General features: G+C 44.6%; 1 protein-coding gene across 6 annotated transcripts; it reads left to right on the top strand.

Annotated features, from left to right (window-relative positions):
• Nucleotides 1–25,986: 25,986 nt before the first annotated feature.
• On the top strand, nt 25,987–136,780 carry LOC141082988 (death-associated protein kinase 2-like). Of its 6 annotated transcripts, XM_073567101.1 has the most exons (17): nt 44,824–45,037; nt 79,941–79,983; nt 80,078–80,145; nt 89,225–89,305; nt 89,661–89,739; nt 90,831–90,902; nt 105,631–105,767; nt 111,795–112,016; nt 113,821–113,959; nt 126,136–126,265; nt 126,754–126,802; nt 127,071–127,097; nt 127,286–127,438; nt 127,833–127,878; nt 128,184–128,273; nt 128,377–128,460; nt 129,563–136,780. In XM_073567101.1, exons 6-17 carry the CDS (start codon nt 90,870–90,872, stop codon nt 129,641–129,643), a joined length of 1,191 nt encoding a protein of 396 aa, XP_073423202.1. In that variant the 5' UTR covers nt 44,824–45,037; nt 79,941–79,983; nt 80,078–80,145; nt 89,225–89,305; nt 89,661–89,739; nt 90,831–90,869; the 3' UTR covers nt 129,644–136,780. The 6 variants fall into 6 exon arrangements, with proteins under 6 accessions (XP_073423197.1, XP_073423201.1, XP_073423198.1 ...); XM_073567096.1 differs by lacking the exons at nt 44,824–45,037; nt 79,941–79,983; nt 80,078–80,145 and adding exons at nt 25,987–26,211; nt 26,413–26,525; XM_073567100.1 differs by lacking the exons at nt 44,824–45,037; nt 79,941–79,983; nt 80,078–80,145 and adding an exon at nt 25,987–26,211.
• Nucleotides 136,781–144,179: the final 7,399 nt, after the last annotated feature.

The raw sequence follows: 144,179 nt of genomic DNA, 5'->3' as shown, positions 1-144,179 counted from the left end.
CTGATCAGAGACAAAAATGGAACTCAGCACACCTCCGACCGGGGATGGCTGAACTCCAAAAGACAAGGTAAACAAAACAAAACTAATAAGTTCAATAGCAGAGCAAAAACTTATCTTTGGGAAGCAGGAATCAGACTGGTCTCCAAGAATCCAGCAGAGAAATCACCAGCGACTCAGAAGGGCGTAGGCTGCCTTATATCCAGTCAGAATTTCCTGTTACCCAGTCATCATCTACCAGATCAGGTGTTTGGTAATCAGCCTCACTACCTTCCTTCACCAGAAGAGGGAGTTCATCAGACATCGACGGTGAAGGGGAAAATGAACTCACAACAGTTGGTGGCATATCTAGCATTAAACTGTATCTGTGCCCTTAGGGTCTCACTCTTGATCCAGCCATTTCAGGTGAAGCTGTACCAGAGGGACCTGGTCAGTGCCAAAACCAGATGTAGTCAAGACTAATAATCACCCCAGGGTGGACCAGACCTGGGGTCACATGCAAATATCTTGCCATCTCTCATTATGCCCTCTTGTACAATTAGAAACAGAGACAGAAAATGCATGGGCACTGGCCCTACAAAGCAATGATTCATGTGAACCCATTATTATTTTTTGGCGTGCATTTGACTTGCAAGGAGAATTTCATTTACTGCACTACTTATTCCTACCACTAGATGGCAGATTACTATTATATATTACAGGGCATTGACATTACAGGGCTGCTGAAATGCTTATTTCTCTTAGTAGCACACCATGTGGTCAGGTCTGGTAGTGCAATTTTTATTTGTTCCATTTTAGTTTTTTTCCTTCCCTTTTTTTCTGTGAGCCATTACTTATTTCCCCCCGTCCACATAGACATATGAGGGCTTTCTTTTGTAGGACAAATTGTGGTCTTGAATGACATTATTAACCCCTTCACCACCTTGTATTTTTGCTCCACTTTTTCCCAGAGCCATAAGTTTATAATTTTTCCAACAATATGGCCATGTGAGGCCTTGTTTTTTGTGAGACGAGTTGTACTTTTGAACAACACCATTGGTTTTGCCATATAGTGTACTGGAAAACGGGAAAAAAATCCAATGTGCAGTGAAATTGTAAAAAAAAGAGCAATTCCACAATTGATTTTTTATTTTTTTTTCTCATGTTCCCCAAATGCTAAAACTGACCTGCCATTATGATTCTCCAGGTCATTACGAGTTCATAGACACCAAACATGTCTAGGTTCTTTTTGATATAAGTGGTGAAAAAAAAATCCAAAATTTATTTAAAAAAAAAAAAAAGTTGCCATTTTCTGATACCTGTAGTGTCTCCATTTTTCGGGATCTAGGGTTTGATTAGGGATTAATTTTTGCGAACTGTTGTTTTTAATGATACCATGTTGGTGTGGATATGATCTTTTGGTCGCCCGTTATTGCATTGTAATGCAATGTTGCGACAGCCAAAAAATGTAAATCTGGCGTTTTTATTTGTTTTCCAATCAGATTAATTCTTTTTATATATTGATAGATCGGGCGATTCTGAACACGGTGATACCAAATATGTGGGTTTTTTATTGTTTTATTTTGATTGAGTCGAATGGGGGGTGTTTTAAACTTTTTATATATTTTTAATATTTTTAAAAAGGTTTTTTTTTTACTTTACACTTGCTTCAATAGTTTCCATGGGAGACCAGAAGCTGTGATACTCCGATCGCCTCTATTACATATACTGTGTCTCACAAAATGAGAATATCATCAAAAAGTTAATTTATTTCAGTTCTTCAATACAAAAAATGAAACTCATATATTATATAGAGTCATTACAGACAGAGTGATCTATTTCACATGTTTACTTCTGTTAATATTGATGATTATGGCTTACAGCCAATGAAAACCCAAAAGTCATTATCTCAGTAAATTAGAATACTTTATAACACCAGCTTGAAAATGATTTTACAATCCGAAATGTTGGCCTACTGAAATGTATGTTCAGCAAATGCACTCAGTACTTGGTTGGGGCTCCTTTTGCATCAATGTGGCGTGGAGGTGATCAGCCTGTGGCACTGCTGAGGTGTTATAGAAGCCCAGGTCGCTTTGATAGCAGCCTTCAGCTCATCTGCATTGTTGGGTCTGGTTTCTCTCATCTTCCTCTTGACAATACCCCATAGATTCTCTATGACAGACCTGGGCAAAGTGCAGCCCGCGGGCCACATCCGGCCCTCTGGCTGTCTCAGTCCGGCCCGCGGACCGAGACAGCCGTGGGGCTGGAAACCTGAGGTCCTCTGGCCGCACCGTGCCCGCCCACTCACTGTCGCCGGCCACAGGGCGGCGCTCATAGCTATCCGGCAATGACAACCACAGGGGTCTCCAGCAGACCCGGGGTTGTAATGCCAATCCAAGTGAAGTGATTGAAAAATCACATTTACACCATTTTGATTTGGATTTCGCTGATAGAGTGAAGAAAAAACTTAGCATAAAGGGGAGGGAAAAAAAAAAGTAAACTGGGAAAAAATGGTCAGACACAAAAGGGTTAATTCATCGAACATTGGACGGTGCTATAATTACCTCCAGCTGCTCTAGGAGAAGGTCACACGTCTATTCCCAAAAGGAAGAACTAAGGACCATGAGAAAACACTGAACACGATGGTCCTGGGCTTGTCAGTTGTTAGAAATTGGAGGATTGTGCGGTGTCCGATCTGTATAATATCCTCGGATCCCATTACAGGGTACCCTTAAAAGATAAGAGAGAGGGCTGAATGTGGAGGCAGAGTGAAGCTGAAAATACAGACAAGGAACTGATACATTGTGACAAGTGATGCTTACTCCTGTAGGGTGAACCCTTGGCTGTGGAGATCTGATCTGAAAAGCCATGTAAAAATGATATAGAGCAAAAAAAAAGATCCTCCACTCCAAGACCGGTGCTGTTTCAGCAATGTCGACGCTCACTAGACATGGCCATATTACGTGACTGCTGCAGCCGATGGGCTGACCGACTTCTGTCTGATGGAACTGTGATGGCTGCACTTGTGGTCATTTGGTCACATTGTCCTTTTGCACCAGTCATGTGGGATGAGGTTGGGAGGGTTTGTAAACTCCAGAAGAGGGGAAGAGTCCTGTGGAGATCATTTGCATATTCCCAGTGCCTTCTGGGATAAGTGAAGAGTCTCCGCGAGCTCAACGATCACTGGATTTTGGCCGTTGCAGCTGAAAAGAGGAAATCGGTAAACAACGCGCCCATCGGCGCGAGAATTTTGGCTCATTCTTCATCGCTTTTAAATCTGTTTAACAACAACAATATGGAAGAGGCCAGGAGCCATTTGGTGAGCTGCATTTCTTGCTACATGTTCACAGACTTACCAGTGGAAAAGCCAAACTTCACATGCCACAAATGCAAGCTTGTGTCCCTGTTGGAGGAAAAGTTGCAAAATCTCGAAGAGAGGTTAGCTACGCTGAAGATCATTAAGGAAGGTGAAGAGTTCTTGGACAGAGCAGAATTATCTCTTCATGTTACAGAAAGAGAAGAAATTCGAAGTGCACCTGAAGAAACAGAGGAATGGAGACATGTGATCAGAGGTGTATCTAGGCTTTCTGGCACCCGGGGCAAGAAGTCGGTTCGGCGCCCCCTCCCCCCCAGTACTTATGCGATTTCCAAACTTAGTCATGTACCTGCGAGCTGCTCTCACTAATGATCTCAATGTTCAATGAAAAACTGAGAGAAGCAGGAAGAGAAGCTCGTTGTCACAAGACCATGACTATGAAAATCGCATATGAGTGAAGAGTCCATGTGATGACACTGGAACCTGCAGAGCTGAATCCTGACATTGCAGCTTCTGAATTCTCACAACGAATGCACTGCACACTTAGGATTCTCCTGTACCGGTAGCAAGAGTACACGGTCATGTCAGCACAAGTATGTGGTTTGCATACTTCTGGCCACATTCCGACTAGACGTGCCCGGTCTCGCTCTGTTCATTATCACTGAGTGAGGCCACACATGTCTAGTCAGCATGTGACCGCATGTATGTAAATTACCGGCATGAGAGAATCCTAACAGCGTTAAGTGAGTACTGTGAGAATTCAGAAGTCTGCAGTCACATAGAATGACTGCAGACTCAGCACAAACCTTGACAACCCCTGTAATGCTCCTGACATAAATAAAAACATGAGAATAAGTCAGTATCACAAATAATATTTACATCCAGGTACCTTATAGATGATGTCGTCTCTGGAGTCATTCTCATTATTTTCTTTTTGTCCAGACCCCTTGATGAGTTTTCTCATCCACAGCCGTCTCTGCAGACTTCCATCTTCTCCGGTCTTCTGCAGCAAATCTCCACACGATGCCCTTAAAGAAAGAAGTGTCATTATAATGCCCCTAAATAAAAATATCTGCAATATACTGTCACCTCACACTATTCCCCTCCCTCCTCGTACTATCTCCTCTAACATCCCCTCTGTTCACCATACTGTCTCCTCATATATTTACCCCCTCACTCTCTATACTGCCTGCTCACACATACCCCCTGACTCCCCATACTGTGTCTGCACACATCCCATCACCCTCACTCCCCATATTGTGTCCACATAGATTTTTTCCATCGCTACTCATACTGTGTCCATTTACCCGTTTGGCTCCCCATACTGTCTGCACCCATCCCCCACTCACCATACTGTGCACCCATCCCCCATTCTGTTTCCTCATACATGCCTTCGTACATACACTCTTCATTTGTGTCCTCAAATCTCCCCACACACATAAGTATCCCCCATCCCCACTCCAAATCCTCCCACACATTAAATATCCCTACTCCAAATCCTCCCACACATTATATTCCCCCATCCCCACTCAAAATTCCCCCACACATTATGTTCCCTTATCCCCACTTATCCCTATAATATCCTCAGGTTTCCCCCATAATATCCTCAGGTTTCCCCCATAATATCCTCAGGTTTCCCCCCATAATGTCCTCAGGTCCCCCCATAATATCCTCAGGTTTCCCCCAGAATGTCCTCCGGTTCCCCCATAATGTCCTCAGGTTTCCTCCATAATGTCCTCAGGTTTCCCCCATAATGTCCTCAGGTTTCCCCCATATTGTTCTCAGGTTTCCCCCCCTCTACCCCCCCATATGTTCCTCAATCTTTCTCCACCAAATCACATTAATATGTCTGCACCCTGGGCCTGGCCTTGCTCCGTGTCCTCCTCACACACTGTCCTCAGTAAATTAACTCCCCCTGCTCCCTCCCTATCCATTCCATGGGACTCTGCAGGCAGCCATCCCCCTATCTTCCCTTGCACAGTTGTCGGTGGTGTCTTCAGCTCCATTTCCCGTCTGGAGCACTTACCGCACCAACCGCAATGCTGCCTCAGCTCGCCTCTGAAGAGCCGGCGTGTGACTTTGCAGCGTGATCATGTGACCTGATCACGCTGATGGCCGCTGGCAGTGGTGGCGCATGGGCGCAGTGGCGCTTACACCTTCACAACAAGTGAGTCAGAGACAGAGTCTGTCAGACAGTGTGTATGTGTACTAGCGTCTGAAGACGCTAGTACACAGACGCGCAGCACTTTCTCTGCGTCAGCTGTCAGTTTGACAGCCGGCTGTTATGAGCTCATTTTCTCTTTCACCTTTGATGTCCGATGAACTCCCTCTGCTGGTGAAAGGAGCTAGTGAAATTGATTTGGATGGGAGAAACCTGTCATCTGAACAGGTGGAGTGTGATTGGACATCCGGAATCTCTGAGTGGATATAAGGCTGCCGACGCCCTGCTGAGTTGTTAGTGATCCTCTCTGCTCTGAGCTCTGGCCTCCAGTTTAGTCCTGTCTACTAAAGCTAAGCTTTTGCTCTGCTATTTTTCCATGAGATTTTGTTTGGTTTACTTAGTGTTTGTGTTCAGCCAGCCCTGGTTGGGACTGGCTGAACTCCATTTTTGTCTCTGATCAGTTGATCTCTTTGCTCTGTTTTCAGAATATACCTGAGTGCTGATATAGTGATTTTGAAGTCTAGTGACTTCAGGGCCTTTTCTATCAGACTTGTTGGACATTATTTTTGGAAGGGTTTTTGCGTGATTGCAGACAGTTGCTTTTCTTTCCTGTCCTATCTAGTTAGTGAGGGCCCCATCATTTGCTCAGCCTGTCTTTCTGTCTGTGTTTGTGTTTTCATTTGTTTTCACCGTCAATACATGTTGGGGGCTGTCTATTGCTTTGGGGTCTGCTCTGGGGAAGTTTAGATTTCCCCTTTCTTTAGGTTTATTTAGTTCTCCGGCTGTGAACGAGGTGTCTAGGACCACCGTAGGAACACCCCACGGCTACTGTTAGTTGTTGTGAATAGGATCAGGAGTCTGCAATCCGCTAGCTACCAACCACTCCGGTTTTCTGGACTTAGCTTGTATTTTTGTTTTTTCCTCCTTCGGTGACTCATTCATAACAGCCGGCTCAGAGAACGGGAGAGTCTGAGTGTGGGGGCGGCAGAATGCCGCCGACGGGGAGTCTCCTCCTTGGACCGCCGCATCAGGCAGCCCGATGGCGCCCCCTGTTGGCTACGCCCGGGGCAAATGCCCCGGTTGACCCCCTGGATACGCCCCTGTATGTGATCCAGAGAGGCAGGAGGATCGGGAGGTAGTCAGCACCCGTACTGCTCAGGAACCAGTACCAGGCTCTCACACAGGAGAACGATGAAGAAATACATCAAGATAAGACTTTGCCCACAAACAGCAACCTTGTACGCCTTCAGAATCCTCCTGGAAGGAGAAAGAAAAGTGTTGTGAAGAAGAAACCGAGAGTGGTGGTCATGGGGGATTCCCTGTTGAGAGGAACAGAGGCCGCTATCTGCAGACCGGATATAACTTCAAGAGAAATGTGCTGTCTTCCACGTGCAAAAGATGTGTCTGACAGGATATCAGGACCCTTCAGACCTACAGATGACCACCCATTCCTGCTAATACATGTGGGGACAAATGACACATCAAGAAACGACCTGGAAGCCATCTGCAGTGACTTTGAAAACTTAGGTAAGAAAGTGAAAGAACTGGGAGCGCAGGTGGTCTTCTCATCCATCCTCCCGTGGATGGCCATGGAACAAGAAGGTGGAATAAGATTCTGCAGGTGAACAACTGGCTACGTCGAGGGTGCCGTCAGCAAGGGTTTGGATTTCTGGATCACGGAGTGAATTACCTATACGATGGACTACTTACTAGAGATAGGGTGCACCTTACGAAGACTGGAAAACATGTATTTGGATGTCGCCTTGCTTCACTCATCAGGAGAGCTTTAAACTAGAACAATATGGGAAGGGAAGCAAAAGGACAGAAAAAGCCATACACCTGACAAATACCTTTGAGAACTCTGCTATTAGAAGTGGAAAGGAAGAACAAAGACAAAAGAATCTAAATAATAAAAATATTGGAGAAAGAGAAACCAATCACAAACTAAAATGTTTCTATACTAATGCATGAAGCATGGGCAAGAAACAAGGAAAATTGGAACTACTAACGCAGGAAAAGAAATATGATGTCATTGGAATCACTGAAACTTGGTGGGACAATACACATGATTGGAATACAAGGCTTCTAGCTTGGATACAACTTATTTGCTAGAAACAGACTTGATAAACGAGGAGGAGGTGTTGCATTGTATGTTAGAAATGCATATATCTGCACAGAGATTGAAGCTTCAGAGACTGGGAGTTCTGTGGAAACTGTTTGGGTAAGAATACAAGGACAGAACAATGGAAAGGACACCATTGTAGGCATTTACTACAGGCTGCCTGTGCAAGCTGAAGATATGAATGAACTCTTTATGCATCAAATGGCCAAGTTCTCCAAAAAATATGACATAGTTGTCATGGGAGATTTCAACTATCCAGACATTTGTTGGGAATCTCTCTCAGGCAAACCTAACAGGTCAAGGAAATTCTTATCCTCTCTTGCTGACAACTTTATCTCCCAAAAGGTAGGGGAGAAAACAAGGGGAACTGCTACCTTGGATCTAATCCTTATAAACAGGGAGGAAATGGTTGAGGAGGTGGCTGGGACCCTAGGAGGTAGCGACCATGCTATTTTAGAATTTTGGATAACTAGAGGAGGAAGACCTGTGAAGACTCAGATGTCAAGGTTAGGTTTCAGAAAGTTAGATTTTAAGTGATTCAGAAAGAGAATTGGAGGGATCCAATGGCTGGATATCCTTAAGGACAAAAATGTCCAGGAAGGATGGGAAATCTTGAAAAATGAAATTCTCAAAGCACAATTGTTAACAATTCCGAAAAGAGGGAAGAAAAGGAAGCATTTAAGGAAACCAGGATGGATGAACACAGAACTTAAGCACATGGAAAAAAGGAAGAAAGAAATGTTTATAAAATGGAAAGAGGGAGGCATATCTAAAGAAGAATATAATGCTGTCTGCAGAACCTGCAGGGCACGAATCAGATTAGCTAAAGCTGACAATGAATTGAGGCTTGCAAGAGACGTCAAAAGCAATAATAAAGGATTTTGGGGATATGTCAAAAGTAAAAGAAAAGTCAAAGAAGCTATAGGATTTTTACAGGATGTAAATGATGAAATAGTAAGACAGGATGTTGAGAAGGCCGAACTTTTAAATTCCTATTTTGCATCTGTTTTCTCTCAGAGAGGAAATGTAATATCAACTGTTCTTCACTGTCCTATTAAGGGAATAGAAGAATCCAGGATATCTATAAACAGAAAGTGAGAAAACACTTAGCTAACCTAAATTAATTCAAGTCTCCAGGTCCAGATGAATTACACCCCAGAGTACTGAAGGAGATAGCAGAAGAAATTTTTGAACCCCTCTCCATAATCTTTGAAAATTCTTGGAGAACAGGAGAAGTCGCAGAAGACTGGAGAAGAGCAAGTGTTGTTCCTATCTTCAAAAAGGGGAAGAAGGTGGACCCAGGCAACTATAGGCTTGGGAGTTGTGGTGCTAATAAAAATATGGATATCTTATAGCCTACATATTGTAATATATTGTTTATATGTTTTGATATAGTGTGGTCACTAGACCAAGGGTGGAATGTATTGCAAATATGAAATATCGTTGTTTGAATCTAAACACTATATATTGCAATATACTACGGTGTAATATCATTGATACTGAGCCACAAAGTGTTTGCTCTGTGTTAATACTGTAAGACAAGGTTAAAATTAACAACTGTACAGATAATGAATATTTATGCTGCTTGAACAAGGAGGTCTTGTGTTCAATAATAGTATGATGCTCGGATACAAGGGAGACCAAAATGTTTGGATGGTTTCATGTAGCAATGGTCATGCATGACATCAATTATCGAGGACCGATTGTGATACAAATGAGACGAGTATGAGTGTGTGACTGGGTTACGATAGGTATCCAGTTTTCAGAATAGGTGATTATGGAAGTTATGCTGATCACATGCCTCCATCTTAGAGCGTTATGCTATGATCATGAAGTTTTAACTTTGTGACAAGCAACATATGGGGGGAACTTTGAACAGTGACAGATAACCTTGAAGCATTGTGCTATTGTTAGAGGACATGCCAGTGGCAAATAGATCTTGGGTTGGTGCAAACAAACTTTAAGATTGTAGTAGTCTATAGCAAACAGACCTTGAAGTCTTGTGCTGTTATCAAGACAACAACCAAGTGCGCAATGGTAAGATACTGATGATTCAGCCTAAACATACTGCACAGATGTCATTGGGGAGGATGTGGGAGTTGTGTATAAAAAGGCGACCCTGTGTCAGCGAGGCAGGGACATTTCCAGACGGTATCGTGGATGCACAGCTTCTGTGATGACAAGACCAGAGTATTTCCTTCTCGCTGACACTGTGGTCCCTCCAGTGGAGAAATGATGTTACAATACTTGGTAATGTATAGTATTGATGCTTATTTCTCTATGTACTATAATTCATATTAATTGTATGATTCACATGAAATGAAGTAACACAAAACAGGGTAATATTATATCTGCCATTCCATTAATTTGGTGTTTTATCATTTAAATTAATCATTGCATAGTAAAATTGTGTCATATCTAAGTGGTGCCTTCTTTAAAGCTGTATCCGAACCTTATTGCTAAACAGTTGGCAATACAGGAGTCTGACTTCTATACCAGGAAAGAGCTTTGAACAAATTATTAAGCAACATGTATGTAAGTACCTGGATAAGAATGAAGTGATTAAACAGAGTCAGCATCGGTTTGTAACTAATAAGTCTTGTCAGACTAACTTAATTTCCTTCTATGACAGAATCACTGACTGGGTGGATCAGGGAAATGCTGTAGATATAGTATATCTTGACTTCAGCAAAGCATTTGACAAAGTATCTCACACAATCCTTATTGAAAAAATGGCTAAGTATGGAATGGACAAGGCAACTGTTAGGTGGATTCATAACTGGCCTAGTGATCGGACCCAAAGAGTAGTCATAAATGGCTGCACGTCCAGTTGGAAGAATGTCTCAAGTGGGGTACTGTTATAAATGGGTCACTGAAGAGGATGGCAGGAACAGGCTAAGCCACCAGAAAACCAGAGAAGTTGGTAACTAAGCGGATTGCAGACCCCTGATCCTATCAACACAACTAGCCGTAGCCGTGGAGCGTACCTACAATGCCCTAGACGCCTCGGCACAGCTGGAGAGCTAACTAAGCCTAAAGCGAGAAAGGTGAAATCTAAACTGCCCCGGAGCAGACCCCAAAAGGAATAGATAGCCCCCAAACATATATTGTCGGTGTCATGATCCATGCTGGATCATGACAGATGAAATGCACTAGTAACCTTTTTTTTTCCTTAAGCTGTGGTGCTTAAAGATAGTTTTGCCCCCGGTGGCCATTAGGGTCATTGCACTGTGGTGGTTTCAGTTCTAGTTTTGCCCCCAGTGGCCATTAGGGTCATTGCACTGTGGTGGTTTCAGTTCTAGTTTTGCCCCCGGTGGCCGTTAGGATCATTGCACTCTGGTTTCTTTGGTTTGGTGCATGTGATTGTGAGGCAGGTGTGATTGCTCTGGCTCTGCTATAAAAGAGTGTCAGTTGCAATCACTGTTGGTGATATTGCTCATTTCCAACCAAGTCTGGTGAAGAAAGGAACTACAGAGAAGAGTTCCTGGCAGCTCAGGGGAGCTCTGGTGTATAGCTTCAGGTGGAAGCTGAACTCAGGTGTTGAGCTTCAGGGGTGAAGCTGAACTTTGGTGTTGGACTCTGTTGCTGGGAGCAATAGCAACAGAGCAAAGCTAAGTGGTGTTACCCCTGTTTTGTGACTTCCCTTATGTGTGTTTCAGTGCAGTGGTGGGATTAGTTTCTGCACCGTCCATTTCTCTAGAAAGGGCTAGGTGCAGGGCGAGCTAGGGTTCTTAGGTTCCAGCTCGGCGACAGGTGCGGAGCCTGTATAGGGACTGTTAGGAGTGTAGAGACTGGCTCAGGGGAGTGCAGGAGGTCTCCAAGTCCCCGTTACCTATCGCAGGGCCCACCGTTGTAACTGTTGCCCCTTTCCCCGTGTCTTGCTGTTTCAGTTACCGGCCTGTGGGTTGCGTTACACAGGACAGTTACACGTGCCTTGTCTTTTTGCTTTAGTTATCGGCCTGCGGGTCGTGTCTCACAGGATGGGTCCATATGACAGTCGGTGAGACAAGATGAAACACAAACGCAGAGGGAAAAATAGACTAAGCAAACGATGGGGCCCAAACTGACTAGTAGTGAACATATATTTCCCTTAAAAACAATTTTAATTCCTTATTATAGTGAAAAACAACTATCCCAGTGTGTAGGGTAAAAAAACCCTATATAACCCACAATATTGACACACAAAATTGCCTGCAATAACCCTGCAATATGCCTCACTGACTCCTTCCTTGCCATGGAGGTTGGCACCCTAAGAGACGATTTTTTGGCGCCCCCACTCAACGTGGACTGTGCCTCTCTCCCCTAATATCACCCTATCAGTATAAGGGGGAAAACAATATAGCAAAGAAAAGAAATGAAAGGAATAGATCCTTACACAATATATAACATTTCATTTAGTAGGTTCAAACCCAGAATTAGCAGGCAACAAAAAAAGGCCAAACAACATTAAGGCCCATAATTGCCACAATGATCCAAATCCAGAAAAAATGTTAAACACACAGCGGCATATTCACATCCTAGGAGCAACAATTTTTCCCCATAAATAAAGGACTTATTCATATATGATAATACCAATGGAACAGCCCCTCAATCATAGGGACATAAGGCCTTTAAAATAGAGCCATATACAATAATGCAAATGATTAAAATTTAGCATATATTTAGGCAACCTCAAAAAATGTTACACACATAGCAGCATATCCATTAACCTAGGAGCAATGATCTCCCCCATTGATAAAAGACTTATTCACATATGGTAATACCAATAGGTAGCCCCTCAATCGTAGGGACATAAGGCTTTAAAAAATAGAGTAATATACAATGATGCAGATAATTGGAACTTAGCGTATGTTCAGGCCACCCCGACACGCTTCCCCGTTTGCACGGTTCATCAGGAGGAATGCATATCGATGCCGGATGCCATGATGATGTAAGGCATAACCGGCACTCTTAGACAGGGGATTTAAATAACCCCCGTTCAATCAATCCCATTATCAGGCTCCACCTACTATAATCGGTGGTAACACACTCGGGTCTCGCTGTTATTACATGCTCCACTTCCCCTCCATCTGCGGTCCACGCTGGCGTGCGTTCCACACCTCAGCCCCAGGCACTCTATCAAGTCACGGGACAGGCTCCGATCACGTGACCAACGTCACTTCCTGTCTCGGAGATCCTGCACTACGGTCATATGACCATCATTATTTTTAACATTCATGATTTACAGCATCATAAAAATAGCGATCGTATATCGCAGAGTCTCTCATCCATCTCGGCTCATGGATATAGCTCAGAGTTAAACAATACAAAATAAGCGATGTCTGATACATACATATGAACAGAGGATGATGATAACCCCAGGATATTAACCATATTTAGGTGAACATCCCCTTCAAAGGGTTAATATCCAATCTCACCAAGGGCAATATGAGAAATTGGATAATCATGATACATATATATTTCTATTTTTTCCGCCGACATAGTTTAACCTCAGGGAGTAGAGCATGCCTAATTTTCTTTCAAACTGATATAATCAGAGATTATTAATAAAATACAAAGTCCCACAATCAAGTGCATGTTAGAAGAATCCAGATACATGCAGAATATGTAGCTTCTCGACACAGATCCATCAACAAGTACAGGCAATACCCAAACCAGAGGTCCAAAACAGTACAGTCTATTGTTTAGATAAAGCAAGCATACGATAGACACTCATTCAAACCCCTCGGGGTGAGGGACTGTAGCCTGAATATCCATTCAGCCTCTCGTCTCTGTATGGTCTTGTCCAAATCCCCCCCTCTTATTTTGGGCTTGACCAGTTCTATCATACTAAATGTGATCTCACTCAAGCGTCCATCATGTACTTCATTCATATGATGGGCCACCGGTGTATCTCGTTTATTTCTTATATCACATATATGTTCGCTCAGCCTGACCCTCAGCTCCCTTATGGTTTTCCCAACATAGTCCATGGGGCAGGTACAGGTAGCTTTATAGATAGCTCCCAAACATATATTGTCGGTGAGACAAGATGAAACACAAACACAGGCAGAAAAATAGACTGAGCAAACGATGGGGCCCAAACTGACTAGACAGGACAGGAAAGGAAAGACACTGTCTGCAATCATGCAAAAAACCCTGAAAAATCCAACACGTCTGATGTACGAAAAAACACTGAAGTCACACGACTTCACCCCCACTATATCAGCACTCTGGTATGAACTGGAAGCAAAGCAAAAGAGACCAATATAACAGGGGACTGAACAAAGTGACACAGGCTGTAACATATGGAGCGGTGGTCCAGCACAGCCCCCAGAGGAGTGAGCTGAACCAGCACAGCTCATCATCAGGTGGCAGACCTCTGTCAATCTGTCCAGCTCCACTACCTCCAGTAACCACCGGAGGGAGCAAGGGGAGTTTCGGCTCAGAAGCCTTGAGAAGGGGTCACCGAACCCTCATCCACGCCACCAGGCCGATCAGGATGGGCCCGGTGAAATGCACGAATCAATCTCTTGGCATGGATGTCAACAGCAGAGATCCATGAATTATCCTCCTGGCCATAACCCTTCCACTTGACCAAGTACTTAAGTCTCCATCTAGCCAGACGAGAATCCAATATCTTCTCTACCTCATACTCCAAATTACCCTTAACCAGTACAGGGTCAGGGGGCGCCGCCACGGGAACCACTGGCTCCACAAACCTTTTCAACAAAGATTTATGAAAAACGTTAGGAATCTTAAACGTAACTGGAAGAGCCAAATTGAAAGAAACGGGGTTAAGGATTTCCAAAATCTTATAAGGTCCAATAAACCTTGGCTTGAATTTTGGAGATGCAACCTTCATGGGAATATTTTTTGTGGACAACCAAACCATATCACCCACTTTAAACTGGGGACCAATGGTCCTATGCCGGTTGGAAAACCGTTGGGACTTTTCCTGAGAGTGGGACAACTTATCCACTACTTGGTCCTAAATCTGCTGCATTCTCTCTACCACAGAGTCCACACCAGGGCAGGCAGAAGCTTCCACCTGCCCCAAAGAAAATCGAGGATGAAACCCAAAGTTACAAAAGAAAGGAGACATCAAAGTGGCAGAACTAGCCCTATTTATTGCGAATTCGGCCAATGGCAAAAATGAGACCCAATTATCCTGATCAGCAGATATGAAACATCTCAAATAGGACTCTAAAGTCTGGTTTGTCCTCTCAGTCTGCCCATTGGTCTGAGGATGAAATGCAGAGGAGAAAGACAACTGAATTCCCAGTTTGGAACAAAAAGCTCTCCAAAATCTGGAAACAAACTGGACTCCTCTGTCCGACACAATGTTCTCAGGAATCCCGTGCAGACGAACCACTTGTTGTAAAAACAGCTCCTGCACCAATCTCAGAAGCATCTATCTCCAACTGAAATGGGAGTGAGACATCAGGTTGCCGTAGAACCGGAGCAGAAGTGAATCTCCGCTTAAGCTCCTGAAATGCCGAGACTGCCTCTGGAGACCAATTCACCACATCGGCGCCCTTTTTGGTCAAATCAGTCAGTGGTTTAACGATACCAGAAAAATTACTTATAAATTTACGGTAGAAATTAGCAAAACCCAAAAACTTCTGGAGAGCCTTCAAAGAAGAGGGCTGAACCCAATCATAAATGGCCTGTACCTTGGCCGGGTCCATTTCAATAGCAGACGGGGACAAAATGAATCCCAAAAACGAAATCCTTTGTACGCCAAAGAGACACTTCGATCCCTTAACATACAGAGTATTTTCCCTCAAAATCCGGAACACAGTCCGGACATGTTCCATATGAGAATCCCAATCAGTGGAAAAGATCAAAATATCATCCAGATAAATCATCAAAAACGTATCCACAAAGTCCCGGAAATTATCGTTCATAAAAGATTGGAAGACGGAAGGGGCATTACTGAGCCCAAAAGGCTTCACCAGGTACTCAAAATGTCCCTCCGGGGTATTAAACGCCGTCTTCCATTCATCCCCGTGCTTGATGCGAATAAGATTATAGGCCCCCCTGAGGTCAAGTTTGGTAAACCTCAGGCACTTTTAACTCTGGAAAATAAATCAGAAATCAGGGGTAACGGGTACTGATATTTAACAGTGATTTTGCTAAGGGAACGATAGTCAATACATGGCCTTAATGAGCTGTGACGAACAGCACGGCCGGTGCCACCAATACGCCACGATCCCACCACCGACACGGGTTTGTCAGCGGACAGAGGGACGCAGCGCACTGCCGGCACACGGCTATCACAGGCACAATGGGGGGCTTATCTTAATTATCCCACCGCTGGCACCATGTGTCCAACACAGCAAGCTAATTTTGCTCTAACAATTTACCGCAGGGGGGGTATTTTGGATGCCCCACCACTGCTGACAACCTTCCATGAACTGCGGGGATTTATGTATATCCAACTTTCTCAGTTCCACTTTGGAACTCGCAGCTCTCCGGCGCCCCCTTACCCTTAGGTCAGTCAGGGAACTGCACCTAGGATAATTAGTCGCCGGACGGGCTGCTTGTTGTGCACGGGCAATTGCAGTGAGGGAAGTATCAATGCTTTGACCTTCAGCCACTCATTCAGCAATATAAGACCCTTCCGGACTGCCAACCAGCCTAACCAACCGCACACACCACGCTGTCACCAGCCACGCTTTACTTAATCAGAGAGTTAATTAAGAGGGTCCGTGGCAAACTCCCAAATTAGTAGCGATTATATCAGGCTCCTGACAGCGCCGGCGTGCAGCCTCTGCTGAGCAGGGACTCACCCGTACTGTAGGGGCCCCGGAGACAAGAATAGCCGGAAAGTACAGATGCACAGGACCTGAACGCTGAAGCTTTAGCAAGCAGGCACAGGACCTATGGTCATGTGACAGCAAGGGGATGGGGCTTAGCGTCCTGCTTTCAGAGATGGTAGATAACTCAGAGTCGGGCAAAATGGAGGTCATACACAGTCCGGGCAAACGAGGTACAGAATCGTGAGTCAGAGAATAGTCAGACGTAACAGAAGGTCACACACGGGATGGAGGCTGAAGTACCAAAGGGGCGATCACAGAGAGGTCAGGACAAAGCCAGGGGTCATGCACGGGACGGACACACAAGTACAAAATCAGAATCCAAGAGACGTAAACACCAAGGAAAAACCAGATCATACACCGAACAATCGTACCAGGACAGGCGAGAGCACAAACGGAGCAGGGTTGGGCACACTCAAACTAGGAGTATAAATGACAGGGGAAGGTCCTGACCTGAAGCTATAAAAACCCTCCCCAGACCCAGAAGGAGGCTCTACCAATTAACCCCTACACCGCCTGCCCAGCATTCTGAATAAACCATGACATATTATCTAACAAAGGCGCATAGGTCATTTCTTAGAGAATGGAGACAGAGCTAATAGATTTTTTTTATCATTTATTCCCAAAATGTGGGCAGTAATTACATAGATAAAAGTTGCTATAAAGTTGAGACATTAAGTATGTACAATGCAGTATAAAACAAAAGGATTAAAAAGCAGAAAGTAACACATGTGCTTACGTGGTATCAGGCAGACCATGTGGCTCGGGGGATGGGCCGCAACCAAACATCCCAAGACATGGGGTAGGTCTGTTCAGCATCAGAACTCCAGCTCCAACTGACTGGAATTTGGTAGGGAATACCTTATAGCCTAGGGCCTGTGACCTCACGAAATGGGCAGTCTGGTGAGAGCCAACCCCCCTTTCTCTAAGTTGAAAGTTTACTAAAAAACTTATACTAACTACAAATGAACGGGGGAAGCTCGTATAAACTCACAAAGGACGTCATTGTTTGTAATTTCTCGAATCCAATAAGCCAACACCAAATATGCCATAATTAAGGCATTCCATTTGGGAGCAATCCATATCTCAATTTCTGAAGGTCCGAGAACCTCGCAGGAGCTACCGTAGCTAAGCCGAGTCCACTCAGATCACAGAAATGTCAGCTTCATTTTTCTGCCACGACCGGGGCCCATGCTAGTTTAGTTTAATATCTCTCATACTTTTCATCCTGGACCGCGAACCAACGAATGCGGACAAAGCGGCGCAGATCGCTGTGGAGGACACAACACAGGACCCGTTCCTCCCACGTCACCAATGTGACATAACTACACATGCACAGCTCTCCAGCGCCCCCTTGGTCTCTCAGGTCAGTAAGGGAACTGCACCTAAAGCAAATGGCCGCCGGGGAGGATGTCCTGTTACCCGCTGGGTACTCTAAGATTCGTGATCAGATTAAAAACATCAGCCCAAGATTAATTTTATAGTTTAATTGCCTTAAGGGCGCACTAGATAATTACAGAAATATACAGAAAGCTATACAATGGAATTACAGTGGATTTGCAGTCAGAGTAAAATATAACAATAAGGGTACAAGACTTAGAGATACTAAGCTGGAGGTCAATTTACCAGATTATAGGGTGCATGTGGGTGCCAGGAGCTCTGCAGTCCACAGGTACAAGAATCTTAGTTGCCGGACAGACCCCCAAAGCACGGGCCGCTGCTCCCCTTGGCAGATCTGTCCCCAGTTCCTTCTTAGATCACCATCGTCTGGTTCTTCTGTGTGAGTGTCTGTCTCTGCCATGGGCTGCTAGTTCTTAAACACGCTAGGTTCCTCCCCCTGTGTCAGAGGGTGGGCTAATAATCTCCACCCTTTAGCTCTCTGCAGAACTTATTCCCAATATCTAAGAAAGGGGGTAACTTTCAACAGCATGATCGGATCAGGACATGAGAGGTACCAGTGAATGCAATTTGTATTGCCTGTCGTGTGGAGAGCAAACATGGCCCCATTGGGTCGCTGTGGAGGGCCAATCTCTATATCTCAGGTCCCAGCACCCTCACTGACTCAGGAATCACACTGCCAGATGCACGATTTCCTCAGGGTCACTCGGATATTTTTCATGAGTCCATATCTCGCAAGATGTGTTCATAATCCATGATCCTAGGATGGAGCCGGAGTGACTGGGAGACACAATGAATGTGTATTCCTGTGTTTGGCTGACAGGTATATTCTAATTGAAGCCCTCAGGCAGCTTCCTGCCCCATGCTGGTGTGGCTCCTTACCTAAGCTTTGAAGTTCTGTTTTGGGCCTTATCTCATTATCATACTAAAAGGCCTTGCTATTCAGCATTGGAACACAATCCTGCTTTCTTCAATATGCTTAAAGGCCTTGGGGGGTAAGAGCAGTTAACTCCTTCATCACATGAGCCATCTTTCTTGGCCACAAAAAAAAACAGCACCTAAAGGTGAAGAGGATGGTCTGATATGACTCTTCTCCAACGACTCCTTGATATAAGATTGCATAGCATCATGTTCGGGTACCGATAAGTTGAAAAGCCGACCCTTGGGAAATTTACACCCGGGCATTAACTCAATTGCACAGTCATAAGTCCTATGAGGAGGCAAAGACACAGACTTAAGGGCATGTCACACTAAGAGATATCGCTAGCAATATCGCTATAACTAGTGACGTTATAGCGATATTGCTAGCGATATCGCTGTGTCTGATACTTACCTACGACCGTCTCCCCCGCTGGTTATCGCTGATCGCGCGAGAACGTTCAGGACTGTTTCTCGTCGTCAGCTTCCTGCGGCGCTTCCTGCTGTGAAGGTGAGCGACGCGTGGAGCCGGGCGGGAGGACGCAGGATCGCCTGGTGTGACAGGTAAGTAGCGACCCCCGACCTCAGCGATGTCGCTGGTGAGATCTGCCTGTGTGGCAGCTCACTAGCGACCACTTAGCGATGTACCAGCGATCCTGACCGCGTCATATCGCTGGTCGGGATCGCTGGTACATCGCTAAGTGTGACAGTACCTTAAGAACACATTGACAACCCCAACTCACCACAGACACAGATTTCCAATCCAAAACAGGATTATGAGTTTGCAACCAAGGGAAACCCAGAACAATAGTATCATGCAAATTGTGCAACACCAAAAATTTACAATTCTCTTCGTGGTCCAGGGCGACCCGCATTATCACCTGGGTCCAAAACTGGGGTTTATTCTCCGCCAAAGGAGTAGCATCAATACCACTCAAAGGGATAGGAGTCTGCAGGGGTATCATGAGAAAACCACAACGTTTGGCAAAGTCAAAATCCATCAGATTCAGAGCTGCTCCAGAATCAACAAAAGCCTTAGTTGAAAATGTAGACAAGGAGCTGATCAAGGTAATCGCCAAAAGGAGCTTAGGCTGTACATTGCCCACCGCAAATGCGTGAGCAAAACGCTTTTCTCGTTTAGGGCAGACAGAAATAGTATGAGAGGCGTCCCCACAAAAAAAAGCACAACTTATTACGCCTTCTAAACTCCTGACGTTGTGCCCTAGACAAAACCCTATCACATTGCATGGGTTCAGAAGTTCGTTCGAAAGGTGGCACCGCCTCTCGTGCAGTTTTACATTCACGTAAATGCCGATCAATTTGAATGGCCAATGACAGAGTCGTCAAGACCAGAGGGGACAGGAAATCCCACAATAATATCTTTTACGGTTTCTGCCAGACCCTTCCGAAAGAGAGCTGCTAGGGCATCATCATTCCATTTAGTAAGGAACGCCCACTTTCGGAATTTTTGACAATATAACTCTACAGAATTCTGTCCCTGGTTCAATGCCAATAAGGTTTTCTCAGCTCGATCAATAGCATTAGGTTCATCATACAACAACCCCAGGGCCTGAAAAAATGCATCCACATTAGCCAGAATAGGATCTCCGGGAGTCAAAGAAAAAGCCCAATCCAGGGGATCACCGTGCAGCAGGGAGATGACAATTTTAACCTGCTGCACACAGCTCCCCGATGAGTTAGGTTTCAAAGCAAAAAATAGTTTACAATTATTCTTAAAATTCAAAAATTTAGACCGATCCCCAGAAAACACATCAAGAGTAGGGATTTTTGGTTTAACAGCAGATGATTGATCGAGATAGGCAGAAATTCACCGCACTTCAGCAGCGAGCTGCTCAACACGATCGGACAATTGCTTAGTCTCCATTTAGACAAAAAATCCTCCTACGGCCCCAGAGAAAAAGAGGAAAAAATATACAAAAAAAAACTGAATTTTTTTTTTTTTACAATTCTTTCCTTCTTTGAGTACCCTAGAGTCTACAGTAAGGCTTGTGATTCTGTTATGAATTGGTCACCGAGGAAGATTGCAGCAACAGGTTAAGCCACCAGAAAACCAGAGAAGTTGGTAACTAAGCGGATTGCAGACCCCTGATCCTATCCACACAACTAGCCGTAGCCGTGGAGTGTACCTACGATGCCCTAGATGCCTCAGCACAGCTGGAGAGCTAACTAAGCCTAAAGCAAGAAAGGTGAAATCTAAACTGCCCTGGAGCAGACCCCAAAAGGAATAGATAGCCCCCAAATATATATTGTCGTGAGACAAGATGAAACACAAACGCAGGCAGAAAAATAGACTGAGCAAACGATGGGGCCCAAACTGACTAGACAGGACAGGAAAGGAAAGGCATTGTCTGCAATCACGCAAAAACCCTGAAAAATCCAACACGTCTGATGTACAAAAAAAGTTGAAGTCACACGACTTTGCCCCCACTATATCAGCACTCCGGTATGAACTGGGAGCAAAGCAAAAGAGACCAATATAACAGGGGACTGAACAAACTTACACAGGCTGTAACATATGGAGCGGTGGTCCAGCAGGGCCCCCAGAGGAGCAAGTTGAAACAGCACAACAAGCAGAGAGAGACAAAACCATATCAGATGCAAAGGATTAGCAAATGAACCACTTAGCTGAACAAATGCAGGATCAGGGCAGGAGACATCTGACCTCTGAATGCACAGGAAAGTAATCACCAGCAGGGATTGCAGGAAGTCTGCAGACTTAAATACTCCAATCAGTAACCCCAGATCTCCAGTCGTTATCATCATCAGGTGGCAGACCTCTGTCAATCTGGCCAGCTCCACTACCTCCAGTAACCACCGGAGGGAGCAGGGGGAGCTTCGGCTCAGAAGTCTGAGCCAGGCAATTCACAACAGGGTACCACAGGGCTCTGTCCTGGGCCCTGTATTGATCAACATCTTTATCAACAATTTAGATGAAGGAATTGAGGGTAAACTGATTAAATTTGCTGTTGACACAAAGCTAGGAGGAATAGCTAATGCTATAGAAGAGAGAGGATTCAAAAAGATATAAATAAACTGGAGCAGTGGGCAGCAACTAACAGAGTGGTTTTTAACAGGGAAATTTGCAAAGTACTACATCTGGGCAATGAAAATGAAAAAAGCATATATAGAATGGGAGGAATCGGGCTTGGCAACAGCACATGTGAAAAAAACTTGGGTATACTAATAGATCACAGACTGAATATGAGTCAACAGTGTGATGCAGCAGCAAAAAAGGCAAATGCAATTCTAGGATGTATTAACAGAAGCATACAGTCTAGATCACGTGAAGTCATTATTGCCTTCTACTCCTCTTTGGTCAGACCTCATCTGGAATACTGTGTCCAGTTTTGGGCGCCACATTTTAAAAAAGACATTAACAAACTGGAGCAAGTTCAGAAAAGAGCGACCAGAATGGTGACCGGTCTGCAAACCCTGTCTTATGAAGAAAGGTTGCAGAATTTGGGAATGTTTAGCTTGCAGAAAAGAAGACTTAGAGGAGACTTAATAGCTGTCTACAAATATCTCAAGGGCTGTCACATTGTAGAAGGATCATCTTTATTCTCATTTGCACAAGGAAAGACTAAAAACAATGGGATGAAACTGAATGGGAGGAGACAGATTAGATATTAGAAAAAACTTTTTGACAGTTAGAGTGATCAGTGAGTGGAAGAGGCTGCCACGAGAGGTGGTGAGTTCTCCTTCAATAGAAGTCTTCAAACAGAGGCTGGGCTGGACAGACATCTGTCTGGGATGATTTAGCGAATCCTTCTTTGAGCAGGGGGTTGGATCAGATGGCCCGGGAGGTCCCTTCCAACTCTACGATTCTATGATTCTTTCTAAAGCTATATCTAGGTGGGCTCACCCTGTGTGGATGGGCCACGATGTGGCAAGCAAAGGGCATCAAGAATGGATGGATCCGATAGTGGGGACCGTGCTTTGTGGAGACAGTGGATGACCCACAGAGTGGAAACAAAAGGGCATCAAGCAATGACGGATCGGATGAGTGTGGAGAGGACGTGGCTTTCCCCAGATAAGTTGGATCCTACTCCCAGAACTCAATTTCGTTTATGCTCAGACACATACTTGAGATAATATGGTGGGCCTCATGCAGACTATCCATATAATGGTCTGAAAACGTTATATACAGTTAGGTCCATATATATTTGGACAGAGACAACATTTTTCTAATTTTGGTTCTAGACATTACCACAATGAATTTTAAACAAAACAATTCAGATGCAGTTGAAGTTCAGACTTTCAGCTTTCATTTGAGGGTATCCACATTAAAATTGGATGAAGGGTTTAGGAGTTTCAGCTCCTTAACATGTGCCACCCTGTTTTTAAAGGGACCAAAAGTAATTGGACAGATTAAATAATTGTAAATAAAATGTTCATTTCTAGTACTTGGTTGAAAACCCTTTGTTGGCAATGACTGCCTGAAGTCTTGAACTCATGGACATCACCAGACGCTGGGTTTCCTCCTTTTTGATGCTCTGCCAGGCCTTCACTGCGGTGGTTTTCAGGTGCTGTTTGTTTGTTGGCCTTTCTGTCTGAAGTTTAGTCTTTAGCAAGTGAAATGCATGCTCAATTGGGTTAAGATCAGGTGACTGACTTGGCCATTCAAGAATATTCCACTGCTTTGCTTTAATAAACTCCTGGGTTGCTTTGGCTTTATGTTTTGGGTCATTGTCCATCTGTAGTATGAAACGACGACCAATCAGTTTGGTTGCATTTGGCTGGATCTGAGCACACAGTATGGCTCTGAATACCTCAGAATTCATTCGGCTGCTTCTGTCCTGTGTCACATCATCAATAAACACTAGTGACCCAGTGCCACTGGCAGCCATGCATGCCCAAGCCATCACACTGCCTCCGCCGTGTTTTACAGATGATGTGGTATGCTTTGGATCATGAGCTGTACCACGCCTTCGCCATACTTTTCTCTTTCCATCATTCTGGTAGAGGTTGATCTTGGTTTCATCTGTCCAAAGATTGTTCTTCCAGAACTGTGCTGGCTTTTTTAGATTTTTTTTAGTAAAGTCCAGTCTAGCCTTTTTATTCTTGATGCTTATGAGTGGCTTGCACCGTGCAGTGAATCCTCTGTATTTACTTTCATGCAGTCTTCTCTTTATGGTAGATTTGGATATTGATACGCCTAACTCCTTTCACTTAGTTGGCTGTTGTGAAGGGGTTTCTCTTCACCATGGAGGCTATTCTGCGATCATCCACCACTGTTGTCTTGCGTGGGGGCCCAGGACTTTTTGCATTGATGAGTTCACCAGTGCTTTCTTTCTTTCTCAGGATGTACCAAACTGTAGATTTTGCCACTCCTAATGTTGTAGCAATTTCTCGGATGGGTTTTTTCTGTTTTTGCAGCTTAAGGATGGCTTGTATCACCTGCACGGAGAGCTCCTTTGACCGCATGTTTCCTTCACAGCAAAACCTTCCAAATGCAAGCACCACACCTCAAATCAACTCCAGGCCTTTTATCTGCTTAATTGAGAATGACATAACAAAGGGATTCCCCACACCTGTCCATGAAATAGCCTTGGAGTCAATTGTCCAATTACTTTTGGTCCCTTTAAAAACAGGGTGGCACAAGTTAAAGAGCTGAAACTCCTAAACCCTTCATCCAATTTTAAAGTGGATATCCGCAAATGAAAGCTGAAAGTCTGAGCTTCAACTGCATCTGAATTGTTTTGTTTAAAATTCATTGTGGTAATGTGTAGAACCAAAATTAGAGAAATGCTGTCTCTGTCCAAATATATATGTAGGATGTCCCAGAACCAGTACTGGATTGGGGTTAGGAAATGCAGAATTAATAGACCTACTGATGCATGTCACCTGGTTTTAACATACGGCCATCCTCCATATCGGAAATATCTACTGTTGTGAGTTCATTCTCTGGTTCACCAGTTGTGAGTTCTCCTTCCAGACTCCCTCTGGTGGTAACAGGAGGTAGTGAGGTGGATTTGATCGGTGGAGATCTGCCACCTGAGAATGAGGATCACGATTGGACCTCAGGAGTCTCAGATTGGATTTAAGACAGCCGACGCCCTATTCAGTTGCTGGTGATTCCTTCTGGTTTGTCAGCTCTTGGTTTTCAGCTCTGTTCCGGTCATCTAAAGCTAAGTTTTTCTGCTAGTGTTCACACTTGATTTTATTGGTCTATTCAGTTTTTTGTGTGGTCAGCCAGCCCCGGCTGGGGGCTGTGCTGAATTTCCACTCTTATCAGTATTTTGCCAATTTGCTTTTTGTCCCTTACTAGTTTGGTTTCTTTTTGCTCTGTCTCAGAATATTTCAGAGTGCTGATATAGTGGGAGAAGTCTAGTGACTTCAGGGTTAATTTTGCTATCAGAAGTGTTGGACATTATTTTTATAGGGTTTTTTGCAGGTTGCAGTCTTTCCTTTCCTTTCTAGTTAGTTTGGGCCCCATCGTTTGCTCAGCCTATTTTCCTGCCTGTGTTTGTGTTTTCATCTTGTTTCACCGTCAATACATGTGTGGGGGCTATCTATTCCTTTGGGGTCTGCTCTGGGGTAGTTAGTTTTCCCCTTTTCATGCTTCAGGGTTATTTAGTCCTCCGGCTGTGACGAAGCATCTAGGAACATCGTAGGTACGCTCCACGGCTGCTGCTAGTTGTGTGGTAGGATCAGGGATCTGCAATCTGCATAGTTACCAACCTCTCTGGTTCTCTGTGCCTTAGCTTGTTTTGCTTTTTTTCTCCTCGGTGACCCATTCATAACAATCTACCATCACTTAAAGGGTTTTTTCTCTTGTTCTTTTATCAGGAACACTTTGCTCCTTTGCCTCTCGGCTTCGTGGTGGACACACAGTTTTGATGACTTGACAGTTTCGACACACTCCCATGCAGCAAGCAGAGGCAGAGCAGCAGCAACAGATGAGGACCATGTTCAAAGCAAAGGGCTTATAATGCTTGGGAATCACAGTGGCTCAGTGGTTAGTTCTGTACCCTTGCAGTGCTGGGGTCTTGAGGTCAGATCCCATGCTCTATAGTTATACTGATGACAGTGATGATAATCTAGGCAACAAGCAGGAATATAAAAAAATCTCAATTTTTAATAAGAGGTAAATTGCAGAGTTACTTTGGGAATATCCCTTGACCAGTAAATCCCATTCTGTGCGCTGCTTCCCAGGGGAGTCACTGTTGTGTGTCCTCTCCTCTGCAGGTAATGGATGTGATTCATACATACTGATTATTATTGCAGGGCTGCACCTTTAAGAGCCCAGTCCCTTCCTGGTTGCTGCATACTATCACCATACAGCTTCCCTAGCAAAAACACATTGCATTCAAGTCTGCCTATTACTATCTGTTACAACAGCTTCCTGACCTCCCCCTTCCCCTGCTCTGCAAGGCCCCAGCCTTGGAGACCAAATGTGATCCATTCCTGCTCACAACTTCACCAGCAGATGAGGATCCACAATGCAGGATGCCCTGTGACCTCCATCTGCAGGGGGCAGAGCTCCAGCCTGGGCAAGGTAGGCTCCTCTCTCCCCCTAGGCTAGGCACTGCAGTAATCCTTTCCTGCCTGGATTGCTACCTGCCCCCCCTGGGAGTCCCAGACCCCCCCAAATCCCGTGCCATTGGGTTAGCACAATAGCCAAACAGGAGCTCCATTCCCCCCTCCCCACCCTGACTCCTCATTTGGAGGCTGGAATATGAAAAGTTTCACCCAACAGATTAGCTGCAGGCAGTTTGGCTTCAGACCTGAGCGAAAACTGCAGAGAATAAGAGCAGAAGAGGGGCCATTATCTGGAGCCCCCAACAGTGCTGAGGAGCTGGCAGTCTGCTGGTAAGTGCCCCCTTCCCCTTTATACTGTCCCCTGCTTTCTGGATACATTTGTCTTCTGTTTGTTTTGTAACATTCTAGAATGTTTGTTTTTGGAATGTTACACTGTAACAACCTGGAGGCAAAACAATTAACTGTTTCCTGCACTGGCAGTTGTGTTCCCCAACAAAAAAAGTTGGGGCTCCATGATTTATGCTTTCAGGAAGCTGAGCACCATTAGGCATTGCATTTTTTCTTTATTTGCACTTTTTCAAGAATTGCTGAAAAAATGCTTTTTTTTTATAATTGTGATAAAAAAAGCAAAGTTAGAATGCAGCTGAACAGTGCTGGATATGGAAGCACTTTTAGCATTGAGCTGTATAGTCTATGAGATCTATGTTATATGTCAGCCTCAACATTGCAATCGAAAAGTTTTGCCAGAGAGCGAATTGGAAAGTAATTCTCCGTTGTACTGATGAGTTATTCGGTAACGTGGTGCATATATGAATGGGGTGGGTTTACTGATACGATATGGGGGTTATTATGTCTAAAATTGCTGATCTCATGTAAAGAGTGACGTGTACTGTGAAGAAATACAATTTCCAGCTCCAGCAATCCAAATGGGTCATTCTGGCTTTAGGAGAATTGCAGGATAACATATATGACATATATATCTATCTCTATATGTATGTGTTTGTGTGTATGTATATAATATATATGTGTGTATATGTATACATATGAATATATAAACACAAACAAAAAACATACACGCACACACCATACCATATATACACACACTCAGCTGTGTTAATAAGTGTTTGCCCGCTTCCTGATTTCCTATTCTTTTGCATGTTTGTCACACTTAAATGTTTCAGATCCCCAAACAAATGTAAATATTAGACAAAGGTAACACAAGTGATAAAAAATGCAGTTTATAAATTAAGGTCTTTATTAGTAAGGGAAAAGGAAATCCAAACCTACAGGACCCTGTGTGAAAAAGTGATAGCCTCTAAACCTAATAACTGGTTGGCAACCCTTAGCAGCAACAACTGAAATCAAGCATTTGTGATAACTGGCAATAAGTCTTTTACAATGCCCTGGAGGAGTTTTCCCCAACTCATTGTGACAACACAGCATTTAATCTTAATTATCCAGACATAAATTCAGTAATCCAAGAGGCATAGACTGTTATCTCTGTGTCGACTTTTGAATTTATGCGTTTGTTCTTCAGTGGGTCAAGAACCACACACTGTTGTCATATGAGTCTGAAAATGTTGATTTTTGATATTTTGAAATGGCTGATGTTTGCCTCTTATATCAGCTCATAGAGCTTATTGTCTGCTATCTTTGCAAGAGAGTGATGCAGGGTGATTGAACAATGGATGTTTGCTTAATATGTTCAATGACTGTTGCGTGGATCCTGTGGCTTGTTGACTTGCAAAACTGAGGAGGAAAAACTATGATTAAATAATCAAACAATGCAAGTTAATCTCATCACCACCTTCCCTTGACTTGAGCCCTATGGATAAGTATGGGAAAGCCAGGAATGCTACTCACCAGTCACCTGGCTCAATGGAGATGTTCGGAGAAGCCAGGTTGTGATTCTCTGGTCACCTGACCTTGTATCTCAATCGGCTGTCAGCTTCCTAAGCTTGCTATTACCTCCTCTTCATGTGTGTCACAGGTGGAGTAACCCTGGAAGCTCTAAAATCATAGTTGCTCTTATCCCAGTGAGTCAGCAGAAGGGTGAGACTCTGTAATGTGCACCATATTGGGGTACTTCGCTGGGACTGTTCTATGTGTTATTTGCCTGTTTTGTGGTTCAATAAAGTATTGCCACACTGTTTTACCCTCACCCTGTCTTGTCTGAGTAGTATTACGCCGATGGTAAAAGGAGAGCGGGCGTTCGGTGGGATGATTCCTAGTCCATCAATTTTTGGCTAGCGGACTAGAGCACCCGCTGACTCCCCATGTCTGCAAATTCATTTTTGCAGAATTGTTTTAATTTGGCCACATTGGAAAGTTTCCGAGCATGAACTGCCTTTTTAAGGTCATGCCACAGCATCTCAATTGGATTAAGGACTTTGACTAGACAATTTTAAAAGTCTTAATTTTTCTTTTCCTTTAAGCCATTCAGAGGTGGATTTGCTGGTGTGCTTTGGATCATTGTCCTGCTGCATAACCCAAGTGCGCTTCAATTTGATGTCACAAACAGCTGGCGGACATTCTCCTTCTTCAGGATTTTTTGGTAGACAGCAGTATTCATGATTTCATTTACCACAGCAAGTCTTCCAGGTCCTGAAGCAGCAAAAAAGCCTCAGACCACCACCATATTTTACTGTTGGTATGATGTTCCTTTTCTAAAATGCTGTGTTACTTCTATGCCAGATAGGTCTGGGACAGACCTTCCAAAAAGATGAACTTTTGTCTCGTCAGTCCACAGAGTATTCTCCCAAAAGTCTTGGGGTTCATCAAGATATTTTCTGGCAAAACTGAGACAAGCTTTTTTGTTCTAATTGCTCAGCAGTGGTCTTCGTCTTGGAACTCTGCCATGCAGGCCATTCTTGCCCAGTCTCTTATGATGGAGTCATGAACACTGACCTTAACTGAGACAAGTGAGGCCTACAGTTCTTTTGATGTTGTTGTGGGGTCTCTTGTGACCTCTTGGATTGTGGATAATGGCTCTCACTGTGGTTCGCTGGAGTCCCAAAGCTTGAGAAATGGCTTTACAACTAGACTGATAGATCTCCATTACCATACTTTGTAAATCAGTGTTGCACCTAATTTTGCCACAAAAACGTATTGACTCAAGTATAAGCCGGGTATGCAATGTTCCCTTATCCCTATCTTGGTATGCACGGCCTCCTCATCCCCATCCTGGTCTACATGGTTCCTCATCCCTATCCTGTTATGTAAGATTCCTCATCCCTATCTTGGTATGCACGGCCACCTCATCATTATGATGGTACGCACGGCCCCCTCATCCCTATCCTGGTCTGCATGGTTCCTCATCCCCATCCTGTTATACATGGTTCCTCATCTCTGTCCTGGACTCCAATGAAGGAGTAGAACCATCTCGAGGAGGATCACAAGGAAATGGACAGCACGTGACTTAAATATGAGTGTCTGAGCAAAGAGTTTGAATACTTATGACCATGTGATATTTCAGTTTTTCTTTTTTTAATAAATTTGCAAAAATTTCTACATTTTTGTTTTTTTTTCTGTCAAGATGGGATGCAGAGTGTACATTAATGAGAAAAAAAATGAACTTTTTTGAATTTAACAAATGGCTACAATGAAACAAAGTGACATATTTAAAGGGGTCTGAATACTTTCCGTACACACTGTGTATTAATGGTGGGGTGCATATCTGTATTTGAGGGGAGACACATGTATGTATACAGTGTATATGACCTTGTTATTTTCAGGGCTGCGACGATTATCGTGACAAGACGAGTCGTGACTGGGACGTTACAAAGCTAGAGAAGTACTTTAAAAATGTACTTCTCCAGCTTTGGGATATTGTAATTTCAGCCTGTGTCCACTGGGGGCGCTATAATGAACTGATAGGGAATTGCTTATTAAGTGATTTAAAATGGCAGCAGCTGCACAGATGTCTAACGTTCAGTTCTGCCATACGAAAGTGTCTGCGGACATTATCTGTGTGGTTTCTGATGACATCCCGGGTAGTCGTCTGATTATTACAGACCTGTGTACCATCTTATTAATTGGTTTCTGATTAAATTGTAACGTGTATTTATATTAATGTGGAAATTAGATTGCTAGCTCCAGGGCTGGCGATAATCTGTGTAATGCTTAAGTTAATCTCTATCTTTTATTGTCTCATTAATTAATGGGGTCCTCCGGGGAACACACCACTGCTCTTGCTTGCTCTGACATCATATATACTAAAAAAAAATGTACCACGGCGCTGATAGCAATTGTAAGAGTGCTTTATTTAAAGGGGAACTACAGCATAAATCCATGAGATCCCCTGCTCCAAGAACTGCAGCGCTGGGGTGAGGGGGCGCACGGTCATAATCTTGTCACTGCGCAACCGGAAGTGTTGGGATCTCTCTAGATGTGAGGAGAACATATTGAATTCTGCTCACCAGAAAATGACTCCTTAAGGAATTATTGGGATCAGGAACTAATTTGGGGAATTTCTGGGCAGGGTTTCCTCCACATTTACACTCTGCAGATGTAGGAGCTGCGCGGAGACGAAAAGGTTAGTTGGATCTTCCATTCTGATTAATGTAGCATGAATGATTCCTGCCAGGTTCCTACTAAAGTCCATTTATCCCACTCCACGCCCTGAGGACTATCCGAGGAATGCGCTGAAGACCAGAAATGCTTATATTTCACATTCTGGAACATTGGAGGGTGCGGGCTGCCGTCTTCAGAGGCCCATTGTTAGGACATTTGGCAATTGCAGGCTACAAATGGAGGTTATATTGGACTTGTTGACAGAGTGGGCTGGAGGCGGACAGAATGTAGACTAACTTGTTTACTGGCAGTCCAGGTTGAGAAATAGATGGACTTCCAACATCGTAACTTGTCTATAGATTAATATTTTCCAGATGTTTTTATCTGTATGTGTAGAAGATGGGGCTTTATCATCCAGCTGCTCTCCACGGACTGGTTCCAGTGGAGAAGGGGTCAAAGTGAGATAGTAGGGCCTTGGCGATGGCACATGAGATTATAGGGCCATGCCAATGGCACCCGATATCGCAGGGCCCTTCCCATAGCACCCGAGATCGCAAGGCCATGCTAATGGCACCTGAGATCGCAAAGTCCTGTTTCCTCCTTATGCCTTAATAATTAATCCATGTGGAATACCAATTTAAATTTAAACAGTGTATAGCATCAATGTTACATATCAGGGAGGATCATGTTAATATTTCACATGCCAATATGAAGTATAAAAGGGGTTGTCCAGAATTATAAAAACATGTCTGCCTTCTCCCAAACACAGAACCATCTCTGCCTATGGATTGCGTCTGGTGTTGCAGCACAGCTGAAGTTAATTTTGCCGAGATGCAGCAACACACTCATCCAGCAGGGTGCTGATTTTGGAAGTAGGCATCCATGTCTTTCTAATCTTTTGATTTACCTATCGACGTATTTTTAGTTATTGGTGATGAATATTTTGAACTAGAAGGAAAGGTCGATCTGTGGTCATGTGTATGTATGTGGGCTATTCTGTCTGTAAAAGTAATCTTTGAAGAGAACTGGAGCCTGGCAGTATGCATCATTGAAAAGGCAAAGTCTATGTGTTTCTTGGCTAAGTGGCTGCGGACCACTTCCACTGCATCTCTTATGTAGGCTGAAGCTTCATCACTCCCTCTTGTAAGTGTGGCCAAAGAATGAAACTGAACTAAGCCTACAATGTGTCTAACAATGTTTGTAAGTTGCAATACTGTAAGTTATGATGTGATGCCAATGGTGACAATCTCTGTATAACACTGCAGAATATGTTACTACTATATAAACAACAAGAAACAGTAATAATGGCCAAGCGTCTGTGCCAGTGTACTGTAATAGCCAAGCGTCTGCGCCAGTGGATGGTATCAGCCAGGTGTCTGTGCAAGTGTACAGTATCGACCAAGCGTCTGTGCCAGTGGACCATATCGGCCAAGCGTCTGTGCCAGTGGACCTTATCGGCCAAGCGTCTGTGCCAGTGGACCTTATCGGCCAAGCGTCTGTGCCAGTGTACTGTATCGGCCAAGTATCTGTGCCAGTGGACTCTATTCTCAGTGTCGGTTCTAGTTGGAAAAAATCTTTGTGGTGTTCTTCCCATCATTCGATTACCAGGTTGTATTTGGGAGGTGAAGACTTTCTGATAGCCATGGGCATGATATTTATAAGGTCCTCTCCAACCTCCTAACTTGGTTGTGCCATCTTTCTTCATCTGCGGCTTTTTCTCCAGGGCTAGCATCCCTTAGGGGGGAGGATCCTGCTGCAGAAATAGCATTGTCAGGAATGTCACCTTTTGCCATCTTCACCTTATTAAACAGGTCTTCAAAGAGAAAAGAGCCTATTAGGAGGCTCCTCAGGGAGTGGAGAGACTGGATACAGCCTGAGGGATTTTGCGCTTTCATGATAAGGAAGGACCTTGGCAGATGACATACAGGATCATAAAGTTTCCTACTACAATATGACTGAAGAGTAAAGGAAGTAATCCGAGTACAGAGAACAATACTTTACAAGAAGTGAGTTTTCGCTTTGGCCATTTGTACCCATATTGATTTTTACTCTCCCACAAAGCCTTTTAACGATTTCCTGCACAGTCAGAGAATACAGTATTTCGGCCAGTGCAGCACAAGATCAGATATTGTGCAGACCACAGACTGCATGTTACGGCCTTTTCCTTCCTTCCTTAAGCTGATATATCAGAATTTACTTACATTCGCACTAGGACTAGATGTTGCACATTTGGGCTATATCATGAATCCAAAGGGAGTTTGTAGCTATATTCCGCGCTGCCGCTTTAGACAAATTCCAGGAGAATGCTGTATGATTGCAGTGGTTTTATTCTACGCGTTTCAGGGGTCTCATGCCCCCTTCATCAGGAAATACCACAAATACATACAGGTATCACAGACATAAATAGGTTTGAAAGGATGCTGGATTTCAAAAAAATGAGTGCCAACAAGTCAGATGATGCAGTGTCAAAGTTCAATGACACCACATGATTAACAGTTAACCTAAGATATATTACAAAAGAATACGTATTTTAAAAGATTTTTTGATTACATTTTCGTTTACAAAACAGATAATAAAGTCAAATTTACGATTTAAACAAAAAAAAAAAAAAAAGGGGAAGGGGAGAGTTTATTCCTGTTTAGAGGTGGATACCTTACAAGTGAACTATCGTATGGAAACAGCAAACCGCTTTTTTTCATTGAAAGCATTGCAATCTTTATACAAAAAGGGGAAAAAAGTAAAAACATAATTTTAATTCTTTACCAATAAAAAATATATAATTTTTAATAATTTTAATAATAATTTTTATTGGCTTTGACCTGCACACCTGGGGTTAATTATTGTGGCCTCTCTTTGGTTCAGGCAGAGCTCTTTATTGCCCTGAGATACTCCAATCCCTGTCAGTTATACTTTTGCCTTTGGCCGAGTGTGCTGACCCCTGTGTGCCTGTTCGTTGTCTTATAGCTTTCTTATATGGTTCTGATCCGGTTCTGTCCCCCATTGTGAGTTTGCCTGTTGATTCTGTACTGTATATCTGCTTCGCTGGTTTCTGACTTCTTGGCTACATCTTGACTATCCATTCTGTCTTGCCCTTTGGTAATTGTCGTGCTATCTCGTGCTTTGACCCCAGCCTGATCTGGTTTATTCCCCTGTCTATGCCAATTAGTAACTTTGTTCCATAGTTACCATTCTAGGAGTTTTCCTGCAGCTCCTAGCTCTCGGGAGTTTATGCCTCGCCCCTAGCAGTCACATGCTTCAGGTCCTGCTGTTCTGAAGTACGCACCTTCTCTGCTGCTGCCCGCTCCACAGGTATCTCTGAGCACAGGTTGTCTTACTCAGGACACGCGCACAGGCTCAGTGAGCAAGTGCAGTGCGGTGTTCTTGACATTTATAACTGACCGTGAACTTTTTTTTTTCTCTCCTCACTTCTGCAGCATGGACCCAATGCATGCCTTATCTGAGCAGGTGAAATGCTTGACTCAGTCGCTGCAGAAGCTAAGTTTGGAACACCAAGCTCTGGCCCAGTCCCAACGGCAGGTTGCGGACTCGGTTCAGGGGGTGCTTTCCGCAGGGCTTTCAGCAGGTAGGGAATAGAGATGTCATTTTAGTCCCACCCGAATCCCCGGTTAAGTTACCAGATACGTTTGCTGGTGACAAAAATGCATTTAGCGCGTTTAAAGAGGGCTGTTAGCTCTTTTTCTCCTTGAGACCCAGCTCCTCTGGGAATGAGAAACAGAGGGTGGGGGTAGTTATGTCCCTCCTTAGGGGGTCCCCACAAGCCTGGGCATTTTCTCTTTCCTCTTCTGCCCCAGAGAGAATGTCTGTGGATGCGTTTTTTGAGGCCTTAGGACTTATTTACGATGAGCCAGATAGAGTGCGTTTGGCTGAGGACAAGGTTATGAGTGTCTGTCAGGGGAAGCACTCTGCCGAGTGGTTCTGTTTTGAATTTAGGCGTTGGGCAGCTGAGGTTTCTTGGAGTGATGCCGCCCTTCGGGGGCTGTTCCGTAGAGGCCTGTGTGAACGTCTGAAGGATGCCCTGGCACTCCATCCTCCACCTGACTCCCTGGAGGCTGCCATGACCCAAGCGGTACGCATGGATCGCAGACTGCGGGCAAGAGGTGTTATGCAACTTGAAACATCATTATTCTCCAGTGGAGTTGAGACCCGGACTCCTCCGGTGGCTATGGAGGTGAGCGCTGTCACCTTTGATGAGAAGGAAAGAAGACGCCGCCAGGAAAAGCAGTTGTGCTTCTATTGTGGGGAATCTGGACATTGGAAGAAGGACTGCCCCTCCTGTCCGTCATCCTCCAAGGTGGCGGGAAACGACTAGGTCTGGGTAGTAGTCGAGGAGGCTACCCAGACCTTCAGGTGCCTTTTTCCTCACTTGCAAAAATTGTGCTTCGGGTGGAACTGGAACTTGGTGATGGTCCTGTTCAGACTACCGTCTTTGTTGACTGTGGCTCTGATGTTAACCTGATTGATGCCCGGATTATGACTCTTAATAAAATAGGGACAGTCAGGCTTCAGGATCCTGTTAAACTTGTGGCAATTAACTCGTCCTCTCTTACCCGGAACGGTATCTGTTTCAGGTCTGAACTTTTTTCTCTGTAAGTGGGTTCCACTTATGTGGAAAAATTAACTTGTCTTGTGTTAGATAACTTGCCTGCAGGACTGGTACTGGGGATGCCATGGCTACAACGCCATAATCCTACCATTGATTGGGTGATGGGGGAGTGTTATGAATGGGTCACCGAGGAGGAAAAAAACCTAATCACGCTAAGCCCAGAAAAACGAGAGAGGTTAGTAACTATGCAGATTGCAGATCCCTGATCCTACCACACAACTAGCAGCAGCCGTGGAGCATGCCTACGATGAAAGTGCTGGAGATCGCAGACTGGGTTCAGCCTCATGATCTCAAGGGGCTCCAGCGCTTCTTGGGATTTGCAAACTATTACCGGAGATTCATTAAAGGTTTCTCTCAAGTGGTTAAACCACTCACAGATCTTACCCAGAAGGGGGCTGATGTAAAAAATTGGTCGGAACTCGCTAAGGAGTCCTTCTCAGCTCTTAAGAAATGTTTCATGTCTGCCCCGGTGTTGGTCCAGCCAGACCCATCCAAACCATTTATTGTTGAGGTGGATGCTTCTGAAGTAGGGGTGGGGGCAGTGTTGTCCCAAGGTCCGGCCACCCTTACTAATCTCAAACCCTGTGTCTTCTTCTCCAAGAAGTTCTTATCCGCCGAGAGAAATTATGATGGAGGCAATAAAGAACTTTTAGTGGTCAAGCTGGCATTCGAAGAATGGCGGCACTTTTTGGAAGGGGCGGCTCACCCTATCACTGTTATCACGGATCACAAAAATTTGGCATACCTTGAATCTGCTAAGAGGCTTATTCCTAGACAAGCCCGTTGGTCACTTTTTTTTCACGCTTTCAATTCTCCATTACTTTTCGACCAGGGTCCAAAAATGTTAAAGCGGATGCCCTGTCCAGAAGTTTTGACCCGGTGTCTCCCCCCGAGCCGCCGTCCTCCATTCTTCCCCCAGGGGTGGTAGTGGCAGGGGTCTCATCATAGTTGGAACAAGAAATTTTGAGGGCTCAGTTCCTAGCTCCGACGACCAGGCCAGGGGATAAATTGTTTGTTTCCGGATTTATTGCGGCCAAGACTTCTGCAGGAGTTTCATGAGTCTAGGCTGAGTGCTCATCCCGGTATCACGGCCACTAGAGAGGCAGTAGCCAGGATTTTTTGGTGGCCTTCACTGAGGTCCGATGTCAAGAAATTCTTTACTGCTTGTGGAGTTTGTGCCCGTTCCAAAAGCTTGCATAACCGGCCGGCTGGGGAACTCATACCTTTACCGGTTCCTGATAGGCCATGGACTCATCTCTCCATGGATTTTATTACCAGTCTTCCACCTTCCAGGGGCAATACCGTGATGTGGGTGGTGGTGGATAGGTTTTCAAAACAGGCCCATTTCATTCCCTTGGCAGCACTACCCTCAGCAAAAACATTGTCAAGGTTGTTCGTGCAGCATGTGGTCCGATTGCATGGGGTACCCCTGAATGTGGTGTCTCACAGAAGTGTGCAGTTTGTGGCCAAATTTTGGAGGGCATTCTGTATGAAATTGGGCATCTCACTCTCCTTCTCGTCGGCATATCACCCGGAGAGTAATGATCAGACGGAACGCACCAATCAATCCCTGGAACAAATTCTCAGGTGTCTGACCTCCACCAGACAGGAGGATTGGTGTGATGCGTTACCGTTGGCGGAATTCGCTTTTAACAACCGGGTGAGTCAGTCCACCAACATGTCCCCATTCCTAATCAATTATGGGTTTAATCCTCATTTTGGGGAGTTTTCACGGGTGGATTCCGGTTGTCCAGGGGCAGAGGGGTCCGTCCAACGGTTAAAAAACCTCTGGGCTGATGTCCAGCGTAATATGTCTCGGGCCCAGGGGAGGTACAAATATTTTGCTGACAAAAAGAGGGCCCCGGGACACATATTTCAGGTGAGGGAGAAGGTTTGGCTTTCCACACGTAACATCAACCTGAAGGTACCGTCAGCTAAATTGGGACCAAAGTTCATTGGTCCGTACGAGATTGTGGAGATAGACAACCCGGTGGCATAAAGGTTGCGTCTCCCCGCCTCCTTAAATATATCCAATGTGTTCCATAAATCTCTGTTGAAACGCGTGGGGTCTGTCAAGGAGGACTCCAAGTCTGTTGTTCCTCCAGTGTTGGTGGAGGGTCACTTGGAGTATGAGGTTGGACATATTGTGGACTCTCGGCGGGTGCGCCGCTCTTTGCAGTACCTGGTCCACTGGAAGGGATATGGACCGGAGGATCGCTCATGGGTCCCTGCTCTCTCTGTACATGCAGATCGCCTGGTTCGGGCTTTCCATGCCAAGTACCCGGGGAAGCCTGGGGGTCCAGAGGCCCCCTGTTGAGAGGGGGGTACTGTCATGATCCCAGTGCAGGTTTTGACCTGCACGTCAGGGGTTAATGTCTTGAGGTCAGTGCAGGCTTTGACCTGCACACCTGGGGTTAATTATTGTGGTTCTGATCCGGTTCTGTCCCCCGTTGTGAGTTTGCCTGTTGATTCTGTACTGTATATCTGCTTCGCTGGTTTCTGACTTCTTGGCTACGTCTTGACTATCCGTTCTGTCTTGCCCTTTGGTAATTGACATGCTATCTCGTGCTTTGACCCCGGCCTGATCTTGTTTATTTCCCTGTCTATGCCAATTAGTAACTTTGCTCCGTAGTTACCATTCTAGGAGTTTTCCTGCAGCTCTTAGCTCTCGGGAGTTTAGGCCACGCCCACAGCAGTCACATGCTTCAGATCCTGTGGGTCTGAAGTACGCACCTTCTCTGCTGCTGCCTGCTCCACAGGTATCTCTGAGCACAGGTTGTCTTACTCAGGACATGAGCACAGTCTCAGTGAGAAAGTGCAGTGCGGTGTTCTTGACAGAAACCTTCATTTGCTCTTACAGAGGTCAGACATTTCCTGTAGTTCTTGACCAAGTTTGCACACACTGCACCAGGGATTTTGGCTGCCTCCTATATACAGATCTCCAGATATTTCAGGTTTTGGGGTTGTCACTGGGCAACATTGAGTTTCAGCTCCCACCAAAGATTTTCTATTTGGTTCAGATTTGGAGACTGGCTAGGACACTAGCCACTCCTTAGTTGACCTGGCTGTGTGTTTCTGGTTATTGTCATGCTGGAAGTCCCAGCCACGACTCTTATTCAATGCTCTTACTGATGGAAGGAGGCCAAAGTCTTGCGATACATGGCCCCATCCATCCTCCATTCAATACAGTGCAGTCATCCTGTCCCCTTTGCAGAAAAGTGTCCTCAAAGTATGATTATTTCCCCCACCATGCTTCATGGTTGGGACAATGTTCCTTGTACTCAGGGTTGGACTGGCCCACCAGAGAAGCGGAGAATCCTCCGGTGGGCCCTGGCATCTCCTTCAGGAGAGTTCATAGTGCAAAGCTTGCAGTTGCTAAGGGGCTCTTCAGTGGGGGATGAAGGTGGGCCTTCAGAATCAAATTCTCTGGTGGGCCTAATGTTCTTCAGTCTGGCACTGCTTGTACTCATCCTTCTTCCTCAAAAAACGATGCGTGAAATTGATACCAAAAAGTTCTATTTTGGTCTCATCTGACCACATGATCTTCTCCCATGCTTCCTCCCCTGGATAATCCAGATGGTAATTGGTGAGCTTCAAACGGGCCTGGACATGTGCTGGTGTTAGCAGTGGGACCTTGTTTGCCCTGCAGGATTTTAATCCACGATGGCGTAGTGTGTTACTAATGGTAATGTTTGAGACTGTGGTCCCAGCTCTCTTCAGGTCATTGACCCAGTCTCCCCATGTAGTTCTGGGCTGATTCCTGACCTTTCTCAGAATCATCCTTGCACCACGAGGCGAGATCTCGCATGGAACCCCAGACTGAGGAAGATTAAGTCATCTTGTGTTTCTTCCATTTCCTAATAATTGTGCCAACAGTTTACTTCTCACGAAGCTGCTTGCCTATTTTCCTGTAGCACACCCCAGCCTTGTGCAGGTCTCCAATTTTGTCCCTGATGTCATTAGACAGCTCTTTGGTCTTGGCCATGGTGGAGAGGTTGGAGTGTGATTGAATGTGTGGACAGGTGTCTTTTATACAGATAATGAGGTCAAACAGGTGCAATAAATACAGGTAATGAGTGCAGAGTAGGAGGCTTCTTAAAGAAAAAATAACAGGTCTGTGAGAGCCAGAATTCTTGCTGGTTGGTCATGATCAAATACTTATTTCATGTAATAAAACACAATTTAATTATGTAAAGATCATACAATGTGATTTTCTGTTTTTTTATTTTTAGATTCTGTCTCTCATAGTTGAAGTGTACCTGTGATAAAAATTACAGACTTTACCATTCTTTGTAGGCGGGAACACTTGTAAAATCGGCAGTGTATCAAATATCAAATATTTATTTTCTCCACTATAGTTTTATGGGACAATATTTAGTACAACTTGTCATTTTTTTAATTTTAGACTGAGTCCAGTGGGCGGTCTTACTTAGTGACAACCCACCCACTGGACTCCTGCTGGAAGCCTAAAATGAAAAAATTGCAAGTGATGCTACTTATTTTTCCCATTAAAATGATAAGTTTACTGAGCTCTTCCTGCTCTACAACATGGCGCTCACAGATCGGTCTCTGAGAAAAATGATACAACAGGTCAGAAAGTGCGGAAGCCATTGAAATGTATTTGTAGTGGCTGCACAGCAGGGAAATGATTTCTAATATTCCATGTGTCTTGGAAGGTGTTCCCTATTAATTATGAGTTGTCCACTTGACCTGTTTTTTTTTTCTGTGATTATGGTCTGTGTTCATTTTATTGACCCCCAGGGACGATAATGATCCCCAAGCTGAGTCTTTCAGGGAACTATTTTAGCTGTGCCGAAATCCCTTTTTTTTTTTTTTTTTTTTTTAATGCTGCTATGCTGTTAACACTCAGGAGTCACAAGGAAATATCCAACCTCCTGATGGTTTCATTCCAGGAATACTTGTGAGTTTATGGTATTTTCAGTGGAAATAATGTCATTTTGGGCTTTTATGGCTGGACAGTGCGACATTTATCTCCGATGTGATGGAGTTCAACCACTCTGTGGATTACACAACGTGTTTGTGTAGCTGGATGAAAGGCTCATTGTATTGATGCGCTGCGTTTGCTGGTAACATCTGTTTCTTAATTTGCCCTCTAGAAACCCCTAAAAAAATTCCTCATTAATAAAAACCAGAAGGGCCAGTGATGGAAATAGGATAAAGTTTATCCAGATGTGTACAGTCCACTGAGATTGAGGCCTGTCAGGGGCGCAGCTACAGTGGTCACACCGGAGCCAAATCAGCCAAAACTGCTATTTCCGAGCCCCCCATGTGCTTGGGTGCGACGCTGCCAAACCTGTGATTACTATGGGACCAGTCAGCCTTCCAATGTGCTTTCCTAATTTTGGAGATATTGAGGAAAAAGAGGAATTGAGCATGTTGAACATCAATATGCCCAATCCTTTTGTTCACAAGGAAGATAAGATGATACAAGGTGCCTGGTAGCCGCTTATTCCCCTCTCCCTGTCATGAACACATGTACAGTTAGGTCCATATATATTTGGACAGAGACAACATTTTTCTAATTTTGGTTGTAGACATTACCACAATGAATTTTACACAAAACAATTCAGATGCAGTTGAAGTTCAGACTTTCAGCTTTCATTTGAGGGTATCCACATTAAAATTGGATGAAGGGTTTAGGAGTTTCAGCTCCTTAACATGCGCCACCCTGTTTTTAACGGGACCAAAAGTAATTGGACAATTGACTCCAAGGCTATTTCATGGACAGGTGTGGGGAATCCCTTTGTTATGTCATTCTCAATTAAGCAGATAAAAGGCCTGGAGTTGATTTGAGGTGTGGTGCTTGCATTTGGAAGGTTTTGCTGTGAAGGAAACATGCGGTCAAAGGAGCTCTCCATGCAGGTGAAACAAGCCATTCTTAAGCTGCAAAAACAGAAAAAAACCATCCGAGAAATTGCTACAACATTAGGAGTGGCAAAATCTACAGTTTGGTACATGTCATTCTCAATTAAGCAGATAAAAGGCCTGGAGTTGATTTGAGGGAGAAAGCACTGGTGAACTCATCAATGCAAAAAGACCTGGGCGCCCACGGAAGACAACAGTGGTGGATGATCGCAGAATAGCCTCCATGGTGAAGAGAAACCCCTTCACAACAGCCAACCAAGTGAACAACACTCTCCAGGAGGTAGGCGTATCAATACCCAAATCTACCATAAAGAGAAGACTGCATGAAAGTAAATACAGAGGGTTCACTGCACGGTGCAAGCCACTCATAAGCATCAAGAATAAAAAGGCAAGACTGGACTTTGCTAAAAAACATCTAGAAAAGCCAGCACAGTTCTGGAAGAACATTCTTTAGACAGATGAAACCAAGATCAACCTCTACCAGAATGATGGAAAGAGAAAAGTATGGTGAAGGCGTGGTACAGCTCATGATCCAAAGCATACCACATCATCTGTAAAACACGGCGGAGGCAGTGTGATGGCTTGGGCATGCATGGCTGCCAGTGGCACCGGGTCACTAGTGTTTATTGATGATGTGACACAGGACAGAAGCAGCCGAATGAATTCTGAGGTATTCAGAGCCATACTGTGTGCTCAGATCCAGCCAAATGCAGCCAAACTGATTGGTCGTCGTTTCATACTACAGATGGACAATGACCCAAAACAAAGCCAAAGCAACCCAGGAGTTTATTAAAGCAAAGAAGTGGAATATTCTTGAATGGCCAAGTCAGTCACCTGATCTTAACCCAATTGAGCATGCATTTCACTTGTTAAAGACTAAACTTCAGACAGAAAGGCCCACAAACAAACAGCAACTGAAAACCACCGCAGTGAAGGCCTGGCAGAGCATCAAAAAGGAGGAAACCCAGCGTCTGGTGATGTCCATGAGTTCAAGACTTCAGGCAGTCATTGCCAACAAAGGGTTTTCAACCAAGTACTAGAAATGAACATTTTATTTACAATTATTTAATCTGTCCAATTACTTTTGGTCCCTTTAAAAACAGGGTGGCACATGTTAAGGAGCTGAAACTCCTAAACCCTTCATCCAATTTTAATGTGGATACCCTCAAATGAAAGCTAAAAGTCTGAACTTCAGCTGCATCTGAATTGTTTTGTTTGAAATTCATTGTGGTAATGTCTAGAACCAAAATTAGAAAAATGTTGTCTCTGTCCAAATTTATATGGACCTAACTGTATGTGTATAGGAATTGGTTCCATAGGAATAGCTTAAGTCTGCCTATACACATGACATAGCTGTAGACCCAACTATGGTCCATGTGTGGGGACTTAAAAGGTTTCTTCCCATATTCACGATGGATATTGTTGGATAGTCTGTCTAAAACCAAGCAATGTTGCAATTTACTGCTTATTAAAATTTTCATTTGTTCTTGAGATATTCACAATTTTTTCTTTTGTTTACAGTTTGTTGCCTTGGCAACGGACCACCACTTCTAAACAGAAGAACATGCTCAAACCTTAGTTTCTTTTCTATTAAGCTTATATGCACTGTTTTGAAGCTGGCCAGGATAGCTGGAATGTGCTGTTACTTTCTAACCCCGGTCAGCTTCAGCGCAGTGCTTACAATCTAGATGGCAACATTGGTCGGTCTCCTAGGCAACAAGGTGCAAACTAAAGAAAAGTGTTAATATCTCAAGAATAGATGAAAATTTTAATAAACGGTAAATGCAAAAATGCTTTTTTTCACCAGCACTACCTGACAGTTTACAGCTATATGAAGATCGAAATAACCCTTTAAATGCGAAAACCTGAGATCTGTGTCTATCACACTAGAGCTGGCCATACCCATGAGATTTTTATCTGCAGCTCCAGCTCATTTACTGAGAACTATATGTGGGATCATGTTATCAGATTGTAATCAGATCTCACTCACTAGATGACTAGTGTTGCACAGATCAAAAGGTTGGCATATGTCCTACCTCTTACAGGGCCAGTATAACTAAAGTCCTAAAGTATAGTTTGTAAAGTGAGCTGTGAATATGATTAACACATGTGCATTTAGAGGAATTGTCACAAGTGGTCATGAAGCCACTGCAGTGGTTATTCAGAAGTCGGGTGAGGAAGGAGAAATGAATCTTCAGAGAGGGAACCGATCTAATTTATTATAGGCATGGTTGTATGCTGATTGGAAATAGTCAGTTCCCTTTACTTTTATTTTATTAGATAGACCTGTAAAAAAGGATTATACATGGAAGAAAAAAATAAAATGAGGGAAGATCGGTGCTTTGTGTACTTTATGAAGAGGACCCTTCACTAGGTCAAAGGTGTCCAGTATTTGTTCTTATTTTATTCCGGCTGTTCCTCTGAGTATTCCCTTTTTTTAAAAAAAAATTAAAATCCGCCGTATTGTTCCATAGATATGGGCCTTTTTGTTTCACACTGATTTGTATGGTCTCTACCAGGTGGGAGTGGCTCATAGGATCCTCTTGGGCGTGTCTATATGTACTTCTTTTGAGCCACGTCCCCTGAGTGAAGAGAATAAAAATTAAATAAGAATGTCCATATCTCTGGAACCGTATGTCATATTATAAAAAAAACAAAGTTGAATACTCATGGGGCAATGGGAATAAAATAAGAGGAAAACCTCACCACTTGTGGTGTGGTCACGGCTACCTTTTAGGCTGGTTCCATACTTTCTTTGGGACAAAAAATGCTACTCATAGACGTTAGTGTTTGGATGGTAGGGAATTTTAAGTCATGCCTCCACTTTTGCTGGAGAATGCCCCCAAACTAAGCAGGTCTGCCTCTTTTGGGCAGGTTTAAATAAAAACCCACCCCTTTTTAATCCAGGACAGCCCTTGAGGGACCCAGAATACGGAAATAAATAGTTGGTCCTGGCAAATTTGGGATTGTTAGCAAAAATTCAATATGGTGACATTTTTTGGTGTGTTTTTTACCCCTACTTTTTGGTGCATATCTACAGGGCATTGCTGTTGTGCTTTTTCTTTTTTTTTGCGTCTTTCAATAGATTTCAGTATTTTTCTATCCAGAACAACCATAGAGCCTATTAGTGCGTGTAAAGAAAGGCAGGACTGGGCTACCAGAGCTGGAGGAACTACTATTGAGCAGCAGGTGTCTTAAGCCTTGGCCTCCACCCTTTTGGTATCGTAGTTGCAGGTTAAATATAATAGAGCCATATGGCATGAGATGGCGGCATTATTGTGGATTGTGGTGGAGAAAAGAGATAAATGCCTCAAGTAAACAATGAAGCCATGTTCATAGGAAGCTAATGAAGTTTTTGAGGTATATGGGATACATACATTCCACATATCACTCCGATGTGTCACACCACTAATTATCATCATTAACGAGGAGAAACAGAGGCCATGACGCCAGGTCCAAAAATGATCGGATTTATTTAATTGATTTCTTTATCACCTATAATTGGCGGCTACATCTGGAGAGACAGGGAGAGACCTGGTCGCGTGAATTCCTGATGACAGATAACATGGGCGTTCCCGAGTGAGAATTTTCTGAACTCCTCACTGTGTCCTTTCCGTGGCTCAGGGCAGGTCGAGACTTGGTCAGGAATTCTGCCTGTTGTAGACAGATCTCTGTATTAATCCAGCAAGGAACGTAACTAAGAAAGAACAGAGCCAGAACTTCTGTGGGAACAGCCGGAATCGATAACGTCACTTGTTTAAGAGATCAAATCTGATCTGTCTTTTCTATACCTGCGGTCCGGAATGAAGTGAGCTCCGAGGTACGTACATCTAGACAGGAGCGAGAAGGTTGATGGTTATTTATTTTTTTTATGAAATGATTTTAGGGAGAAGCTGACACTCCTTATGGAGATCAGGTATTGATAGCAATGCTTTATGGGTAAAACATGCAAATAAGCTTCCTCAGGGGTGGTGCTAGTGAGTTTCTACAATAAAATGATTTGCTTAATGTGAACTCGAAATTTCACACTAATTTGCTGTACAGATAAGATGATACATTCTATAGCTACTTTTTCCGATGAGGGATCGGCCCTACATATACTCCAATATATTATTTTTAGTTTTTTTCTTTTTTAAATGGTCCCAGCATAACAAATATATATTCATCTACCGATACCCTGTTGTCCTCTGCTGGTCTCCTTGCCTCATCTTCTAAAGGAGAAGGCACTTGGCCAGTTCAGATAATCGGTGGCCACTGGATTCCTTTATTCAAAGGGGTTTTTTTATGAAGTTTTTTTTAGGAGTTTTTGGGGTAGAAACACTCCAGATCTTCCCCCGAAGTGCAGATCTTCACAAAAACTGCTGATTTTCAGCTCTAAAATCTCAGCAAAAAGACTCAGTCTGCACATACCGTTAGTCTATGTGCACACAGACTCTTGCCAGGAGATTTTAGAGCATTAACAGAACAGAAACTGAGTGGAAACTCTCCAAATCTCAAAGCTCTTCAACAAGGTAGAGTTTCCATGCTGAAAACTCATCAAAAAGTCTCCATGTGCACATAGCCTTAGGGTATTTTCATGAAGAGGTTTTTTTTTTTTTGGGGGGGGGGGGTTGTTGGGGTGGAAACTCTCCAAAATCCTCCTGAAAAACTTGGCTCTGTTTCTGCTCCAAATACTCAGCAAAAAGATTGTGAATACACCCTAAGGCAAGTTTTTTTTGTGGCTTTTTAAAAATGATGATTTTTGTTCAAGCAGAAAATGTTTTAGGAGACGTCCTGTATTCAAGAGTTTTTCCGGTGGTTTTTATTTTTTTTTATTTTTGCAGTCTTTGGATATGACAGTGTCTAGTTGGAGCATTTTCCATCAGGAGTCATGATGTGCACTTTTTGTCTGCCAGGTATTTTTAGAAAACCTCTGAAGGAATGTGAGGAGTTTTTGGAGCTGAAAACAGACAGAAACTCTTCAAATCTTCCTCAAAGACCTGGAGTTTCTGCTTTTAGTTTCCGCTTCAAAATTTTTATAAAAGAACAAAAAATAAAATAAAAAGCTCAAAAAGCTTCTCAAATAAACTGCATTGAAAGAAATTGGAAGAGTTTTCAAAGAGGTTTTAAGGAGGATTTTGACGAGGATCTGTTCCAAAAATGTCCAAAAATAAAAAAAAACCAAACCTAATCCCTCTGTATGAACATGCCCTTACTATCTTGTACTCGGCACCGCTATCGGCGCCCGTTATCAAATTCCCAAATCACTTGGAGCTAGCTCCCAGCCCTCTTACCAAAAGATAAAAAACCTGATGTTGTTTAAGGGCACCCTACTATTTTTGTGTTGCATGTGTTTGTTTTTTCTTGTGTGTAAATCCTGCGTTCCGGGGGAAGACAAGGTGAAGTATGTTGGTTACGTAGCACAAGTGGCCATGACATTCATTCCGTAAGGCCCATTGTCAGGTAACGCGTTCTTCAGGTTGGGTCACCCGCCTTGCCTGAAAGTTTATATTGTTAGTAATATTTAGTTTTCTCAGGGTCAACTTAACCTAAGTGTGAAAAATAATGTTCTCTGTCATTTTTCTCTTCTGCAAAAATCTCCCGGTAATTTACAAAAAAAAGCCAACATTTTATTATATAATAGAAAACTGGATTACTATAAGTTTTTATTGAATTGTGGTAATTTTTAAAAATTTTTTATAGTTTGTATTTTTTTTTACTCCTTTTTATACTATTTCACCACCATACCTATTTTCATTTTACCCCTGCGGTCTTTCCAGCTTCAGCTTATTGATAGTTAAAAAAAAGGACAGGTATCGAAATGTTTTCTGAACACTTAATGGCTTTCATCAGTTAAAATATCCTATTATTTCACTAAAATACAAATTGTAAATCTTCAGCTGCTTTCCCTGTCCCTGTTTTTATTAATGGTTTCATTCGATTTTTGTGGTGGCGACTGAGTAGGTTTTTGAACAATTAAGCCGATTTTACACATCTTTGTATCACTGTACAAGTATGGACCGTCACAGACCGGCCACGGGTCTCCTGACCGAACTCGGCAGCCTCATGGGCGTATGTGATGCAGTTGAGTTTAGGTCATGAGACCTGTACACAGTCCATGATACACAGATGTGACACCAGCTTAAATATTTAGAAGCCTCCACAGTCCCCCCCAAAAAAAAAAATAATAGAAAACAGGTTGAGGGGCAGGAGGGGGATGCAACTGCAGGTTTAAAATCAGTATTTTAGGAAAAAAACAGAGGGTCTACAGGAAGTGCGAACTGCAAGTTGCTGGTTCGTGAAGAAGATGAAACTGTCCTGGATTTTTGGGGACTACTGGCCAACTCTCATGAATTTTTGGGGACTCCTGGGCGAAAACCTCAACTCCTTGGATTTATGTTAATGGCGTGACTTGGCGTTGGTGGTAAATGCATGACCTGTGGTGATTCAACACCTCTGATTCCAAAACTGGGAGTACTGAATTGTGGTAGTGCACATGTGTCACCACCGCTCCCATAGACAGTGAATAGAACAGTGGTTGCACATGCGCACTACCGCTCCCTTTTGATGTGGGACACTACAACCGCACCCCCACCTCTGGATAGGTCATAAATGTTGAAGGGATAACCCCTTAAATCTAATTTTGTAAAAATGTTTGGCAAGTCGGTCACTATTCCAATCACCCTGTATAAGGGACATACAATGCTCGCCTTGATCTGAACCCATCACTTTTCCTATGAAACTCAAGTATTGAGACATTTGGGCTCGCATGCTTTCACGTTGAATTACTTAGTGTCTGCTATAATGGCAGAAGAGCCAGGTCCTCTGTAAGGACAGGATGACAAGGGGTGAGTCACGCTACACGTAATTCTTTTCCTCCGCAGTGACTTTGCTGATCCATCTCCCCAGGTTGTCCGGTTGCTTGGACCCTCCCAGTCATCTGATCTTTCCACCATTTCTTAGAACTGTTGATTCTTTCCACATTAAGGGCTTATAAGACCCAGCTGTCCTTGCTCTGCTTTCTGTTAGCTTCTTCCTATTGTCTGTCCAGAGGTACAGTCTGAAGAGTCACCTTGAAAAAGAAATATGGCTTCTCCAGAGATTTAAAGTGTTTTTTTCCATTTCACAAGCAGGGTATTGTTGGATAGAGCTTGCAAATACAAGTCATTTTGTAATTTACTGCTTTTAAAAATTTTCAGCCATTCTTGAGATATTAACGGTTTTCTTTTGTTTACAGTTAATTGTCTTGGAAACCGACCACCTCTGCTAATCAACAAAACATGCACAGTGCTTACAATATCTTTCATATTGAGCTCGTTAACACTGTTTTGAAGCTGGCCAGAATCGCTGAAGATCACCATTTTCTCTCAAACCCTTCCAGCTTCAGCAAAATGCTTGCAGATTAGACAGCAGCGGTGGTCGGTTTCTTAGGTAATGAACGGTAAATAAAAGTAAAGTGTGAATATCTCAAAAATGACTGAAAATTTTTAAACACAATAAATTGCAAAAGTGCTCGTTTTTACAGGAATTATCCAATAATATTCATCAATATGAAGATATGAGAAACCCTTTAAATGGAATGTATGATGTGGCAAGACTGTGCACCTCTTTATGTGTATGTTTATATGTACTTTGCTTTTATCTGTGAAATCACAGACGTACGATCACTGATGACCACCTCTGATCATGGGGTCTCCAATCATCGTTTAAAGAGTGGTGGTTGCACACGCTCAATGGGAGAGAACTCATTTGCATATCTTTACCCATGAAGCTCTGCTGATACACAGCTGGTCTCCTTAAGAAGCCCTGGTAGAGGGAGCCATGTTAGATTTGTGATGCTCCTCTCCTCCCACACAGCCGAGTGATGACACTCTGGGACCATTAGTTTTCAGTGAGACATGATTACACTGGATTCTTTTCCTCGGCTCCTCAGGCCGCTGCAGTGTGGATGGAGATGTAAGGGAGGGATCTGCTGTGGAAGAAATGAGATCTGAGGCAAAATTTCTCCAAACTGTTACGGTGTCATCGGATTTTACAATATTAACCCATTCCAGTCCGTATAATAATGGACCCTACACAGTGAGTGTGGAGTATTGTAACCACTGTGTTGTGTGATCGATGAGACAATGTCACCAGTCTCAGATGACTGACCCTGCAAGGAGCCGTAATGCCAGAGGTAGACAAAGCAAAAGACTATATCCCCCCAACAGGATAATGACACTGACACTTGGGGTACAGGATAATGACACTGACACTTGGGGTACAGGATAATGATACTGATACTCGGGGTACAGGATAATGATACTGACATTTGGGGTACAGGATAATGGCACTGACACTTGGGGTACAGGATAATGACACTGACACTTGGGATACAGGATAATGGCACTGACACTTGGGGTACAGGATAATGACACTGACACTTGGGGTACAGGATAATGACACTGACACTTGGGGTACAGGATAATGACACTGACACTTTGGGTACAGGATAATGACGCTGACACTTGGGGTACAGGATAATGACACTGACACTTGGGGTACAGGATAATGACACTGACACTTGGGGTACAGGATAATGACACTGACACTTGGGGTACAGGATAATGGCACTGACACTTGGGGTACAGGATAATGACACTGACACTTGGGGTACAGGATAATGACACTGACACTTGGGGTACAGGATAATGACACTGACACTTGGGATACAGGATAATGACACTGACACTTGGGGTACAGGATAATGACACTGATACTTGGGGAACAGGATAATGGCACTGAAACTGGGGGTACAGGATAATGACACTGACACTCGGGGTACAGGATAATGACACTGACACTCGGGGTACAGGATGATGACACTGACACTCGGGGTACAGGATAATGACACTGACACTTGGGGTACAGGATAATGACACTGACACTTGGGGTACAGGATAATGACACTGACACTCGGGGTACAGGATAATGATACTGACACTCGCGGTACAGGATAATGACAGTGACACTTGGGGTACAGGATAATGACACTTGGGGTACAGGATAATGACACTGACACTTGGGGTACAGGATAATGGCACTGACACTTGGGGTACAGGATAATGACACTGACACTTGGGGTACAGGATGATGACACTGACACTTGGGGTACAGGATAATGACACTGACACTTGGGGTACAGGATAATGACACTGACACTTGGGATACAGGATAATGGCACTGACACTTGGGGTACAGGATAATGACACTGACACTTGGGGTACAGGATAATGACACTGACACTTTGGGTACAGGATAATGACGCTGACACTTGGGGTACAGGATAATGACACTGACACTTGGGGTACAGGATATGATACTGACACTTGGGGTACAGGATAATGGCACTGACACTTGGGGTACAGGATAATGACACTGACACTTGGGGTACAGGATAATGACACTGACACTTGGGGTACAGGATAATGACACTGACCCTTGGGATACAGGATAATGGCACTGACACTTGGGGTACAGGATAATGACACTGATACTTGGGGTACAGGATAATGGCACTGACACTGGGGGTACAGGATCATGACACTGACACTCGGGGTACAGGATAATGACACTGACACTCGGGGTACAGGATGATGACACTGACACTTGGGGTACAGGATAATGACACTGACACTTGGGGTACAGGATAATGACACTGACACTTGGGGTACAGGATGATGACACTGACACTTGGGGTACAGGATAATGACACTGACACTTGGGGTACAGGATAATGACACTGACACTTGGGGTACAGGATAATGACACTGATACTTGGGGTACAGGATGATGACACTGCCACTTGGGGTACAGGATAATGACACTGACACTTGGGGTACAGGATAATGACACTGACACTTGGGGTACAGGATAATGACACTGACACTCGGGGTACAGGATAATGATACTGACACTCGCGGTACAGGATAATGACAGTGACACTTGGGGTACAGGATAATGACACTTGGGGTACAGGATAATGACACTGACACTTGGGGTACAGGATAATGGCACTGACACTTGGGGTACAGGATAATGACACTGAAACTTGGGGTACAGGATGATGACACTGACACTTGGGGTACAGGATAATGACACTGACACTTGGGGTACAGGATAATGACACTGACACTTGGGATACAGGATAATGACACTGATACTTGGGGTACAGGATGATGACACTGACACTTGGGGTACAGGATAATGACACTGACACTTGGGGTACAGGATAATGACACTGACACTTGGGGTACAGGATGATGACAGAGACACTTGGGGTACAGGATGATGACACTGACACTTGGGATACAGGATAATGACACTGACATTTGGGGTACAGGATAATGATACTGACACTCGGGGTACAGGATAATGACACTGACACTTGGGGTACAGGATAATGACACTGACACTTGGGGTACAGGATAATGACACTGACACTTGGGGTACAGGATAAGGACAATGACACTTGGGGTACAGAATGCTGACACTTGGGGAACAGGATAATGACACTGACACTTGGGGTACAGGATAATGACACTGACACTTGGGGTACAGGATAATGACACTGACACTTGGGGTGCAGGATAATGACACTGACACTTGGGGTACAGGATAATGACACTGACACTTGGGGTACAGGATAATGACAATGACACTTGGGGTACAGAATGCTGACACTTGGGGTACAGGATAATGACAATGACACTTGGGGTACAGAATGCTGACACTTGGGGTACAGGATAATGACACTGACACTTGGGGTACAGGATAATGACTCTGACACTCTGGGTACAGGATAATGACACTGACACTTGGCGTAAAGGATAATGACACTGACACTTGGGGTGCAGAATAATGACACTGACACTTGGGGTACAGGATAATGACACTGACACTTGGGGTACAGGATAATGACACTGTCACATGGGGTACAGGATAATGACAATGACACTTGGGGTACAGAATGCTGACACTTGGGGTACAGGATAATGACACTGACACTTGGGGTGCAGGATAATGACACTGACACTTGGGGTACAGGATAATGACAATGACACTTGGGGTACAGGATAATGATACTGACACTTGGGGTACAGGATAATGACACTGACAATTGGGGTACAGGATAATGATACTTTGGGTACAGGATAATGATACTTATACTTGTGGTACAGGATTATGACACTGACACTTGGGGTACAGGATAATGACAATGACACTTGGGGTACAGGATAATGACACTGACACTTGGGGTACTGGATAATGACACTGACACTTGGGGTACAGGATAATGGCACTGATACTTGGGGTACAGGATAATGACACTGACACTTGGGGTGCAGGATAATGACACTGACACTTGGGGTACAGGATAATGGCACTGACACTTGGGGTACTGGATAATGACACTGACACTTGGGGTACAGGATAAGGACACTGACACTTAGGGTACAGGATAATGACACTGACACTTGGGGTACTGGATAATGACACTGACACTTGGGGTACAGGATAAGGACACTGACAATTGGGGTACAGGATAATGATACTTGTGGTACAGGATAATGACACTGACACTTGGGGTACAGGATAATGACAATGACACTTGGGGTACAGGATAATGACACTGACACTTGGGGTACTGGATAATGACACTGATACTTGGGGTACAGGATAATGCCACTGACACTTGGGGTGCAGGATAATGACACTGACACTTGGGGTACTGGATAATGACACTGACACTTGGGGTACAGGATAAGGACACTGACACTTGGGGTACAGGATAATGACACTGACACTTGGGGTACTGGATAATGACACTGACACTTGGGGTACAGGATAAGGACACTGACACTTGGGGTACAGGATAATGACACTGACACTTGGGGTACAGGATAATGACACTGACACTTGGGGTACAGGATAAGGACAATGACACTTGGGGTACAGAATGCTGACACTTGGGGAACAGGATAATGACACTGACACTTGGGGTACAGGATAATGACACTGACACTTGGGGTACAGGATAATGACACTGACACTTGGGGTGCAGGATAATGACACTGACACTTGGGGTACAGGATAATGACACTGACACTTGGGGTACAGGATAATGACAATGACACTTGGGGTACAGAATGCTGACACTTGGGGTACAGGATAATGACAATGACACTTGGGGTACAGAATGCTGACACTTGGGGTATAGGATAATGACTCTGACACTTGGGGTGCAGGATAATGACACTGACACTTGGGGTACAGGATAATGACAATGACACTTGGGGTACAGGATAATGACACTGACAATTGGGGTACAGGATAATGATACTTTGGGTACAGGATAATGATACTTATACTTGTGGTACAGGATTATGACACTGACACTTGGGGTACAGGATAATGACAATGACACTTGGGGTACAGGATAATGACACTGACACTTGGGGTACTGGATAATGACACTGACACTTGGGGTACAGGATAATGGCACTGATACTTGGGGTACAGGATAATGACACTGACACTTGGGGTGCAGGATAATGACACTGACACTTGGGGTACAGGATAATGGCACTGACACTTGGGGTACTGGATAATGACACTGACACTTGGGGTACAGGATAAGGACACTGACACTTAGGGTACAGGATAATGACACTGACACTTGGGGTACTGGATAATGACACTGACACTTGGGGTACAGGATAAGGACACTGACAATTGGGGTACAGGATAATGATACTTGTGGTACAGGATTATGACACTGACACTTGGGGTACAGGATAATGACAATGACACTTGGGGTACAGGATAATGACACTGACACTTGGGGTACTGGATAATGACACTGATACTTGGGGTACAGGATAATGGCACTGACACTTGGGGTACAGGATAATGACACTGACACTTGGGGTGCAGGATAATGACACTGACACTTGGGGTACTGGATAATGACACTGACACTTGGGGTACAGGATAAGGACACTGACACTTGGGGTACAGGATAAGGACAATGACACTTGGGGTACAGAATGCTGACACTTGGGGAACAGGATAATGACACTGACACTCGGGGTACAGGATAATGACACTGACACTCGGGGTACAGGATGATGACACTGACACTCGGGGTACAGGATAATGACACTGACACTTGGGGTACAGGATAATGACACTGACACTTGGGGTACAGGATAATGACACTGACACTCGGGGTACAGGATAATGATACTGACACTCGCGGTACAGGATAATGACAGTGACACTTGGGGTACAGGATAATGACACTTGGGGTACAGGATAATGACACTGACACTTGGGGTACAGGATAATGGCACTGACACTTGGGGTACAGGATAATGACACTGACACTTGGGGTACAGGATGATGACACTGACACTTGGGGTACAGGATAATGACACTGACACTTGGGGTACAGGATAATGACACTGACACTTGGGATACAGGATAATGGCACTGACACTTGGGGTACAGGATAATGACACTGACACTTGGGGTACAGGATAATGACACTGACACTTTGGGTACAGGATAATGACGCTGACACTTGGGGTACAGGATAATGACACTGACACTTGGGGTACAGGATATGATACTGACACTTGGGGTACAGGATAATGGCACTGACACTTGGGGTACAGGATAATGACACTGACACTTGGGGTACAGGATAATGACACTGACACTTGGGGTACAGGATAATGACACTGACCCTTGGGATACAGGATAATGGCACTGACACTTGGGGTACAGGATAATGACACTGATACTTGGGGTACAGGATAATGGCACTGACACTGGGGGTACAGGATCATGACACTGACACTCGGGGTACAGGATAATGACACTGACACTCGGGGTACAGGATGATGACACTGACACTTGGGGTACAGGATAATGACACTGACACTTGGGGTACAGGATAATGACACTGACACTTGGGGTACAGGATGATGACACTGACACTTGGGGTACAGGATAATGACACTGACACTTGGGGTACAGGATAATGACACTGACACTTGGGGTACAGGATAATGACACTGATACTTGGGGTACAGGATGATGACACTGCCACTTGGGGTACAGGATAATGACACTGACACTTGGGGTACAGGATAATGACACTGACACTTGGGGTACAGGATAATGACACTGACACTCGGGGTACAGGATAATGATACTGACACTCGCGGTACAGGATAATGACAGTGACACTTGGGGTACAGGATAATGACACTTGGGGTACAGGATAATGACACTGACACTTGGGGTACAGGATAATGGCACTGACACTTGGGGTACAGGATAATGACACTGAAACTTGGGGTACAGGATGATGACACTGACACTTGGGGTACAGGATAATGACACTGACACTTGGGGTACAGGATAATGACACTGACACTTGGGATACAGGATAATGACACTGATACTTGGGGTACAGGATGATGACACTGACACTTGGGGTACAGGATAATGACACTGACACTTGGGGTACAGGATAATGACACTGACACTTGGGGTACAGGATGATGACAGAGACACTTGGGGTACAGGATGATGACACTGACACTTGGGATACAGGATAATGACACTGACATTTGGGGTACAGGATAATGATACTGACACTCGGGGTACAGGATAATGACAGTGACACTTGGGGTACAGGATAATGACACTGACACTTGGGGTACAGGATAATGACACTGACACTTGGGGTACAGGATAATGACACTGACACTTGGGGTACAGGATAAGGACAATGACACTTGGGGTACAGAATGCTGACACTTGGGGAACAGGATAATGACACTGACACTTGGGGTACAGGATAATGACACTGACACTTGGGGTACAGGATAATGACACTGACACTTGGGGTGCAGGATAATGACACTGACACTTGGGGTACAGGATAATGACACTGACACTTGGGGTACAGGATAATGACAATGACACTTGGGGTACAGAATGCTGACACTTGGGGTACAGGATAATGACAATGACACTTGGGGTACAGAATGCTGACACTTGGGGTACAGGATAATGACACTGACACTTGGGGTACAGGATAATGACTCTGACACTCTGGGTACAGGATAATGACACTGACACTTGGCGTAAAGGATAATGACACTGACACTTGGGGTGCAGAATAATGACACTGACACTTGGGGTACAGGATAATGACACTGACACTTGGGGTACAGGATAATGACACTGTCACATGGGGTACAGGATAATGACGACACTTGGGGTACAGAATGCTGACACTTGGGGTACAGGATAATGACACTGACACTTGGGGTGCAGGATAATGACACTGACACTTGGGGTACAGGATAATGACAATGACACTTGGGGTACAGGATAATGATACTGACACTTGGGGTACAGGATAATGACACTGACAATTGGGGTACAGGATAATGATACTTTGGGTACAGGATAATGATACTTATACTTGTGGTACAGGATTATGACACTGACACTTGGGGTACAGGATAATGACAATGACACTTGGGGTACAGGATAATGACACTGACACTTGGGGTACTGGATAATGACACTGACACTTGGGGTACAGGATAATGGCACTGATACTTGGGGTACAGGATAATGACACTGACACTTGGGGTGCAGGATAATGACACTGACACTTGGGGTACAGGATAATGGCACTGACACTTGGGGTACTGGATAATGACACTGACACTTGGGGTACAGGATAAGGACACTGACACTTAGGGTACAGGATAATGACACTGACACTTGGGGTACTGGATAATGACACTGACACTTGGGGTACAGGATAAGGACACTGACAATTGGGGTACAGGATAATGATACTTGTGGTACAGGATAATGACACTGACACTTGGGGTACAGGATAATGACAATGACACTTGGGGTACAGGATAATGACACTGACACTTGGGGTACTGGATAATGACACTGATACTTGGGGTACAGGATAATGCCACTGACACTTGGGGTGCAGGATAATGACACTGACACTTGGGGTACTGGATAATGACACTGACACTTGGGGTACAGGATAAGGACACTGACACTTGGGGTACAGGATAATGACACTGACACTTGTGGTACTGGATAATGACACTGACACTTGGGGTACAGGATAAGGACACTGACACTTGGGGTACAGGATAATGACACTGACACTTGGGGTACAGGATAATGACACTGACACTTGGGGTACAGGATAAGGACAATGACACTTGGGGTACAGAATGCTGACACTTGGGGAACAGGATAATGACACTGACACTTGGGGTACAGGATAATGACACTGACACTTGGGGTACAGGATAATGACACTGACACTTGGGGTGCAGGATAATGACACTGACACTTGGGGTACAGGATAATGACACTGACACTTGGGGTACAGGATAATGACAATGACACTTGGGGTACAGAATGCTGACACTTGGGGTACAGGATAATGACAATGACACTTGGGGTACAGAATGCTGACACTTGGGGTATAGGATAATGACTCTGACACTTGGGGTGCAGGATAATGACACTGACACTTGGGGTACAGGATAATGACAATGACACTTGGGGTACAGGATAATGATACTGACACTTGGGGTACAGGATAATGACACTGACAATTGGGGTACAGGATAATGATACTTTGGGTACAGGATAATGATACTTATACTTGTGGTACAGGATTATGACACTGACACTTGGGGTACAGGATAATGACAATGACACTTGGGGTACAGGATAATGACACTGACACTTGGGGTACTGGATAATGACACTGACACTTGGGGTACAGGATAATGGCACTGATACTTGGGGTACAGGATAATGACACTGACACTTGGGGTGCAGGATAATGACACTGACACTTGGGGTACAGGATAATGGCACTGACACTTGGGGTACTGGATAATGACACTGACACTTGGGGTACAGGATAAGGACACTGACACTTAGGGTACAGGATAATGACACTGACACTTGGGGTACTGGATAATGACACTGACACTTGGGGTACAGGATAAGGACACTGACAATTGGGGTACAGGATAATGATACTTGTGGTACAGGATTATGACACTGACACTTGGGGTACAGGATAATGACAATGACACTTGGGGTACAGGATAATGACACTGACACTTGGGGTACTGGATAATGACACTGATACTTGGGGTACAGGATAATGGCACTGACACTTGGGGTACAGGATAATGACACTGACACTTGGGGTGCAGGATAATGACACTGACACTTGGGGTACTGGATAATGACACTGACACTTGGGGTACAGGATAAGGACACTGACACTTGGGGTACAGGATAAGGACAATGACACTTGGGGTACAGAATGCTGACACTTGGGGAACAGGATAATGACACTGACACTTGGGGTACAGGATAATGACACTGACACTTGGGGTACAGGATAATGACACTGACACTTGGGGTGCAGGATAATGACACTGACACTTGGGGTACAGGATAATGACAATGACACTTGGGGTACAGAATGCTGACACTTGGGGTACAGGATAATGACAATGACACTTGGGGTACAGAATGCTGACACTTGGGGTACAGGATAATGACACTGACACTTGGGGTACAGGATAATGACTCTGACACTCTGAGTACAGGATAATGACACTGACACTTGGCGTACAGGATAATGACACTGACACTTGGGGTGCAGAATAATGACACTGACACTTGGGGTACAGGATAATGACACTGACACTTGGGGTACAGGATAATGACACTGTCACATGGGGTACAGGATAATGACAATGACACTTGGGGTACAGAATGCTGACACTTGGGGTACAGGATAATGACACTGACACTTGGGGTGCAGGATAATGACACTGACACTTGGGGTACAGGATAATGACAATGACACTTGGGGTACAGGATAATGATACTGACACTTGGGGTACAGGATAATGACACTGACAATTGCGGTACAGGATAATGATACTTTGGGTACAGGATAATGATACTTATACTTGTGGTACAGGATTATGACACTGACACTTGGGGTACAGGATAATGACAATGACACTTGGGGTACAGGATAATGACACTGACACTTGGGGTACTGGATAATGACACTGACACTTGGGGTACAGGATAATGGCACTGATACTTGGGGTACAGGATAATGACACTGACACTTGGGGTGCAGGATAATGACACTGACACTTGGGGTACAGGATAATGGCACTGACACTTGGGGTACTGGATAATGACACTGACACTTAGGGTACAGGATAATGACACTGACACTTGGGGTACTGGATAAGGACACTGACACTTAGGGTACAGGATAATGACACTGACACTTGGGGTACTGGATAAGGACACTGACACTTGGGGTACAGGATAAGGACACTGACAATTGGGGTACAGGATAATGATACTTGTGGTACAGGATTATGACACTGACACTTGGGGTACAGGATAATGACAATGACACTTGGGGTACAGGATAATGACACTGACACTTGGGGTACTGGATAATGACACTGATACTTGGGGTACAGGATAATGGCACTGACACTTGGGTTACAGGATAATGACACTGACACTTGGGGTGCAGGATAATGACACTGACACTTGGGGTACTGGATAATGACACTGACACTTGGGGTACAGGATAAGGACACTGACACTTGGGGTACAGGATAATGACACTGACACTCGGGGTACAGGATAATGACACTGACACTTGGGGTACAGGATAAAGACGCTGACACTTGGGATACAGGATAATGACACTTGGGGTGCAGGAAAATGACACTGACACTCGGGGTACAGGACAATGACACTGACACTTGGGGTACAGGATAAGGACACAGACACTTGGGGTACAGGATAATGACACTGACACTTGGGGTACAGGATAATGACACTGACACTTGGGGTACAGGATAATGACACTGGCACTTTGGGTACAGGATAATGACACTGACTCTTGGAGTACAGGACAATGACACTGACTCTCGGGGTACAGGATAATGACACTGACACTTGGGGTACAGGACAATGACACTGATACTTGGGGTACAGGATAATGACACTGGCACTTGGGGTACAGGACAATGACACTGATACTTGGAGTACAGGATAATGACACTGACTCTTGGAGTACAGGATAATGACACTGACACTTGGGGTACAGGACAATGACACTGATACTTGGGGTACAGGATAATGACTCTGACACTCTGGGTACAGGATAATGACAATGACACTTGGGGTACAGGATAATGACTCTGACACTCTGGGTACAGGATAATGACACTGACACTTGGGGTACAGGACAATGACACTGATACTTGGGGTACAGGATAATGACACTGACACTTGGGGTACAGGATAATGCCACTGACACTTGGGGTACAGGATAATGGCACTGACACTTGGGGTACAGGATAATGACACTGGCACTTGGGGTACAGGATAATGACACTGACTCTTGGAGTACAGGGTGATGACACTGACACTCGGGGTACAGGATAATGACTCTGACACTCTGGGTACAGGATAATGACACTGACTCTTGGAGTACAGGGTGATGACACTGACACTCGGGGTACAGGATACTGACACTCGGGGTACAGGATAATGACACTGATACTTGGGGTACAGGATAATGACACTGATACTTGGGATACAGGATAATGACAATGACATTTGGGGTACAGGATAATGACACTGACACTTGGGGTACAGGATGATGACACTGACACTTGGGGTACAGGATAATGACACTGACACTTGGGGTACAGGATAATGACACTGACACTTGGGGTACAGGATAATGACACTGACACTCGGTGTACAGGATAAGGACACTGACACTTGGGATACAGGATAATGACACTGATATTTAGGGTACAGGATAATGACACTGACACTTGGGGTACAGGATAATGACATTGGCACTTGGGGTACAGGATAATGACACTGACTCTTGGAGTACAGGGTGATGACACTGACACTCGGGGTACAGGATAATGACTCTGACACTCTGGGTACAGGATAATGACACTGACTCTTGGAGTACAGGGTGATGACACTGACACTCGGGGTACAGGATACTGACACTCGGGGTACAGGATAATGACACTGATACTTGGGGTACAGGATAATGACACTGATACTTGGGATACAGGATAATGACAATGACATTTGGGGTACAGGATAATGACACTGACACTTGGGGTACAGGATATTGACACTGACACTTGGGGTACAGGATAATGACACTGACACTCGGTGTACAGGATAAGGACACTGACACTTGGGATACAGGATAATGACACTGACACTTGGGGTACAGGATAATGACACTGACACTTGGGGTACAGGATAATGACACTGACACTCGGTGTACAGGATAAGGACACTGACACTTGGGATACAGGATAATGACACTGATATTTAGGGTACAGGATAATGACACTGACACTTGGGGTACAGGATAATGACATTGATACTTGGGGTACAGGATAATGACACTGACACTCGGAGTACAGGGTGATGACACTGACACTTGGGGTACAGGATAATGACACTGACACTTGGGGTACAGGATAATGACACTGACACTTGGGGTACTGGATAATGACACTGACACTTGGGGTATAGGATAATAACACTGACACTTGTGGTGCAGGATAATGACACTGACACTTGGTGGACAGGATAGTGGCACTGACACTTGGGGTACAGGATAATGACACTGACACTTGGGGTACAGGATAATGACCCTGACACTTGGGGTACAGGATAATGACACTGACACTTGGGGTACAGGATAATGACACTGACACTTGGGGTACTGGATAATGACACTGACACTTGGGGTACAGGATAATGACACTGACACTTGGGGTACAGGATAATGACACTGACACTCGGGGTACAGGATAATGACACTGACACTTGGGGTACAGGATACTGACACTTGGGTTACAGGATAATGACACTGACACTTGGGGTACAGGATACTGACACTTGGGGTACAGGATAATGACACTGACACTTGGGGTACAGGATAATGGCACTGACACTTGGGGTACAGGATACTGACACTTGGGGTACAGGACAATGACGCTGACACTTGGGGTACAGGATACTGACACTTGGGGTACAGGATAATGACACTGACACTTGGGGTACAGGATAATGACATTGACACTTGGGGTACAGGATAATGACACTGACACTCGGGGTACAGGACAATGACACTGATACTTGGGATACAGGATACTGACACTTGGGGTATAGGATGACTAGTGTATAAAGTCTCTGTGAACCTCCCTATTTGCTTACAGGGTAGGGTATACGGCGTGTGTGATCCTGTGTACCTCTGCGGTGCGCACGTGTTTGATATACAGGTGTGTTATGTGTAGTGTCAGCTTATTAAATATTTTGACTTTCATTTTCCGAAGTCTACGACTGATGGTGGGGAGACGTGTGCTGGTCGGTGCAGGACATCCATACATGACCCTGATGTGCCGCCATATAGTGACTGAAGAAGGCGTGAAAGGCAGAGGAAGCGCTGGGGCTGTGTGCTGGAGGGACAGATCAGGTCTTTGGCTCATGGTTGTGCGTTGTTGGCTCTCTCCTCCTCCGTTCTTGCTGATATATGCACTTGCAGTGTGATCCGTGCTGCGCTTCCTGCAGTAATCAATATTTAGTAAGTGAACCCTGTCGCGGACTCGTTATGATGGATTGGATTCCATTATTCCGCTCTATTATGTCGCATTCGTCACACTACTTGTAGATCACCCTGAACCTTCCAGCATTGAAGTGATTCCCTCACTGGAGGCTGTGCGTAGGCAACATCGCCACCTATATACTATTTTTTGTGTGCTGCTGTGCAAAAGTTTTTTTTTTGTTTTGCATTAGGTAAGAGATTTTCAAGTCGATTCCTATTATAGAGCTAAAAAAAAACAAACAAAAAACCTGTCTCACCACCTCGGTCTGTGGCCAAACTGTGCGCGTCTCTGGAAAATACCAAACTTGGAGGAAATCTGTGCTGATGCGTTAGGGCCGTGTCTCTGGTGTCTGTCACATAATCCCACATTTATCGCTCTCGTCCCTGCGCTCGCCTTGTATAGTAGTTTGGATGGAATATGATTTTTGCTATGGAGAAGAAGCTTCAGCCCAGTATGGTGCACGAAACTTTACAGAATCGCTGCTTTCTGGTAGACTCTGGTGGCACCCAAGAAACTTTCTGTCCTTGCAGTGAGTCTGTGCCTGGGTGATTGATTGATGCCGGTGTATGACATTAATGCTCTCCTGATTGCTCTGCAATTATCAGCATAATACAGTTCCAGACAAACTCAGTGGGGTAAATGCTATAAAGATGGCCCCACTACATGGTGAGGAGAACGTGGCACTAAACTACTCCATCTGTATGGCTGTATCTCTTAACAAAACAATTCGGCTTCATCTAAACCCACCATTAGAGGGCGCTCAATGAATACAGATTTATATATTCAGCCCCTAGTGGTGGCCACAGGCAGAAAAACTCTTAATAATACAATTTTCCTACCCTCACCACTAGAAGGAGCACATTGCGTACAGATTTATACAGTCAGTTTAATGAGTGTTACCCCTAGTGGTGGCCACAGTCAGAAAAACTCCAGCTCTTATTACAATTCTGTTACATCGGCACCCACCACTAGGGGGAGCTCACTGCATACAGACTTATACTAGCAGTTCATTATATGTTCCCCCTCATGGTATCCAAAAGGAGAAAAATTCCAGCTACTTCTCTTACCAATGCAATTCTGCTACTCCTGCACCCACCACTAGAGGGAGCTCACTATTTAGAGATTTATGCAGTCAATGCCAGCAGAAAAACTCAATCTGCTTCTCTTAATACAATTCTGCTACATCTACACCCATCAGTAAAAGAATCTCATTGCATGCAGATTTTTACAGTCACATTCAATGAGTGCTCCCCCTAGTGGTGGCCGCAGTCTGAAAAACTACCAACTGCTTCTTTTAATAATGCAATTTTCCTTCACTTACCATTAGAGGGAGCAGACTGCATATAGATTTTCACAGTCAGATTAATGAGTGTTCCCCCTAATGGTGGCTGCAGTCAGAAAAACTCCATCTATTAATCTTAATACAATTCTGCTACACTTATACCCACCAGTAGAGGGAGGTGACTGCATACAGACTTATACAATCAGTGTGTGCTCCCTCTAGTGGTGGTTTCAGGCAGAAAAACTCCAGCTGCCTATCTTAATAATGGTAATGATGATGATGATAATAATAAATTCAATTCTCCCATATCCACCACTAGAGAGAGCTCACTCTGCACTGATATAGTCAGTGAGTTCAATGTTGTGCTCCCTCTAGTGGTGACTGCAGACAGAAAAAAATATGAACATTTTAATTATTATGACCCCCTAAAAAGATAAATAATGACATAGCCACACAGCTTGCTCCATTATGTTACTTTCAAGATGACTACAGACGATATATCATGACCTCTTTGACTGGTGCAGCGGCCTTTTCCTGTGTGGTGGGGGGAGGTCGCTTCCTCAGGGGCTCAGCCTCCCCATGATGTTTGTTGCTGTACTATGAGAAGATTCTTTTTATGTTTCATTTTTTTATTATGTGTTTCCGTGTTAGAAACAATCAGAGCATTACAGCTACAAACAGAATTCTGGTCACCTCCATACTGTACATCAAACACCTGCAGCTGTCTCTCCCCCCTCCCCTCCTCCCCATCCCTCAGGTCCAGTCTCTCCATGTAGCTGGTGATTCATACCCCTGATCTGTATCTCCGCCGCACAAGGTGAGAATGAGGAGGTGTGAGTTAGCTGCGTCCTTTAATAATGCAGGCATGTCTTGTGGCGTCTTCTCCACTTCTATTTTCAGATGTTACATTTTTTTTTATCTTGCATAATCCAGGCCAGGAGACTCTTTTCCAAGAGGTAGAGGATTTATAATGGGATGGTGAACTATCTGCAGGGTATCTCATGGAGAGATGGTCTGCAAAAATGCAGCAATTGTGCTCTTGTGAGAATCTGCAAACCTCCCTGTGTCAGGCTGCCGGGGTATGAAGGACTACCTGGTGTGGGAGTGCTATCGTGCCAACCTACGACCCTCAGCTTCCTGCCAACATACCACACATCATGCCACCCTATAATGCCTAGAAATATACCCCATCAACCCGTAATAACCGTCTCAGCTAGTGCCATGGTGTCGTCAGCCCAACGGATGCTGTGCCAGCCTGCCAGACACAGATACACCGTGTGCCAGTCTGTAGGGAACTTACAAATTACCATAGAATTACGTTAGGAGCTGTAACAGCGATTTATTAGCTTGGAGTACTACAGATCCATGTTCTCACAATGCAAACACTGGAGCTGGGGGCGAGGTATGCAGGTACCTGTTCTCAGGGCAGAGAAGGATCAACGCAGAGACTCCAGTGTTCACCACACTATATGGTAGAAATGGAGTAAGGAAGGGTAAATAAAACCATGTAACTCCTATAATACTGCCCCTATGTACAAGAATATAGCTACTATAATACTGCCTCCTATGTACAAGAATATAACTACTATAATGCTGCCCCCTATGTACAAGAATATAACTACTATAATACTGTTCCTATGTACAAGAATATAACTGCTATAATACTGCCCCTATGTACAAGAATATAGCTACTATAATACTGCCCCCTATGTAAAGAATATGACTACTATAATACTGCCCCTATGTACAAGAATATAACTACTATAATACTGCTCCTATCTACAAGAATATAACTACTATAATACTGCCCCTATGTACAAGAACATAACTACTATAATACTGTCCCTATGTAGAAGAATATACTGTAACTACTATAATACTGCTCCTATGTACAAGAATATAACTACTATAATACTGCTCCCTATGTACAAGAATATAACTACTATAATACTGCCCCTATGTACAAGAATATTACTATAATACTGTCCCCTATGTACAAGAATATAACTACTATAATACTGCTCCCTATGTACAAGAATATAACTACTATAAGACTGCTCCTATGTACAAGAATATAACTGCTATAATGCTGCCCCTATGTACAAGAATATAACTTATAATACTGCCCCCTATGTACAAGAATATAACTAGTATAACACTGCTCCTATGTAGAAAAATGTAACTACTATAATACTGTCCTTATGTACAAGAATATAACTATTATAATACTGCCCCCATATTTACAAGAAGATAGCTACTATAATACTGCTCCTATGTGCAAAAATGTAACTGCTATAGTGCTGCCCGCTATGTACAAGAATATAACTTATAATACTGCCTCCATATTTAGAAGAATATAAGTACTATAATACTGTCCCTATGCACAAGAATATAACTACTATAATACTGCCCCTATGTACAAGAATATAACTACTATAATACTGCCGCCTATGTACAAGACTATAAGTACTATAATACTGCTCCTATCTACAAGAATATAACTGCTATAATACTGTCCCTAAGTACAAGAATATAACTACTATAATACTGCTCCCTATGTACAAGAATATAGCTACTATTATACTGCCATCTATGTACAAGAATATAATTACTATAAAACGGACCCAAATGTACAGGAATATAACTACGATAATATTGCTCCTGTGTACAAGAATATAACTACTATAATACTGTCCCAATGTACAAGAATATAACTACTATAATGCTGCCCCCTATGTACAAGAATATAACTACTATAATTCTATTCCTGTATACAAGAATATAACTACTATAATACTACCCATATGTACAAGAATATAACTACTATAATACTGCTCCTATGTACAAGAATATAATACTGCCCCTATGTACAAGAATATAACTACTATAATACTGCCCCCTATGTACAAGAATATAACTACTATAATACTGCTCCTATGTACAAGAATATAAATACTATAATACTGCCGCTATGTACAAGAATATAACTACTATAATACTACTCCTATGTACAAGAATATAACTACTATAATACTGACTCCTATGTACAAGAATATAACTACTATAATACTGCCCTCTGTGTACAAGAATATAACTACTTATAATACTGCCCCTATGTACAAGAATATAACTACTATAATACTGCCCTCTATGTACAAGAATATAACTACTATAATACTGCTCCTATGAACAAGAATATAACTACTATAATACTGCGTCCTATGTACAAGAATATAAATACTGTAATATTGCCCTCTATGTACAAGAATATAACTACTATAATACTGCCCCTATGTTCAAGAATATAACTACTATAATACTGCCCTCTATGTACAAGAATATAACTACTATAATACTGCCCTCTATGTACAAGAATTTAACTACTATAATACTGCCCTCTATATACAAGAATATAACTTCTATAATACTGCCCCTATGTACAAGAATATAACTACTATGATACTGCCCCTGTGTACAAGAATATAACTACTATAATACTGCCCTCTATGTACAATAATATAACTTCTGTAATACTGCCCCTATGTACAAGAATATAACTACTATAATACTGCCCCTATGTACAAGAATATAACTACTATAATACTGACCCTATGCACTAGAATATACAGTGGGTACGGAAAGGATTCAGACCCCTTTAAATTTTTCACACTCTGTTTCATTGCAGCCATTTGGTAAATTCAAAATAAGTTCATTTTTTTCTCAATAATGTACACTCTGGAAAAAAACAGAAATGTAGAAATCTTTGCAAATTTCTTAGAAAAGAAAAACAAATATCACATGGTCATAAGTATTAAGACCCTTTGCTCAGTATTGAGTAGAAGCACCTTTTGAGCTATTTCAGCCATGAGTCTTCTTGGAATGATGCAACAACTTTTCACACCTGGATTTGGGGATCCTCTGCCATTCTTCCTTGCAGATCCTTTCCAGTTCCGTCAGGTTGGATGGTGAACATTGATGGACAGCCATTTTCAAGTCTCTCCAGATATGCTCAATTGGGTTCAGGTCAAGGCTCTGGCTGGGCCAGTCAGGAATGGTCACAGAGCTGATCTGAAGCCACTCCTTTGTTATTTTAGCTGCGTGCTTAGGGTCATTGTCTTGTTGGAAGGTGAACCTGCGGCCAAGTCTGAGGTCCACATTCATGTTTCCTTCACTTGCAACCAGTCGTTCTGTCCCTGCAGCTGAAAAACACTCCTATAGCATGATGCTGCCACCACCATGTTTCACTGTTGGGATTGTATTGGGAAGGTGATGAGCAGTTCCTGTTTTCTCCGCACATACCGCTTACAATTATCACCAAAAAAGTTCTATCTTTTCTCATCAGACCAGAGAATGTTATTTCTCATAGTCTGGGAGTCCTTCATGTGTTTTTTTAGCAAACTCTATACGGACTTTCATATGTCTTGCACTGAGGAGAGGCTTCCATCGGGCCACTCTGCCATAAAGGCCCGACTGGTGGAGGGCTGCAGTGATATTTGACTTTGTGGAACTTTCTCCCATCTCCCTACTGCATCTGTGGAGCTCAGTCACAGTGATCTTTGGGTTCTTCTTTACCTCTCTCACCAAGGCTCTTCTCCCACAATTGCTCAGTTTGGCTGGACGCCAGGTCTAAGAAGACTTCTGGTGGTCCCAAACTTCTTCCATTTAAAGATTATGTAGGCCAGTGTGCTCTTAGGAACCTTGAGTACTGCAGAAATTCTTTTTTAACCTTAGCCAGATGTGTGCCTTGCACAACCATTTCAAGGGGGATCACAAGGAAATGGACAGCATGTGACTTAAATGTGAGTGTCTGAGCAAAGGGTCTGAATACTTATGACCATGTGATATTTTAGTTTTTCTTTTTTTAATAAATTTTCAAAAATTTCTACATTTCTGTTTTTTTCAGTCAAGATGGGGTGCAGAGTGCACATTAATGAGAAAAAAATGAACTTTTTTGAATTTACCAAATGGCTGCAATGAAACAAAGAGTGAAACATTTAAAGGGGTCTGAATACTTTCCGTACCCACTGTAACTGCTATAATACTGCCCCATAAATAGTAACATGTCTTCTACTCTTCACATACTTGCAGATATACAGTATTTGGAAAGGAGTGTCTGCAGGAGATGGTGGAAGTGTGGTAAGAAGTCATCAGGCTGTAAGGAAGTGTATATCAGTATTATCCTTAGATTTGGAGTATTTGTGTGTCACTGATGCCGTTTCCTCTTAGATATTTTCATGATGATGTAATTACTTAGTCATCCTCCATGTGCTTTTTTTCAGATCTAGATTTGATGCAGATACAGCACATCTCTGTGATATCCTTTATCTATTGTAGCACATTTTTTTGTAAAACTTTGTAGGACTAAGGCTATGTGCACACGTACGCAGAAAATTCCTGACTGAAAACCGGACTATTTCCCAGAAAACGTGCGTTTTTTTTCTGCGCGTTTTTTGCACAAAAAACTTTCGTTTTTTTATGTTATTATCAGTAGCGTCCCCAGTCTCATAGAAAATAGCTAGAAATGCAGAGTTTTCCATGAAGTTAATGAGCATGCTGCGCTTTTTACTGCGATGCGTTTTTTTCTGCTGAAAAAAGCGCATCAATATGCACAAAAAGTGCGGAATTCATTAAAATGAATGAGATGCTTCTTTTAAGCGTTTTTTAAGCGTTTTATTTGGTAAAAACGTGAAAAAAAACGCTTACGTGTGCACATACCCTAAAGGTTACGTTTTATGCCTGTGATCATGGCCACCATTAGAGCATTACTGTCCTTATTATTGTATGGTGATCAGAAGCAAAAAGGGGGGCCCAAACACGCTGGCAGCCCGGTCCGCTCAGGTCCCCCTCTCTTAGCTTCTGCTCATCGGGCCCCTGGACATTTTGTTCAAGCCTGCCGAATGCCCGATGCATAACAGCACTGTGGTGATTTAAAGATACACCTACAGTGTTGTTAATGCATCAGGCGGACGGAAATGGGCACTGTACATTTAAGCTGCAGCTGGCCTTGGTGCATCATGGTCCTGACGTCACGCTGCTCGCACTTCCTCATTCTGAAGCAGAGCAACGTGTGGTGTTATGAATTGGTCACCGAGGAGGAGAGCAGGTCCAGGCTAAGCCACAGAAAACCAGAGAGGTACCTAAGCGGATTGCAGACCCCTGATCCTATCCACACAACTAGCAGTAGCCGTGGAGCGTACCTACGATGATCCTAGATGCCTCGGCACAGCCGGAGAACTAACTAAGCCTAAAGCAAGAAAGGGGAAATCTAAACTGCCCCAGAGTAGACCCCAAAGGAATAGATAGCCCCCAAACATATATTGTCAGTGAGACAAGATGAAAACACAAACACAGGCAGCAAAATAGACTGAGCAAATGATGGGGCCCACACTGACTAGACAGGACAGGAAAGGAAAGACACTGTCTGCAATCACGCAAAGAACCCTGCAAAAAGTTCAACACGTCTGATGCAAAAAACACTGAAGTAACACGACTACGCCCCCCCCACACTATATCAGCACTCTTGTATATTCTGAAAGTAGAGCAAAAAGAGACCCATCTAACGGGATAAAACAAACTGGCACAAGCAGTAACATACGGGCGGTGATTCAGCACAGCCCCAGCCGGAGCTGGCTTACCCACTCAAAGCAGAGATAGACGAAACCAGATCAATTGCAAACAGGATAGCAAATAAACCATTTAGCTGAACATGCAGGGACAGAGCTGGAGAAATCAGACCTCAGCAGGAACAGGAAGCAAATCACCAGCAGGGATAGAGGGAGTCGGCTGTCTTAAATCCCAATCTGAAACCCCAGATCTCCAATACTCATCATCATTATCAGGTGGCAAGCCTCTGTCAATCAGATCAGCTCCATTACCTCCAGTAACTGTCATGATCCATGCTGGATCATGACAGATAAAATGCACTAGTAACCTTTTTTTCCCCTTAAGCTGTGGTGCTTAAAGATAGTTTTGCCCCCGGTGGCCATTAGGGTCATTGCACTGTGGTGGTTTCAGTTCTAGTTTTGCCCCCAGTGGCCGTTAGGATCATTGCACTCTGGTTTTTCTTTAGTTTAGTGCATGTGATTATAAAGCAGGTGTGATTGCTCTGGCTCTGCTATAAAAGAATGTCAGATGTTGCAATCACGGTTGTTGATATTGGTCATTTCCAACCAAGTCTGGTGAAGGAAGGAGCTATTGAGAGGAGTTCCTGGCAGCTTAGTCAGAGTCCTGGTGTGGAAGGAGCTAGAGAGAGTTCCTTGCAGCTCTGACAAAGCTTGGTGAAGCAGCAGCTATTCAAGAGGAAAGCTGCATTCAGGTGGTGGACTCTGTTGCTGGGAGCAAGAGCAACAGAGAAAAGCTAAGTGGTGTTACCCCTGTTTTGTAACTTTCTTTTTGTGTGTTTCAGTGCAGTGGTGGGATTAGTTTCTGCACCGTCCATTTCATTAGAAAGGGCTAGGTGCAGGGTTAGCTAGGGTTCTTAGGTTCCAGCTCGGCGACAGGTGCGGAGCCTGTATAGGGACCGTTAGGAGTGTAGGGACTGGCTCAGGGGAGTGCAGGAAGTCTCCACGTCCCCGTTCCCTATCGCAGGACCCTCCATTGTATCAGTTTCCCTTGTGTTTCTCCTTATTATTTAAATTTGCCATGCTGGAGGCGGTGTGTTGTGAGCTCATTTTCTCATTCACCTTTGATGTCCGATGAACTCCCTCTGCTGGTGAAAGGAGGTGGTGAAACTGATTTGGATGGGAGAAACCTGTCATCTGAACAGGTGGATTGCGATTGGACATCCGGAATCTTTGAGTGGATATAAGGCTGCCGACACCCTTGTAAGGTTGCTGGTGATTTCTCTGCTCTGAGCTCTGGCCTCCAGTTCAGTTCCTGTCTTCTGAAAGCTAAGTTTTGCTCTGTTATTGTTCCATGAGATTTTGTCTGATTTGCTTAGTTTTGTGCTCAGCAAGCCCCGGCTGGGGCTTTGCTGAATTTCAATTTTTTGTCCCTGATCGGTTAAATCTCTTTTGCTCTGTCTTCAGAATATATCGGAGTGCTGATATAGGGATTTTGAAGTCTAGTGACTTCAGGGCCGTTTTTCTTATCAGACGTGTTGGGACATTTTTGGTAGGGTTTTTGCGGATTGCAGCTAGCATCTTTTTCTGTCCTTTCATATCTAGTTAGTTGGGCCCCATCGTTTGCTCTGCCTGTCTTTCTGTCTGTGTTTGTGTTTTCATCTGTTTTCACCGACAATACATGTTGGGGGCTGTCTATTGCTTTGGGGTCTGCTCTGGGGCAGTTTAGATTTCCCCTTTTTTCTTTAGGCTTATGTAGTTCTCCGGCTGTGACGAGGTGTCTAGGATCACCGTAGGAACACTCCTCGGCTACTGTTAGTTGTGTGAATAGGATCAGGGGTCTGCAATCCGTTAGCTACCAACCTCTCCGGTTTTCTGGACTTAGCTTGCATTTTTGTTTTTTCCTCCTCCGGTGACTCATTCATAACAGCGGTGTATCCAGATACACGTGTAATACTGAAAGTCGTCTGCTGGAGGCGGTGTATCCGGCTGCACGTTATATTATTTAAATTCGCCCTATTGGAGGCGATGTATCCAGGGTCACGTGTGTCAGAGAAATTCGCCCTGCTGGAGGCGGTGTGTCCATTCACAAGTTGACCGTGACAGTAACCACCAGAGGGAGCCCAGAAAGAGAACTCGCAACCCCTTTGTCGATCTGACCAGCTCCACTACCTTCAGTAATAACCAGAGGGAGGCCAGAAAGCGAATTCACAACAGTGCGGTGTGCCACCGCCACGTGTTGTCAGGCGGACCGGACGAGCAGGGTGAGGCGGCGGGCGAACGTGCAGGGTGAGGTGGCGGGCGGACAAGCAGTGTGAGGCGGTGGGCCGGCGAGCAGGGTGAGGCGGTGGGCGGACGAGTCGGCTGAGGCGGCGGGCGGACTAGCAGGCTGAGGCGGTGATGGGCAGAGGAAATTGAGGAGACTGCTTCCGGTCACTCCTGTGAGAAGAGGCTTCAGGTGGTGGCGTCTGGCAGCCTGTGGCTGATGAGGGAAGGCAAGTGGTGACTGGGGGCCCGCATCCAACAGGGCCCAAGGGCAGCAGGGCCTGGGAGCCGCATCCAGTAGAGCTCATGGGGAAGCTAGCGGGAACTGGGGGCCGCCTCAAACAGGGTCCAGGGGGAGGCTGGTGGAGACTGGTGGCTGCGTCCAAAAGGTTCCAGGGGGAGGCTAGTGAGGACTGGGGGCTGCCGCGTCCAACAGGGCCCAGGGGAAGGCTAGTGGGGACTGGGGGCCTCGTCCAACAGGGTCCAGGGGGAGGCTGGTGGGGACTGGTGGCTGCGTCCAACAGGGTGAGGGGAGGCTAGTGAGGGAAAGGTGCTCAGTGGCGTGAGGGGAGTCTAGTGAGGGGAGGCTGCTGAGTGGAGGCTAGTAGGGGAAGGGTGCTGAGGGGAGTCTGCGTCCCGCTGGTGGAGGCTGCTATAGTGAGTCTGTGTCCCGTAGGGGGAATCTGCTGCTGGGAGGCTGAGTAGGTGGCGAGGACAACCAGGGCTAGTCAATGATTGCTTTTACAGAGGGTGCCAACCTCTGGGAACAAGAATAGTTGACAAATATAAGGGTATGTTCCCACAGCCAGTAAACACAGGTTGGACGCTCTGTACATCCGAAGCGTCAAACCCTGACCGCAGCATGTTAATTTATGTAGCGGAGACAGAGCTGCATAAATTACCCATTCACTATCATTAGATGCGGTAAAACTGCATTATGTTCTTATTAAGTGCATACTAATTTAAATAATGTTGTACCTTGTTTCAGCCAGAAGTTCGCGTACACTGCAGTTCTTGCAATAAGCTGAGCTGACAGTAAGAACTGCCGTGCACATGACCGCCGGGGACGGGGTTATCTCCGGTCACTAGCCAAATTTTCAGGGTCAGCTGACCGCTAGGACTGCAGTGAACATGACCCCTGGGGACTGAGTTATCTCTGGTGATCATCTCCGCTGAACCTGGATGTCAGGCTGGATGGTGGCATAATGCCACCATTCAGCAAAAGGCATCCAGATGTAGCAGAGTTGGACTCATCGTGGTATAATATGTGTATCTTCTCGGCGGACAGGTAAGGATATTGTTGCTTTTTTATTTTAATTCTCTTACAGAAGAACGAGGGGGTCGGTGGAATAGGCGATGGTAAATTAAGATCTATTAAATGAGTCTGTGTGATTATTTCAATTAAAGGACTTTATTCTGGCTGTGTGTTTATTTACCATGTAACTATAGGATTAGTAATGGATAGGTGTCTCATAGAGGACTCTCCATTACTAATCCGTGGGCTTGATGTCACCTGACAATACAAAGGTGACATCAACCCCACGAATATTACACCACTTGCCACTGCTACAGGGCAAGTGTGAAGAGCCTTATAAAGTGCCACAATTGGCGCATCTTTGGATGTGCCAATTGTGGGGCGGCTGCTATTTTTAGGCTGTTGAGGGCCGAAATCCATGGGCCTCGCCAGCCTGAGAGTACCAGGCTGCAGCTGTCTGCTTTTTCCTTGGCTGGTTAACAAGGGGAACCCATGCAATTTTTTTTGAGGGGTATCCCACTATTTTTGCTAACCATTCAAGATAAGCAGACTGCTGTGGCCTGGTATTATCAGGCTGGTAATGGTCATGGATATTGGATTCTTACCAACCTGAAATACCAATCCCAGTAGTCTTCTTTACTCTGGCTGGTTAACAAATATAGGGGGACTCCACGCCATTTTTTAAAAATTATTATTTATTAAAAAGGAGGGTACAACCCTCTGTGCTTTCCTCCACTTCCTGTGTCATGTACATCTGGCTGTTTCACAAGATTCACCATTATGTAAATTAGTACACATGCGTAGTAAACTGCGTTCCTGCACTTAATATGCATGTGACAAGGAAGATAATGCGGTGTTACTGCATCTAATGAAAGTGTATGGGCAATTTATGCAGCATAAATTGACATGCTGCTTAGTGGGCATGGGATTTTTAAAATCCCATCCACTATGCTGTAACAGCTGGATGCTGCAGGTTGGACATTGCAGATGTACGCAGCATCCAACCCACTGACCGTGGGAACATACCCCAATATATCTGCAAACAGGAAATCACTTTTTTTCTTCCTTCCCAGAAGCCAACTTTCAATTAGCTTTATTTCAAGTGACAAAAAAAAATGCATGCAATGAAAAAACGCATCAAAAACGCATGTAGAAAATGCATCAAAAAGGCAGTGTTCTGCCAGTGACCTCAGATGCAGATTTCACCTGCGTCAAATCCTGATCGTGAGCACCTACCCTAAAGAGTTATGACATATGGTACTATTATTGGGGCACTATATGGCATTATAATTTAGGAAGTAGGTGATACTATTATTAGATCACCGTATGGCATTATTATTTAGGAAGCACATGGTACTATTATTAGGGCACTGTGTGGCATTGTAATTTAGGAAAGTATTTGGCACTATTATTAGAGTACTGTGTGGCATATTCATTTAGGAAGTAGATGTGACTAATATTATAGCACTGCACGGTAATATTATTTAGGCACTATTGGGCTGATTAATTCATACTGGTATTTTATACTCCAGTCTTAATCCAGGGTGCACAGGAGTAAGATTCCCTGCTGGTGCCAGGCAGAGGATTTCCTCTTCGGACAAGCCCCCTACTACACCTGCATAAACTGCCTATTGAAAACATGGCCGCTGCTGGCTTCCTGTTTGTAGAATATCAGGGAGCGGTCCAATATTCTACTTTTATGTTATCAAGCACTGGTAAAAGTGGAAAGACCGGTTAAACTGCTGAGTGACTGCTTCCTTTTGGAGGAATCCATAACATTAGTGGAATATATGGTGTGTGACATTACATGGTTCGGGCTAATCTTAACTCAACAGTTCAATATTAGTACATTTATAACATTTTCTTTGCTTTTTGTATTTCTAGAGAAGTTTTTGGAACCATGACCTATTTTTTTTTTTCACTTTGTACTTTTATTTTATAGACTTCCTGTTACTATTTTTAGACAAGATACCAAGAAAAACCCTCAGATGTTCCTTTTTAGGTAACATTTTCTCAAGCGCAGTCTGAAGATTTCTACATCTCTAAGGCTGAGAAAACAGTCTACTGCGCTGAATGTTTTATTTGCCTGGGGGCGTGACATTAAGCTCTGGGGCGTGGCATTAAGCTCTGGGGCGTGGCATTAAGCTCTGGGGTGTACTCATGCAAATTAAGTGTTTTAGCATTTGCATTTTTTTCATGTTTGTGATGTATAATGTTGCAATTTCTGGGTCAGTGATGTTTTCATAAAGCAGTAATTGAGATCAGGGTATGATAGACCAGTGAGTCGTGTGTAATAATTGATCTTTGTTGTGCGAGCCAAGGCACCAGGATGCGCTGCAGATAGGACTGTGCTTGTCACAGATACTACGATTATTCTCAGTGTTTTATGGCTCTTTGTTAGATCTTTGTGCCATCTGGAGCACAGTGGAGAATTCTGTCTGGAAGCAGCATGTGTTGGTTCACCCTGTAGACCAGGGGTGGGGAACCTCAGGCCCGCAGGCCATTTAGGCTGTGTGCCCACGTAGCGATTTTTAAGCGTTTTTGCCGCGATTTTCGGCGCGAAAACGTTTAAAAATCATGCACAGAACGCACCCTATGCATTCCTATGGCATTCCGCACATGCTGTGCTAATGCTGCGCTTTTTTCCGTGGCGGAATCACATCGCGGAAAAAATTGTAGCATGCTCATTCTTTTGTGCGGAATCACAAAGAATTGCCGCGATTCCGCACCCATAGGAATGCATGAGAATCGCTTACTTGCCCACCATGCGGGAAGTTAAGCGTCTCATGTGCGGTTGGTACCCACGGTGTGGAGGAGAGGAGACTGTCCTCCAGGCCCTGGGTACCAAACCCCTGTAAAAAAAAGAATAAAAAATAAAAAATCGGGGTATATTTACCTTCCGACGTCCCGCGCTGCATTCCCGGCCTAAGCGTTCCCAGTAATGCCTTGCGACAAGGTCCTGTGATGACGTAGTCTCGCGTGACTCTAGCGGTCTCGCGAGATCGCTATAGTAACGCGAGACCAACGTCATCACAGGTCTCGCAAGGCATTACTGGGAACGCTTAGGCCGGGAATGCAGCGCGGGACGCCGGAAGGTAAATATACCCCGATTTTTTTATTTTTTTTAGCATTTTAACATTCTATCTTTTACTATTGATGCTGCATAGGCGGCCTCAATAGTAAAAACCTGGTCACACTTGTCAAACACTATGTCTGATGAGTGTGACCAACCTGTCAATCACTTTCCAATCGATGCTTCAAATCGCTTGGAAAGTGCTTGAATATTGCACACGAAAATCGCGGAAAAATCGTGGTGAAATCGCTCGGAAAAACCACACGATTTCTGGGAAGGAGTCCGGTTTTTGGTGTGCATTTTAACACGCAACGTGGGCACATAGCCTTACAGTCTGCAATTGCCTTTTCTCCGACCCCCAGGAAGATAGTTCTCCGACTGGCAGCTGCGTTTTGACGGCTGCCAACCTGTTAATTACTTCTTCTTTGCGAGCTCATGTTCACTACTGAATGCTGCAGCACGTGCAATGAAAGATTACATCCTGTACCTGGACTTAATCTGTTGGCGGAGTTAGTGCATGATGTGCTCTCACTACCACATAAGTAGACAGCAGCAGCAGCCCAAACATCTCTATGCCACAGTCCCATATCTCCTGTGATGATTATACCGCAGCCCCATGTCTCCTGTGATGCCTATAACGTGATGTCTGTACCGCAACCCTATGTCTTCTGTGATGTCTGTACAGCATTCCCAGCATCTCCTATAAATAATGTCTATATCACAGCCCCAGCGTCTCTTGTGATGATTATACTGCAACCCCAGCGTCTCCTGTGATTATACCACAGCCCCAGCATTTCCTTTGCTAATTATACTGCAGCGCCAGCATCCATGTCTCCTGTGATGATTATGAGTCGCCCTCCCAGGGCTTCAGTGTAACTCGGTACCGGGCCAGTGTCAGGGGAGGGTGTCACAGCAGCGGTGACCCGGACTGTGGCCCTGGGTGCCCAAGTCAATGGCGGAATGTATATGTAGTTAATGGAATTGAATAGTTCATGACGCCGCCTGTGGTGCTCGGCAAGGGAGGTGTTAAGCCGACGCTGCAGACAGATCCTTTGGGACAGATGGTAGGATGCAGCAGTGGTGGTATAGCCCTCCACAGGCAGGGCTAATGTCCCAGGGCAGTGTAGTTGTAATGGTTGTGGAAAGGCGCAGGCAGTGTAAAGGATGGTACCCAGATGTAGCGGTGCTGAATGGGTTGGCGTGAGAATGAATGGAGGACACCGAGGCTTGCAGTTCCAAAGCTTTACTCACAGTCTGCGGTACACAAGAGTGCCTGCCTCCGGGCCGTGTTCTCCGGGTCAGAGACTCAGCCAACCTCCAGGCCAGATGGAAAGCTCCTCTCCAACACTCCGCCAACATGTACCTTTCCTGAACGACTCCTCTATTGCGCCTTAAGGTGTGAAGATCTCCGGTACCGTAGTACTCCGGAGTTCCTCTTGTCAGATGTTCCTAACAACTCTACTCGTATGGCAGACAGCTGTAGCCTCTCTCAGGGACTCCTTTCTCCGGAGTCCTGGCTCTATTCAATTGCTGTTGTGCCCCAAGTCTTAGTTGGGAGTTGTGCATTTACAGCCAACTACTCCACCGGTGTCTGCTGCGGAACCATAAGTGTTCATACAACCTCGGGGACCAGGCCCCGGCCTTGCGCTGAGAACCTATAGGCAGGGTTCCTCTTCCAACCCACGTCTCCTCTCTGTTCTCCTACTCCTTCGTTCCGTACTGATCCTTCTCTCTCTTATGGATGCTTAGGTTGCCGTTTTACGTCTTTCTCCTTCTGTTCCTTTCCCGTGCCAGCTGGCTCAGATCACTGAGGCAGCTGCAGCACTCCTTCCTCCATCCCTTCTTCCAGGGATCCCCACTCCTCCCGAGTGGCTTTCTTCCTCTCTGACTTTTTGTCAGACTGAACCCGTAATTCTACACTTTCCCACTCTTTTATGTCTCTAAACTCCACCCACCTCCCAACACATCCAGTGTTCCATGCAGGGAACCACCAGAGGTGCTCTGCTACTCTCTAAGCACTGAGCCGCAATGTGGTTGTGCAGAACTACCCTGTTGTGTGGGGTGCGAGCGTTGGAGCATGGAAAGGAGTTCCCACCTTACCTGGATGATGGTGGGGCACTACACCTTTAAAGAGAGAGAGGAAGGTGCAGTACCTCTGTGGCGACTGAGCCTCAGGGGCGCCACATACCCCCCCATTAAACACAGCAATCCGCGGGTTGCAAGACAACAAAGTTGACAGTACAGGAACATACAAAATTTTATAATGCTGCATAAATAATTCTTGTACTAAACTTCCTAGTATAGGAGGTACTTATTCTTGAACGTTACAAACAATTCTTATTTAACTATCTAAATTTCAAGTCAAAAGGTGTAATTTTTCATTCTAAGTGCCATTATCTGTGACTCACTATCACTTCAGTATTATTCAGCTTTCCTTCTCTAGTACACGTTTCTTTATCATTTTTCTCTCTTCTAGACACAAGACGCTGAGCGCAAGTACCTGGTCCGTCACCTGTCAGGTTCAATTCTTTATTCTTAATTCTCTATCAAAACATTTCTCACTCTATCTAAAAGCCATTTACTAACTGCCCACTCCTTCCTCTTGGCCCTCAGAGAACACTCCTCCCCTGAATTCCGGTTCAGAGCTCCCCCTGCTGGCCTGGAGTGGAACTGTGTTGCAAGTATGTATCCTAGTTACTAACATTCTCATGAGATACATCATTATCAAAAATACTTTGCATTAAAACTTTGAACAATTATTCTTGTAAGTGCTGGACACCGCTCCCAGCTGGGATCTCTTGCAGTGTCCTTTGAGGTAGACATCATCTTCGCAAAGTGTCCTTATGTAAAACCAAGAGAGGGCACCTAAAGAGGTGCAACTATTTACAATAAAAGTTTTGGATCATACAGCGTTCATGATCTCCTCAGTTCCAAGTGCAGAAACGCTGCCAATCAGACAGGGCAGCTTTGGGGAAAACCAAAAAAAAAAAATCAAACCATGATCAGCAAACAAAAAGGCACAACTGGTGCTAAACAAACCCTCCTGGGTCACGAGAGTTACTGTAAATTTTCTTATTGCTGGTCCCCTCCTGGGGTTCTAGAAGCTTGGGTACCACTACCAGATGTGGCATCTTCATCTTGATTCTGGTTTCTTGCTATAGGGCACTGAAGTTGTGGCAAAAGGAACCCATGATGCATCTCAATGCCCATCAACTGTTCCTCCTCAATAGGTGATTCCATTGCTCTGGTACGAAGCCTAGCACCGAGGGCTTCTGCAGCTTGTCGGCGCTGATAAGCAACTATACGGGGGTTTGGCAGCGAAGGGATCCCGAGGTCACTTTCCCAAAGCAACTGAGACTCATCTATTCCCCGAAGGTGTCGAATCGTGCGCACCTGTTCCAGCCGTACCCTTCTCATTTGGGACCTCTTCCACTGCCCCATCTCTGACTGACTAGCGCCACCAGCAGACTCTTCCAATTGCCCCATTTCAAGTTGCCGCAAACCCGCCTTAGACAACGTGAATTTGGAGGTTAACCCATTAGGAGGGCTGGGGTATACAGTCATATGTTAAAGTTTGGGCACCCCTATTAATGTTAACCTATTTTCTTTATAACAATTTTGTTTTTTGCAACAGCTATTTCAGTTTTATATATCTAATAACTGATGGACTCAGTTATATTTCTGGATTCAAATGAGGTTTATTGTACTAACAGAAAATGTGCAATCTGCATTTTAACAAAATTTGACCGGTGCAAAAGTATGGGCACCTCAACATAAAAGTGACATTAATATTTTGTAGATCCTCCTTTTGCAAAAATAACATCCTCTAGTCGCTTCCTGTAGCTATTAATGAGTTCCTGGATCCTGGATGAAGGTATTTGTGGCCATTCCTGTTTACAAAACAATTCCAGTTCAGTTAAGTTTGATGGTCGCCGAGCATGGACAGCCCGCTTCAAATCATCCCACAGATGTTCAATGATATTCAGGTCTGGGGACTGGGATGGCCATTCCAGAACATTGTAATTGTTCCTCTGCATGAATGCCTGAGTAGATTTGGAGCGGTGTTTTGGATCATTGTCTTGCTGAAATATCCATCCCCTGCGTAACTTCAACTTCGTCACTGATTCTTGCACATTATTGTCAAGAATCTGCTGATACTGAGTTGAATCCATGCGACCCTCAACTTTAACAAGATTCCCGGTGCCGGCATTGGCCACACAGCCCCAAAGCATGATGGAACCTCCACCAAATTTTACTGTGGGTAGCAAGTGTTTTTCTTGGAATGCTGTGTTTTTTAGCCTCCATACATAACGCCTTTTTGTATGACCAAACAACTCAATCTTTGTTTCATCAGTCCACAGGACCTTCTTCCAAAATGTAACTGGCTTGTCCAAATATGCTTTTGCATACCTCAGGTGACTGTTTGTGGCGTGCTTGCAGAAACGGCTTCTTTCGCATCACTCTCCCATACAGCTTCTCCTTGTGCAAAGTGCGCTGTATTGTTGACCGATGCACAGTGACACCATCTGCAGCAAGATGATGCTGCAGGTCTCTGGAGGTGGTCTGTGGATTGTCCTTGACTGTTCTCACCATTCTTCTTCTCTGCCTTTCTGATATTTTTCTTGGCCTGCCACTTCTGGGCTTAACAAGAACTGTACCTGTGTTCTACCATTTCCTTACTATGTTTCTCACAGTGGAAACTGACAGGTTAAATCTCCGAGACAACTTTTTGTATCCTTCCCCTGAAAAGCTATGTTGAATAATCTTTGTTTTCAGATCATTTGAGAGTTGTTTTGAGGAGCCCATGATGCCACTCTTCATAGGAGAATCAAATAGGAGAACTACTGGCAAGTGGCCACCTTAAATACCTTTTCTCATGATTTGATACACCTGACTATGAAGTTCAAAGCTCAATGAGGTTACAAAACCAATTTAGTGCTTCAGGAAGTCAGTAAAAAGTAGTTAGGAGTGTTCAAATCAAGAAAATGATAAAGGTGCCCATACTTTTGCACCGGTCATATTTTGTTTAAATGCAGATTGCACATTTTCTGTTAGTACAATAAACCTCATTTGAATCCAGAAATATAACTGAGTCCATCAGTTATTAGATATATGAAACTGAAATAGCTGTTGCAAAAACCAAAATTGTTATAAAGAAAAAAGGTTAACATTAATAGGGGTGCCCAAACTTTTACATATGACTGTATACCTGGTGCCTCCTGGCGGTGTGGCCTCTGCTCCGGCGCAGGCATGATGGCAACCGGCGCTGTCCGGTGAGACATCGGGGACGGCGGTGGAGCCAATGGCAGCTCCGGCTCCGCGGGGGTCGCTGGTGGGACCTGTGCAGCCGCATCAGGTTCAGCCAGGAGCTTCTCTTCCTCCGCTTCAGCTCCCTGGGCTGTGTACAACTCCTCCGGTATCAGCGGCAAAGAGGGGACAGAATACGCTGCCGGTGGCATGGCAACGGCTCCAGGCTCCACAGGGTCTGCCGGGAAAAGGTCCGGTGCAGCAGCGGCGGGTACCGGTGTCGCGGGCACCGCAGGTGTAGGCCCCTCCTGGGCGCGCTGCAGATTCAATGTCCATAGTGCTTCCTGCCTCAGTTGCAGGCGGCGCGTCAGCTGGGCAATTTCGTCCTCCAGCTGCTGGCGGTTCATCTCTGAGATCGGGTTGGAGCCTTCAGCCATGGCGCCGGTGAGATCCGTTTCTCCGCGCTCCGCAGGCTTCCTTCCCTCACTCTCCAAAATGACGTTCTGGCGTTCTTCTTCCTGCCTCGGCCCCTTTCCCCCCACTGGCTTCTTCTGCCCCTCCTTCCGGGGGTGGCGTCTTCTTCCAGCACCTCCATACCAAGCCAGTATACGAACCCCTCGGGGGGTGGGCCATGTCGCTGTCACATAGTAGTTCAGGCAGGGGAGGCCCAGGACCCTTCGCGGTCTTTTCCTAGGACCTCCTATCTCTTCACACCCCTCTTCTCCGTGCCAGCGGCCGTTTCCAATGTCCATTTTACAGTCCATCAAATCAGGTCTTCTGCACATTTTCAAAAGTATAAAGTCCAACAAATCCCAGGCACACAGAACCCGATGGCATCGGGTCTCGTCATCCTGTTCGTGACGCCAAAATTGAGTCGCCCTCCCAGGGCTGTGGGGTACTCGGTACCGGGTCGGTGTCAGGGGAGTGTGTCACAGCAGCGGTGACCCGCACCGTGGCCCTGGGTGCCCAAGTCAATGGCGGAATGTATATGTAGTTAATGGAATGGAATAGTTTGTGACGCCACCTGTGGTGCTCAGCAAGGGAGGTGTTAAGCCAACGCTGCAGACAGATCCTCTGGGACAGATGGTAGGATGCAGCAGTGGTGGTATAGCCCTCCACAGGCAGGGCTGATGTCCCAGGGCAGTGTAGTTGTAATGGTTGTGGAAAGGTGCAGGCAGTGTAAAGAATGGTACCCAGATGTAGCGGTGCTGAGTGGGTTGGTGCAGGAATGAATGGAGGACACCGAGGCTTGCAGTTCCAAAGCTTTACTCACAGTCTGCGGTACACAAGAGTGCCTGCCTCCGGGCCGTGTCCGCCGGGCCAGAGACTCAGCCAACCTCCAGGCCAGATTGAAAGCTCCTCTCCAACACTCCGCCAACATGTACCTTTCCTGAATGACTCCTCTATTGCGCCTTAAGGTGTGAAGATCTCCAGTACCGTGGTACTCCGGAGTTCCTCCTGTCAGATGTTCCTAACAACTCTACTCGTATGGCAGACAGCTGTAGCCTCTTTCGGGGACTCCTTTCTCTGGAGTCCTGGCTCTCTATTCAATTGCTGTTGTGCCCCAAGTCTTAGTTGGGAGTAGTGCATTTACAGCCAACTACTCCGACGGTGTCTGCTGCAGAACCATAAGTGTCCATACAACCTCGGGGACCGGGCCCCGGCCTTGCGCTGAGAACCTATAGGCAGGGTTCCTCTTCCAACCCACGTCTCCTCTCTGTTCTCCTACTCCTTCGTTCCGTACTGATCCTTCTCTCTCTTATGGAAGCTTAGGTTGCAGTTCTACATCTTTCTCCTTCTGTTCCTTTCCCGTGCCAGCTGACTCAGATCACTGAGGCAGCTGCAGCACTCCTTCCTCCATCCCTTCTTCCAGGGATCCCCACTCCTCCCGAGTGGCTTCCTTCCTCACTGACTTTCTGTCAGACTGAACCCATAATCCTACACTTTCCCACTCTTTTATGTCTCTAAACTCCACCCACCTCCCAACACATCCAGTGTTCCATGCAGGGAACCACCAGAGGTGCTCTGCTACTCTCTAAGTACTGAGCCTCAATGTGGTTGTGCAGAACTACCCTGTTCTGTGGGGTGCGAGTGTTGGAGCGTAGAAAGGAGTTCCCACCTTACCTGGATGATGGTGGGGCACTACACCTTTAAAGAGAGAGAGGAAGGTGCAGTACCTCTGTGGCGACTGAGCCTCAGGGGCGCCACAATTATACCACAGCCCCTTGTCTCCTGTGAGGTCTATACAGCAGCCCCATCTCTTCTGTGATGATTATACCACAACGCCATGTCTTCTTTGATGTCTATACAGCAGACCCATGTCTCCTGTGATAATTATACCAGAGTCCCAGCATTTTCTGTGATGGTTATACCGCAGCCCCAGTGTCTCGTGTGATGTCTATACCGCAGATCCAGCATCTCCTGTATTTATACAGCAGCTCCAGCAATTCTTGTGATGTCTAGATCGCAAACCCAGTGTCTCCTCTGATGATTATACTGCAACCCCAATGTCTCCTGTGATAATTATACCACAGCCTTAGCTTCTCCTGTGATTATACCACAGCCCTAGCGTTTCCTGTGATAATTATTCTACAGCTCCAGTGTCTTCTGTGTTTATACTGCAGCCCCAGCCTCTCCTGTGATGTCTATACCACAGCCCCATGTCTCCTGTGATGATTATATCACAGCCCCAGCATTTTCTGTGATAATTATACTGCAGCCCCAGAATCTCCTGTGATGTCTACCACAGATCCAGCATTTCCTGTAATTACACAGTAGCTCCCGCAGCTCCTATGATATTTATACCACAACCCCAGCATCACCTGTGATTACACCTAAGCCCCATGTCTCTGTGATGTACATACCACAGCCCCATGTCTCCTTTGATGCACATATGGTAGTCCCATGATCTGGTTACATCTATGCTGCAGCCCTGGTGTGTCCTATGTGATGTCTAAACTCCAGCCCCGGTGTCTCCTATGTTATGTATACAGCAGTCTGTGTCTCATATGTGATGTTTACAGAAGTCTCAGTTTCTCCTATGTGATATATATATATAACAGTCTGTGTCTATGTGATGTATATATTGCAGTCTTAGTGTGTCCTACATGATGGAAACAGCAATCTGTGTCTCCTATGTGATGTTTACAGAAGTCAGTGTCTTCTATGTTATGTATACAGCAGTCTGTGTCTCCTATGTGATGTATGCAACAGTTTGTCTCCTATGTGATGTATGGAGCAGACTCAGTGTCTTCTATGTCATGTATACAACAGTCTCTTATGAGATGTATAGTCCAGTCTCTGAGTCTCCTATGTGATGTATATATCAGTCCCGATGTCTCCTATGTGATGTATATACAGCAGTCTCAGTACCCCCTATGTGATGAAAATAGAGTAGTCTATGTGTCTACTATATTTTGTGTATAGCAGTTTTAGTGTCTGTGGTGTATAAAGTATTTTAAAAAACTAACTGTCACATCCAAGCATAAACATAGTGTGAACAGGTGCTTAACCTAGAGTCACCAACTCATATACATTCAAGGAAAAAAGGAGGCACATGGTAGCGCCATAATATGCAAACATGAAATATGAATTGAAGTATGAAAATTTGAGAAAGTTTAGCGCATAAAATGGCCAATGTATGTGTACCTGGAAGCCACGGTAAGGCATTTCTAGTTTTCCAGGACCCTAACCTAATGCCAATCCTCACTTGGACTAAAGTCTTCATCTGAATGGGAACCTATGTAAATCCTCTCCTTAGACTGAAATCTATATCTATGTGGAGGGGTTGTGGCCCTGCTGTGATTAAAAACGCCTGCGGCTAACAGTTGGAGTGCTCAGTCAGAAGGTTAATGAATGGTTAATGAATACAAATTTCAAAAAAACTGACGGTCACATCCAAGCATAAGCATAGTGTGAACAGGTGCTTAACCTAGAGTCACCAACTCATATACATTCAACCAAAAAAGGAAGCACACTGTAGCGCCATAACATGCAAACATTTGAATGTGGTGTATAAAGTAGTCTGTTTCTCCCATGTGATGTATATATTGCAGTCTTGCCTCCTATGTGATTTATTTACAGCAGTCTGTGTCTTGTAATGATGTATATAGAGCAGTCTCCGTGTCTCCCATGTGATGTATATACAGCCAGTCTCAGTATTTCCTATATGACATATATAGAGCAATCCCATGTTACCTATATTTTGTATGCAGCAGTATACACCTGTGTTCAGTACGACTTACTGCTGCAAGTTCTTTACAAAACTTATCGCAAAGAGTTGCCTGCACTCCAGATTGACACAAATGTGGAAAAGCAGTTACGAGTAGCAACATCATCCATACCATCTAACATCACAGCTGCACAAAACAGAAGCAGCTCCAGCCATCACATTAGGGGGGAGTTATTCAATGTTTAACCAATTATGGCAGGATAATTTTCATGTTGATACTTTTGTTTGGCCCCGATTGGTGGTATAAATACAGAAATGGCCTTTGGCAGAAGAAAATTTACCCACCCCTGGTATAGACAATCTCATATCTGTATGTGCAGCCGAGCAATCCTTCTGCCCCTTTGTTTAGCAATAGATGAGGGTTTATTACCCTGATCCTCAAGAACAGCACAGAAATATCTTTAACCCCTTATGCACCAAGGTCTCCTACCATGTGAAAGTATGGTGTGGTCTCAGGAGCTGAACCTGCTTCCCACAGGGCCGGTTCTCTTTTTGGTAGGGTATGTTCTCATGGTCAGTAAACGCTGCGGTTTTGTCGCTGCGTACATCTGCGGCGCCAAACCCGCCAGATGTTACAGCATAGTGGATGGGATTTCATGAAATCCCATCTCCACTATTCGTCCTGCGGAGACGCACGTGCGGCGCATCTTTCCAGACCGCAGCATGTCAATTTATGTAGCGGAGACGCTCCATCTCCGCTGTGTAAATGATCCATTCACTATCTTCTTAGTCACATGCGTATTAAGTGCGGGAACGCAGCTTACTACGCATGTGTACTATTTTAAGTAATGGTGTACCTTTTTACAGCGGGAAGTTCGCGTACACTGCAGTTCTCGCGATGAGCTGAGCACGAGAACTGCCATGCACGTGACCGCCAATATATCTGCAAACAGGAAACCACTTTTTTTTTCCTTACCGGAAGCCAACTTTCAATTAGCTTTATTTCACAAAAAAAATGCATCAAAAACACATGCGGAAAAAACACATGCGGAAAAAACACATAAAAAATGCAGTTGACCTGCTAGTGACGCAGATGTGGTGCAGATTTCACCTGCGTCAAATCCTGTGCAAATACTGAGCAATTCCTGACCGTGTGCACATACCCATAGACATCTGCTGTTTAACCAATTCAGTGCCACTGACTGCAAAAAAAAGAACAATTTGCATTAAATTATTTATTACATCATCTACATGTGCCTATGCACAGGAGACAGTCTGTGTCCTGGTGTATTAGGGGTGCACCTTGTGTATGTGAGGAGGTGAAAGGAGGATCCCGGGCTTGGCACACATGCCATAGTGCACTAGGTCTCTGCCACGCTTCGTGGACTTACAATGTATTTTTACACTGAGCTTTGTTCTCTGAAGTGACAGTATTGGACTGATTCCAGCTCCCTTGGGTGAGCAAAAAGAGAGTCAAGTGTCCATGTATTGGAGACAAGATGCTCCTCTTCAGACTCGGACTCCTGATGGCGGTGCCCAGATAAGAGCGGGCGCATGGCGTGCATCACTGGGAGAGAAGGAGGGCACTGTACTGATCTCCGAGTAATCACTATCTGATCTCCAGTCCTTCTTCCCTATCGCAATACAGCTATCAACTAAATGACAAGATTATAGAAATAGTTTGTAAATTTTTCCTAAAGAGGACCTGTGACTTGCCATAAATATGTAAATATTGTAATTATTTGTGGAAATGCCGCTGTTCTCCTGAAACTGACAATGTTTTATTTTTTCTGCGCCCCTCCGTTCCTGAGATATGGCCTTTTAATCCCTGTATATAAATCTACTCTCCTTAAGTGGGGGCGGAACTCAACTCTTGTGGGCGTGTTCTTATTGGCCTCGCCTACTTGGCTAACAAGACTAGATTTAGAAATCAGGATGACAAGGCCATATCTCAGGAATGGAGAGGCGCAGGAACAAAAGAAAAGCAGCGCCGGATTCAGGAGAACGGCGCCATTTACATCAGATAAAAATAATTACCGTATGGCATCCGACATGACACTCCTATGGTTTCCCGATCATCTTTCGGTAATCCTTTTGCCTTGATCATCCTGTCAGAGATTTTACCATTTTACAAATATGATGCGATTATGTGACCTCCTTTTGTGCCAACCGCTGCCTGGCATGTAGTTCTTAATTTTTCTGCAGTGTGTATTCTCCCTGTTGCAGAACTGCTTTGTAAAAAAAAAAAATGAGAACGTGCAATGTAAAAAAAAAAAACAAACATTTCCTGTTTGTCTTAAAAAGAGGTTCTGCAGCAGCTGATGTGTCCTTTCTCTTTACAGAACATCTTGGTCTGTAGATGTGAAGCTCGATTTGCTCCTACCTGTTCAGGACGTCCATTGTTCTACAGCTACGAAGAAAAGGTGACCTGATTCCGCATGTTCCAGTTTTTGTCCCACCGCCCATGCTTGGGGCGCTCTGTCCTTTTCTATTCTTGAGCTCCTTCTTCCTTTCCACCTGTAGAAACTGTAGCTATACCATGTCATACCACCCGGCCTCTTCCCAGCTCAGTCCTGCCATATAATCTCGTCTCCCGGAAGTCTATTATCAGCATCTTATAAGTAATACGGTATTATTCCTCAATTATCTGTATTATAAAGAAAAGGAGAGGTCATTGGTTTTTGCTGTAAACTTTTGTTCCCACACCCAGCAGTCACCCTCTGCCCCATCTCTCCAGGTTTGTCTCCCGACTGAAGGGATTCTTTTTTTTTCCCCCAGATCTTGGGTTTGATGCTGAAAACCGACATTAGGAGAAGATTGTCAGATGTCTTGTAAAGATTGAAGAGATTGTGAAGGTGTAAGTGATTGCTGAGCCTGTGTGGTTCAGATTATGTAATTTTGTTTTTCTATTCTATATTCCACTTTGTGTAGGTGATAACCATCCATTATTCTACCCTAATTTCCCGAAGACCTTGGTCAGGAGGAGTTGTCATAAATATGTGTTTGTTTTTACATGGTGTAAATGTCGCTGATCTCCTGAATCTGGTGATGTTCTGCTATTGTTCCTGCGAATATTACTACTATAATACATAGTACAAGAATGTAATTATTATACTACTGCTCCTATGTACAAGAATATAACTACTATAATACTGCCCTCTATGTACAATATAACTACTATAATACTGCCCCCTATGTACAAGAATATAACTACTATAATACTGCCCCTATGTACAAGAATATAACTACTATAATACGGCCCCCTATGTACAAGAATATAACTACTATAATACTGCCCATATGTACAAGAATATAACTACTATAATACTGCCCTATGTACAAGAATATAACTACTATAATACTGTCCCCTATGTACAAGAATATAACTACTATAATACTGCCCCCTATGTACAAGAATATAACTACTATAATACTGCCCCCTATGTACAAGAATATAACTACTATAATACTGCCCCTATGTGCAAGGATATAACTACTATAATACTGCCCCTATATACAAGAATATAGTTACTATAATATGGCCCTCTATGTACAAGAATATAACTACTATAATACTGCCCCTATATACAAGAATATAACTACTATAATACTGCCTCCTATGTACAAGAATATAACTACTATAATACTGCCCCTATATACAAGAATATAACTACTATAATACTGCCTCCTATGTACAAGAATATAAATACTATAATACTGCCCCTATGTACAAGAATATAGCTACTATAATACTGCTCCTATGTACAAGAATATAACTACTATAATACTGCTCCTATGTATAAGAATATTACTACTATAATACTGCCCCCTATGTACAAGAATATAAATACTATAATACTGCCCTTGTTTACAAGTATAAATTCTATAATACATCCCAAGTACTTTTCCTGAAATTTCAGGCTAACTTTTAATGTTTTATATTTTCAGCAGTTGGCACAGATTGGCAGGATACCATATCTTGCCAGTATGGGGGAAAGGGGCCCTTCAGGAGGGCCAAAGGTGAGATTGTTCCTTCATGGAACAGAGCCTCTGATACTAAAGGTGGCTGGGCATTGCTGACCATAATCATTGGCTGGGAACGGCTGATCATGGCTCTGCTTTTTTTTTAATCCGGGGGCTCCTCTGTCCCGGTGGGCATTACATTGATTTTCTTGCTCTAATCACAGTATTTTCGCTTGCTATGATTGATTGCCACATAATCTGTTCCCTGCTTTGTCACATCATACATTATATAACTGTAATATCCAGACGGGTTGGTTAAAGGGTATCTTCTTGGGCCATATGGCTGATGTTTTTCTCATAAATTATTATGTCTCCACTTTTATGAGAGTTACTAGGCTTTTCGTGGGGCCCATCAGCCTTACCTTCCTTTATAGCTGAATTCTGCACATCCTGGTGTTGTACCTTCCAGGGATATAACCTGGAGTCAAATCCGTTTTACATTGCGTTGTGGTTTCAGATTTCCACCCACACAGCGGCATTTTCACCATTGACGTTAAACTTATCTGCATTTCTCCCACGTCATCCATCACACAGGATTACTGATAAAGCAAAGCGTCAAACCAAGAGAGCGGAAAACTGTCATTTATTCATCAAGGTCAAATAAAAAAAAACTTGGGTTGTCCCTCTATCCAAAAATGGCTCATCACTCTGACCGCCATGTGTCTCAAGAATGGGTCCTATGGTCCAAATCAGAGAGGTGAACTAAAGTGAAATATTTGGGCCCCTGAGATGTTTTCCTTTTTTTTTCTGTCCCTATTAAGAACACATTCGCCCGAGTTGAACATGTGTATGGTGGCTTTTGGGCAAACAAAATATCTGGGAAGCTCCTGGTTAAAAGGGTAGAGCTCCCAAGAGGTGTTTGTAAACTTCCCGGCTGCCATCTAAGCACCTGTGTATATACAGAAAAACGTGAGGCCCCATGGCATAACCAAAAGAAAAAACACAGCCCCCATCTATTGATGTCTCATGTACCCACCCATCTTAGGAAAGGTATGTTGGTCACTTGACTAAAATTAGTGTAGCCATTGGCTTTTCTAAGCTAGAAACGCTGGATCGTCTTAGTTTTGATCTGGGCCTTTATGGCCAGCTATGATCGATGACTCCAGTTTAACTTCACTGGTAAAAAGGTTGTTTGTGGTGGTCTGAAATCCTTTTCCTCCATAAGTGGTTCTGGCTGCAGCTCTTCCTGCTCTTGTAGACCTTTGAGTAAGTACACGTTCACCACAAATTCACTTGTTAGTCAGCTGTCGAAATGAGTTTGTAAACCTCCCGGGTGTAATTTAAGCAGCTGTAAATATAGAAAAATGGGGGCCCCATGGCTCACAAAAAAAAAAAAAAAAGATAGCCCTCATCCAATGATGGCTCATATTCCCACCTATCCTGGGAAAGGTATTTCCATGGCTGCCACTAGGAATTTCGGGACCCCATACTGGCAAAATGTTCAAGGTCCCCTTGAGACTCTGCCCAGGATCCACCCCTCGAACGGTCCACAGCCCCACCACTCTTGGAAAAACTCCACTTTTCACCAATCACACATTAACAGTTCCCATCACCAGATTACACACATAGCCGGCAGCTTTTGTTGTGGCCAAAAGACTTTTTTAAGCCGCCACCACGACACGGTAGACTCTTTTGGCCGACCGCTACTTTACACTATCCTATTAATCATTTGTTAAAATATAATATAATTTAGGTATATTTTTATTTATTTTTCAATTTTTAAAATGACCAATAATATCACATTCAAGGGACAAATACAACCGCACCATGTCCAGATCACCTATTACTGCCACATGGTGACCAATAATATCACATACAAAGAACAAATACAGCCACACTATGGCCGGACAACATATTACCACCACATAGTGACTGAATACTACAATACTGATCATTAATAAAAAACACAATACTAATATCACCATAAGTGCCATTATACACAGGAGAGCTGTACTTAGTATGCAGTGTCTGTGTACAGGTAATACAGTGATCACCAGTGATATTGTACACACGAGCGCTGTATATATTGTACAGGTTATACTGTGATTCATGACATTATACACAGGAGCTCTGTATATAATGTCAGTGTAAAGATAATACAGTGATCACTGGTGACATTATACACAGGAACTCTGTATATAGTATACAGTGTATAGTGTCAGTGTACAGGTAACACACTGACTCACCAGTGACGTCTCTAGGTGAAGTCCTTCATCTGTGCTTCTCATCGTCATGCAGCCAGGACTCGTCTCTGCAGGAAATAACACACTTATCTAGAGCACCACTTGCTGAACACATTACTTATTTTTTTCACAACTTCTAAACTACACCAGATGAAGAAAAAAAGGCAACATAGTGTGGCTCAGCACAGTAACAGGACCACCGCCCCCATTTAAAACAGTATCCTCAAAAAATAAAATAAATACATCTCTGCAGTAATACTATCCCTTAATTAGCCCTTATGGTAATAATATCCCCCCATCCTGGCCCCCGTATATCTCATTCCTGGCTCTAACTATATGTACTCCCATCCTGATCCCATATGTTCTCCCATCCTGCCCTCATGAGCATCCATTCTGCCCCCATTTGATGTCCCATCCTGCCCCATCTGTCTCAATTGTATCCATCCTGCCCATGATCATGCACCATGTGTCGCCATCCTGCCTCATGTCTCCATCCTGCCCCATCTGTTTCCATCCTGCCCCATGATCCTGCTCCATCTGTCTCCATCCTTCTCCATGATCCTGCCCCATCTGTCTCCATCCTGCCCCATGATCCTGCCACATCTGTCTCCAACCTGCTCCATGATTCTGCTCCAGCTGTCTCCATTCTTCCCCATGATCCTGCCCCATCTGTCAGTATCCTGCCCCATGAACCTGCCCTATCTCTCGCCATCCTTCCCCATGATCCTGCCCCATCTGTCTCCATCCTACCCCATGATCCTGCCCCCAGGTGTCTCCATCCTTCCCCATGACCCTGCCGCATCTGTCTCCATCCTGCCCCATGAACCTGCCCTCTCTCCATCCTTCCCCATGATCCTGCCCCGTCTGTCTCCATCCTACCCCATGATCCTGCCCCATCTGTCTCCATCCTACCCCATGATCCTGACACATCTGTCTCCATCCTGCCCCATGATCCTGCCCCATTTGTCTCCATCCTGCCCCATGATCCTGCCCCATCTGTCTCCATCCTGCCCCATGATGCTGCCCCATCTGTCTCCATCTTACCCATCTGTCTCCATCCGGCCTTCCCCATGATCCAGCCCAATCTTTCGAGGGGGCATTTATGTACATTTAATCGAAGTACATTTGATCAAAGTATGAGGCAGTTATAACATGGATGAATGTGACACGCATCTCTATTCTCTTCATACAGGTAACCAGCTTTTTCAATCTCTGCTCTGAATCAACTCCTGTGTGTCTCCACTCCATTCACTAAAGGAAAAAAAAATATGCACAGCTTCAGAAGGTGCTCAAGTAGGGCCCTGTCATGGTCACGTGTGTCTGGACGCAGATGTTTCCGCAAGGCGAACCCATAACACACGTGACCCTGGATACACCGCCTCCAGTGGGGCGCATTTAAATAATAAAACGTGCCGGTGGATACGCCGCCTCCACCTGGCGAATTTGGGAATTACACGTTATACATAAAATCTGGAAACCCCGCCTCCAGTAAGGCGAATTTAAATAATAAAGGGGAACCTGGGAAACATTAACAGTGGTGGGCCCTGCGATAGGGAAAAGGAAATTGGAGACCTCCTGAGCTCCCCTGAGCCAGTGTCCCTGCACTCCTGACATTCCCTATGCCGGTTTCGCACCGGGCGCCGCACGCGTACCTCAACGCCCTAGCTCGCCCTGACCCTAAACCCTCACTAGGGAATAGGTCAGTGTGGAAACTAATCCCACCACTGCACTAACACACATGAGGGAAAGAGACAATACAGGGGGACACCACTTAGCTTTATGCTCTGTGCTTATGCTCCTGCAACAGAGCCCTCCACCTGCGTGCGTCTTCTCCTCCACCCGGATCCATCACCATAACAGGATCCTGCACCATAGTGCTGCCTAGGAGCAGAGTCCACCACCAGTTGCTGCAGCTTAATAACAGAGTCCCAAGGATGAGTTCAGCTTCTGCCACGAAGTCAAGCATGCTTGAGTCCAGCTCAGCAGCCAAGTCCCACATGGTGAGTGCCACTCTCCATAGTAGCCACTCCACCAGACCATGCAGACACTTCCCGCTGACACCATCACTGCGACTCCACCACGCCATGCCAGCCCTTCGTCCAGACACCATCGCTGACACACGTCCCCCCTGGCTAAGCTGCGCAGGACTCCTCGTCAGCTCCATCCTTTCACCAGGCTCTCACAAACTCAGAATAAATGAATCAGTATCACCAGCAGTGATTGCACACCCTGAGCACACCTTTATAGGGTGTCACACCTGATCCATAATTAAGTGCACAAAAACCTAAAGTGCAATACCACTAACCACCACCGGGGACAGTCAAAACACCTTTGAACTAACCAAAGTAAAAAAAGTTCACTCTGTGCTTTTAAACCCGCCAGATCCAACACTGGATCATGACAGGCCCCACACCATACATGAATAATAAAGAAAACTTGGCACTCAACTTCTAGAATATTTTTTTGGATTTTTTCATGCAGTCAGAAAATAATAGACGTTTCGGCCTCACTGGCCTTCATCAGTAACTATAAGTGAAAAAAATATATACAGCATATAATTGACAATGAGAATATATCAATGAAAATTACAGCAAAAACAAATAAAATGAAGTATATACAGGATTGGGCAATCTAGAATGACAAGGTAATATCTAGACATAAGGTCATGTCAGAATTGAACAGTCAGATACGCTTAATGTGGCATGAAACTACCATTACATTGCACAAAAAAAAAAGAAAAAGAAAGAGACATACCAGACTGCAGTATAGTAGTTAATCGCATTCAGTGCGATAATAGAAGTGACACCATAATCTGAAAAGATAAATAAGCGGAGTTAAGGACACCAGACTAAATATACATAGATTGGAGGGCATAGTGAAAAAAATGAAAAAGGAGGCCTACCACTGTAAATGTGCCTGGTCATGCACTAGGCGCTGGGCATGGAGCCTGAATCAAATAGTACCTAGTGAAGGAAATAACTAGCCATAAAAATTGGTCCAAAGCAATGAAAGTACAGATTCTGGTATGAAAGGGGTTACAGGCTCACCTGGGTGGGTGGGGGTGCCATGCAGACATCAGCGACCCAGAATCCACTGATGGTCAGCTGTGTGTGAACATGTGGGGGGCTCTGTATAAGTGAGGAAGGGGCTAGGACCAATGGCAGTCAGTAGGAAGTGAGGGCAGTGAGAGCTTGTGTTCCACATGCGCTCCAGCAGCCATATTGGAGCCCAATAATGAATAAGAGGTGGATTTCCTGTATTCATAGTGAGGTCTGGGAGACAGAATGTGTTCCAGCGGTCATCTTAGAAGTGCAGAAGTATTCTGAGGCTCATTACGGCGATCCATTAGAGTAGGATAGGTGGTGGCTACTATTCACTATTCAGTGTGGAAAATGGTGATAAATGAAGAGGAGAGTAAGAGGACAAGGATCCAAACGGAACAGATAGTCAATATAGGCGGCTCTGAAAAATGATAAGAGACAATTAGTAATCGGCATGCAATAGAGTAATACCAGGAAAATATACAAAATCAGGAAAATATATGGAAAACAGGTAATTGATTAACAGTATGCATTAGACAAATGCTAGTAAATCATAATCGCGGTTTAATCCGCGTGGTGTTAATGTCCCCAACGTGTGAATCCAAATCGCTTCACGCATTTTGAGGGTTTTTATGCGGTCACCCCCTCTCCTAGGTGGTGCTACCTGTTCAATTACCTGGAAACAAAGTTGGGAAATTTTGTGATTATGGGTAATGAAGTGATAAGGAATGGGTAACAACAAGTTTCTGCATCTGATTGTGGACTTGTGCTTAGAAATTCAATCTTTCACAGGTTGGGTGGTCTCACCTACATAAGCAAGTCCACATGGACATTTGATTAAATAAACAACGTGAGGTATCGCAGGTTGAGAAATCCTGATTTTGAAGGTTTTGCCTGAGTGTGGGTGGTGAATTACGTCACCCTTAATAACACTACTACATTGGTTGCAGTTGAGGAATGGGAAGGTACCAGGTTTTGGTTTATGTAAGAACTGTTGGGTAGATGGAGTCGAATTCCTGTGTATGTCCGCTTTAACCAATTTATCCCGTAAGTTGGCCGCCCTTTTAAAACAAGGGAGAAAAGGTTGGTTAAATTCGGCAATATCTGGGTGCGCCTCTATGAGTAAATGCCAATGTTGACGGATGGAACGGTGTAGTTTGTATGCAAAGGGGTGATATGTATGTACAAATGGTATACGTTTACTGGAAGTATTGTGGGTTCTGGGGGTTTCTTGGTTGGATTTGGTCAATACATGCTCAGGATAGCCCCTCTCACTGAATTTGATACGCATTTCACTGAGACATGTTGATTGTAAAGTTTCATCTGTTACAATCCTTTTGATCCTCTCGAATTGTGATCTAGGGATTGAATTTTTCATAGCAGGTGGATGTAGACTATTGTAGTGGAGCAGACTGTTGCGGTCGGTTTTTTTTAGTGTATAGATCCGTGCTAAGATGACCATTGTCATCCTTAATGACCAATGTATCCAAAAAACTGATCTGATTGAGGTCATATGTGGCTGTAAAACTAAGACCGGGCCATGAGGAGTTAAGTAGGGTGAGAAAATCGCTCATGGAATCAGCTGAGCCCCCCATATGCAAAAAATATCATCAATATAACGTTTCCAGATAAGAACATTCTCCAGAAAAAGAGTATTCTTGTAGATGATAGTGGCCTCAAAATCAGCCATATAGCAATTTGCATACGGGGGGGCTACATTCGAGCCCATTGCGGTGCCACGTTGCTGTAGAAAAAAATTTGTTTTCAAACATAAAAAAAGTGAGGACCAAGGTTAAAAGGTCAATACAGAGGTTGGTATGTTCAATGGGCATGTCAGATGTTAAAAGGAGTTTCCCGATAGAGTCAATTCCCTCTTTATGAGGAATAGAAGTATAGAGGTCTTTGACATCAAATGATACTAGGTAGGATGCCCTGGGAATAGGACCTAGATGTTTAATGGCTTCAAGAAAAGCTCCAGTGTCAAGTAAGATGGTGTCAGCTGAATCAAAGGTGTGAGGATCTTCTCAAGAAAAATGGATAGTGGTGATAACATGGATTGTGTTGAGGCCATGTTTGGTCTCCCTGGTGGTTGTTCCAAATTCTTATGAATTTTGGGTAAATGTAATGGTAGTTTCATGCCACATTAAGCGTATCTGACTGTTCAATTCTGACATGACCTTATGTCTAGATATTACCTTGTCATTCTAGATTGCCCAATCCTGTATATACTTCATTTTATTTGTCATTGATATATTCTCATTGATATGCTGTATATATTTTTTTCACTTATAGTTACTGATGAAGGCCAGTGAGGCCGAAACGTCTATTATTTTCTGGCTGCATTAAAAAATCCAAAAAAATATTCTAGAAGTGGAGTGCCAAGTTTTCTTTATTATCCACTCCATTCAATGTCAGCAAGCAGTTAATCCTGAATGCTACATAAGTGTTTCATCTTAGCAAGTATATATCTATTATATAGTTATTTCAACTTACTCTGCTTGTCCCCTTATGTAGTGAGGTCAAGTAATTTTTCAAAGTGCTTTATGATCCATGTAGTGCTGGATATTTGTTTATCTGACCACAACATTTATTGGGTCCTGCTGTCTCAGTTTTAGGTTGATTGATTGGTAACGAGGAAAAAAAAACAAAAAAAAACCCAAGATCTGAGAACTAGCCTATTATATATTCAGACCTAGCTTGGGGGAGCATTTATTCAGGGGGCATTTATGTACATTTAATCGAAATACATTTGATCAAAGAATGAGGCAGTTATAACATGGTAGTTAGACAGTGCAGGAGACAGGTAAGACATTTATATACATCTATCCCCTGTACATTTGGATTACCACAAACATACAGTATACCATATGCATTTGTATAATTTATATCCTGGCCGCTGCATTCACACACAGCCACCGCCCTGGCATTAACTCTCTACTCTCCGTCCATTTCGGCCCCTCACTCCTTTCCTCTCCTATGTATAGCACTCACGCTCTTTTCACATTGTTAAATTGCACAGATACAGTCATTCCCACCATCCAGCATGAGACGCTCCCACAAATCACTTAACTATCTGCTCACTCTTTCTATCCTCCTTCTCCTAGTCGCAGGAGACATTGCTCCTAACCCTGGTCCCCCATGTTATAGAAAGTCAAACCTCCCAACTGCTACACTCAGAAACCCCTCTAATCTTAGTAATATTCGCTGCATGCCTTCTGTCTCTCTTAATTGTGCCCTTTGAAATTCTCGCTCAGTGTGTAACAAACTCTCCTTCACTCATGACTTCTTCCTTTCAAATTCTCTTAACCTCCTGGCTCTTACTGAAACCTGGATCCAGCAGTTAGACACTACCGCTGCTGCTCTTTCATATGGGGGATTACACTTTTCTCATACCCCAAGATCAGACAAAAGAGCAGGTGGAGGCGTTGGTCTGCTCCTATCACCAAAATGTACCTTTCAGGTTATCCCTCAAGTACCCTCACTTGTCTTCCCTTCTTTTGAGGTCCATGCTGTCAGACTCTACGTCCCCTTCTCCATGCGAGTGGCGGTGGTGTATATTCCACCCGGCCCCTCCCATCAGCCATCAGTTTCTGGATCATTTTGCCACTTGGCTTCCACATTTTCTCTCCTGTGACACCCCTACCCTCATCATGGGCGATTTCAACATCCCCATTGCTCTTCCCCTCTCCCCATCTGCTACCCACCTTTTATCTCTAACCTCCTCATTTGGCCTTTCGCAGCTTACTAATTCTCCAACGCATGAAGATGGAAACTCCCTTGACTTGGTCTTCTCCCGGCTTTGTGCAGTGGATGATTTCGCAAACTCCCCTCTCCCGCTTTCTGACCACAGCCTTCTTTCATTCTCTATCAAGAACTGCCAGGCCGCTCAGGTCACCCCCACTGTCCATACTTATAGAAACATACAGGCCATTAACACCCAGAAACTTATGAAGAACTTGCAGTCTTCATTGGCCCCTATCTCCTCCCTCTCATGTCCTGATTCTGCACTGAAGGATTACAATGAAACACTTCAAAGTGCCCTGGATGAATTTGCACCCCCTATACATAGAACACCACAACACAGACGGCGACAACCCTGGCACACCCTGCAAACACGTTTCCTGCAGCGGTGCTCCAGGTGTGCCGAACGTCTGTGGAGAAAATCCAATCTACACGAAGATTTAATCCATTATAAGTTTATGCTTAGAACATACAACACTGCCCTTCACCTCTCCAAACAAACCTATTTCAACACCCTTATCACCTCACTGTCCAATAACCCTAAACGTCTCTTTGACACGTTTCATTCACTGCTCAACCCAAGAGTGCAGGCCCCAACCACGGAGCTTCGAGCTGACGATCTGGCCAATTACTTCAAAGAAAAAATTGACCATATCCGATAGGAAATTATCTCCCAATCACCTCATACCATGCACTGTCCTCCCTCTCCCACTGCATCTAGCTCACTCTGATTTTTAACCAGTCACAGAAGATGAAGTAAGCAGGCTTCTTGCATCTTCTTGCCCAACCACTTGCACCAGTGACCCATTTCCGTCACATCTCCTCCAGTCCCTTTCCCCTGCTGTCGCCACTCACCTAACTAAAATATTTAACCTCTCTCTCTCTTCTGGTATCTTTCCCTCCTCATTTAAGCATGCCATCATACATCCACTACTTAAAAAACCATCCCTCGACCAAAACTGCCGCTAACTATAGACCTGTCTCTAATCTGCCCTTCATCTCTAAACTCTTGGAACGCCTGGTCCACTCCCGTCTGATCCGCTATCTCTCTGATAACTCTCTTCTCGACCCTCTCCAATCCGGTTTCCGCTCTTTACACTCTACTGAAACTGCCCTCACTAAAGTCTCTAATGATCTACTAACAGCTAAAGCTAATGGTCACTATTCCATGCTAATTCTCTTGTATCTCTCTGCAGCATTCGACACAGTCAATCATCTACTCCTCCTCACTATGCTCCGCTCCATTGGCATCAAGGACACCGTTCTCTCCTGGTTTTCCTCCTATCTCTATGACTGCTCCTTTACTGTATCTTTTGCTGGCTCCTCCTCCTCTCATCTTCCACTTACTGTTGGGGGTTCCTCAAGGATCAGTTCTAGGTCCCCTCCTCTTCTCTTTGTACACTGCCCCTATTGGTCAAGCAATCAGTAGATTTAGTTCCCAGTACCATCTCTATGCTGATGACACCCAATTATACGCTTCCTCTCGACATCACGCCTGCCTTTCTAGAAAACACCAGCGATTGTCTAAACGCTGTGTCTAACATGTCCTCACTATATCTGAAACTGAACCTGTCAAAGACTGAACTCCTTGTGTTTTCTCCCTCTACTAATGTACCTATACCCGACATTGCCATTTCCATGTGTGGTTCCATTATTACTTCCCAGCAACATGCCCGCTGTCTTGGGGTCATACTTGACTCCGAGCTTTCCTTTGCCCCCCACATCCGATCACTGGCTCGCTCTTGTTATCTGATTCTCAAAAACATTTCTAGAATTCGACCTTTTCTTACCTTTGATTCAGCAAAAACTCTTACTGTTTCTCTTATTCATTCTCGTCTGGACTATTGTAACTCTCTTCTTATCGGTCTCCCTCTTACCAAACTTTCCCCCCTCCAATCTTTCTTGAATGCTGCATCCAGGATCATATTCCTCGCCAATCGTTACACCGATGCCTCTTCCTTGTGCCAGTCCTTACACTGGCTACCCATCCACTCCAGAATCCAGTACAAACTTATTACCCTCACCCACAAAGCACTCCATGGCTCAGCACCACGGCTCAGCACCACCCTACATCTCCTCCTTCGTTTCAGACTACCACCCTACCCGTGCCCCCAGTTCTGCTGATGACCTGAGGTTAGCATCCTCAATAATCAGATCCTCCCACTCCCGTCTCCAAGACTATACATGTGCTGCGCCAATTCTTTGGAATGCACTTCCAAGGTCAATGCGATTAATCCCCAATGCCTACAATTTTAAACGTGCCCTGAAAACGCATTTATTCAGACTGGCCTGCCGCCTCAACACATTAACCTAACTATCCCTGTGTGACACAGTCAATAGCTTTACCATAACCAGGTTCCCCGCATCATGTTCTCACATGCTTTATACATCTATCAGCCCTCTGTGTCTGTACTGTTACACACTTAACATTATAGCTGGTCCAAACAATCAGGGCAATTGTTACCACCCACCTTTCGTGTCTCCCTTTTTCCTCATAGATTGTAAGCTTGCGAGCTGGGCCCTCTTTCCTCTTGGTCTCTGTTATGATCTATGTGATTATTGTTATGCTGTAATGTCTATTGTCTGTACAAGTCCCCTCTGAAATGTAAAGTGCTGCGGAATATGTCGGCGCTATAGAAATAAAATTTATTATTATTATTCCACATTCTGCCCCATCTGTCCCCATCTTGCTTCATGATCCTTCCCCATCTGTCTCCATCCTGCACCATCTGTCTCCATACTGAACCATCTGTCTCCCATCCTGCCCCCGAGCCGCTTTCAATAAAAATAATAAAAAAACAAACACCTTTCTCCTTACCTGGCCGCTCTCCTGCGGCGATGCTCCCTCTTGGCAGTTCAAGCGCGCACTCGCTGGCGACGTGCGCACTGACGTCAACTGCCAGCCTCCGATTGGCTGGCGACTTTTAACTATTGCCGTGTGGGCATCTCGGACACAGGTTGTTACTAAACTGGCAGAAGCCTGCCACTGGGACCCGATGAGCATAAAAGACGGGGCCAGATGCGGGATCATTGGGCCCCATACACCAGTCAGGACAGTAAATGTCCTGATGACGGCTCTGGGTATGTCAGACACTTGACCAACATATGTGTGGCCATTGGCTTATCTAAGCCGTAACCTCTGGATTCTCTTGGTGTTGGCCCTTACGTCCAGCTATGACCTGTCCCTCCCGCTTGGCTTCACTGCTAAAGGGTAGTTTGTGGTGGTCTGAAATCCTTTCCTTCCATTAGTGGTTCAGGCAGCTGCTGTCCCTCTTTTCTGCAGCTCTTCCTTCTTATGTAGGCTTCTATGAGTAAGTACAAGTTCACCACAGACTGGAAGTCAGAAATGTATGAAATTTGGGAAGGCTAAACTTTTACCTATGAGAATCTTACTCCCCCTAGTATTTTGGCTTTCCAACTACTACTCGAGGGCCCCCAATGCAAAATACTGGGCTTACCTTTAACCATAACTGGTGAAGAAAACCTGACGTAACTAAAACTGGTTCATCATAAGTAATGTATAATGTATTAGGTGTAATGTATGGGTTTTTCTGCATGACCTCAGTTTTGCACCGTGTATGTTCAGCTTGGCTTCTTCACATTATTGGCGTGATTGCCATCCAATCATTCAACGCACACCATGATCTGCCATATGCATGCGGCACAAATCCTTCATATATATCTGTCTCACTGATTTCTGGATCACACATGGAAGACATGCAAGGGCTGATAAATAATAGGGCAGAGAACAGAACTAATACTTTATAATACAAGGTGCATTCAATAAATATCTTTTGTATATTCTCCTCGGGGGCGGGACATTAGCAGGAAATTAATTATAAGGTATCCTTATTTGGATGAGGGATGCTGAAGATTTTATTTTACATTACAAGTATTATTCTTCTTTGGAGAATGTAGTTTTTGCTCCTCCGTGACATCTAGCTAGAAATCGCCCGCTTCCAGGACATGGCACTGTTGTGTTGTCTGCAGCAATCATGTTAATTCTTATAATTGTAGGCAGCTTTGAACATTTCTCAAAATTGTAGCTGCACCATATGGCCCAAAAAAACCCCTGTCCCGCTGTGTGTACTCATTAAATATGTCTCCGACTGCCATGTCACCAGCTCTGAACATGTATTTAATAATTAACAGCTCGATCCAAGTGTGGGAAAACTTCTGTTCTTTGTAATTATTAGCGTTAATTGTGATTAATCTTGACTGTACATACAGAAAAGTGGGGGACTCATGGCACATAAAGAAAGTAATACACAGCCCCGATCCAATGACAGATCATGCTCCCACCAACCTTTTGATCGGGAGGTCTAATAATTGACCAAAATATGCGTGTCCATCGACTTTACTGAGATAACAGCTGAATTCTCCTGGTTTTGCCTTGTTTCTTTGAGCCCAAACTCTTGTAAATGTAGCTCAGCTGCTTGCAACTGAAAGTTACTCCATGAATACTACTCTAGACCACCAGGGAGCATAAAATAAAATCCTCCCCTACTCTAGGTTAGCAGGGACTATAAAATGTAACCCTGCTCTTCTCTAGATAATGAGTGGCTGTAAAATAACCCCCTTTATTTTTTAACACCACCAGGAAACATACAATAGAATGAACCTATTCGACAACATCAGTGACATAAAATTAAACCCTCACCCTACTCTAGACCACCAGGGAATGTAAAAATAAATCTCATACACTACTGTAGATCACAAAGGAGTGTAAAGCGAACCCATTCACTACTCTAGACCACCCTATAATGAACCATTCTGCTACTCTAGACCACCAGGATATGTAAACTGACCCCCTCCAAAATTCTAGAATACTAGGAACTATACAATTACTCCATCAACTATTCTAGAGCACCCTGAAATGTAAAATGTCCCCATCAATTATTCTAGACCACCAAGAAGTGTAATATTATCCCCATTCACTTCACTACTCTAAATAACCAGGAAATAAATTGTTGCATTTCTCTAGACCACCAGGAAATGTAAAGTGATCCCCTCAATTACTCTAGATGACCAAAGTAAAGCCCTCCACTATTCTAGACCATCAGGGCATATAAAATAGTCTCCTGCACTTCTTCAAACAACTGATGAAGGTAATATTAAACCACTCTACTACATTAGACCACCAGGGAACATACAGATGAGTGAAACTCTCCACCACTAGAGACCACCAGTGAAATAAAATAATACCATTCTAGACCTCAAGGGAAAATGAATCCCTTTACTACTCTAAACCATGAAATATACTTACAAACTACTTTAGATGGTCAGTGAATGTAAATTGAACCCATAAACTACTCTAGACCACCAGGGAAAAATTGCGAGAATAACTGTCCAAAAGAAGTAATTATTGAGGTGTCAGTATCCCTAATTTGGCTGCTATCCAGGATCCTAATATCTGTAAAACCTACCCTCCCAACACTAACAGAGGAATCAGGGTAAAATGCATCGATCTCCATGAGAATTGTGCTAATTTGGAAGATGTTCCTTAGATAATGAGAAGAACCAAAAAGAGTTAAAGTAAGTGCTGTAATGTTCTTAGTAGTTGGCAGAAAAATCAGTGTAAAATTCCTCAGTTTGTCAGCGACGTGCACAGAGCGAGGATCTCTGAACAGATCACGTGTTTTGGTCATCTGACACTAGAATTGTCTCAATGCCAACGAGTTAACGAAGACAATATGAGGACCCCGATTCTTCTAACTACGGTAACACCTAGTAAATAATCCTCTCCTTTCTTTCTCCCAGTCCTCGGAAGAAGTACGGTTTTCAGGAGACGATGAAGAACTTGTAAACCTTGAAGACGAAGTTTTTAACCCAAACATGACCTCGTTTAAGCATGAGAATGTGGAGGACCTCTACGAGCTTCTGGAGAAGTTGGGCAGGTCAGTAGTTTTGGCGTCACCTAAATGATTATTCATATATGCACTTATATTTGTAGTAGTCCAAGTGTAGCTTTAGGTTACTGTTCGCATGTGGTAGTCAGGTTGGCCACTAGGAGATACCACCATTGGTGCCATACCCATCTGGAGAGGGTTCTGTTCCTGAGTTGTCATCTGCTTAACAGTTCATGATGGACGTATTGTGATCACACTGCTCATGGTAGTTTGGTGGATAATGCTTCCAAGAGGTGTGAGGCCGGGTTAGTGGCCAAGTCATGGCTGTAAACCATAGAATGAGAGTCATGGCTGTCTAAGTAGGACTCCATTATGCTGTCCAGTGCATCTTTGTCACATACATAAACTCACAGAGGGTCCACTCATCCGATTGTCACTAAGGTGAAGGTTCTGGTAGAGCTTATTTTGGATTCCGCCCTTAGAAGAGAGGATCAGCTCACTACTTTGGTCGGTATCCCATCTTTCTCTTGGGGCCTTTGATTTTTTACAATTCGTTACGTGCTAGAATCCCTAAATTATGTATAAACTGATCAATTATTCAGGGACTCAAACTGAACTCCAAGCCTAATGGGGAGGAGGAAATCCATAAAACTCACACTAAAAATACCGAAAAAATAGGCGATGACGGAAGAGACAACAGGCTGGTTAATGGCCGTGGTGCTCATTATCACATTATATGGTTCATGAGAAAATAAAATAGAGTTTCAGGTACATTATGGTGATTTTATGCTGATGAAAGAGAATAAGCAGCGTGGAAAAACACGAATGATCAGTAAAATGATAACTATCTACCACATGTCCATATAAGATTATTAGGAGTCATTTAATAGGTATCATACTTTACTAAATAATACCATATGCCCCCAAAATAATAAAGCAATATGTGATTTAAAAGCAATTACCATACATTTTTCAAATAATAAAATCACACAGTATCCAAATAATGCCATCATATGACACCATATGCAAATAATACATAGCACATTGGTATTATTTTAGCATTATGTACAATCTTCAAATAATACCGCATATCCCCAAACAAGACTGGACAGTCTGCAAATAATATATCCACACAGTGTCCAAATACTATCATCTAATTGTGGCAGGTCGGCTCACTTAGCTGCACCATGAGGTAGACACAGGCACACGTGGGTTAAAGTCTCTGGGTGGTTTATTGTATTATAAACCCAAAACAGTAACAGAAATACAGCCTTTCTGGCTCAAAAGGAAATAAAAAGTTCATAGACAGTCCTGCCCAGCACTTCTGGGCCAACAAATATGGCAGCTCTCACAGGAGCCTCAGCCTAGGGCTTGCTTGCCTCTACACAACACAGACCACAGAAAAAAAAAACTGGCTGGACATTTATCTCCCCAGCCACACCATTGAGGTGGAGATATGGTAAATAGGTGTCCTGCCCATCTCTTACCTACTCACCTAAAAACCCGCCCATAACATGGCCGCTTAACTCCTTCAGCACGTATCATGCTGAAAAGAAACTTATGGGTTTCTAGATCACAGAGGAAAGTGTGGCGCCCCTGAGGGTTCAGTCGCCACAGAGGTACTGCACCTCCTCCTGAGGTGTGGTACACCACCATCCAGGTAAGGTGGAGACACCTGACCAAGCTCCAACACCTGCACCCCACACAACATAGTAGTGTAGCAAAGCACCCTTTGGTGGCTCCCTGCTTGGAACATGAAGCGTGCTGGGAGGCGGGAAGAGTGTAGGATTTAGTCAGTTTGTCACAGGAGTCTGACAAGGTCAGTCTGTGAGAGAAGATCCCGAGTGGGATGGATGAAGGAAGTGCTGCAGCCGACCTCAGTGACCTGGGTTCGCTGGCACAGGAAAGGAACTTTGATAGAAAGCCTGACTCTCCATAAGAAGGAAGGATTAGTATGGAACGTGAGGAGAAGAAGAGAACTAAGGATTAGGGTTAGAGGAGAACCCTTCCCAAGTTCTGGGCGGAAGGCCGGGGTCCAGTCCCCGAGGTTGTATGGATACTAATGGTCCTGCGACAGACACCGGAGGAATAGAAGTTGTCACCACTTTATTCCCACACAAGACTTGGGGGCACAACAGCAACCATAGTGAGCCGGGACTTAGTAGCAAGGAGTCCCCGAAGCAGGCTACAGCTGTCTGCCGTACAAGTAGAGTTCATAGGAACATCGGACAGGAGGAACTCCAGTGTAATTCAGTACTGTGAGTACTTCACTAAAGGCGCTAAGAGGGAGACGTTCAGAAAAGGCACATAAGTTGGCGTAGTGTTGGAAAGGAGTATTTCATCTTGCCTGGAAGTTGGCTGAGCTCCTGACCCAGAGGACACGGCACGGATGCGGGCTCTTGTGCCATAACAGACTGTGAGTAAAGCTTTGGAACTACATGCCCTGGTGTCCTCCACTTATTCCTGCGTCAACCAGCCCGGCACTGCTACATCACCTGCGCCCAACACTACACGATCTAAGTGTCACTTCACCTACTCTGCCCTGGGACTAAAGCCCTGCCTGTGGAGGACTATACCATCATTGTTGCACCATACCATCAGTCCCAGAGGATCTGTCTGCAGCGTCGGCTTACATCTACATTGCCGAACACCACAGGTGGAGTCACGAATCACTTCAAAACTTTCCCCTTTTTACAATGGGCGCCCAGGGCCACGGGCCGGGTCCCAGCTGCCGTCACATCTCCCATTGAAGCTCATCGGGCCCGGTACTGAGTACCCCACGGCCCTGGGAGGGCGACCCAAAAGCAGTCTCTGTGACACATATCTCCCCTCATACACCGTGCCAGTGACCCTGTCAAATAATATACAGTGTGGAAATAATATAACCACACAATGCCCAAATACTATCATACTATACACACATGATCAAAATTGTTGGTACCCCTCGTGTAATGATAGTAAAACCCACAATGATCACAGAAATAACTTGAATCCTCAAAAGTAATAATAAATAAATCTATGAACAAATGAAAATCAGACATTGCTTTTCAACCATGCTTCCACAGAATTTAAAAAAAAAACAAAAAAAAAAAACTCATGAGATAGGTCTGGACAGAAATGATGGTATCCCTGAAAATAATGTGACAAAAGGGACTTGTTAAATCACGGTATGTCCACTAATTAGCATTACAGGTGTCTACAATCTTGGAATCAGTGAGTGGGCCTGTATATAAGGCTACAGATACTCACTGTGCTGTTTGGTGACATGGTGTGTATCACAGTCAACATGGACCAGAGGAAGCGAAGGAAAGAGTTGTCACAGGAGATTAGAAAGAAAATTATACACAAGCATGTTAAAGGTAAAAGTTATAAGACCATCTTTCAATACCAGTAATTTCATATCCATGTTGCTGTGATCAGGGATACAAAAATGTTTTGCCACAGGTAGATCCATTCTTTTTCCTCTTATTGTGTGGTGATGAGAATTCATCATTGTTCTCAGTTTTTGCCCGGTCTCCCCCACATACAGACCCCCAGTTGGACATATAGTACAAATAATTAAGTACACCACATTAGATGTGAAGCAGCTGAAAGTACCTGGGATCTTGTAGTCCTGATGTGAGTTGGGGATCTTTATCTTGTCCGTGGTCATTATAAATGGGCAGGTTTTACATTTTTTCTGGTTGCAAGGAAAGGTTCCTGCAACTGTTGGAGAGGACATCATTGTCAGAAGCTCCCTGTCCTCTCCAACAGCTGCAGGAACCTTTCCTTGCAACCAGAAAAAATGTAAAACCTGTCCATTTATAATGACCACGGACAAGATAAAGATCCCCAACTCACATCAGGAGTACAAGATCCCAGGTACTTTCAGCTGCATCACATCTAATGTGGTGTACTTAATTATTTGTACTAAATGTCCAACTGGGGTTCTGTATGTGGGGGAGACAGGGCAAAAGCTTAGAACAAGGATGAATGCTCATCGTCACACAATAAGAGAAAAAAGAATGGATCTACCTGTGGCAAAACATTTTTGTATGATGGACCACAACACCATGGATATGAAATTACTGGTATTGAAAGGTAACTTCACATCTCAGAGAGAGAGAGACGTGTTTGGGAGTATAAATTTATGACGACCTTTGACACTCTCAATGCAGGAATGAATGTGTCGCATGGATTTATGTCTTTTTACATCAATTAAGGAATTTGCTCCTCAGACCTTGTGGGGGCATCACAACACATTAGGAGACCCCAATCAGAGGACAATAAAACATCCAGACTCCTTATCTATGAACTGGTCCAATATTTATAATTATCCCTCTCTCATAATGATAATTCTGCTTCACGTCACTTGTCTTATCTATTGCACTTTTTCTGTGCTGTGTTGTGCATAAATATGTGACTCTTCAGATTTTGTATTAGTCTAGCCTGATGAAGAGACCTGAGTAGTCTGGAAAGCTTGCAATGTGTTACCATCTTTTCAGTTAGCCATTAAAAGGTATCAACCACTGAGGACTCTCAATTCTGAATATTCTTCTAAATCCTATTGAGCATCTTTGGAAAGGGCTGAAACATGCCGTTTGGAAAAGGCAACCTTCAAACACAAGACAGCTGGAGCAGTTTGCTCTTGAGGAGTGGACAAAATACCTGTTGAGAGGTGCAGAAGTCTCATTGACAGTTACAGAAATCATTTGATTGCAGTGATTGCCTCAAAAGGTTGTGCAACAAAATATTAATTTAAGGTACCATCATTTCTGTCCAGGCCTATTTCATGAGTTTTATTTTTTAAATTCTGTGGAAGCATGATTGAAAAGCAATGTCTGACTTTCATTTGTTCATTTTTCATAGATTTTTGATTTATTATTACTTTTGTCAGATTCAAGTTATTTCTGTCACCATTGTGGATTTTCTGTCATTAAACAAGGGGTACCAACAATTTTGACCACGTGTGTATGTAGTGATTAAATGATACCATACCACCCCAATAATGAAACCATAGAGGGCTCAAATATTATAATCAGACAGTGCTCAAATAATACCGATATACAACAGAGTTCTCAAATAATACAACCATAGAGTGCCCAAATATATTGTACTACATAAAGTGCTTAAATAATAACACATATCGCCAAATGTATGAAAATATAGTGTTCAAATAATACCATCATAATGCGCAAAGTGCTGGAAACTCAATACCATATATCACCAAAATAGTGAAACTGAAAAGTGGTCAAATAACATCATCATACTGTGCTCAAATATTATTGCCCCAGAGTGCCAAAATACCATCATACAAAATATATTATGGAAATAATGCAACCAACCAAACCAAAACAATACCATCTTACAACATAGTGTGCACATAATACAACCACAGAGTGCCCAAATAATGCTACCGAACTACCTACTGTGCTCAAATACTATATATCATCAAAATAATGATGCCATAGAGAGCTCAAATAATATCACCATACAGCACCCAAATAATACCAATATACAACTTATACTATCCAAGTAATACAACCATACAGAGTGCTCAGATAATACCATTATACTGACTAGAGAGCTCCAATAATACCACTATACAATGTGCAGATAAAACTGCCATACAGTGCCCTCAGCTGGACCTCACAGATACTGTTGTGGTTGCCCATTAGACAAATCCTCTTATGCACCAAACTGACCCAAAGTAAATTATTTTGTCTGTTCGGGGAGGGCCCTGTGGTCCAATTATAGCGTCAGGCTGCTGCCGGACAGCCGGGCCGGATTTCTGTATCTGACCAGGACTGATATCTTTTGTGTTCTGTGCTGAGCGTATATCAGTAATGTCCTATAAGCAGGAAATGTTTCTCTTCATGTTGTCCTGTATGAGCCCCATCAATCACATGATCGCAGGACTTGTCCCCCGGTACTTCCTACTGAAGGAAATGACCTGCCCCATAAAACCGGCCCTGACCTTCTGTCACGTATGCATCATGCCGTATACATTGCTGGCTTAGATATACGTCTCAGCTGAGAGCATCATACATTATAAGATTAGATACACCCTATTCCTCAGTCCTCTTGGTTTTTCAGTGGTCACTTTGGAGAGGTGAAGAAATGCAGAGAGAAGACTACAGGAACCTTCTACGCCGGGAAGTTCATCAAGACGCGCAAGTGTAAAGGAAGCCGTCTGGGGCTGGACCGCGAGCAGGTGGAGAGGGAAGTGTTCATCCTACAGCAGCTGGAGCACCCCAGTATCATGAGGCTTCACGATGTTTTCGCCAGCAAAGCAGAAATGGTGCTGATCCTGGAACTGTACGTACCAGACAGAACTAGCTGATAGAGATCTGTAGATTGTAGAGCTCTGCATGTAAAAGTTTGGGCACCCCTGGTCAAAATTACTATTATGGTGATCAGTTAAGCAAGTTGAAGATTAAATGATCTCTAAAAGGCCTAAAGTTAAAGATGACACATTTCCTTTGTATTTTAGGCACAAAAAATAGTCTATTTTTTACTTTTTAAAAATTACAAAAAAGGAAAAATGTGCTGATGCAAAAATTTGGACACCCTAGGAGATTTTGTGTGCTTAGATTCCTTCGACAAAGGTTTCAGACCTTAATTAGCTTGTTAGGGTTATGGCTTGTTCACCACCATTGTTAGGAAAGGCCAGGTGATGCAAATTTCCCAGCTTTATAAAAGCCCAGCCTCCTCTAACCCTGTGCCAAAAACATCAGCCATGGGTTCTTCTAAGCAGCTGCCTAGCACTCTGAAAATGAAAGTGGTGAAGGCCAACATAGCAGGAGAAGGCTATAAGACTATAGCAATATGTTCTCAAGTTTCCTTTTCCTCAGTTAGAAATGTAATTAAGAAATGGCAGGTACCAAGAACAGTGAAGGTCAAGATAAGATCTGGAACACCAAGCAAAATTTCAGTGAGAGCTGCTCATAGGATTGCTAGACAGGCAAATCAGAAACCCCGCTTGACTGCAAAGGACCTTCAGAAATATTTAGCAGACTGTGGAGTTGTGGTACATTGTTCTACTGTTCAGACCCACCTGCACAAATATGACCTTCATCGAAGAGTCACCAGAAGAAAACCTCTCCTGCATCCTCACCATAAAATTCAGCATCTGAAGCATGCAAAAGAACATCTAAACAAGCCTGATTCATTTTGGAAACAAGTCTTGTGGACTTATGAGGTTAAAATAGAACACAATGGCCCTCACAGTCCCCTGATCTGAACATCCTTGAAAATCTGTGGCTAGACCTCAAAATAGCAGAGGATAGAAGGCGACCCAGGAATCTCACAGAACTAGAAGAATTTTCCAAGGAAGAATGGATGAAAATCCCTCAAACAAGAATTGAGAGACTCTTGTCTGGCCTCAAAAAGCTGTGATACTTACAAAAGGGGGTGCTATTACTAGGTACTAACCATGAAGGGTGCCCAAACTTTTTGCATCTGCCCATTTTTCTTTTTCTAATTTTTTAAATGTAAAAGATGAAAATATTTATACATATTTTTTTTTGCCTAAAATACATCTTTAACTTTTCATCTTTAACTTTAGGCCTTTTAGAGACCATTTATTCATCAACTTGCTTAACTGTTCACAATAACAATTATTTTGACCAGGGGTGCCCAAAATTTTGCATGCCACTATATGAGCAGAAGTAGCTGATGGAGATGGATTGATTATAAAATTCTACGTATCACAAATAACATGGCCGATGATCCTGCTCTTGACGCCTTGTCAGGTTGTTACGTCCCATCATCCCTTGGTGTCCCACGGGCCGGCGTGTTGGTTCTGTGTTCTCCACAGAGAAGGCCGAGCCGGTTGCTTACTTGTCTCCCATCGTATTATGCCTCAGATGTTGATTCTGATGCCGAATGCACGGTGTTACACTGGAGCACTGCACTGTCCGGTATCCGGTTAAACACAGGCGGGCGGCTCCTTGTTTACACAGCTGCTTGCATTTTGGGTGGTCTCTATACACAACTGCTCTGCATGAAAAAACAATCCTGAAAAATTGGCAATTTCCATGAAAATCGTCATCTCCCTTCCTCATGGACCTACATATATGGTGCGCTCGGTCTCACCCCTTCCTGATGTCCCCTATTTCAGGATCAGAGGGGGGGAGCTGTTTGATTTCATCGCTGAGAAGGAAGCTCTGTCGGAGGAGGACGCCATCGTGTTCCTGGAGCAGATCCTGAAGGGAGTTGCTTACATGCATTCTAGAAGCATCGCACACTTTGACCTGAAGGTGAGACTTCCTGAGCCACTTGCCGCTAGTACCATATTTCCTTCTATTTTTTACATTTCTTTTTTCTTCTATTTTATTTCTCAAACCTTTTTAAAGGGGCTCTCTGGGCTTATTCCTCCTTGAGCTGAAGCCTGTACTGATACATTGTAGCAAACTATCAGAGAGATTTGTGCTGCTGATATGCATATCCTCACAGTATTGGATCACATTGTAGTATATGCAGCTGTAACACGTAATCAGATCCTTGCTGGTGTTACCTTTGATACTCCCAACGATCCTGAGAACGTGGCTCCCAAAATTAGTGGATCATTGGTGAACATGCAAGACCACTGTGACCTACAGCTATACCAGAAAGATTAAGCCATTTTAGCCTTTACCCCAAATCCATCAAGACACTTTGGAGGTGTGGTTTTACTAGGCCCCTCCCATTTTGAGGCATTGGTTCATGAGGTTATCATGGAAGAATCAGGTCAGTTCCCAAGTATGCAGTCTGTCATCTGACAGTGTGGTGGTTGAGCTTTTAAGTGTCACAACTTCCTGTTTCTAGGCAGCACCTGGCTCCGCATGGGTGGGGTTTGTTCTCCATATCTCACCTCTGACTGTAATAAGACTAATTGCTGTGTCCAATCACTGGAACAAACTCTGTGTCCTGTCCCTTAGTGAACTGGTAGTCCTTAAAAGAATCTGCAACTTTAAAGAATACATAGGTTGCAAATAAATGGAGGTCGCTTTAACTTGGCATCGATGTAAGGAATCTCTATATATATTTCTGAATGTGTGGGTGTGTGTGTGGGTATCACCAACCAATCACGAAGCATCTTTCATTTCACCAGAGCTGTGTAAAAGAAGAGGAGCTGTGATTGGTTGCTATGATCAACAGTTTTCCTTGCAACCAATCACTAAGCATCTTTCATTTCACCAGAGCTGTTTTGGTTGCTATGAGCAACAGTTTTCCCTCTCCAGAAAACACCTCAGCAGAAAATGACATGGAAGGAGAAATCTAGCATTCCCAGAAATATAAGGTCCCAGCCATTGTCTGTCCCCCAGAAAGGAGCAGAGAGCACATGACAGAAATGAATCCCCCTCTTCCGTGTGCATACACACATCACACATCCTCCATCATATAGTCACATCTTCCCTCTTAAAGGGATCATTGGTATGGAAGTCAGGGCAAATCCCTCAGCGCTCTGGTTCTGACGCCAGGCCTCTCTTAAAGGGATCCCCGGTATGGAAGTTAAGACCGTTCCACTCAGCGCTCTGGTTCTGACCCCAGGCTGACGGGATGATGTGGGATATTACTGGTAGTAGTCCGGTGGCTCTGGCAGACGGGATGATGTGGGATATTAGGGGTAGTAGTCCGGTGGCTCTGGCTGACAGGATGATGTGGGATATTAGGGGTAGTAGTCCGGTGGCTCTGGCAGACGGGATGATGTGGGATATTAGTGGTAGTAGTCCGGTGGCTCTGGCTGACGGGATGATGTGGGATATTACTGGTAGTAGTCCGGTGGCTCTGGCAGACGGGATGATGTGGGATATTAGTGGTAGTAGTCCGGTGGCTCTGGCTGATGGGATGATGTGGGATATTGGGAGTAGTAGTCCGGTGGCTCTGGCTGACGGGATGATGTGGGATATTAGGGGTAGTAGTCCGGTGGCTCTGGCTGATGGGATGATGTGGGATATTAGGGGTAGTAGTCCAGTAGCTCTGGCTGACGGGATGATGTGGGATATTAGGGGTAGTAGTCCGGTGGCTCTGGCTGACGGGATGATGTGGGATATTAGGGGTAGTAGTCCAGTAGCTCTGGCTGACGGGATGATGTGGGATATTAGGGGTAGTAGTCCGGTGGCTCTGGCAGACGGGATGATGTGGGATATTAGTGGTAGTAGTCCGGTGGCTCTGGCTGACGGGATGATGTGGGATATTACTGGTAGTAGTCCGGTGGCTCTGGCAGACGGGATGATGTGGGATATTAGTGGTAGTAGTCCGGTGGCTCTGGCTGACGGGATGATGTGGGATATTGGGAGTAGTAGTCCGGTGGCTCTGGCTGACGGGATGATGTGGGATATTAGGGGTAGTAGTCCGGTGGCTCTGGCTGATGGGATGATGTGGGATATTAGGGGTAGTAGTCCAGTAGCTCTGGCTGACGGGATGATGTGGGATATTAGGGGTAGTAGTCCGGTGGCTCTGGCTGACGGGATGATGTGGGATATTAGGGGTAGTAGTCCAGTAGCTCTGGCTGACGGGATGATGTGGGATATTAGGGGTAGTAGTCCGGTGGCTCTGGCTGACAGGATGATGTGGGATATTAGTGGTAGTAGTCCGGTGGCTCTGGCAGACGGGATGATGTGGGATATTGGGAGTAGTAGTCCGGTGGCTCTGGCTGACGGGATGATGTGGGATATTAGGGGTAGTAGTCCAGTAGCTCTGGCTGACTGGATGATGTGGGATATTGGGAGTAGTAGTCTGGTGGCTCTGTCTGACAGGATGATGTGGGATATTAGGGGTAGTAGTCCGGTGGCTTTGGCTGACGGGATGATGTGGGATATTAGGGGTAGTAGTCCAGTAGCTCTGGGTGATGGGATGATGTGGGACATTGTAGTGAATGTGGCTATGCGGCGTGGGCGGGGCTATACACTCAGCTTTATATATATATATATATATATAGATATGATCATTATAATTTGTTATAACTAACCGTAGTTAGTTACTATGCCCGGGCAGCGCCAGGCTCTTCAGCTAGTAAAAAATATAAATGACATTGTCTCTTTAAGTGATGGAGAATGTGATATGTTCATTAAAGTGTCTCTCTAGCAAAAAGGTAAAATCAAATTTTTTCCATTTTTCATCATTTATTTCCTGCTATTTGCAGGAATGATTTTTGTTGATAAGAAATTCAATATTTTTACGTCAGTAAATACCATTTTTCTCTTAAAGGAACAGTATCATTAAAATTATATAAATATAAACCGTACTTAAATATGACACACATATTTTCTATTGTAAGTGTGCCACCTATTGGTCATACAGACTATTACAATATATATATACAGTGGGGCAAAAAAGTATTTAGTCAGTCAGCAATAGTGCAAGTTCCACCACTTAAAAAGATGAGAGGCGTCTGTAATTTACATCATAGGTAGACCTCAACTATGGGAGACAAAGTGAGAAAAAAAAATCCAGAAAATCACATTGTCTGTTTTTTTTTCATTTTATTTGCATATTATGGTGGAAAATAAGTATTTGGTCAGAAACAAAATTTCATCTCAATACTTTGTGATATATCCTTTGTTGGCAATGACAGAGGTCAAACGTTTTCTGTAAGTCTTCACAAGGTTGCCACACACTGTTGTTGGTATGTTGGCCCATTCCTCCATGCAGATCTCCTCTAGAGCAGTGATGTTTTTGGCTTTTCGCTTGGCAACACGGACTTTCAACTCCCTCCAAAGGTTTTCTATAGGGTTGAGATCTGGAGACTGGCTAGGCCACTCCAGGACCTTGAAATGCTTCTTACGAAGCCACTCCTTCGTTGCCCTGGCGGTGTGCTTTGGATCATTGTCATGTTGAAAGACCCAGCCACGTTTCATCATCAATGCCCTTGCTGATGGAAGGAGGTTTGCACTCAAAATCTCACGATACATGGCCCCATTCATTCTTTCATGTACCCGGATCAGTCGTCCTGGCCCCTTTGCAGAGAAACAGCCCCAAAGCATGATGTTTCCACCACCATGCTTTACAGTAGGTATGGTGTTTGATGGATGCAACTCAGTATTCTTTTTCCTCCAAACACGACAAGTTGTGTTTCTACCAAACAGTTCCAGTTTGGTTTCATCAGACCATAGGACATTCTCCCAAAACTCCTCTGGATCATCCAAATGCTCTCTAGCAAACTTCAGACGGGCCCGGACATGTACAGGCTTAAGCAGTGGGACACGTCTGGCACTGCAGGATCTGTTACATTGGTCCCAGCTCTCTGCAGTTCATTCACTAGGTCCCCCCGCGTGGTTCTGGGATTTTTGCTCACCGTTCTTGTGATCATTCTGACCCCACGGGGTGGGATTTTGCGTGGAGCACCAGATCGAGGGAGATTATCAGTGGTCTTGTATGTCTTCCATTTTCTAATTATTGCTCCCACAGTTGATTTCTTCACTCCAAGCTGGTTGGCTATTGCAGATTCAGTCTTCCCAGCCTGGTGCAGGGCTACAATTTTGTTTCTGGTGTCCTTTGACAGCTCTTTGGTCTTCACCATAGTGGAGTTTGGAGTCAGACTGTTTGAGGGTGTGCACAGGTGTCTTTTTATACTGATAACAAGTTTAAACAGGTGCCATTACTACAAGTAATGAGTGGAGGAAAGAGGAGACTCTTAAAGAAGAAGTTACAGGTCTGTGAGAGCCAGAAATCTTGATTGCTTGTTTCTGACCAAATACTTATTTTCCACCATAATATGCAAATAAAAGGAAAAAAAAACAGACAATGTGATTTTCTGGATTTTTTTTTCTCAGTTTGTCTCCCATAGTTGAGGTCTACCTATGATGTAAATTACAGACGCCTCTCATCTTTTTAAGTGGTGGAACTTGCACTATTGCTGACTGACTAAATACTTTTTTGCCCCACTGTATATATATATTGTGAGGTAGCGCTGTCATTTACTTAGGGGATTCTCGCTTGCAGCGAACAAAAACCAGTTCCAGCACGGATTTTCCATCAAATCATACAGTCCTTGTGGTTTATTCACGCCTCATAAACCACAGCAGCAACAGAAAGTTCGCTTAATAGCATTACCAGCATAGCGTCCATTATAATGCTTCACTCTTATTTTCAATGTCCAGTACGCAGGCTCACTTAGCCTCACAATTATCTCACCCACGTCAGGGCTCCTCATGCGGCTTCAGCATTCCGCACACGTTCGTTCCCTCCAGGGAACTCTCGGGCACACATCGCCATCGCTGCCAGCCACTTCACACGTGCTGTCTGGCAGGAAGCTCCATCTCTGCAGGACCTTCCACACTGGACCAACCAGGTCCCAGCATTCACCACATGTGACCTACCCTGGCCACATTATATGGTCTATAGCCACACCCACCGGGTCACGTGACTATGACCTCATCACAGGTCCTTCACACACTCACATAGTCTTTTACTACAGGCGTTTTCAGACACACCCCTGGGTGGATTTGTAGGTAACGGGCCCGCCCAACTCCCGAGTTACCTGGAGACTTCTCCCTTATATCTTGAAATAACACTTCAGCAATATCATTGCTGATCAATACACATATCTAAGTCTCCATCTCAAAGCCACCCACTTTGAGATACATAACCATCCTTCAGGATTCTGCCACTCATCCTTTCTCTTGGAACCTCCACACAGCGCCCCCTAGCGGACATAGTGGTTACTACACCACATACCTCGCCCCTCTGTTCAAACTTGTAATGTTGTGTGTTCAACCCCACATCAGGCTCTCGAGACCGGGCACTCATCACCCCTTGCCCCACAGGTCGAGAGAACCTTTTCCAAGTGTCATACGGCCTCCTCTCTACGTTAGGCCTCCCCCGCCCCCAGCGGTCTTGATCTTTGACCCGCCAGTTATAGTCTGTCTGCGTCATCAGACACGGTCCAGTCACCACCTTCCTCTCTCTGTTTGTTCCGTTCCCCGACCAGCTCCCCCGGTTGGTACGGTCATCAGTCCTAATCAGGCCTACTGTCTGGCCTGAGTCTGATTCATTCAGGGTCTCACAGGAACTACAGTCTCTTAACGTCATCCTGCCAGTCGAGCTACCACTTGCTGACATTCTTCGTCCATCTGCCCTGTCACTTCTTGGCGGAACTCTTCGAGTTCTTACATCTGGTTGGGTTGCAGGCGGCCGCCACCTGGTATTCCGTACTTCTTTATTAATTCGCCGGCGGTCCTGCTTCAACTGCTCGATCTCTTGCAGGTACCTCACTCGATACTCCAAGAGCATCTGAAAGTCTCTCAGGCTCTCCCCGGAGCCAACCACCAGGATGGGAATCCTACCCAGCTCACTGGATACTTGGTCTTCATCATCAGGAGGGATCCTCACTCTCACCACACCAGAGATATTCACAAGGTCTTGCATTACTTTCCCGGATTTTCCAATGATCCTCCCAATCAGAGCTTTGGGTACCGGCACCACATCTTTCCGCAAACCCAGCTGATCCATAGCCTTCCTTGCTACCTCTAGGCGTCGAGCAGCCTTCACATTACTCTGCCTGACCCGCTGTTTGATGTGGAGACATTGTAGATGCATCTCTTTCAGGACAGCTACTCAGTTTGATGTATCTTCTCTGTCCGATACTATCACCAACTGCTGAGTCTCAGGTGCCCAGCGCACCTTACATGCTTTGACCGCTTCTTTGAAAGCCTCATGCACTCCTTCCTCCTCACAGGTTTCTTGCATGTCCTCTGGTACATCAATTACAAACTGGAAGGTTGTGGTCTTGCTCTCTTCCTGGACCGGAGGCTCTAGCTTTACCACGGACCCTTCCCTCACTGTCCTTGACCCGACCGGGTGACTGTCTTCTTCCGTTCTTAACTCATCAACTTCACATAACTTGGTCCCTTCATGACCCTTTGCCCCGAGGGCAACTGGCCATTCTGTCCTGTTATCACTTGCGCTCACCCGCGGTAAGTCTTCATCCAACTTCTCCCGCAGAAGACTTTTAACTACTCCTCTGAGTTCTTCCATTTCTTCTGTAAGGGTCTTGTTCACATTTTGCCAGGTGACTTCTGAGCTCCAAGACTTCTTTCTCAAGCCCTACCACATCCTCTCTTAAGGTGTTGTTCACACTGTGCTACGTTGACAGGTGACCTCTGAGGTTCAAGACTTCTTTCTCGAGCTCCTTCACTCTGTGCTCGGCCGTTTGTCTCATCACACTTTCACGTTCGAGATGATCCCTTACTGTCTCTTTTATTGACTGTATCTCCTGCTCTAGTTCTCTTTTGGTCAGTATGTGTTGCACTACTACTTCTTTAATCATATCGTCAAAAGGTACCCCTGGGTTAGTCCCGTCAGTCGAGTGAACCCCCCAGTTACCCTCTGACTATGTCTCTACTCCCGTTATCTTCTCGACCAGGTTACCATCCATCCTGTCACGAGTTTCAGTTAGCACAGCACTAGATTCTGTCCTAGGGGTGGCTACTGGTAATAACACGTCACAGTCACACCACACCGTCCGGTGAACCCCCCAAGGCACTCTCTTTCCGTGTGTCAACTGTGCTCTTTTGGTTTACCACCCCCTTCTCCTTCCCACTGAGGTACCCTTCAGGTGACGTCAGGTCCGTAAATTCGTCCGACGCCATCCTTTCTCCGGTTGCCTCTACGTCTGGCCTGTCCACATTAGGAGGCGTCAGTGTCTCAGTGTCTGCTAGCCCTACAGTAGACACGTCTCTATCCTCCTGCATAGGTCATCAAACCTGACCAAGTCCCAGCCGCACTCCAAGGCATAAACTAAGTCTGGTGGTATACTGCCACCTTGGCACTTACTGCCTCCGAACTCCTGAAACATTACTCTGTCTACAGCATAGTTCACTGTGACCCCATGTGCACAGCGAACCAGGACCATTTTCTCGGACAGACAGAGAGTGAGAGGAATTCCTACCAGAGTCACCTGACTCTTTGAGTCCAGCTGTCCCGATATCCCTTCCCGGTGTAGCATCACGGTACACACTTGCGTCCCGTCATCATTCGGAAAGAATATCCCACATTCTGGAAATGACATGCACATACACTGCGGTACTCCAGACATACCCACTGAGTCACCCAGTGCTGTCATTCCTTCAAACTTGGCCCCTTTCTGGACCACCACCCCACTTTGGGTTGCCGCCCCCTCCCGGGACTCCACCCCTTTTTGGGTTACCACCCCGCTTTGGGTCACCGCCCCCTTCTGGGACTCCACCCCTTTCGGGATCTCCCCATTTCCGTTAAACCGGTCTTCTCAGACCACAGTTCACACAACACAGTTTATGTCTTAACGATACCACACAAGTCCTTGTTGGCACCACCACAGCTCCTGCTGTCACCGATCACCGACACCACCGGCTGCTGTTCACACACACAGCGGCTGGAGTCACTGCAGCTCCTGCTGCGTCGTCTTCGTGGACCCGCCGATCCACCAGAAGCCGCTTGTCACCTTCGTAACCCCGCCGAGTTACCGGAAGCCGCTTGTCACCTTCGTGACCCCCACTGAGCCACCGCCGGCTGAGTTGAGAAAAGAAGAAAAGAAAAACACCACACAAAAAAACTGAAAAAACTCACTTGTCCTTTCTGTGTGCTATTCAGGACGTACCGTCTCCGCCTGAGACCGTCCAACACACAGGGCGCACCGGGTGCTATTCAGGGAGCGACCCTCCTCCCAGGGTTTCCCAACATCGGCCTCACCAACACAAAACTCACGTGTCCTGTCTGTGTGCTATTCAGGACGCACCATCTCCGCCTGAGACCGTCCAACACACAGGGCGCACCGGGTGCTATTCAGGGAGCCGACCCTCTTTCCAGGGTTTCCAAACACACCGGCCTCACCAGGTCCAGGGGCTTAGCGGGTGCTATTCAGGACATCCGTCTTGGCCTGAGACTGCCCAACACTTACGCCTCACCAGGTCCAAGGTCATACCACGTGCTCCAGGGATCTTCCCAACACTGACCCTCCAGACCTTGCTCACTGAACCCTCCAGTAACACAGTCTTTCCCACTGACCCAGGTCAGTACCACACGAACACCAGTCCGTTGCCTGTGTCGGCCACACAGGTTCTCGGGTACCTCTTATCCGCAGAGTCACCCTATAGCAATCACCAGTCTCTTGCTCACTGACCCCGGTCAGTACAACATGGTTTTCACGACCGTCACCTGCTGGCGGCGCAGGTTCTCGGACCCCTCTACAACATAGGTATCCTAGTAAACACCAGTCTCTTTCTCCTGAGGAAACGGTTGCACTGGGCTCACCGATCCGGACAGTGCCTTACTCACTAGGCCGCCCTACGGTTCCAGAACCACAGCCGGGCAGTGGCTTCCTCGTCAGCCTTCCTGGCTCAGTGTTGCCAGCACTGCAACATACGCCTTTGGAAACCGTTGCCCTTAGCAACCGAAACTTTGCAGTCCTCTTCCGTTGCTCCCAGCAACAAGGCTACAACATTGCCCATTGCTTTCTCCACCAAATGTGAGGTAGCGCTGTCATTTACTTAGGGGATTCTCGCTTGCAGCGAACAAAAACCAGTTTCGGCACGGATTTTCAATAAAATTATACAGTCCTTGCGGCTTATTCACGCCTCATAAACCACAGCAGCAACAGAAAGTTCACTTAATAGCATTACCAGCATAGCGTCCATTATAATGCTTCACGCTTATTATCAATGTCCAGTACGCAGGCTCACTTAGCCTCGCAATTATCTCACCCACGTCAGGGTTCCTCATGCGGCTTCAGCATTCCGCACACGTTCGTTCCCTCCAGGGAACTCTCAGGCACACATCGCCATCGCTCCCAGCCACTTCACATGTGCTGTCTGGCAGGAAGCTCCATCTCTGCAGGACCTTCCACACTGGACCAACCAGGTCCCAGCATTCACCCCATGTGACCTACATTTTATGGTCTATAGCCACACCCACCGGGTCACGTGACTATGACCTCATCACAGGTCCTTCACACACTCACATACTACAGGCGTTTTCAGACACACCCCTAGGTGGATTTGTAGGTAACCGGCCGAGTTACCTGGAGACTTCTCCCTTATATCTTGAAATAACACTTCAGCAATATCATTGCTGATCAATACACATAACTAAGTCTCCATCTCAAAGCCACCCACTTTGAGATACATAACCATCCTTCAGGATACTGCCACTCATCCTTTCTCTTGGAACTTCCACACAGCGCCCCCTAGCGGACATAGTGGTTACTACACCACAATATATATATATATACACTGCTCAAAAAAATAAAGGGAACACTTAAACAACAGAATATAATTCCAAGTAAATCAAACTTCTGTGAAATCAAACTGTCCACTTAGGAAGCAACACTGATTGACAATCAATTTCACATGCTGTTGTGCAAATGGAGTAGACAACAGATGGAAATTATTGGCAATTATCAAGACACCCTCAATAAAGGAGTGGTTCTGCAGGTGGGGACCACAGACCACATCTCAGTACCAATGCTTTCTGGGCTGATGTTTTGGTCACTTTTGAATGTTGGTTGTGCTTTCACACTCGTGGTAGCATGAGACGGACTCTACAACCCACGCAAGTCGCTCAGGTAGTGCAGCTCATCCAGGATGGCACATCAATGCGAGCTGTGGCAAGAAGGTTTGCTGTGCCTGTCAGCATAGTGTCCAGAGGCTGGAGGGTGCTACCAAGAGACAGGCCAGTACACCAGGAGACGTGGAGGGAGCCGTAGGAGGGCAACAACTCAGCAGCAGGACAGCTACCTCAGCCTTTGTGCAACGAGGAACAGGAGGAGCACTGCCAGAGCCCTGCAAATGACCTCCAGCAGGCCACAAATGTGCATGTGTCTGCACAAACGGTAAGAAACCGACTCCATGAGGATGGTCTGAGTGCCCGACGTCCACAGATGGGGTTGTGCTCACAGCCCAACACCATGCAGGACGCTTGGCATTTGCCACGTAACACCAGGATTGACAAATTCACCACTGGCACCCTGTGCTCTTCACAGATGAAAACAGGTTCACACTGAGCACATGTGACAGACGTGACAGAGTCTGGAGACGCCGTGGAGAGCGATCTGTTGCCTGCAACATCCTTCAGCATGACTGGTTTGGCAGTGGGTCAGTAATGGTGTGGGGTGGCATTTCTTTGGAGGGCCGCACGCTGTTGGGCTGTGAGCAAAACCCCTATCTGTGGACATCGGGCACTCAGTGTCACGTCGCCATCAGACTCGGGGCCTGCTGTTCCGCCCTCAGCCACAAGGAGGCGACGGACGGTCACGCTGCCCGTGGGCTCGGGGGCTGCGGTCCGGGCCTCGACCACCAGGAGGCGCCGGACTGACACATCGCCGTCGAGCTCAGGGCCTGTTGTTCCCGCCTCAGCCATTGGGAGGCGCCGTGGTTCGCGCCCGAGGGATGGCAGCAACAGTGAAAGGGCTCCTGCGCAGGCGTCTAGTGGACGCAGACTCCGCTCCGCTGTCTGTCATGAAGGGGTTTGTGCATCATCATCGGGTCTGGTCCTGGGGGCGGTTCTGATGACATCAGCAGTCCGGGAGCCTGTGAGGGATGACCTGATCCCTCAAATACTTTGGGACTGGTCTTGCAAGCCGCCGGATATATTCTTGGTTCCCCTACGTGTTACTTTGTGATTGCCTATCGTTAACTCCGACCTCAGCCTGAACTTCTGACTACTCTGTTGCCTGCTGTTTTTGTACTTTGCATTTCTCCCGATTACTGACGCTGACCTTGGCCTGGATTCCTGACCTCCCTCTACTGCCTGACGATTTTGTACCTCCGCTACTCTCCCGGTTTGTGACCTCTGCCTGGACTCTCGACTCTGCCTGTGCCTGCCGTTTCTGTACCTCCACTGCTCGCCTGGTTTCCGACTTCATTTTTGGCTCCCTCACTGCTTTTCTATTGCAACCGTTCTGCTCTGGCACTCTGCTCCTGTTCAGACAGCGCTTCCTGGGCTCTTCAGTAAATCCAGATCCCTGTATAGGGGTAAAGGGTGTCGGTGCTACTCGGGGCGCTGTCTTTCTGCAGCCCAGACTTGCAGACGGACGTAACATTCAGACCATCCTCATGGAGTCTGTTTCTAACCGTTTGTGCAGACACATGCACATTTGTGGCCTGCTGGAAGTCATTTTGCAGGGCTCTGGCAGTGCTCCTGCTGTTCCTGTTCAACGGTGACCTGTCTTTATCAAGGCTTGATAAAGACGGGTCACTGTTGAAACGTTGCCACCTGAGGATCAAGTATCCACTTTTTTCACATTTAATTTGGAGTGCTGCCTATTTTTTTATTTTATTAACTTGGCTGTTTGGACACTGCTGAATAGGTTTTGCACCAATTGTAGAATTTTGGTAGTGCTGCCATTTTTTTTATATATATATATATAAAAAAAACTTAAATATTCACTCCATCATGCCCAAGGATGAAATATTTTAAAAACTTTTTAGTCCAAGTCTCTATTTTTCATTTACCCTAATTGGCACAATTTCTCTTTTAGCCTGAAAACATTATGCTGCTAGAGAAAGAAGTGTCACACCCGAAGATCAAAATAATTGACTTTGGATTAGCTCAGAAAATTGAAGAAGGAGCAGTATTTAAGAGCCTATGTGGAACTCCTCAATATATTGGTAATATATTTCAGTCTCTATATGTATATATTACCCACATAAGGGAATATTTTGTTAATCTTAAGCCTGCACTGCTATCATTTAATAGTGGAGGAATTCAGATCAATTATTCTAATATACAGTACAGACCAAAAGTTTGGACACACCTTCTCATTCAAGAGTTGAAATAAAGAAACTCTTTGAATGAGAAGGCGTGTCCAAACTTTTGGTCTGTACTGTATGACCTTACTCTACATGACACAATCAACCATATTAGAAATGTAGTTTTCCAAATGCTCCTCAGGGGCGGGACTTTGTAAATGAAATCTGACTGGAGATGCTGTTTCCATTTTCAATATTTAATGCAGGGCACATCTTCTTTTCAACTTTGTTTTTATTGAGCATGATCTTTGTTCTTTGGGGTTTATATATGAGTATGATGAAACAAAATTATGACAACTCCAAGGAGGATATAATTCCACTTAATTTTTGTGTTTTTTTTTTTGCAGCACCGGAAGTCATAAACTATGAACCACTAGGACCACCGACGGATATGTGGTAAGTTTTGGACCACTGACCTATATATTGGGCACAGCATGCCACTATCTCAGCAGGTATCAATCCCATGTCGTAATGACTACAACAGGAAGTGTTGTCATAGGGAGCAGAGGAACTTTTCTTACATTTTCACTTAAGTTCTTTTACATATTGCTTCTGGTAGTTTCAAATACTCCGAGTGGGGGGGACATAAATTTTAAATAATTTTTTAGATTTTTTTTTTTAGAATGTTTTCTAACCTGTTTTTCTACATGTTCTTGTTTTATAGGAGTATTGGAGTGATTACTTATATACTGTAAGTACACTATCATGAGTATTTATCTGTTGCCTCATTTGTGTGAAAATAGAAGCACATGTTGCCATAACATTTTCAAAATCATTCTCCATCCCTTATTATTACTGCCAAAACCTTATGCAGGGCAGACCCCTTTTAAAGCCTCATAGGGGTCTTTAATGCGGTAACGTGTTCTTCCCTTACAATAGGCTCAGTGGTTTGTCACCTTTTCAAGGTGAAACAGACTCAGAAACTCTGACAAACGTGGTGTCGGGCAACTACGAATTTGATGACCGCTATTTCAGAGACACCAGTGATATGGCCAAAGAATTCATCCAGCAGCTGCTACTAAAAGAGCCCAAGTAAGTCAATACATCTGTACATCTGGTACCATATTTGCCAACAGTCCTGATTCTGAGATGATCATACAAAAGGGGCTGGGCTTCTGCTATCTGTATTCAAAAGTGGCTCCTCAGGGGCGGTCCTTGAAAAATCAATTTTCACCATTTTGTAGCATTACAAAAAAAATCACTATTTTTGGTGGACATTGTGCTTAAGTTTGCAACTTATTTTTGTTTTCTGATTCTCAACATATTTTTGAAAGTGGGTGTGTCTTATTGGAAGGGCATGGGGATTTAAGCAGTGCACCACCCCTGAACAACTAATACTGTTGTATATGCAGGTCTCAAAGGCAGAGGCATCATTATGGTGCTGCTTTTAGTCAATGTAATCAAGAATAACCTCCCTCTTTTATAGTGACAGGATGACGGCGGTGGAATGTCTTGTTCACCCGTGGATTAAGGTTAGTGATTTTCTGTTTTTTAAATATGATTCAATTAGGACACCTGCTGGAAATAAGAGGGTACTTCAAGGGTTTAATAAAAGGTTATAAAGTATATGTGACTGAATAAAAAAGTGAAAAAACAACTAAATCAGAAAAAGGAAAATTGCTGCTTTATTATATTCTGGTACTAGTTCAAAATAAAAAAAAAACTGTTCAAGTTTTTACACACATATTTTATTGTAACTGTTGATCTGCATGCAGCCAGCAGGTGGCAATCTAGCCCAAAGTATATGCACTCACTATGAATGTAATTCTGTATACAGCCACTGACCCGGAAGCAGGCGGCCAACAGGAGTCGATCGTCCATTAATATAAAGAATTTTAAAAAGTTTAACGCACGACGGAAGTGGAAGGTAAAGAGGTTACACCTTAAGCAAGGGAGAACTTCTGGCGAATTTCATATCTGGCAATAGGTTTACTGCGCATGCCCTGAACCTGATACCGCTGTTTCCCCAGCTCTCGTATAACATGGTGTCAGCCTGTAACAGACTCTGTAGACTGAAGCTGCTGTGTAATCCTGACAAACCCGAGGAGGAGTTGGTAAGTAATGATGACGTCCTAACGTACGTTTAGAAGTTCCTCTCTGAGGATTATTATCACCAGAAAGAGCAGCCGGCAGGGGGTCTTTGTCGCTCCATGAATGTGGGGGCGGCTCTTTGTCTCTACAGGTGGTGGGAGTGTTTCTTTGTCCATCTATAGGAATTGGGGACTGGTATTGTTCTTTACAGGAGTTGGGAGATGTTCTTTGTGTCTCGACAGGATTTTGTCTCTGTACAGGAAGTAGGGTTATTGTCTTTGTTTTTCTACAGGAAGTATGGGTGGATATTTGTGTCTCAACAGGAAGTGGGGTTCTAGTCTTTGTTTCTCTACAGGAAGTGTAAGTGGGTTTTTCTTTTGCCACAGGAAGTAGGGGCAGCTCTTTGTCACTCTCCAAGAAGTGAGGGGCGGCTCTTCATCCTTGTTGTACATCAATTTCCCACGTATTGTTTTTCCGGCTGGGCTTCTGCTTATATACAGCAGCCTATCTGAACAGGCCGAGCTGCAGTGTAAGGTGGAACAAAGAGGATGTAGATTTACAGGCTACATCAGATACCAGCAGAGAGTAAGGTTCAGCTGGAGACAGCAATAATGCCTAAATCAATACTGATTAATAGATATCTTGCCAATCTTTTGCCACTCCTGTGCCAATGCCTACGTAGTCCCACACTGGTTACTGATTACTGAGCTTCTATGATGTGCATGTAACCACTGCAGCCAATCACTGGCTGCAGTGGATACCTCAGTGGTGTCAACATGTCAGCACTGTGGCCGTTGATTGGCTGTAGCAGTCACATGTTTTATTGTGTCATCTCTGCCTCCCAGTAAGTAGAGGCCATCATGGAGTGTCAATGCTTTGTAACTACCATTAGAAACATTTCAGGGGGTTGGACATGAAGAGATAAGAAATTTGTCAAATTTCTAATGTATCCAGAGCTACTTTCAAAATTCCTCTGATCGCCCTTGGAAACCGACAACAGTTTGTCTCCAGCCCACTGCCAGACATGTGACCTAGCAGATTGGCTCTTAAAGTGGTATTCCCAACTTGGACATTTTTTGGTGCCTAACTTGTGATTTAACCTCATTCTAACTTTAACCCTTTCAGAGGCAGTGCGAAAGCGACCAGGAGGACGAGAAGACAAAGCCGGTCACTCTCCTACGCAGACGCCTTAGCAGCTGCTCCTGATCCAGATGGACGAAGAGCGAATAGTCCATGTGTCCACGGATGGTGGTCTGACGATGCAAACTGAAGGAGACCCCTGAGAACCTGGAGATGCAGTTGAATTGCTAGGAGGGGGCATGGGTGGGCCCCCGGTGCCAGCTGATCTGCCTGCATGTGGCATGGCTTAACCCTTCGCTGCCCATTGCATGGCACAGACGTCATCGCTCCATGGCGGTCTCGCCTTGATATGCAAATATTATGTTACCGAGTTTTTTTCTTCCTTGGTTATTACTATTATACAAAGCTGCACGTTTATAGGAGGAGGCATATCTAACGCCCTTTCTGTGATTTTAAACATGTCCTCCAGCTATAAGCTTGCAGTATCGTGATGTCGTCACCTCGTGTGGTTTTTAGTTATGATCCATTCTGAATAGTACAGTGTGTTTTTAAAAGGGCTCCTCCAGTTTAAATCAATTTTCTAATCTATTTGTCATCTTTCTTTAAAACTTGCAAGATCACTGCTTGCTGTCAGTGAACGGGGTCTCTTGTGTTTACATCCAGAAGGTTAGGGACAACTGTAGCAAAGTATCAGCTGTGAAAAGTATTAATGATTCCGATATGACTGACACACTGTAGCAAACCTTCTGCTGTATGGGCAGGACATAGTCTGGGGAAGCATTTTTAACATCTTCCATTCACTGACCGCAAGCAAAATATTCAGAATTGAGAGTCCTCAGTGGTTGTTCCCTTTTAATGGCTAACTGAAAAGATGGTAACACATTGCAAGCTTTTGAGACTACTCAGGTCTCTTCATCAGGCATTGACTAATACAAAATCTGAAGAGTCACATATTTATGCACAATACAGCACAGAAAAAATGCAATAGATAAGACAAGTGACGTGAAGCAGAATTATGATTATGGGAGAGGGAGAAACATAAATATTGGACCATTACATAGATAAGGAGTCCGGATGTTTTATAGTCCTCTGATTGGGGTCTCCTAATGTGTTGTAATGCCTCCACAAGGTCTTAGGAGCAAATTCCTTAATTGATGTAAAAAGACATAAATCCATGCGACACATTCATTCCAGCACTGAGAGTGTCAAAGGTCGTCATAAATTTATACTCCCAGACTCTTCTCTCTCTCTGAGACTTGAAGTTACCTTTCAATACCAGTAATTTCATATCCATGTTGCTGTGATCAGGGATACAAAAATGTTTTGCCACTGGTAGATCCATTCTTTTTTCTCTTATTGTGTGACGATGAGAATTCATCATTGTTCTCAGTTTTTACCCAGTCTCCCCCACATACAGACCCCCAGTTGGACATTTAGTACAAATAATTAAGTACACCACATTAGATGTGAAGCAGCTGAAAGTACCTGGGATCTTGTAGTCCTGATGTGAGTTGGGGATCTTTATCTTGTCCGTGGTCATTATAAATGGACAGGTTTTACATTTTTTCTGGTTGCAAGGAAAGGTTCCTGCAGCTGTTGGAGAGGACAGGGAGCTTCTGACAATGATGCTTCTTAAATTTGGGGGCTGCCTAAAACACAGCAGTGACCGCAAGCAGAGATTTTGAAAAAAAATTGAAACACAAAAAATATTAATATGACCGGAGTCCCATATGGCATAATATGGGCCTAATTACCCAAACTGGCGCAGAAATGTGCCCATATGACGCTGCTGTGGGAAAAGCGGGGGACCCCTTTATGTGTGATGTCTATAAATCATGGTAAAAAGTTCTATTTTTTTGGAGTTCGTCTTGTCTACTCATCTGACTTTTGTATTAAAGAAAAAAAAATCTGAAAACTTGTCCTTGGTCCCCCATATCCTGCCCTTTTTGGGGCTCATCAAAAGTTTTCATTGGAAGGGATCCGAATCCTGTTCAGAACTTCTGAACTATGACATCTCAAAAGATTTTTTGGCAGACTTCAGCTACCCTTTCATCCACTTACCGGTTTTTGTATGCAGGTCCTATGCAGACTTTTGTGTTTCTATGGTTAATAATAGCCCTGCTTCCAACACTCCTCCTGCTCCCTTCTCTTGTTCGTAGAGTAAGACATCAAAGTACATAGAGGGGTTGTAGCTGTAACCGGGGAGGTAGCTGTATACTCAGAACGGCATTGCAAAGTTGCTGTTTTGCATTATACCAGGGCATGTAGTAGCGAAGAGTCACCACAAGAGGGAGACATAAATATAGAATATTTCGGGTGTTTACTTGTTCCATTAATTTTGTTGTGGCAAATCTCAGAAGAAAAGGTCATACGAGGGCTCATCTAGCAGATACTTGTCTTACTATCATCTTATAGGTCACAGCCTGACAATGGACATTCCGAGATGACCCAGAAGCACAGACTGTTTCATGAGATGGGGGGTGTTGATCTTCCGAGGGGCACATATGTGGAGATGATAGGCCTGCGGGTAAGAGGGGCTACAGCAGAGAAGTGATAGATTAATGGAGGAGAGAGCTGGTTTCCTCAGCAGCACAGAACATTTAAGGAGATGAGTGTTCTAAGGGTTCTGATTGGATGGCGATCAGCAAGTTGTCCAAATACGTGAATGCTACCAGGGAAAGTTTTTTATAAAGCACAGTTCTAGACAGAGTGTCTCATATCGGGATGACCATCCCCATAACACACAATGTAACAATGGGCAGCGGCTAATAGAATGGTATCTAACAGGAAGGACTGCAAGATTCTACATCTGGGCAAGAAAAATGAACATTACATCTATAGAATGGGAGAAATAGAACTAAGCAACAGCACATGTGAAAAAGACTTGTGTATACTATGGGCAGCACGGTCGCTCAGTGGTTAGCACTGCAGCCTTGCAGCGTGGGGTCCTGGGTTCAAATCCCACCAAGGACAACATCTGCAAGGAGTTTGTATGTTCTCCCCGTGTTTGTGTGAGTTTCCTACAGTTCTCCGGTTTCCTCCCACATTTCAAAGACATACTGATAGGGAATCTAGATTGTGAGCCCCAATGGGGACAGTGTTGTCAATGTTTGTAAAGCGCTGTGGAATTAATCGCGCTATATAAGTGAGTAAAATAAATACTAATAGATCACAAACTGCACTTGAGTCAACTGTGTGATGCAGCAGCAAAAAAGGCAAACACAGTTACACAGTTCTGGGTTGTATTAAGAGAATCATAGGGTCTAGATCACATGAAGTAATTCCCTCTACTACTCCTTGGTTAGGCCTCATCTGGAATACTGTGTCCAGTTCTGGGCTCCACATTTTAAAAAATATATGAACAAACTGGAGAAAGTTCATAGAAGATCTACCAGGATGGTGAGCGAACTGCAAAGTGTTTCCTACAAGGAATGGTTACAGGATCTGGGAATGTTTAGCTTGAAGAAAAGAAGGCTAAGAGGAGACTTAATAGCTGTCTACAAATATCTGAAGGGATGTCACCGTGTAGAGGGATCATCATTATTCTCACTAACATATGGGAACATGAGAAGCAATGTAAAGAAACTGAATGGGAGGAGACACAGATTAGATATTAGAAAAAACTTTTTGACAGTGAGGGTGATCAATGAGTGGAACAGGCTGCCACGAGAGGTGGTGAGTTCTCCTTTAATGGAAATCTACAGAGGCTGGACAGACATCTGTCTGAGATGGTTTAGTGAATCCTGCATTGAGCCGGGGGTTGGACGTGATGACCCTGGAGGTCTTTTCCAACTTTAACATACTAGGATTCTATGTATGGACGTCCCTGTGGATCTCTGTGAATGTGGTTCAGGTTCTGTAGATTGCAGATCACCGAAAGATTACACATGGCTGTATACACAAAATATCACATTTGCTCTGCTTACCTCATCTGCCCTGCGGTAGATAAAGAGCCACTATTTGTGATGGTAGTACTACTATGTGATGGTAGTATTACTGTGTGTGTGATGGTAGCGCTACTGTGTGTGACAGTAGTATTAGTGTCTGCGTAAATGAGTAACAGTAGTATTACTGTGTGTGATGGTAATATTAGTGTCTGTATGTGTGTCTGAGTGTAACAGTAGCACTACTGTGTGTGACACTCGTTCAACCGTCTGTGATACTGGTACCACTATTGTGTGTGGCATTACTAGTTTACTAGTTCCAAGTGTGGTGGAGATAGCATGTTGTGTGTAGAGTTGTTTTTTTTTTTTTACCCAGGGCAGAATTGAGTGCAGAGTGGTGAGGTAGGTGCCGGGCTGGACTGGCCATTTGGCAATTCTGGCAAATGCCAGAAGGGCCTGTCTGGTCATGGGCTGCCTGTCTGCTATGTTGTTAGCAGAATCGGTGTTCTCACGGCACCCATACTGTTAAGAATTGTTACGGAGCACAAAGTCGCTGGCTCTGTCACTTACCCCAGCAGGCCACGGGTATCATCAGAAATATTGGTCTTGTAGTAAATTTTGCTTTCCTCCTTCCCCAGTAATATTAGTAGTAATATATCCCATCTGGTACTTGGGGACGGCACAGCATGGGCCTGTGTGATTTCAAATGCCAGGGCTGAATTTCAGTCCCAGTCCGTCACTGGGTGGATGTACAAATCTTAGTATATTATACACTGCTCAAAAAGATAAAGCGAACACTGAAACAACACAATGTAATGCAAAGTCAATCACACTTCTGTGAAATCATCCTGCCCAGTTATGAAGCAACACTGATTGTGAATCAATTTCTCCTCCTGTTCTGCAAATGGGACAGAAAACAGGTAGAAATGATAGGTAATTAGCAAGACAAACCCTATAAAGGAGTGGTTGTGCAGCGGTGACCACAGACCATGTCCAAGACATAGAGCAGATAAGGTACCAGGAGACGGGGAGAAGGCCTTTGGGATAAGTGCAGATCTCGAACTACAGTTGTAGAATGGAGGGAGCAGGTACACAATGGATGTGGGTTGGAGGTGTAGTTTGAGGGTAGGTGTAGGTACAGGTGTAAGGAGGTGACAGAGGCCGTCAAATGCCTCCCCCTCTTTGCACAGTATTCATATTAAATGTGTGCAGTTTTCTAGCGTTTGCTACTGTTAGTGTTCATGTATTGTTGCTATAATGTATATGCACTTGATATGTGTTGTAAAAGCAAAGATTGAAGATTAATCAAAAATAATTATATGGTCCAGTGAGGCAAAAAGTTTTCTAGCATCCAAAGAGGACTGTATAAAAAGCTGTTCTACGCTACAACAGAGAAAGCATATAAGGAGAGGTGTAAGATGAACAATAAAAGTACAATACTTTATTAGAAATCGACAAAGGCACGCTGCCGAAACGCGCGTAGGGGAAGTGGCACAATTGCATGGTGGGGTAAGATATGTGTATTACATTCATTACATCAAGGTAGGATACTATATTATTCACATCTATGCTCCAGGGTTCTATCTAATGTGTACTGCAGGCACTTTAGCTGTAATTTTGAGGGTTATGGAAATAGTCAATACACTATATGATTTTCTAGTCTCTGGATGCAAGTTTTATTTATGTTGCTACTTATTTGTGTATTTTCAAGTTTTGACTTCATTGTTTATTAGCATTACTTCTTGCTCTTGACTGCCATCTGGTGGTGCCATTTACTTTCTTTGGCTCATCACCTTGCACTTTATTGGCACTTTTTTTTAACATTGCTTGTCTTGTAAATTATTTCTAATAAGATATTGTTCATCTTACGCCTCTCCTTATATGTTTTCTCTTGATATGTGTTGTGCATAAGATTAGGGATAGCATAGGACAATAGTGGGAATAGAATAGCGGGGCACAATAGAGATAGGGAATGAGAATGTGAGAATAGGTATAGTTAGCCTAAGGGTTTTTTCAAGCTGGGATGAGTTACAGATGGGAGTAGTGAAGAGACTTCCTGGTTAGAAGGGAGTAATGATGCAGCAGTAAGGCTGTGTGCCCACGATGCGATTTTTAAGCGTTTTTGCCTTGATTTTTAGCGTGAAAACGCTGCAAAAACGTTTAAAAATCTTGTACAGAGCGCACCCCATGCATTCCTATGCCATTCCGCACATGCTGTGCTAATGCTGCGCTTTTTTCCGTGGCGGAATCGCATCGCGGAAAAAATCGCAGCATGCGCATTCTTTTGTGCGGAATCGCAAAGAATTGCCGCGATTCCGCACCCATAGGAATGCATGAGAATCGCTTACTTCCCGCATGTGGCTATGCCCACCATGCGGGAAGTTAAGCGTCTCATGTGCGGTTGGTACCCACGATGTGGAGGAGAGGAGACTGTCCTCCAGGCCCTGGGTACCATACCCCTGTAAAAAAAAGAATAAAAAAAAAAAAATCGGGGTATAATTACCTTCCGACGTCCCGCGCTGCATTCCCGGGCCTCAGCGTTCCCAGTAATGCCTTGCGGCAAGGTCCTTTGATGACGTAGTATCGCGTGACTCTAGCGGTCTCGTGAGATCGCTATAGTAACGCGAGACCAACGTCATCACAGGTCTCGCAAGGCATTGCTGGGAACGGGAGCGTCGCTGAGACTGCGCGGGACGTCGGAAGGTAAATATACCCCGATTTTTTAATTATTTTTTACATTCTTTCTTTTACTATTGATGCCGCATAGGCGGCCTCAATAGTATAAACCTGGTCACACTTGTCAAACACTATGTTTGACGAGTGTGACCAACCTGTCAATCACATTCCAAGCGATGCTTCAAATCACTTGGAAAGTGCTTGAATATCGCACGCGAAAATCACGGCAAAATCGCGAACATATTCGCAGTAAAATCGGGAAGGAGTCCGGTTTTCAGTGTCCGGATTTAAACGCAACGTGGGCACATAGCCTAAGTGAGGACAGTTCGATAGCTGTGGGGGTGAAGCTGCTAAGGTGGAAAGGGACCCCAGGCTGAGTGGTGTGCAGGAGGTCACCAGCTTAAACGGTAACCATTCCGAAGAGGATCCGGGGCCTACGGCCGGGACTAAGTGAAGCTTTTTACCTTTTCCATTTTGAACCCAGACAAGGGGAATGGGAGGAAGCTGGTGGGCCTAAAGGCACGGTATAGACAGGGATTGTCCAGGTAGAGCAGTGATTGCCAGGACGGGGAAAGGATTGTCCAGGAAGACCAGTGATTTCCAGGAAGACAGGGAAAGCCCTAGGAATGTCATTATGTATGCACTGTGCCACATCTGTAATGAAAACCCTGCTGATGAGTAAAGTTGAACTGTTAAGAATGTATATTGTATCTGGAGTTGTTTGTGAGAACCATGGATCTTGGTCCGGAGTGACAGAAGCAGAAGGGACTCCGGCAATTAACATGAGTGTTCTGTTGCGCACGTTGTACACACAGCAAAAGGGACATGATGCTTCATTTGTGGGGCGTCAGGGTGTGGGAACACTACAGCTCATTGCCATGACTACCACCCTGGCTGCCTTACACAGGAAGGAGGTGAGCTATGACGTCCAGGTTGAGGATGGGTACATGAAGATGGGGGTCCTTGTTGGGTGTGTGGGTTTTGTCTATGGGGATGCTATGTCCTTGCAGGCCACATGATGATTTCAGCTGGCCTGGACCAGATGATGTGAAGTTTAATGAGGGCGACAACCAGACAACAATAACATTTTTTTTGCTGAGAATCAACTTGTTAGGGACTATGTAAAATAGATAGCGGGTGCATGTCAGAAACATTTCCTTTACAGCATGGAGCATCTTCACACATGGCCTATTTACCTCTTCCAGGCTTACTTATTTCTGCCCACAAGTTCCTCGACCTCTATTCCCTTAGGGGAACTCGTTTGCCACAATGGCCGATACTTAGCTTCTCTGCTTGCTGACACCTGGGAACTACCGCCAAGGGCCCTCTCTTCTCACGTTTCCTGTTCTGGTCTATTACCTCTCTGTCTTGCGAACTCAGGCCCGTACTGCTAAGCGTCCTGTCCCAGGACCTGTCTCCATGCATCCCTCTGTCCTTCTGTCACTCAACTTGGTCACCACACAGCTTATCGTCATGTCAGGCCGGCTTGTTGAGCTTTGTCTCTTGCAGCACTTCTCAGCACTGTTGCATCTGTATATGTTTCCATTTGGCTTTAGATGACCGTGGTTGATCTCTGCAGGAATTAAACCTTTAATTGGGCAGCTCCTCCCATCACTCCTTACCCGAACATTGGTTCCTAGTCAGTTCGTCTGCTAGTGTCCTGCTAGTGCATGTGTGCTTTTGTTTCTCCCGTTATCGAACCGACTTGTATACCCATTATGTCTGACCTCTCTGTTCCCGACCTATACCCATTATGTCTGACCTCTCTGTTCCCGACCTATACCCTTTATGTCTGACCTCTCTGTTCCCGACCTATACCCTTTATGTCTGACCTCTCTGTTCCTGACCTCAGCTACATCTACTGATCCTGTGCTGCCTGCTCCGACCTCAGACCATCTGACCACGTCTTTGTCTTCATCCTCCTGTACCTCGTACCCGCGCTTATGTCCCTCTGATCAGTTGCTCTAGACCTGGGGACTGCCCTGGAGTAGTACTTGGTGTCTACCGGTGGCCTAGCCTATCCTCACCATCAGAGGAACTAGTGAAGATCCGGTAGACACATAGTTACGCCAGTCCAGGGTGGTCCACTCCCTCCAGCGTTACATTGTGGGTCTTGATGTCCAAGTTGGGGATGGGTGTAGGTTTTGAGGTGCAGGTGGGGAATATATATATATATATATATATATATAGTTCTCAAGGTACAAAATCAATGTGAATTTTTAGGTATAGGTATGGGTTGAGTATCCAGTAGGTCTTGGAATATAGGTACAGGATAGATGTGGAATATTAGGTACAAATTTAGGATGGCATACAATAGGTTTTGAGGGGTAGATACAGGTTGGATATAGGTTGTAGTGCCGGCGTCCTTGCACGCTTCTCCCCTACCCCGGCAGGGATGCAGACTAACCTCTGTGGCCCGCAACTCAGTCTACCTGTCCAGTACCTGCCTGCTCGTACTCATCATGTGTCCCTGTATTTCAACTGTTACTGCCAGCAACTACCTGCCAGTATATCAGCCGTTCCCGCCTGCCTGTATACCTGCTGTGTTCATCTGTATACCAGCCTGTACCTACGGTGCCCATTCGTATATCAGCCTGCACCTCTCCTGCCAGTCTGTATACCAGCCGTTCCTGCCTGCTCTTGCCGTGCCTATCTCTATACCAGCCTGCATCTGTGGTTCCTGCCATGCCTGCCTGTATCAGCTGTACTCCACTACTGGGCCATTCCAGCTTCCTGTCCCTTGGGGGTCAGCTGCCATGCGTCCAAGGTCAGTCCTTTGTAGCACCTGATGTCCATCAGGAGCCAAACCTAACCCCATCACTAGAGGCTCAAGTGAAGAATCAGGTACACACCTAGTTACGCCCCTCCAGGTTCTCCTCGGACCACGGCAAAACTGGAACTCAGCACACCCCAGACCGGGGATGGCTGAACTCCAAAAAACAAGGTAAACAAAACAAAACTAATAAGTTCAAAAGCAGAGCAAAAACTTATCTTTGGGAAGCAGGAATCAGACTGGGCTCCAAGAATCCAGCAGAGAAATCACCAGCGACTCAGAAGTGCGTCAGCTGCCTTATATCCAGTCAGAAATTCCTGCCACCCAGTCATCATCCACCAGATCAGGTGTTTGGTAATCAGCCTCACTACCTTCCTTCACCAGAAGAGGGAGTTCATCAGACATCGACGGTGAAGGGGAAAATGAACTCACAACACACGGCACAGTGGTTCCACCTCTGCCATTACATGGGTGTATGGGTGTGAAATGTGCTGCAGTGTAGTGAGATATCAACACAGAGTGAATGTAGGTATGGAATGGACGTAAATCTAGAGGTACAGGTATGGTATTGATGTGGATTTTGAAGTGCACTTGGAGATGGGGGTATGTTGCGAGATGTAAGTAGAGGATGAATGTAAGTATGGCATGGGTGTGCATCTGGAGCTCAATGTAGATCTTAAGCTCCAGGTAGGTTAGGGATAAGTTTAGGTTGAAGATGGCTTCAGGTACAGGATAGACCTTTCTAGAGGCACAGGTATTGGATAGGAGTGGGTCTTTAGGTGAAGGTTGCAGATAGGTTGTGTAAGTAGGATGTATGTAAATATTAGGTAGGTCTTGAGGCACAAGTTCATGATAGGTGTAGGTCTTGCTATTGTAGTGCAGCGGTAGAACATTTGTGCAGTGATGAGGCAGTGACCCAGCAATGTTCCAAACAAAAGTCTCTTTAATGCGTTCACTTCACAGCATTAATGCCCAACTTATATAAACAGCACACAATATCCTCCGGATCGCAGACAGGCACATATCCTCTGGATTACAGTCACTAAACACGCCAGTCCACCTGACAAGTTGCCGTGGGCGACTGCACCGCCGTGTTAATGTCTCTTTACTCACAGCTTTACACAGTACACAATATCCTTCAGTTTACAGTCTCTAAACACGCCAGTCCTCATTTTGAGAATCGTTGCCGTGGAGGCCTGCACCACCGTGTTAATGTTCTACTCACAGTACTACTGTCGGGAACACCGCACTGAACTTGCTCACTGAGCCAGTGCGCATGTCCTGAGTAAAGTGAACTGTGCTCAAAGATACCTGTGGAGTGGGCAGCAGCCGAGTAGGTACGTACTTCAGAACAACAGGACCTGAAGCACGTGACTGCTGGGGGCGTGGCCTAAACTCCAGAGAGCTAGGAGCTGCAAGAGAACTCCTAGCAGGGTAACTGCGAGACAAAGTTACCAAGGGACATAGACATGGAGGACACAGAGATAGTAGCACAGTACAGAATCAACAGGCAAACTCACAACGGGGAACAGAACTGGGTCAGAACCATATAAACAAGCTATAACAACGAACAGGCACACAGAGGTCACCACGCTCGGCTAAAGGCAAAAGTATAACTGACAGGGATTGGAGCTTCCCAGGGGTTTAAGAAGCTCTCCCAGAACCAAAGAGAGGCCACAATCATTAACCCCAGGTGAGCAGGTCAAAACCTGCACTGAGCTCCAGACATTATCCCCTGACGTGCAGCTCAAAAACCTGCACTGGGATCATGACAGCTACACAGTACACGATATCCTCCGGATTACAGCTGGGAACCATATCCTCCAGTTTACAGTCACTAAACATGCCAGACCTGCTCTTGAGACTTGTTACCGTGGGCGACTGCACCGTTGTGTACGCTGTGGGGTACCAGGCTCTTCAGCTACCTTGGCCATTTGGTTCTACCGGCCTGTGTTGCCTCACACAGGTGGAACTCCGTAAGGCAACTGCTGTGCACTCTAACAAACACCAACTGACTTTGGCCCTAGAATCTGTGGCCTTCAGCCACATGGAAAATCCGGGGCGGGAATGATACAGACTGCACCACTACCATCTTTCAGTCTGTTTCAAAACACAAACCCAGAGCAGGTTGTCCATAAATCTGCCTTGGAGAACCAGCATGTCCAAAACCTATACTCACTTTAGTCTGCATTGCAACCACAGCTACGCCTGTGACTACAATGTCCTCTCATGACCTCAATACACCTCCGTGTGCATCCCGGGGTAAACACACAGCGACCCCTACAGGTAACACCAGTCACTACCTCACACTAGATACAGTATGGAAGCAAGTATGGAATGGATGAGGGTCTTGATTTGCAGGTTGGGTGTAGGTTGTAGAACTTGAAATTGTAACAAATGGAAGCAGAGGCACAGATGTTGCAGTGTACATTCGTTTATTGCTATTTTAGTGGAACCACAGAACCACGGTCCGGGGGGCTCCGAAGGGGACATGACTATGCGAGACCCAGACACCCGTAGTAATACCCCTCAAGCAGGGTCAGATTGGAATGTCTGAGAGACGCAGGTGCTACCTCCAGTTAAACCCTGGACACGTGGCAGCTTAACCAGTAGAACAGGTGGGCTGGCCGAGATAGCAGGTAGCGGTGAGCTTGACTTACGGCAAGCGGCTGAGCAAGAAGGAACTGACGCAGGCAGTACAGATGTTGTCCTGGGTGATGGAGTAATGAGCGGCTGAGCGAGATGGAACTGGCACAGGCAGCAGAATGACGAGCGGCAGACAGTCTGAGAAGACAGTGTTTGCAGGATGTTGTAAAGCTTTTTGCTTTCTAAAGCGGACTTGGTATCTCTCCACACTTTAGAGAACTCCGGAATTTAAGTAGCAAAGAGAGCAAAAGTAGGTACAATAATAGTGCACTCAACTGGTTCAAATGTGGAAAAAAACTTTATTGATAACAGAAGATAGTGCACATGCATAATAAAAAAAGTTTGAATCCTTGTATCTATTGTTTTAGTGTTTTTAAAGTACCATAAGACTGCAATGACATGGCTATTAAACACTGGACGATAAGAAAAATGCCTAATGTTAATTGTTGATCAAATAACAGGAAAAATTATGCTGTTCCATAATATAAATGCATATAGATGAATTCATGTCTTAAATACTGCATAAAATGGAACCGAGAACTCTATAATGCAGATCAGCCGAACGATATAATATAAATGCATCTATGTAAATTCATGTAATAAATGTTACATAGAATGAAGCAAGAGCTCTATAATGCAGAACAGCAAACCAATTTGTCCATTGGCAGAATAGCTATGTGCTCTGAATCCTGATCATATCATGCAATACCACAGCAACACATTAGATCACCCATAAATTATGGTTAGATAGATGTGATAAGAAGATAATACATACTCGCCAAATATTTAGTGCAGGGTAACATGAATGATCCCCACCATCCCATCCCATGGGATCCCAGTTGAGTGCACTATTATTGTACCTACTATTGCTACTTAAATTCTGGTTTCTTTAGGTACATTTGTAGCACCCAGGTGATTTTACATAGAATTTAATGAGCGGTGCCCGCTGTCTTCTTCTCTATAAAGAAAACTTTAGAGAACTCCTCCGCAAAGGTGTCAAGTGCCGGAATGTCCGAAGGTGCAGGGATGGGAAGAGGGATTCCGGGTTGAAGTCTAAACACAATCTGAAAGGGAGACCTTCCCGAGCACTCACATTATTATTGTAGGAGAATTCTGCCCACGGCAGTAACTTGACCCAGTCACCATGATGCACTTTGATGAAATGATGGAGGAATCTGGACACGATTTGTTTGGTCCTCTCCACCTGTCCATTGGATTGAGGATGATAAGCAGAAGAAAAATCCAGCTGCACCTTCATTAGTTTACAGATTGCCCTCCAAAACTACAAAGTGAACTGGACACCCCTGTCGGACACAATGTTGGAGAGGAAACCCATGGAGGCGGAAAATATGCTGAATTAAGTAATTGGCAAGCGCAGGAGCAGACGGAAGACCAGACAAAGGAACAAAGTGTGACATTTTCAAAAAGCGATCCACTACAACCCAGATAACGGAACAGCCAAAAGAGATGGGAAGATTCATAATAAAGTCCATAGCAATGTGCTGCCAGGGGACGGAAGGAACAGAAAGTGGCAGGAGATGTCTGGACGGAAGACGCTTTGTAGTCTTATTACGGGTACACGAAGAGCAGGCTGCAACATACTCCAGGATATCCTTCCGCATGGTAGGCCACCAGTAATAACGGGAAATAAGTTGCAAAGTTTTCTTTTGTCCAGCATGATCACCCAACTTATAAGAGTGGCCCCACCGATGTACCCGATTCCTGTTTGAGGCGGACACATGAGTTTTTCCAGGAGGAAGCAGAAAGATATTAACAGAGGCTACTGACACTAACCTGGATGGCTCGATGATGTGCTGAGGTTCTTCCTCTAAGTCAGGAGGCAGGAAGACTCTAGAGAGTGCACAGCCTTGACGTTCTTATTGGCTGGGCAAAAGTGGGTCACCCTCACACCCAGGGAAGTGGGGTACTCGGTACCGGGCCGGTGTCAGTGGGGAAAGTATCACGGCAGCTGTGACCCGGTCCGTGGCCCTGGGCGCCCAATGTCAATGGTGGTTTGTAGTTAATGAAATAGAATAGTTCGTGACGCCACCTGTGGTGTTCGGCAAGGGAGATGTTAAGCTGATGCTGCAGACAGATCCTCTGGGACAGATGGTGGGATGCAGCAATGGTGGTATAGCCCTCCACAGGCAGGGCTGTTGTCCCAGGGCAGTGTAGATGTGGGGACACCTTGATGGTGTAGTGTCCGGCGCAGGGAATGTAGAAGTGCTGGCGGATGCAAGAAGGAATGGAGGACACCAGGGCTTGCAGTTTCAACGCTTTACTCACAGTTCTTGGTAACCACTGGTGCCCGCTTCCATGCCGTGCCCTCCGGGGCAGAGACTCAATCAACCTCCTGGGCAAGTTAGGCTTCTTCTCTCCAACACTCCGCCAACATGTACCTGTCCTGAACGACTCCTCTATTGCGCCTATTAGTGTGAAGAGCTCCAGTACCTTGGTTACTCTGAAGTTCCTCCTGTCAGATGTTCCTAACAACTCTATTTGTATGACAGACAGCTGTAGCCTGATCAGGGACCTCCTGGATCCTGGCTCTCTATCCGTGTTGCTGTTGTGTCCCAAGTCTTGGATGGAAGTAGTGCATTTACAGCCAACTACTCCACCAGTGTCTGCTGCAGAACCATAAGTGTCCATACAACCTCGGGGACCGGGCCCCGGCCTTACGCTG

This window comes from Dendrobates tinctorius, unplaced genomic scaffold (genome assembly GCF_039654945.1).
Source record: "Dendrobates tinctorius isolate UK_male_01 unplaced genomic scaffold, ASM3965494v1 ptg000019l, whole genome shotgun sequence".
Classification (NCBI taxonomy): domain Eukaryota; kingdom Metazoa; phylum Chordata; class Amphibia; order Anura; family Dendrobatidae; genus Dendrobates; species Dendrobates tinctorius.
The sequence above is the reverse complement of the archived record's forward strand: the minus strand, read 5'-3'. Positions and strand labels throughout refer to the sequence as shown.

Excerpts from the sequence above, each read along its gene's own strand:
- LOC141082988 (XM_073567100.1), top strand. The coding sequence starts at position 90,870 with ATGGGGGAAAGGGGCCCTTCAGGAGGGCCAAAG. Across the intron at positions 90,903-105,630 it reads GCCCTTCAGGAGGGCCAAAG|TCCTCGGAAGAAGTACGGTT; the intron begins GTGAGATTGTTC and ends TCTTTCTCCCAG. Across the intron at positions 105,768-111,794 it reads CTTCTGGAGAAGTTGGGCAG|TGGTCACTTTGGAGAGGTGA; the intron begins GTCAGTAGTTTT and ends TTGGTTTTTCAG.